Source organism: Pseudorasbora parva, chromosome 1 (genome assembly GCF_024679245.1).
Source record: "Pseudorasbora parva isolate DD20220531a chromosome 1, ASM2467924v1, whole genome shotgun sequence".
NCBI classification, from domain to species: Eukaryota; Metazoa; Chordata; class Actinopteri; order Cypriniformes; family Gobionidae; genus Pseudorasbora; species Pseudorasbora parva.
This window is the reverse complement of record NC_090172.1, coordinates 56610018-56744510: the sequence shown is the minus strand read 5'-3', so window position 1 is coordinate 56744510 and position 134493 is coordinate 56610018. Positions and strand designations below refer to the sequence as shown.

Genomic DNA, 134493 nt, shown 5'->3' with positions numbered 1-134493 from the left:
TTGTTGCTCTAGACTAAATGTGGTCATCTCGCTTGCACAAAAACTACAATAATGAAATGTTAATACACACTTTCTCACTTTATTAACCAATGACATTCAGTGTTCCAGTTCAACCAAACTAATAAGCAAAAGTGACTTTAGATAAACATCACATTTGTTTAATCTTTTTTTTTTATTGCTGAAGTAGCTGCATCTGAAATCATATACTCTCTTGAATACTTTTTTTGAATAAGCAATTACTTAACAACCGCTAGAAAAGTACACTCCCCCAGTTTCACAGACGAGGCTTAACCATAGACCCAGACTCAAATGCATTTTTGAGCTGTTTTAACCGAAAGCAACTTGCACTGACATATCTTAAATATGTAACCGCTATTGTTTTTGTCTTAAGATGCATGTCAGTAATGTTTTTTCTAAGGCACATTTATAAAAGCTACTTAAATGTCCTAACTGAACTAAGGCCTAATCTTGGCTTAATCTAAGCCCTGTCTGTGAAACTGGGCCTAAAAAGTATTGGGACACTCCTCCAAATCATTGAATTCAGGTGTTCAATGTGAAAGAATGGGTCGCTCTCAGGACCTCCGCGAACTCAAGCGTGGTAGCGTGATAGGTTGCCACCTATGCAATGAGTACACATATTACACTAATATGTATTATAGCAAATGGGGACAACAGCAATTCAGCCACAAAGTGGTAGGCCACATAAAATCACAGAGTGGGGTCAGCTCAGAGGCGCATAACTTTCTGCAGAGTCAATAACTACAGACCTCCAAACTTCATGTGGCCTTCAGATTAGCTCAAGAACAGTGTGTAGAGAGCTTCATGGAATGGGTTTCCAACTTTCCATGGCCGAGCAGCTCATCCAAGCCTTACATCACCAAATGCAATGCAAAGCGTCGGGTGCAGTGGTTGTAAAGGACGCTGCCTCTGGACTCTAGAGCAGTGGAGACGTGTTCTCTGGAGTGACCAATCACGCTTCTCTATCTGGCAATACAGTGGACGAGTCTGGGTTTGGCTGTTGCCAGGAGAATGTTTCTTGCCTGACTGGATTGTGCCAAGTGTAAAGTTTGGTGGAGGGGGGATTGTGATGTGGGGTTGTTTTTCAGGGGTTGGGCTTGGCCCATTAATTCCAATGAAATTAACTCTTAATGCTTCAAGATACCAAGACATTTTGGAAAAATTGCATGCACTCAACTTTGTGGGAACAGTTTTGGGAACATGTGCAACACCAGAGCACAAAGCAAAGTCCATAAAGACATGGATGAGCGAGTTTAGTGTGGAGGAACATGACTGGCATGCACAGAGTCTTGACCTCAACCACACAGAATACCTTTTGGGATGAATTAGAGCGGAGACTGTGAGCCATTCCCATAAAAACACGCTCCTAAACCTTGTGGAAAGCCTTCCCAGAAGAGTTGAAGCTGTAGCAAATGGTGGGTCAACGCCATATTAAACCCTACAGATTAAGAATGGGATGTCATTAAAGTTAAAATAGTGTGCATATATATATATATATATATATATATATATATATATATATATATATATATATATATATATATATATATATATAATTTGTTCTTCTGTAGTTCAGAATGGCAGCACAGCTGAAAGGTTGGTTTGAGCTGCACCCTCTACTTTACAGGTAAGAATTTGCATTTCATTCAGCCTGAGGCCTATTCATTATCATTTCACATTTGGTGTGAAAGGGCCTTTACATTTACAAAAATTAGAACTTAATTTTTTTATATATTTATATTAAAAAACAAAGACGCAAGCCCAGCCCAGGTGAGGAAAAGTACCGGTAACGCAATTAGTAAAAAAAAAAAAAAAAAAGTAGAGAGTAATGCAATATTGCAATGCATTACTTTTAAAAATAACTATCCTCAACACTGGTCCTAGATTTGCATTGCTGTGTATTTTACCTTGAATGAATTAGTTAATGTAAGAACCTTGCATTGTTAGTTAATAGTTTCTAACAGGAATTAAAATAGTTAAATTGCAATTAAAAGCGTCCTGATATAATCACTCCCACAATCAGTTATCAAAATGAAATGGGTCTATATTTAACTAAGGTGATTATCATACATGTGACCTATTTTGATGCTTTACTTAAAGGAAATGCACTGGAATGTGGTTCTATTGAATTCATGTTTTTATGCGATCACATGATAGTCGTTAACTCATGATGCGTTTTAGGAACATGAGTGTGTATGCGCGCTGCCGTGCATGTGGTGCTGGTGCGCGCATACACACACGCTATGGCGCTGCCGTGGTTTCTTTTGGTGGAGCTGCTTCTGTACGCCAGCTGTTTCATCTGCGGGATCATCACAGCCGCCTCGGTCACAATCTCACAGGTATCTGCTGTTTGCTATTTAATATTAGAAGACTATAACGTTAACAGACTTTATTGTCAAATGGTGCGTTGCGTTTAGAAACATGGCCAAATGTAAGTTTCAAACTTTGACGATGCAAATTGAACGCTTGAAGTTTGTAGGTGACCATAATTGTTTGCAGGGGATATGTTTTGGTGTTTTCCATAACTAACTTACATGTAAAATTATAACTTTTCTTCTGGTGGTGTTCAGTGCGTACACTCACGAGTTGGACACCAACATCGTCATAGTCATGTGACTTAAGAAAATTGTTTTTAAAAAAAATAACTATACATACCGTAAAATAACTAATAGCTCTCCGTCTTAATATGTATATTGTATAATTATTATTCATACAGTTAAATAACTAACAGGCCTACATTTTTAAAAGTAAAACCCGGAAGTGAAGAGAAAATGAAAGTGTGACAGAAGCAACTAAAGCGTCCAGTTCTGTCACTCTCTCCACATTTTTTCTGTCATGTGACCAGCTGAGAATTTGCTCAAGAGGAATTGGCTGATTAAAGTCAGATGATGAGCAGAAAAAGAGAGTGTGAGTTTATGAAGGAGCCTCAGTCTTCAATGAAGTCTGATAACGCGCCGCTTCGTTACTTTCAGTAATAAAGGAAAAATTACTGCAAATCTGGTGTTATTTTTGTGACTGTTTGGGCCATTCTACATCTCTTCATCAAAACTTTCAACACAGAGCCCACCTCAGATTGTTTTAATCACTGCACAAATGGCAAAAATATATTCACTATCTGTTCCTAAATTCTGATTAGGTGGGCTTAGCCCTGCACATGCCTAGTCTTCATGATAACAGTGTAAATCACAGTCAAATAATGTTTACAATGAGTAATGCTTGTAGTTTTAAAGTTTATTGGCACAACATTAAACGTGAAAAAGTGTCTAGTTCGAAATGCATTACATATCGTCTTTATTATTCCACCCCTTCTGTGCCCAACTTTTTCAATATTTGCAGAGGACAGTAGTGGAGCATTTTTTACTTTCCAAGTAATTTTATTTTTCAAGTATATGAACTTTATCTGTGTTCTTCTTTGGAAAACTTTTACTTCACAACCTTCCAAAACATAATTTTGTAATTTTTACTGCACTCCGTTTCATATTGAATATAATTTAATACTTATAATGACATTAAAAATGTAGTGCTGTATACTTTTACTCAAGTAAAAGTAATTTAAATTTTACTTGAGTACAAGTAAAAAGTACTAAGAGACAAGTACTAAGAGGAATTAAGAGTTAAAGGTAAAAAAAACTAATTTTATTTATGAAATGTAGTGCAGTAAAAAGTGTTACATTATATATTATGCTTTGAAATTTAGTGAAGTAAAAGTTGTCCAAAGAAAAACAACATGATTAAGTAAATACTTGAAAAATGTACTTGAGTAGAAAGTAAAAATACTCCACTTCTGTCCACCTCTGGTTATTTGCAGAAAGTACTTAATATTGTCATAATAAGATGCATTTTTGTAAGCCCTAACTTCTCTATTTTGTCCACCCAAACAGGGAAGTTTTGGTGGGAAGTGTATGCTGTACGGTTCAGTGCATCTGAACAACACATCAATCGCTGTGCTTTCATCCAGTTCTCCCTCTCTCTGTTACTTTGTGTCAGCCATCTCTGTGTGTGTGGCTGTCTTTTGCTTTTCACTCACTCTCTATTGGATCTACGTCGCTTGTTTTGACGGAGAGGTAAAAAGGTATGTCCAGGAACAGTAAATCATGTGCTTGTGAGTTTATTTCAGGTACGAGAACAGAGGTTTTCTGATGGTAGCACCTCCGTCTCTGTTCTATGAACAGAACTAACTAGTCGCACTAGTATCAATGGATTGCAGGAAATATAAACGGATGATGCAAACTGATAAAAAAAGTAGTTAGTACGGCATTTAGATATGAGACTTTGCGGTTATATTTTTTAAAAAGAAATGTAGAGTTTATTTTTATGCACGGAAGCATTCAATTGTTAATGTGTCAGGAAATATTTTTAAATGTTATAGAACATTTCACAACAGTTGTTGTTCTTTTGAGCCTATTTATCAGAGAATTCTGACTAAATGAATCACATTTTAGCAAAAATAACAAACAGCAAAACTGTTTTCAGCATTGATAATAATGAAAAATGTACTTGAGCATCAAATAATCATATTGAAATGTTTCAATATTATCCTGTTTGACACAGTGAAGCTGCTTTAACACAATCGTGAATGTAAAAGCGCTATATAAATAAAGTTGATTGATTGACTGAAGACTGGAGTAATGATGTTAAAAACACAGCTTTACTATGACACGGAAACATTTCAAATTATATAAGATAGAAATCGTTACTTTAAATTGTAATTTATTGGTGCGCAAAAACCTTTAAACTTTTGGGGTGAGTAATTTTTATTTAAAAACAATTTACTCGTGAAAAATACACTTATACGATTACAGGATCAAAGAGTTCCCATCTAAAGTATAAGCCTGTTCTCCAAGATATTGGCATTGGCCATAAAAAATCAGTATCGGCCAACCACTAGTTAAAATTGTAAAAATTGTAGTGTACTTATTTATAACAAGCTGTTAATACAGAATCAAAAAGAAATGTTAAATACAAAATTATCAGAATTCCTTCCGATGCTCTATTGATTAATTTAAAATCAGATTTCGAATCAGTAAGAGATGTTACAACTGTCAGTGTGTGAGACCTTGACAACATGAAAAGATGAAGTATTTTTCCCCCCTAAAAGACTATTAATGTGTAAGCTAGTACTAGGATGGCAACAATATTAATTTTCTAAAATATCATGCAATCATTGTGCAATGTTGTCTGTTTGGTATCAGAGAGAAATTATGGATGAACATTACCCTTGGTTTGTCTGGAGTCTTCCTCTTCTTCCTCTTGGTGACGGGATGCATCCTGAAAATTGGCAGGGACAGACTGTGTGACTCTGTGCTTCATATACTGAGCAATTTAACAAAGTGAGTGTGTAAGAGAGAGCTCTCTAATAGCTTTTTGATTAGTGCAGACAAACAGTATTGACCATCATAACAACCTTATCAACAAAAGTGTGTGTATATAATATCCTGTGCATTTGCAGATGTGAAGAAGCGCAAGATAAGGCTTGGTTGAGCCCTATAACTGGGAGCCAGTTTTACTCCAGACTGCACAGTGCAGAGGTACTTACAGACTCCCTTGATCACAAACACACAGAAACACATTATGCATGAGCAATCAGCATATTCAGATCCTTATTTCTAGATTCTAGAGCTTCCATCAAGTTAACATTTGAGATTAACAGATTCAATTTGTTAATGTTGTTCAATTTATTGACATTCTGACTAAAATCTTATGTGTCTGGAAGTGGTGGAGAAACCTTCATGGCAAAATCTATGAAATTCATCGCACACACATCAGGCATAACATAATGACTACCTTCCACTTTTGTTGCCAAAACAGCCCTGACCCATTGAGGCATGGACTCCACTAGACCTCTGAAGGTGTGCTGGGGTATCTGGCACCAATGTGTTAGCAGCAGATCCTTTAAGATCTGTAAGTTGCGAGGTGGGGCCATGGATCGGACTTCACAAACACTGATTTGATTGAGATCTGGAAAATTTGGAGGTCAAGTCAACACGTCAAACTCATTGTTCCCCTCAAACCGTTCTTGGACCGTTTTTGCTTTGTGTCAGGGCACATTATCCTACCAAAAGAGGCCACACCCACCAGGGAAATGTTTTCATGAAAGTGTGTACATGGTCTGCAACAATGCTTAGGTTGGTGGTATGTCAAAGTAACATCCACATGGATGGCAGGATAGCAACATTGCCCAAAGCATCACACTGCCTATGCTGGCTTGCCTTCTTCCCATAGTGCATCCTGGTGCCATGTGTTCCCCAGGTAAGCAATTCACATGCACTCAGCCATCACATCAAACGTGATTCATCAGACCACCTTCTTCCATTGCTCCGTGGTCCAGTTCTGATGCTTACTGTTGACGTTTTCAGTGGTGGACAGGGGTCAGCATGGGCACCCTGACTGATCTGTGGCTATGCAGTGCCATACACAACCAACTGCGGTGTACTGTGTATTCTGACACCTTTCTATCAGAACCAGCATTAACTTCTTGAGCAATTTGAGCTCCAGTAGCTCGTCTGTTTGATCAGACCAGACAGGCCAGCCTTCGCTCTCCACGTGCATCAATGAGCCTTGGCCGCCCATGACCCTGTCATCAGTTCACCACTGTTCCTTCCTTGGAGCACTTTTGATAGATACTGACCACTGCAGACCGGGAACATCCCACAAGAGCTGCAGTTTTGGAGATTATCTGACCCAGTCATCTAGCCATCACAATTTGTCTCTTGTCGAACTTGTTCAAATCCTTACACTTGACAGTTTTTCCTGCTTCTAACATATCAACTTTACCGGTGCCGTGATGAAGAGATAATCAGTGTTATTCAGTTTTCCTGTCATTGTTATGCCAGATGTTGTGTATATATGTATATATGTGAGTGTGTACTGTGTATATATAGAGAAAGAGAGATTTTAATTTTTGTTAAGAAAGAAAAAAACAAATTGATTATGTTTCTAATTGCAGTTATGCCTTACAAATTTATGTACATAAATATTTTTTTCTTCTTCTTTACATGTTCAATGTATTTATGAAACGTTTTGAATTTTTTTCCCCTCTCAGACAGCAGTATGGGTGAATTTCTTCTTTTGGGTGATCATAGCAGGTCTGGTCCTGCTCCAGCGTAACAAACGGTCAGAACCCCAGGCAGGAGGAGAGGACCCATCAGTGACCCCTTCAGAATCCGAGCCCTTCTTCAACCGCCCAGGACGTCCTTAGCGAAACAAAGACACGGTTAATCTGTCGCCCCACACTAAACCAGTCTACGTGTCGCTTGAACACACTCACACACACACATATGCTCGCATTCAAAAACGCACTGCTGGCTTGCTGAGCCAAGAGGATTTTGGCAGTTCCAGTATACGGTCTTGATTTTGTTCACTAGCATTGCCAAGGGTTAGTTGCCATGGTTACTGATCTGTGGCTGGCAGCTCAGACCTGGCAGGTGATAGTGTGCGGTTGCCAGATTGGTGGTGTGACCTGAACTGATTGAGACACAGCTTTATGTAAAGAGATCAAATCTGACAACATTGTCAGTGTTTTTTGAGTGTATACTCAAATCTTCAGGAAAATGCTTTGTTCCTAAATGGTTACTCTAGTGTTTTACTAAACATTTCATGAATTCGTATATCAATTTAAAGGCTTTTGTGGAATAACATCCATTAAATTGAACCGAGTTGATCTGGAGTCAAACCAAGTTGATGCACTCTACTATATCTTTTAACATGTTTTAAAGGGATAGTTCTCCCAAAAATAAAAATTCTGTCAACATTTACTCCCCCTCAACATTGCGTGAGTAAACCCAATGCGCCTAGGGATTTTATTCATCTGCAAAATGGGAGAAAAACTGCTAAAACAAGAAATAAAATCACTGTTTGAGGTAGACCACTTGGAAGCAGACGTTGCGGTTACATCATTGCAGTTGTGTGTGAAAAAGTAGTGGTAACAAGTAGGAATGCACTGAAATCAACATTTATTTGTGTATATGTATATGTATATATATATATGTATACCTACCTCTAGGAGTTTCTGTCTTCTGTTGAACACTAGAAGATATTTTAAATAAAGACTGTAACAAGACAGTCGATGACAAACATTGACTTCCATAGTATTCATTAGAACAACCTGTGGGTGATGACAGAATTTTCATTTTTGGGGAAACTATCTCGTCCAGTAAAGCCTGCCCTGTGTACAACATTTTCGCCCTCTGCTGTCTGTTTATATGAATTACTCTATAAATCCCATTAGTGGGTGTTCACTGCTCATATGCCTGTTTTGTAGGCCAGAAATCTCCCCTAAGTACTCCATCCCTCCCCCTGATTTCACATTTCTCTTATTCATAGTCCTTGGTGTCCTTAACATGGGCAAAACTGCTTGAGAGTGTCTTTCCGAGAGTGTTTGGCTATTAATCTCGTGCCCAGTAGAGATGTCATTTTTAATGGCTTTTTCCTGCACGCAGCCACAGGAGGTAAGAGTGTGTGTGTGTGTTTGGGTTGACAGGGACATAAATCCATAATTTGGCCAGTGATGGTATCCGCTTTCCACAGGCGAAGTGCCAAATCTGAGGTGCTGCCCACAGCACTAAAGTCCTCAGAAACACAGTGTCCTTCCGCCTATCTCGGCTGCACAGTGTCCATGTTTGCTCTTCAGCAACTCAATGCATTGCTCTCGTCACCTAATCATTTGTCCTCCTCTTTTTGTGCAACTTTTTCAGTTAACTTACTATATTTGTATTAGAACTGCTGGTTACAGATTATGCACTGGTATTTTTATGAATATTAAATCTGTTGTGTAACCCACTATGCTTGAGTCTGACTATATAAACATTTTAAAGCAATTAAATTTGTCAACCAAGAGCTTATGGGGCATAAATATGTCTAAATGTCAAAGGTGGTATTTTTAATATTAAAATGTATGGCATTTTTGCGCCTAGGGATTTTATTCATCTGCAAAATGGGGGAAAAACTGCTAAAACAAGAAATAAAATCAGTTTGAGGTAGACCACTTGGAAGCAGACGTTACGGTTGCATCATTGCAGTTGTGAGTGCATTGTAGTGGCAGAAAAGTAGTGCTAACACGTAATGCACTGAAATCAAAATTCTGTATTGAAAAAATTCTGGATGCTCATGGCCAAAAAAAACTAAAATGCTTTAAAATTAGTTTTAATTTTTTAATCTTTCTAATCTAGTTTTAATCTTTAATTTAGATTAATTGAATTAATACATTTTTTTATAAAATTCTATTTTACATATGCTATATATATATATATATAAATCCAATGGGTCAGGACTGTTTTAGCAAAAGAGGGCCCGACAGAATATTAGGTCATAATATTATGCCTGATTGGTGTATAGAAATCATAATTTATTGGTTACTTACAATTGTGAGGGGGCTGTCCCGAACCTTCCATTGTTGCTTTTTAAAAATATCTTTTATGTTTTTAAAAGGTGAAGTTCAATAAAAATATTAATTTGATATATTTTGTAGATCAAGAAACTTAATGTGAAAAAATGGTCCCACATTTTCATTTCATGTTTTAGTCCACTAGCTGAGACTGGAACCCTACATTTTTGATCAGGAAATATTCCTCTCTAAGGAATGTCACAACCAACCACTTTTTTCTGCAATTAAGCAAACTTATTTGGGTGGTATTTACTAAAATTGAGTTTGTGTGTGTGTACATCTGTTCAGATCTGTGCTAGCTAACAATGTGCTCATTAACATCTTTGAGCTAGGCTAAAATTGTAAAATTGTATTCTAAAATTGTAACTACCGAAACATTCATGACCAAAATATGTTAGGTATAGTTAATTCTCATTTTATTTCATGGCTTCCAACCTTCAGAACTGTCATCCACAAAATACGTCATCGATGTTTGCTGACACCCAAATGTTAAAGGAACTGTATGTAAGAAATGTATTTCAATTAATCATAAATTGACCCTGATATGTGACTAGACTTTAAGAAATCATGTTAATTTCAAATACTTATATCACAGACAACAGTAGTGCGGCCAGGATATTGTCATTTAAAAGTTGTTGTTGCAGCCCTCAACTGATGTTGACATGTTGTGTTTTGGCCTGAAGCTCCGCCCTCCACCTATTGACCAATCACAAAGTCAGTAGTTTCGGCATCCGGGTTGCCAGATCTGCTCTAGTTACCACAGCTGCAGATCATAGACTGTAAAAAAATATGGACGACGCGACATCATCCGTTTCTGCTTGCCATATCTGAAGCTTTCAGGCGGCCTGCACGGCGCTGACATCTTGGGACCGAGTCTGCGCAGTAGCGATTTCGGGACCGGAGTTGCGCAGTAGAGAACAGGAAGTACAGTCGCGATATCAAAAGCCCGCCTACACTCTCACACATGCAGAACAATTAATTATGTTGGCGTGAAATAAACAGTTATGGAAATGTGGAAATTAAAGCTAAAGCTTCAATCTGCTACCAAAAATCCTGAAAAAAGTCTGTTAGTGCCTCAGTGACAACTCTCAGAGAAGACGTCGATCTCAGCTGTCAATCATGACGTCACACACACGTTTTTATAGCATCAAATAACTAACTAAAACTAAACTTATTTTAAAGACGAACACTTGAAATGCAATCATTGTGATCACAGAGGGAGAGGGGTACTGCAGGCTTGATGCAGATCTACAAACGTTCCTGCTGATCCCGCAGCCTATCTGGCAACCTCGAGTCAGGGGGAGGGGAGGAGTGATTGCAGTACCAGTTTTTGGCCACAATCTTACATACCCTTCCTTTAAAGAAATAAATTTGAACAATTATTAGACAACTGCGTGTTTGCTTTAATCAAATTTTAGTGATATACATGAAAATTATGTAAACAACTTTTTACAGAGATATTTACTTTAGCTCAACTTAATTTCTTCGTCTGTCTCTACAGCTGCTTGCTGAGTTTTCGGGTCTGTCTCTCCCGGACCTCGTAGGTATGTTTTGTATCCAGTAGCTCGTCTAGCGTCCATCTGAGACGGGCCATGTCCAGCTGTGTGGCCTGACACTGCTCACGCAGGCTCTGGGTCTCCTCGTGCAGCTCCACCGCAGCCGCCGCCAGCTCCGTGCTGCGCTCCTTGCACTGTGTTTGTATTCGGCCAGCGTCCGCCAGCATGGACTCAACACTGGACACCACCGAATTGGTCTGGGCCTTTGCTATCTCAGTCATCATCTATCTGGCAGAGAGAGAGAGAAGAGGAGAGCGTGGTCATGGGTCATAGGATATTTATTTACCACTGTAATTAAATACCCTTCTAATTAGGGTAGCTTCGTTCATTTGTTACCCATTTTATAGCACCAGGTTGGTAAGATTTATAATTGGTTTGAAAGAAGTCTCTTATTCTCACCAAAGCTGCATATATTCAATTAAAAATGCAGTAAAAATTGTGTAAATAAAGTAATATTGTGACATATTACAATTTAAAATAACGGATTTATATTTTAACATATTTTGACATGTAATTTTTTTTAATTTTTATATAATGTGGGATGTATTATGATGTTGTACAGCTATCTTTGTGCCTTAGGACCCCCTCGAAAAAGAGATGGATCATCTCAAGGGGCTATCCTTATATAAATAAATAAATTAAATAATTTATTTCTGTCATCAAAGTTGAATTTTCAGCATCATTACTCCAGTCTTCAGTGTCACATGATCCTTCAGAAATCATTCTGATATCATGATTTGCCGCTTATTTTTTTTGTGTAAAATAATGCCATTCAAATAGTTGCGGTAAGATTTTAAAATATATATTAATAGGCTACTTTTATTTATCAAGGATGCATTAAATTGATCAAAAGTGACAGTGAATCCATTTATAATGTTGAAGAAAAAATGAAGAACAAAGAATGCGCATCAGGTGAGTTTTAATCTTTTACGTTTTTTAATTAATCTATGAAGCCACTGTAAACGGTATTGTTATATATATTAGGCTAATTGTTATATTACAATACTAGTTTACTTTTTGTAAATGACAAAGCCCTAAAGTGTCACTGCTAAATACCCGTTATATTCAACAACAGATGTTCCATTGATCTGCCATGTTTCTCACTGACACGCCCCCAACTCGTACAGATTGGGGCTCAAAGAAAATCTGCACCATATGTCCAACAGCCTTCAGCGCAGTGTTGTCAACTATTTTCCAAGGAAAGTAGCTAAAGCCTGGCCAAAAAGTCGCTAGATGACGTCATGCGTCAGTTAGCATATCGGTGACGTCACCGCGCCAGCTTTGCGCTCTGTCTGCCAAATGTGTTTTTGCTCTCCTAATCCGTGCTCACTTACTGTATTTTAAAATAATATAATACAGCTGACTGTCCAATAAATGTTTTTATTTCCTATACCTTTTGTCATACAATAGAAGGAGAAGTCTATGATAGGCTACATGAAATACAACATTTATATATGTGTAACATCTGAATTGAGAAACTGGATGAACTAAAACTCTTGCTGCGTCCCAATTCGCCTACTTATACTACGTCCTAAAAGTATGTACTCTTTTTGTGAAGAAAAAGTATATACTTTTGAGTGTGTAGCAGAAAAGTATGCAAGCTTCGGGACATACTACTTCGCCATCTTTAACGGACTCTGTCGCTTAGTTACGTGCATCCCGTCACCGTTTAACTGTCCTGTCAATCATCGTCAGATTCGTCACAGTTCAAATCCTCCACATACAGATTAATCTCCTACCGTATCGGAGAGAAATGTAGCCGCTCGTTGATCTGCCATTTGTGGGTCTTTAATGCTGAGACTCTCCTCATGTGTTTGCAGTTTAAATATAATGATGCATTTAAAAGTTAATGGCCAAACGTGTCATTACAAAAGTTCTCAATGCTGCTGCAGGTGAAATATAATGTGGACAACACTGAATAAATATATTTTTGTCAGGTTAAATATTGATAGTTGGTCACTCAAACCCCTTTATCTAAACTTCTCTACTTAACCGTCGAACTCCATAGACAGTAAAAGAAATGGACACAGCGACCCCATTGACGTCAACGGCGAAATAATGAAGTCAACCTAGGGGCACTCACTTCCTGTTGGCTGAGCGAACTGCGCAGGCTCAGACTGAGCTTGACGACGTAGATGTGACGTGAGCCTCCTGTCTGACAGCTGTAGGTCTTCTAGTAGATGTGGAAAGCGAAAGCTGAATCACGTTTAAATATTTTCTCCAGTTGCTTTTGGCTCACTATGGGCTTCTCCCCATTCTTCCCCCTTGACTTTATCAGACTTTATGTCTCCACGTCCCCCCGACTGTCTCATAGACAGTAAAAGATTGCCTGCGAGCGTCTCCTCAGGTCTATACGGTAATTTCTCAACTGTGCGACAGAGTCGCGTTGGTTATGACGCAATCGTTAGCCTATTTTTACAAAAACAGCTTCTGCGGGGCGATAGTGTAAGATACAAGGTAACGGAGCCTTTTATGCATTGTCGTGTTTCTTTAGAAATAAACAATGGACAAATGGAGTCTTTAAACGTCTCAGATGTAAAGTTATTCACTGTCAAAGTGACTCAAAAATGAATGGGAGTCAATGGGATGCTAACAGCAGGTGATGGCTTGGTTAGCAATGGCAGCCCCTAGGGGTGGAACGCTTTCCGAGCGCTAGATTACCCCCTTGTCGAACTCGCACATCCGTCATGTTTGTAGTTTTTAACGCTTTTTATCCGCGTTTGTAGTTCTAGTCGAATCCCCATACACCTCGCAGTGGGTTGTGGGCAATATCAGCCGTTAGAGTGCCCATCGATTCATACTTCGAATTCGGACCGGAAATAGTAAACCATCCGGGAATCTTTGGAATACTCTTTTCAACATACTACGATTTGGGACATACTAATTCTATTTTCGAATACTATTTAGGATGGATAGTATGCGAATTGGGACGCAGGGTCTGTGATAGTGATCGAGCAATATAAGTGTTACGGAAGGGAGAAAGCAAGACCTTGCGCTCCCAGGACAGTGCTGGCGACATTTAAAGTAGCTGACGTTTGTCCAAAAAGTTGCTAGATTTGTCGCTTTTTAAAAACAAAAAGTCCTTAAAGGGGTCTGAAAAGTCGCTAATATAGCGAAAAAGTCGCTAAGTGCGCGATCACTTCCGGTGAGTGAGGTCTCTCGCGGGTATCTCTATGATTTCTCTGTGCATCTATTTATTTATTTTTTACTCTCATAGATTTTGCTACCATTTACATGCATTATACGACTGCCACACAGCAAAGGTTGGAGTTAAAAGTCAACTTGGATGCCCTGGAGCTGGGGGTAAGCAGATAAATCTTTCACTTTTGGGTTCATTTTCACACATTTTCATCATTTTCACTTTTGGGTTAACTATCCCTTCAAGTAGCACAACAGTTTTCAACATTGATAATAATAGTAAATGTTTCTTAAGCAGCAAATCATCATATCTGAATGATTTAGTAATGATGTTGATGCTGAAAATTCAGCTTTGATCGCAACAATAAATTACAAATTATATAGGCCTATATATATATATATATATATATATATATATATATATATATATATATATATATATATATATATATATATATATATATATATATATATATATATATATATATATATATATACATGGGCGTAGATTACGCGGGGGACGCGGGGGACGTGTCCCCCTCACTTTTAATAAAATGTATTTTCGTCCCCCGCACTTTTACTGGGTCTCACCGATCCTAGTCGACCCGCTCCGAGCGGGATCCGAACCGGCGTTACCTGCGCGGGGGCGGGCAAGTTAACAGAGACGCTAAAAACAGCTTTCTTTAATCTGGGTTGATTGCGCGCTTCTTGAGGTCACGGGCAATGTTAGAAACATAGAAACCAATGTGAATACATCAAGATTTAAATTCAGAGACAAAAAATAATCTATGCATGAGCTGTCATTTTATTCGCATCTAAATATGAGGAGGGCGCTCTCACAGAATGTCAAACGTGGATTCGTAGAGGTAATATCCAGTCACGCTGGAGCTGCAGCTGAAGGAAAACAATCGTTATGATGATGAAACGTGACAACGACAATCAGACGATTGCGACAATATATGCTTTATGTGTGTTTTTCAAGTCATCTCAATGTAGGCTATTTATTGGCAATAAAGTATAGGCCATCATATGAATAATTCAGTTTTTAATGTTAAGTATATTCTGCTCACCAAGGCTGCATTTATGTAATCAAAAATAGTTCACACAGTAATATTTTGAAATATTATTACAGCTGTTATAATATAATTAAAACAGCTTTTTTCCTATGTGAATATATAGTAATTTATTCCTGTGATCAAAGCTGAATTTATCATTACTCCAGTCTTCAGTGTCACATGATCCTTCACTAATCATTCTCATATGATGATTTTATAATCAAGAAACATTTATGATTATTATCTGTGCTGAAAACAGTTGTGCTGCTTAAAAATGTTGTGGAAACCATGATAGCCATGTAATACATGTTATTTTTCAGGATTCTTTAAAGGGTTACTTCAGCGATTAGCATATGGCTTTGTATCAGTAGAAACCCTGGAGTATATTCAAATTATTGGGCTTTCCCCCCTCATATCCCCCTGAGACAAGAGATTTATGCATTTTATTTCTGGAAAAATTCCTCCTATGATGCAAATTGACGATTTTTGCATCATAGGAGGAATGTTTGCCCAAAGGCTAAAGACTACAGCCAGCAGAGGGAGCCATTTCCGCATGTTTTGAATCCGCGCATGGGGGATGAGAGATTACACTCAGCTTGCAGGGAAAGCTCAGCTGGCAGCTACAGGCACTCATTTAAACGGAGCTATGGTGCGCAATGTAAGTCTTTTAACTTCTCAAATTAATTTCTATGAAAGTTAAGCTTGCAAAGTCATGAACTGAAACGCGCCAGACTGAACTCGCGTTGTGAATGTATGCCGCGAGTGTAGTCGCGATTACCTCAGCTCTCATCACTCCTGCAGTCAGTGCTCAGTGCTGTGATACTCGCGCGGCGACTCACTCATTATATTGAAGAGACACGTTCAGTTTTTAATTGTAGTGTCTTCTCTAACTCAGTCACAGTAATCAAGTTGGGGAATGGCACAGGGCAGCGAAGCATTCTGGGAATTGTAGTCTTTCATCCCCATGGGACAAAAATAAATGTTCTGTCTTTTCTCAGTCTAGAAGACACCAAATTCAAAAATAATTTCACATTTCTACTGCATTGATGACCCAGTTTAAATACAGATTCATCTTCCCAGCGCTGAAGTACCCCTTTAATGAATAGAAAGTTCAATGGATAGCATTTATTTGCATTCATTAAATAAATTATTATCTTTTGTAATATTAAAAATATCACTTGTGATCAATTTAATGCATGTCTGATCAACAAAAGTATTAATTTCTCTCTTTTTTAATTTTACCACAAATGTTTAGATGGTTTCTACAAAAATTAAGCATCACCATGAGCAGCACAACTGATAATAATCCTAAATGTGTGTTGATCATCAGATCCTCATATGAGAATGATTAGTGAAGGATCATGTGATACTGAAGACTGGAGTAATGATGATAAATTCAGCTTTGATCCCAGGAATAAATCACACTTTACTATATCTTCACATAGAGAACAGCATGGTTTACATTAGAATATATATATTTTTACATTGCATTAAATCTATGGAGTCTTAATGCACAAGTGTTTGTATGGCTAGTATATAAACCAATCATAAAATTGGCACAAAAAATAGGAGAATAATATTATAAATATTAATTAGTGGTTATTGTTCAGCAGTGTATTTGATATCTTGCCCAATTAAAAGCAAGAGATGCGATAAATTATATTGGTCCAAAAAAATACAAATAATTTCTGTCCCCCTCACTTCTGAAAAGATGGCTACGCCCCTGTATATATATATATATATATATATATATATATATATATATATATATATATATATATATATATATATATAATTATTATTATTATTAAAACAGTTATTTTAAATTGTAATAATATGTCGCATTATTACTGTTTTTCTGAATGTTGCGTCTGAAAGTGATGATTTTACTTGCCAAGGACAGTCTAGGGACGTGGCATCAGCGGAGCATTTACACTCTGTCAAAGTGAAAATGCGTCAATCATTAGTCGTGACCCCTTATTATTATAATAATACAGCAGCAGCAGCGACATACTAGGTCTGATCCGCTGGGCTTGAAGGGGCATCAAGCGGCTTACAGAGGCTTACCGAGCCGCTCTCACATCAGCCTCATCTTTCTGATTGCGAACATTAGCTGTTAAAGCAGGCCGTATAGAAACAACAGCAGGTCAAGCTATTACAAATACATCGACTAGGTACATAGGCCTATATACAGGCGAGTCTTTTCAGCACACAAAACAAACGCACAGATCAAAATGCGAATTACTTTAAAAGTTAATCAGATAAGATCCCATATGTCTTACCACAAAAGACTTTTCCCGCGGTCTTGTTCATGTAGTTTTTCCTGCTTGCCGTGTCTCTGTCCCGATGGTCCCGATTCAGCGTGACTGCTAAATCCGTGATTTACGAAGTGAACGACTGGTTTAAATCCACTTCACCTCAAATTAAACACGACAGGATTAAGAGAGAGAGAGAGAGAGAGAGAGAGAGAGAGAGAGAGAGAGAGAGAGAGAGAGAGAGAGAGAGAGAGAGAGAGAGAGAGAGAGAGAGAGAGAGAGAGAGAGAGAGAGAGAGAGAGAGAGAGAGAGAGAGAGAGAGATGTTTAAAGGGTTAGTTCACCCTAAAATGAAAATTCTCTCATTAATTGTAACTCACTCTAATGTCGTTCGACACCCATTCATCTTCGAAACACAAATGAAGATATTTTTGTTGAAATCCGATGGCTCAGAAAGGCCTTCATTGACACCAATGTCATTTCCTCTCTCAAGACCCATAAAAGGCACTAAAGACGTCTTTTAAAAAGTCTCTACATCTCACTACAGTGGCTCTACAATCATTTTATGCAGCAAAGTTTTGAACGTGTATGGATTTATGATTCGGATCGCCAGTTCGTTTGACACTCGATCTGAATCATGAATCGATATGCTGATTCATAACCATTCGAATCTTTGTTTTGAAATCGGCCATTATATAAGTCGTTATTTAGCTTTTTTGTGCACAAGAACTATTCTCTTCGCTTTATAAAATTATTGTAGAATCACTGTAGTGAGATGGGCTTTGTAACGACGTCTTTAGTGCCTTTATGGGTCTTGAGAGAGGAAATGACATTGGTGTCAATGAAGGCCTTTCTGAGCCATCAGATTTCAACAAAAAAATCTTCATTTGTGTCTGTAGGTGAACGGCGGTCTTACGCGTGTCTAACGACATGAGGGTGAGTAATGAGAGAATTTTCCTTTTTGGGTGAACTAACCCTAATAGTGTGTATTTATAACATATTTTATTCCTTTTTTGAATGGAAATAGAAATAGACTAACCAGCTCTTGATTAGGATTAATTAGCTATTGATTTGTTTATTGCACTGATGTAACAGGTATTTTGATTATATTTCCATAATGTTATTTCTGAACTAATCCTGGGCCTAAGGGCTCTGACTTAAGAGCAATCAACTCAAAGGGAAAGTTCACCCAAAAATAACATCATTTCCTCATCCTCAAATCATCCTAGGTGTATGTAATGACATTCTTCTTTCAGATGAATACAATCAGAAAATGTCCTATCAAATGGCAGCCCAAAATTTGAACAAAGCGTACTCCTCGCGGCTCCAGGGGGTTAATAAAGGCCTTCTGAAGCAAATTGATGCATTTGTGAAAGAAAAATATCCATATTTAACATCCTATAAAGTAAAAGTGCCTTCCGTAATTAAATAATTAATTATTAAATGTTTTATTTATTTATTGTATTTATTAAAGCCCTACATAGTTTTTTTCCTAATTCTACAACATTGTATCTAATAAATTGTATCTTATAAAAATGTATTTATAAACCTTGAATCAATTCTGTTACCGTACCATACTTTGCCTAAATTGGTGGAATTATCTCCCACAACTGATACAGGAAATGATGCCACTGTCCTTCACCAATCAGATCTAAAGTATTGAAAGGTGTGTGTGCCATCTCTGAGAAAACATTTTAATCTAAAAAGTTCTTACACCAAGAGTTATTTTGTAAAACGTCAAAACTGTTACCAAATAAAACAGAACTTATCACTGATCACAGTAGGTTGTTTAAAAGTCTTTTAATCATGATTTTATGAGTGCCTTGTGCTGTTAGCGTTTATGCTAACAAGTGGAGTTTTTGGCTAAAAAGTTTAAGAGTCAATTCAGTTGACTGTAACAGAATTGGCAAAAAATACTATAAGAAATCTGTTTTTGTTAAAAGTAAAAAAAAAAAAAAAAATTAAAAACTGAAAGATGCTAGAAAGAATTAGTTAGTAAAAGGCTGTATTATTATTTTTTTCCTTAACTTTTTGAAATACAAAAAGAATCTCCAATTATAGAATCCCTCACATGTGGCTCAGCATTACAGTGGTCAAAACATATAGTTGACACAGTGCACGTAATATAGAATAGTTCCCACAAATTGTGGAAAACACTGCAATTTGAAGGTCTAATACATTTGGTTTGACCTTCTGATTGCAGTGATGAATCACAAGCATTATGGATTTAAAGTGCCCTTCTTATGCTTTTTCAAGTATTAGCATTCATGCAGGGCCACCGTATCTATGTGAATGTAAATAGTCTGCAAAGTATGAATAATAAATAAAGTTATTGTCTCCCAAAAAAAAGAATTGGCTCTGAACCGCCTAAACGAGGAGTCAGGAATTCCAGTCTCAATTCTGCGACCTGCGTAACAACTAGCATAACGCCCGTGTGTGCTCTTATGCTATGCTCTTAGCTTGCTTCGCAAGAAATCAAAACCTGCAAGTATGAATAATTATTGATGTATACATTTTCTACCGGGTGTTTAAAATACATTGCTTTGTGTTTTATACAGTAGGTCACTTATGTTATTACTGTCTTACTGAAATATTTCAGCAAATTTCTGCAGATTGTCTGTCATTCTTGCTACTTTGAGTTAAGAAAAAGGATAGAGCAAGATTTGTTTTACAAACTTTTAATGTTATCAGTCATTCATGTTATGCCTGGCTAACATATGCACCGTTATAGATACAGTTCCCGCATAATAAATTAGAAATATACACATAATGGACATAAACCTGTACAGTTGAAACATTGTATAATGTATGGCAAACTGACTGCGTCCCAATGCGCCTACTATCCATCCTAAATATTGAAAATTAGAATTAGTGTGTCCATATTTTGTAGTATGTTGAAATGAGTTTTACAAAGATACACGGATGCCGGATGGTCTAACCTTTACCATGCTGTGTTCAAAATCGACCCCTATACCCTCATTCACTACATACTCCACTAATAATATAGTCCACTAGAGCGAGTTAACAAGTGAGTGACCCGAACACTGAAGGCCTGCCACTTTTGCAGTTTCTGCTGGCTGTTTATTTGAGATGTAGCAAACTGGCAGCTCCAGTAGTAATGAAAAGATTTATCTTGAACTCTGCCAGGAAAACTAGCATGTATAAACCATAATTAAACAATTTAATAATCAATAAAAAAGGAATTTAGCCTACCTGTATGATTATTATGCTGGACCAGTGCGGTTTGGAAAATGAATGGATGGGTGATTCAGCTGCGGGGCGCCATCTTCTGGTGAAACGCGGGAATTCATTATGCATGCAACTCTCACAATGCATTGTGGGTATTCTATAGCTGTTAAGCGTCCATCAGTTGTACACTCATTATTCTGGTGCATTATGGGACTGAATGAGTGCACTCAATAACGTCTATTATGGTTTTGGACACCACTACAAATGGCTGTCCCCTCAAGTATAGGGGGCCTTTCAGACAGCCCCAGACCCGTGCACACCAGTGTGGGCTAAAATAGCCCACAAACCATTGCGAATTTGACTAGGATTAAATTATATCTGCAAACATGGTTAAAAAGTGTTAAAAACTACAAACATGGCAGATGTGTGAGTCAGATGCTGCACTCCAAACAGACTGGAATTTAGATTTTCCCCTCCTTCTAGGAATAAAGTTGGACATTCGGTCTGTGTGAACTCAGTTTTGTAAAGATATGATCGACCTTGACCTCAGCGAGTCGCGTCAATTTACATCACTTCCAAGATTTCACCAAGTCCTGCTTCCAATGAGCATAAAAGTAAAAACAAACATTGAAATTAAGTGTACGTAACATGCCTTCGTTTTTGTTTTTCGTCTGCTGTTTTCAAAGCAATCTTTTGTTTTTTAATTATCCGTACAAAAATTCTATTGCGATTGTGAAAATGGTCATGACTTTCAAGGGTTGAAATGTTATAGTTAATTGTAGGCCCATTTAAAATATGTTATAGTTATTATATGTAGTTGTAACCTACTTACGCTCTGAAAATGCATTGTTCAAAATGTTTCACATTCATAACTGCTATTTACAAGCCTAATCTGTTGGTTGTGTTTTAGCAAGAGCGCCACACCAGAAGGTGGTGCTAAAGCTCCATGGTCCTAGCCTGACAAGCCAGACCCACATCAAGATGTTTGGTCTGGAAACTCACCATTGACAGCTCAATCCGAGGGGCGGGATAAACGGCCGTCTTTCAAACTCCCTCTGCACGCGATAGGATAGCGCTACAACCAACCAGAGCAACGAAGGTGAAGCAGAGCTCGCTGACTGATTAAACATTCGCCGTATCCGGTCGGCTAAACTCCGAACACATCTTCCCTTTTTAAGATTGACTTCAGTGCCGTTCTTTGTTCTTTTCTCAGAGAAAAGCTTAAAGGACAACTCCGGCGAATTTATAAGATTATCTTGATCGTTATATCTTTGTGAGTACAGTCTATAGACAAAAAACCGAACCCGATTGGTGCTTGCAACACGGAGTTATTACGGTTAATGCCCAGAGCCCCCCCTCAGCTAAAACGGCAGCTTTGGGGGCATAAACGTAAAGGGTGTCTTTGTGCCTCTTAACAGACACAAAATGCAATTAAAATTTCCTGTCCAACATGAACAGGTCCCTCACATGACAACGAGATGAGTTTAGCCACTTAGCCATTGTTTAAATTCACCTGTTTTAGCTGGCTAGCTGTGTCTCGCGCTGAAGTCCCGTGGGGACTCAGCGGTAGCCGGCGGAAAAAAGACAGTCCAGTTGGTAAACATCTTTCCTCAAGCCGGGTGTGCTTAAATGGAAGGATAAATAAAGTTTACATTACCTCCACAGTGGCTGCACCCGTCTTTAACCAAGGAATGGGATTTTTCTTCAACCGGCCTGGCTGTGTTGTGTCTTTGTAAGTTAGTCAAGTGTTCGCTGCACATTTTTTCAATTCGTAAAAGCACAAATGCGAACAATGTCTTCTTCGCTCTTGAGCCCGATCGGATCATCACTCTAGTGATATCCGGTCACAAACGAATCGTTCCTTTTAACCGGTTCTCTTTAGTGAACCGGGCGAACCAGTTCACCAAATCGGACTGAATCGTTCTAAACGGTTCAAGTCTCAAATCAGCGCTGAGTCTGACCACACACGTTACTTTAGTTACTCACTTTCTGACATGAGTGACAGTCCCTCCGAATATAAATAAACTAATGTCTTGAATTATATGTTGTAACTATATGTTGCTGAGATCTGATGAACTCACGAGCAGCGGTCCTCATCGGATCAGCAGTACATAATCGAAAACGATTTCTCTCGGACACGTTCAATACTGAGGACCGACGAGCCGATGAGCAGAGCCTCTTCATAAACACGATGCTCTTCTCGACTTTCCGGCTTCCGCTGAGTCCCCACGGGACTTCAGAACGAGACACAGCTAGCCAGCTAAAACAGGTGAATTTAAACAATGGCTAAGTGGCTAAACTCATCTCGTTGTCGTGTGAGGGACCTGTTCATGTTGGACAGACATTTTAATTGCATTTTGTGTCTGTTAAGAGGCACAAAGACACCCTTTACGTTTATACCCCCAAAGCTGCCTTTTTAGCTGAGGGGGGGCACTGGGCATTAACCGTAATAACTCCGTGTTGCAAGCACCAATCGGGCTCATTTTTTTTTCTATAGACTGTACTCACAAAGATATAACGATCAAGATAAACTTATAAATTTGCTGGAGTTGTCCTTTAACTCCAAGTCTTCCAGAGTCGCTGTCAAAGCTGATTCAAAAGACCGCCATTCGCCAGTTTCTGTGTTTACTAGAAGCATGCAAACGCAACTCGGCCGTCGTCATTATGGCCCCGACCACCCACTCTATACACGATTGGATTTCCCGACAGGAGTTTGGCGTTTACAGCTCAGAAGGGTATTGAGAGTTGCTAGACGACACTCGCGGGCAGATTAGATTTCCTGCCGCTAGGGTGGGTCTAGATTTCTAGGCTACCATGGTCCAATAATTAAGTGTAAACAGTTTCACACGTTTTGGCCCTGTTGGCCTTTCCATAAAGCTCTCGTTGTGTGGTGGCGACATCTGTGGTCAAAGTGAAAATTACATTTGAGGTCTGAAGTGGGACATTTAGAGGCCTTTTCAGGTAAACAATTACAATTTTTAATGTGCTTTGGCCACTCGGTTACACGACAACAGCGTTTTGGGTGCCTTAAAACGTAAACTTTTTTCTTGAAAACAGGTTTTGAAGTGCACATTTTTGAAAATGGTCCCAGTGTAAACAAAAATGCGAATCTATGAAAATGATGACATCATGCGTATTTCATGTTCAGTCTAGTGTTTCATCGCCACCTAATGGACAAAACTCAAAGGAAAAACATACTGTTTTATTTTGGGATATTCCTACGTCCAACCTCGTCTGGAACACAGCACGAGTAGAGGTTTAGATAAAGAGGTGTGAGTGATTAATTATCAGTATATAACCTGACGAAAAGATATTTATTTGACGTTATCCACATTATATTTAATCTGCATACATTTGGCCATTATCTTTTAAAGGTGCACTATGTAGTATTTTTGCAGTAAAATATTCAAAAACCACTAGGCCAGTGTTATATATTTTGTTCAGTTGAGTACTTACAATATCCCAAATGTTTCCAACTATTTGTAAATTGTGAGAAAATTGCTATTTTAACCAAGGACCGGGACGTGTCAGCATAGCGTCTGAGGGAGTCGCCTGTCAATCGCGTCATTAATCAATCAATCAATCAACTTTATTTATATAGCGCTTTTACAATCACGATTGTGTCAAAGCAGCTTCACAGTGTCAAACAGGATAATATTGCGACAAAATTATCATATCTGCGTTACCCTCGGTTTTATTCTGCAGAAGCGCTTTACTCTTAGCAGTGTGAACATGTCACATCAGCGCCGAGTGAACGCACAGAGTAACGTCATTACATCATTTTAAACACACTTAAATGTATCTAATATGATAAACAGAGCTGCTTTACCTTATAATCATGACCGGAAAAAGCGAAAGTGCGGGCACCCGGCGACTGTGTCCCATCCCGTCATAATAAAAGTCCCGGTGTCGCTCCAGCGGCTGTGCTCAGCTCCACAACACTTGGTCTTGCTCTGCATCACACTACAGTAACGTTAATAACCGCATCCATGAACATGATTTCTGCCAGAGTCCTATTTTCCACCGGCTGTGAGGTGAAGACCACATGTCCCAAAATACTGCGCTCAAACTTGGCGTCATCAAACTACGCCGTTGTTTAGAATAGGCGCCCTCCAGTGGACAGAAAGCATAGTGCACCTTTAAATGCATAATTACATTAAAATTGCAAACACAATTTGAATATCAGCATGAAACATGACTGGCAGAGATCAACGTGCTACGACATTTCTCTTCGTTATTAAATTAAATTGAATATGGAGGATTTTACCTGTGACAAGATGATTGACAGGGCAGTTTAAAAGGTGACATGTTTGTAACTTACAGATCTGTCCATTAAAGATGACTATGTCCCAAAGCCTGTATTCTTTTGCTACACACTCAAAAGCATGTACTTGTTCTTCACAAAAAGAGTGTATACTTTTAGGGCGTAGTATGAGTAGGGGAAATGGGATGCAGCAACCGAGTAGCGCATCACTGAGAAATGTCTTGCTTTTGATGGAGGTTTGGGTTGAACTAGTTCTTCGAATGTTTCATCATTGGACTCGTACTCAGATTAATATGCTAAAATCGACGGCATCATTACAGTCTTTACAGTGTGTACAATCTCTGAGCTTTAGGAAGCGTCTGGAGCTGAAGACTGGGCCGTCTGACCAATCAGAGCAGCGTAATCTCCCGGAAAGGAGCGGTTTAGAGGCCAATTCATCATTGAAAAATGAGGTTAGGTGAATGTATATTATGAGCAATTTAAAGTGTTTTTTTGACCTCTAATGCATGTAAACCTGTTGTAGGAGACCTCCAAAATAAAAAAAGAGCCTTTAAAATAGCATAATAGGGACATTTTACAAGCACAGTTTACACTACATTGAATATAAAACAACAAAAACTAAATAACCAGTTAAATTTACAAATTGATAACTGGATATCAAGCTGATAATGCCAAGACAAATAAGATTTCAAATCAAGCAGTTTATTATGCACCATCAGTGTTTATCATGATGATCAGTTGTGACAATCCTTATTATCTGACTACCTCCCAACACACACACAGTACATATTTCATTACGTTCATTCTCCTTTCATAACTTCAAGCCAAATCCCTGCACTAGTGTAAAAGACAAATCAGACGAACCTGTTTGAGCCAAAACAGCTAAATTTGCTTGCTTACAACCTATTAACTTTGGGGAGGGACAAATATAATTAATAATATAATACAAATATAAAACTCCTGTTAAGTTAAGCTGAACAAATCAATCATACTGTATCCCACAAACATCCTAATGAATTTGGCTTCATCTGAAATTAAATAATTCAGAGCTTTTTCACAAAAAGAAAAGTATTGCTTTTGATGCTACTATTAAATCTTAAAGGGTTCAGTCTCAAAAGGGCACATGGGACAAAAACCTGAATACAAATTTGCATTCCCTTGAAAAAGCACATATGCTGAACACACAGTTGATCTCAGGACCGCCTGAAACTTTTGCTACTTAAATCTAGAAAAAAAACTATCATCATCCATCTGAGTTCCAGACAAGAAAGCAATTGTGCACCCAATTAAACAGCTCAGATTTCTAGAAATATTCTGGTAGTCTAGCCATCTGGGTATCAACAACCAGCGGATGGATGAAACACGCTGCACAATCAAATACTTCTGACGTACTTTACATTCCCATTGTGATTTAAACAGACACCACATCACTGTTAGATCAACATTCACGTTGTGACAGAACATTTTGACAGTATTGCAAGAATATTTTCTTTTTCTTAACTAAAGGTGTTTTTAAATTATTTGCAGTACAGTTGCAACATCTAAGTGACCTGCTAAAGGATAAATGAGAGAGCATGTCTTCATGCTTTAGGCTTATAATGAGACAAAGCGTGTGCTTTTTGACTTCCAATGTGTATTTGCAGATTATATTTGAAGCTTGACAGCATAACACAAGTAGGAAGATTTTTTTCCAAATAGTAAACACATTCATATGTGTATGCTGCAGTGAACTCACTACTAAGACGTCTCACGAGGATCCACAGTTACCAGGAGATGGATGTGTCTTGGCACACTAAGCAGTCTCATCCACAATTGGCCTATTTATTCACATGACACTTCAGCCAATCAAAGACGAGCACAGAGGCTACGATCATGGAGGGCAACATGCTGCACCATTATTTATGTTTGTGAAGTGCTCTTCGGTTTCAAACTCTTTATGAGGCAAAGTTGGTGATATGCTGTTGTAAAAATAAACAATTACTGACTAACAAACAATAAATATAAAATACATACAGTGAACACAGAGATAACAGCACCTCACAAATGCAAAGATTTAACGCTGTATGATCTCCACATACTTTTACTAGTTTTCTGATAAGCGAACAAAAAACATATTACTGGGGCTTGCAAAAAAAAAAAAAGCTTAAAAGGTGCAGTAAGCAATTTTTGAAAAACACTGTTAAAAGTGGACTGGACAGAGCTAACAAACTTAGCCAATTAGCAGTACACTCATGATGGGGGAGGAGAGAGTGAGCCAATCAGCAGAGAGTGAGTGTGTGTGTGTGTGTGTGTGTGTGTGTGTGTGTGTGTGTGTGTGTGTGTGTGTGTGTGTGTGTGTGTGTGTGTTTGGGGCGGGGGTTGTTGGTGGAGTGAGCCAATCAGCAGTGGGAGCCGTGGGTCGTCCATTTATGATGGGGGAGGAGAGAGAGAGAGAGAGCAAGAAGGAGATTTGAAGAAAGACTGTAGAAAGAGAGATGGCTGAGAGACATTACAAAAGAGAAAAGCTCAGAGGAATATCACTGGGAAAAGAAGAGTTATGATCAGGCAAGAGGTTTAGGACCCGCATTAATATTAGAAAAGCTTTCCAGCGCCAGAGAGACTGAAACGGGAAGACCTGAAAATGGACGAATGTTTGCATTGTTTCTGCTCCATATGTGAGTTGGTTTTGCTGTTTCACAGAATCATGAAATGCTGTTGTTGTAAAGTTAGCTCTAGTAACAGGACAGTTTGAGTGTCATTGTTTGTCTGGAGCTGCTGGAGACTAACAACCAACTCTTGCTTGTAGTTACTCCGGTGTACTGTATGTTAATTTCTTTTGTGCTACCTTGTTGTTTTTTCGTCATCTTAAAGGTCCCGTTCTTCGCGTGTTTTCGAACCTTTGATTATGTTTTCAGTGTGCAATATAACATGAGTTCATGTTTCGCGTGTAAAAAAACAGTATTTTTCACACAATTTATTTATCTGTACAGCGCTGTTTCCTCTGTCCTAAAAACGGCCTGATGATTTCCTTCTTCTATGAAGTCCCTCCTTCAGAAACACGAAACGAGTTCTGATTGGGCCAGCGCTTCCCGTGTTGTGATATGACAGCAGCTTAGCGCACTTTGCCCGGAAAGGTCCTGGCTCTTACCATAATGGGGAGATGCCATAGACAGTAAAAGAAATGGACAGAGCTATCCCATTGACTTCTACGGCGTTAAGTGATGTCAGTAAAGGAGCACTCACTTCCTGATGGCTGAGCGAACTGCGCAGGCTCAGACTGAGCTTGACGACGTAGATGTGACGTGAGCCTCCTGTCTGACAGCTGTAGGTCTTCTAGTAGTTGTGGAAAGTGAAATCTGAATCACGTTGTTTAAATATTTTCTCCCGTTGCTTTTGGCTCACTATGGGCTTCTCCCCATTCTTCTCCCTTGACTTTATCAGACTTTATGTCTCCACGTCCCCCCGACTGTCTCATAGACAGTAAAAGATTGCCTGCGAGCGTCTCCTCAGGTCTATACGGTAATTTCTCAACTGTGCGACAGAGTCGCGTTGGTTATGACGCAATCGTTAGCCTATTTTTACAAAAACAGCTTCTGCGGGGCGATAGTGTAAGATACAAGGTAACGGAGCCTTTTATGCATTGCCGTGTTTCTTTAGAAATAAACAATGGACAAATGGAGTCTTTAAACGCCTCAGATGTAAAGTTATTCACTGTCAAAGTGACTCAAAAATGAATGGGAGTCAATGGGATGCTAACAGCAGGTGATGGCTTGGTTAGCAATGGCAGCCCCTAGGGGTGGAACGCTTTCCGAGTGCTAGATTACCCCCTTGGGAGATGCAAGCGCTGAATGCGCGCTCTTCTCCACGTGGGAGAGCAACAAGACCACGCCCCCTATTTTGCGTGTTCTTGTGGGCGGAGGGTTAGTCAAAAAAACTGTTCTAGTGACGTCATTCCTGAAGGAAGTGCAGGGGTGTAGTCCAAACCGGCCGTTCGCTGTAGGCTTAGAAAGGGAACTTCTGTTAAATAAAATATCTCGCTTTGCATTGAACTTTGAGCTTTATAATTTTACAGGTGTTATTTATGCTCAAACAGCAACATTACACACTAACTAAAGTTTGAAAGATGGAATCGCGAAGAACGGGACCTTTAAATATATTTTTCGCAAAGCATTATTTTGCTTCGCTTCAGCTATGACAAGAGAGACATGTTCATGCATTTTGGGGCGGAGCAATGAAGGGAGGGGTGTGTTTGAGCGGATTTTAAATATCAACAGATTTGGAAAAATCGCATACTGCACCTTTAATATGATTATACTCCCTGCAATAATAATAATGGAATCCATTCGTTTAGTCAAATAAGAACAGCAGATGCAGTGAGGGAATTTTGAACAAAAAAACAAGTAGTTACAATGAAATGTCTTGAGAAGTTGAATTCCAACATTTTGTGCAAGTTTATGAGGTTCTTCTCTCTCTTTTTTATTATTATAAAACAAAACCTTTTTTCGTCTTGTGGAACACAGCTATATGTTGGCTATGTATAGATAAGTAACATTCCCCTTGATGAACTGTTCTGTTCACTTCGTGATCTTTGGAAGGTTTTCCAATGGCCTTGTCTTTCGGTAGCATGTCTTTTGGTGATTTCTGCTTCATGACCAGAGGATTGGAAGTTCTTCTTTGTATCCCCTTAAATTTTTTAGAAACACTCAAGCTTTCTTTTTTTGTTGTTGCATAGATAAGTTTATATTAACGTCAGTACAAGAGGTGCCTGACAACTTTCTTTGTCAATGTATGCCTTCTCCATCTTAAATTTGGTCTTAAACTGACTCTTCTCTTAGCGTCGCCTTAATCCTGACCAATCCCGCTTTAGCAACTGTTGCCATTTTCCTCAGACAAGCTTTTACACATTTCTTATGAAATTCTATAGAGGAGCTGTGTGAGTTTTAAATGCAGAAATTATGGTAAAAACGTCAGGTCACATAATAGTGGCACAAACTGTATTATTCTTTTCCAGATCATTAAACAAATACGAATCTCTTGCAAAAGAGATGCGTCTCTTCAGTTTCGTGTGTTTAGCATTTGCCTCAGTTCTATATATATTTTACGTTTGTCTGAGTTAGCCACAGAGACCAAAGGGAGTGGTGCTTAGTGAAGGGTCAATAGACAAATTACTTTCTTCCTTCACATTGTATATGGCCATGACATTTCCAATTCACTTCAATGCACTTTTTGATGGGGGATTAGTGTCTTCAGGAAATGTCCTCACCTGAATGGCAACTCTCCTCTCCATGCACAATTAACACTGGGAAGAAAAGGGCATCCTGATATGTAGGAGGTCTGTCTCTTTCCCTTGCTTCCCCTTCTTCTGCATCCTCTTGTTGCTCTCTTTCTTCCCCGTCTCTCTCACAACCTTCTTCTCTTTCCACCACATTCGCCACCTCCTCATCCTCATCACCCTCTCCCTCTAGCACTCTTCTGCTCTCTTCGTCTTGTCTAGCTCCCAAACCTAAGAAACCACCTCCTCCACTTGCCTCTTCTCCTCTTGTTGCTAGTCCTCCACCTACACTTCTGGAGTGGAAGAGGGATGACGGGCGAGGAGCCTGGAGCCGCCCTAATGAGAAGCCACTCCTACTTAAAACCAGCCGCCCCGGGCCTCCAGGACCACCTCCGGATGTACTAGCTCTCATCCCAGCCATGGTACCATTCAGCAGGGCTGCAGTCGGGCCTCTTAATCGGGAGGGTAGGGAAGCACTGCTTGTGGTGCGGCGGCAACGAGGACAATTCTGGAGCAAGTAAGCCGAAGAAAAGGCCACTGGATAAGAAGGGCCACACGCTGTCAAGTTAGTCCCCTGCCCAGCTGGAGGATTGCTGGGATCTTGGTTGGCGCCTGACCCGGCATCCATCAATAGGGCCTCAGAGTAGCTGGGCACCAATTGCTGGTTGCAGCGAATGTGCCATTCCAGCTCCGTCATGTCCACCGTATTGACTCTGGAAATGGCACGATAGCTTGATCCAGTGCTAGGTCCGTTTCCATTCTCGACGCCACCACTGTTTTCAGTTACGTCACCCCTATTGTTATCGTCAGCATCGCCAAAAAGTTTCTCTACGTGGTAGTGCACATATGCAGTGCGATACTCCGCAACAACCCGAAGCGGCCAGGACAGGAGCAGAGCTGAGGCCAGCCAGAAAACTTTACGCCTGGCGTACCAGGGCTGTCTGGCTGGGTCTGGGAAAGCTAGGATATGCTCACGGAAATCCACGTTTTTCAAATGCATTCCCTCCCGTGCCTCCATGTAATCATCAAGTCCTTCGTTTTCACCAAAAAAACGTGCACGTTGGGTCAGGTAAGCAGCCTCCGCTCGGGCACTAGAAAAACTAAAGCATTTGGTGAAGCGCAGCCGTACGGCTTGGTGATCGGTTAGACCCCTTAACTCCTTCGAAACGTCTTTGACGCCATACCTCGCATAATCAAACTCTGAGCTCGCCGCGTGCGTGTTTACACGCTCATGATACACTTGTGTAGTGGTATAGGCATCCCCATTGCGATAGCGCGTCACTTGTCTTGTCCGTCGCACGTAGTGGTAACTGATGGCCTTCCACCAGATGCAAGGCGTTGCTTGCTGCAACCTTTGCACACGCTCATACACCTCCGCCACCTCTGCTTGAGCCAACATGGCCGTCTTGGAGTAGCAGTGCCAGCATTCCACCAGGTAGACCACGTACAGCATGGCCAGGAAAGCGAGAGGAATATAAATGTAGCCACTGGAACAGGGACTATCCAGATCCACTTCTAGGGGGATGTAGACACCAGAACTAGCTGAGGTCGTAAAGGGGTCACCAGGCTCCACAACCGCAGCCTCGGGCTCTGTCGGAGCTAGCACTGGAACTTTGCACAGCTTGCACCAGGCCAGTGTGCCAAAACAGCCGAACATGAGCAGAGTGAGGAGAAGACACTTCCAGTGAGACTCTCGACACAGAGAGGCAGCCAAGGACTGCTTCACTGGACGCTGCTGCAGAGAGGACAGAGAGAATATGAGAGTGAGCTTGTGGACAACTGTTATTTTACCATTAAAAAAAACATATATTTAGGATTTTTTTGGGGGGAAAATCCTTAATTACTTAAAAGTATGGTTAAATTACAAAACACTCTTGGCCTGGCCTGCAATAAATTCCATGCACATTACGTTGCAAAATAGACTTAATTAACTTACAACAGCCATTGGATTCCAGACAAGTACTTTTTAGTGCAATTGTCAGAAAGGGTAGGCTAACACTTGTTCAGAAGCCCTGACTGCCATTTAATTATGGAAAATTATTTTAAGCATAATGGATCTCATACATATTATTATCTATTGTATTCTACATTTTTAAAGCATTTTTATGGCATTTTAAGTCAACCAACACCACTGTTGCTTGCATGTTCGTAACACTTTTGATGGGAATCCTTCACAGTCTGACAACAATTTACTATTATTTTTGAATAATCAATCCTACTTTTAGGGATAAGTTATTATTGTAATTATTTAATACTTACAAAAGCATAATAAAGGAAAAATGATAAATTAGTAATGTGTATAAATGTCAACTGAGATACAAGTGAAGTTTATGCAAAAAAAAAAAAAAAAATTCAAGAAACTGTAATTTTTGTTGTTGTTGCTCTTTCTAGTTTTTATATGTGCACTTTCTCGAACACTCTTCATTATGAACTTCTCACTTCCCTTTTCCTTTCAGTCTTTTTCTATCAACTAAACCACAAATTCATAAATTAGCATTTGAGTGAAGTAGCAAGAAGATTATGGCCTGGCGTAGCTGCATCAATCTTACAGTTCTGGATTTGTGGTTTGGTTAATAGAAATTAAGGGAAGTAGAAAGGGCTGTCATGCAGGAGAGAGGAACCCAATACATAGAAAAATATTGGTTAAAGAAGGAATATGATATCTTTACATAGAGATAAATATGTTGGAAGGTAGAGCGATATGTAAAAGCCAGATATTCTGTCAGCATCTTTCACTCGACTTCAGTCTTTCATTATCCTTCAACAGCCGGTGCCACACTAATGCCATACTGAAATGTACAGAAATAGCTCACTATCTGTTATAGACTATTCCTGCTGCCTTCCAAATTAATTTAAAACAGCATTTCTGATATGACTCACAGCTTTCTTCCCTTCAAGCTGTCTCCATTTCTATTGATCTTCATGTAACAAGAGACAGGAGGTTAACTCAGCACCAATGAATAAATAGAGGAGAGCGAGAGCGAGAGCGAGAGCGAGAGCGAGAGAGAGAGAGAGAGAGAGAGAGAGAGAGAGAGAGAGAGAGAGAGAGAGAGAGAGAGAGAGAGAAATGCTGTAGTTTGTTAATATAGAGGGCCTGGAGGTCAGTGCTGACTCTGGTCTTGAGCTTTGTCACAGATATGTTGACCGAGTCATTATCTGCCTTGAAATAACACAGACCTCCTTTGATCTGATATTGTACCATTGAGAGGGCATCTATCAGACGGAAGAGCATGATAAATGTGAACGGGAAAGAGCTACAGTGGCAAACAGAATGAGAGAGCGAGAAATAGACATTGCCAAGAAGGCTGATAGTAAAAAAAAACAGCCCCAAGGGAAATGCTCGGCTAAGACCTGAGGGAAAAGACGAGCATATTAACCAGGGATGAGAGTACTGGGTGCCACACTTTCTTTGGTAACATCTTATGATTATTAACCTCAGAAGAGAAAACCTAAAGCTGTGGAATACCAATTTTAGAGCATCTGTGGAGAGATGCACCTCCAAACAGTACTTTAAAATACAATGTAAACACCATGGTATATGAACATGGCAATCATTAAGTACTACGGTATTAGCATCTGATACCATCAAAGTACCACCACTGTACTTTTTGTACAAGAGCATATTGTGCCAATATGATAACTTTTTTTCTAAGAGAAAGGAGAGCCAGATTAAGGCCAAAAATCTGGGGAAAAGACAAACTGCACTGCAGAGATAAAAGCACATGGCTAACAGGCAATACACTGCGGCATGCTTGTTTATGGATAGAAATACCAATGGTAAACAGGCCTCAATATCAAATATAAAATTTATGAGCCTGAAAAACTTGTCAGAGTACAGCTTGTTCATATGGCAAGCTGTTTTATTTAGCTAATGGCATTTATTACTTAAAACCAACTAGTATCCATTTGAAATCTTACTAGAACTTTTTACAATTACTAATAAGTAACTAGTATCTTCACTTGTAGCTATTCATTACATAACATTTTTTAATAGTTATAGTCAATATTTAATTAGTTAAATTTCAATTTTTATTCTCAGGTACCATTAGTTATTTAGTTACCAGTAACTATTCAAAAATTGTTCCTGGTATATCGGTTTTCTTAATAGCAACATAATAGATTAGTATTTATTTATTTGAGTATTTCGTTAGCACTTCACAATAAAGTGTCATTTGTTAACTTTAGTTAAATGTATTAACTAACATGAACTAACCACGAGTAGTACATTTGTTACTGTAATTTTTCAGCTTTGTTAGCTTTAGTAAATAAAAATGCAGCTGTTTATTGTTTGTACAATAAAATTGTTTAACTTTTTATTATAATAATGTATAAGTAAATGTTGAAACGAACAAAGATCAATATGATGTGTTAGTGCATATCTTTATTAGTTTGTTAACTAATGAAATCCTCTTGTAAATTATTACCATTTCTATTGTTGCTAACATTTCTTATTTGAAGAATTTTTGAGTATAAAATATAAATAAGTTGTTCTGTAATCAATCCATATGACAAGTAAATAATAATAAAAGTAAACTGTAACAAGTAAGATAAAGTTAATAAAAAACTGTATAGTCTACAGTGATACTAGATCGAATGAGCGAGAACATGTTATACTGGAATATATTCTAATAAGTACTATTAGTAGCGATAGTGAAAAAGTAAACAAAACACAAAAAAGCCTATCATTTGTATAAATGTTAAAATGGCTTGCCATACACGTCGTGACAGTCTTCTGTTCTATACAGTCTCTACTATAACAACTCACATGTACATATTAACGCAAAAAAAGTATAGAATTTGGGCAAATACACGCCCTCGTCTCACCTCTTCCCTCCCAGCTCCATTCAGAATGGGCTCCTCTCCATCTGCCGTCGCCTCCTCCATCGTCCCTCTTGCCCCGCGGACTCACCCCGGGGATGGCCGGGGGGCGCTTCAGGATGTGGCGGCCCTCGTCCAGGTCTTCCCCTGCGGGTAAGTCAGCCCATCCGCCGCTGGTCCCGATACGGTTTCTCGAGAGCAGCAGCCTGGGCGAATTCGCATGATCAACGCCACATTACCCAGCCGCATTCTCCGTCTCCTCCTTGTCCTTCACACATCAAGTGCATGCATATTTTCTCAAATAGTCTCTCGGCTCTGACCATGTCGGCCACCAGCTTCATCACCTTCACTGTGATGATGATGAGGAGGAGGTTGTTGTTGTCATTATTATTATGGCCGTATATCCAGAAACATGGATGATAGGAAGAGAATGCATCGAGGATGTTAAAACGCACGCGCTTGTCTGTAGGCTACGCGGGATGCAGGCAGCCAAACGTCAAAACATTTCCACGAAAGCAACCAGCGTGGATACAAGGCAGTCGCCCTACTTGTTTTTGTCGATATGCGTGTTTCTCCTTGAGGGAGATTCAGAGGACGTCAGCGGAGTCCCCCTCCAATCTCCTGGAAGGCAGAGCAGCTGTAACCTCAACACTAGTTTCTAAACACTGATGTCACCCACCTGCCCCATACAGCTAATCCCAATCCATTGCACCAATGCCCCTTTGCAATTCTCTCCTTCATTTTAATGCATATTTTGCCTTTTTGAAATCATATGCTTCAGTGCTTAACGCTTTGGCACAGCAAGTTTGCAATTTTTGTTATGAAACAACCGAACAGCAACAAAATGCAATACTCTTGAGGGCTTAGAAAAACAAATGTATACCTTTATTACTTTAGACATTGAGTCAACAAACAGAACAATTATAATACAATGATTAAACTGAAATGCACCAAACATTTGTGTTTTTGAATGAAAAGGCCTACGACAGAGGTCCATGTGTACAGTAAAGCTGATATATAGTGCGGCTCAAGGCTGGTCCAAGATTCCTGCAATAATAATAATAATAATAAATACATTTACATCATAATATATCAACCAAAATATATCATGATAATGTCTTTTCTGCTCACCAAGGCTGCATTTGTTTTATCAAAAATACAGAAAAAAAAACAGCAATACTGTGAAATATTATAAGAATTTAAAATAGCTTTTAGATATTAAGTTTATTTCTGTGATGGAAAACTGAATATCAGTCACATGATCCTTCAGAAATCATTGTAATATGATGAGTGTATGCTCAAGAAATATTTACTATTAGCAATGTTGAAAACAGTTATTTTTGAAGAAACCATGATTTTTTTTTCCAGGTTTCTTTGATTAGAATAAATGATTAATGAATAACACACGTCACTTTTGAGAGAGAGAGAGAGAGAGAGAGAGAGAGAGAGAGAGAGAGAGAGAGAGAGAGAGAGAGAGAGAGAGAGATAGAGAGAGAGAGAAAGAAAAACTAAAGTCAAATATTCTCATCTTGTCTGAATGTAGGTACAACATTTATTAAATGTTTTATTGTCAAATATTTTGATTATAAAATATATTCATGTATTTGTTTACTGAGAGAGAGAGAGAGAGAGAGAGAGAGAGAGAGAGAGAGAGAGAGAGAGAGCAAAACTAAATTCTAGCCGTGTCTTTACAGTCAGTAAAAACAGAACAAACCTTTTGAGTTTTCCATATTTGATAGAGGAAAGAAGCTTCTCTTTTTCCGTTTCATTGGAGCATTGATCATATGCTTGCAATAAACTAGAGACAGAAAGAATGGTTTAAAAATACAGAAAAACATAAAACAAGCAAAGCCAAGAGATGGGGCAACAGCATTTTCCAATAAGATGGCACGACCTTATATCATCATATGAGCTTGAGTTAGCAAGCAATAGTTAAGAAAAACATAAAAAGGCATTTTTAATTTATATTCAGTAAATGTCTGTGATAGTAGATTGTAAATGAGTGATTTGAAGATAGCGGGCGATACGCAGCGATTTAATGAGCGAGTGTCTGTGATAGTGGAATGTAAATGAGTTTTAATGTGTTTGTGTTAGTGGAGAGCAATCACACCTGCTGACTGTGCTGTAGTGTTCAAGAACAGCGGCGGCTTTATCACCAGACACTCCACTGATCTGCATAAGCTGCCGAGCAAATACTTCCCGCACTGTCTGGCACTGTTTGAACGAGAGAGAGAGAGAGAGATTAGGAATTATTTGATTGATGAAGAAAAAAAAACACTTTACAATATGGTCCTGTTTGTTCAAATTAATGTATTAACTAACAATGAGTCATTTGTTAAAAACTATGTTTCCATCCAAAGTTGCAAATTTAACTTTTGCAAAAAAAATTAATATCACACAAAACATTTGTGAATAAAGCAGCGTTTCCATCCAATGTGTTCAAGAGAACAACATCTTCACTTCCTGGGGAATTGGCATAAAATATCTCTAATAAAATTGGAGTTGTTGCAGTCAGGAAAGAAACTGTGGCTCTTTTTCCTCCATCATAAATGACTTTAAAACAAACACTTCATGTTATCTTCGGCTCAGATGCTGGTGTTTGTGAACAATCATGTCAGACGCTTCTGGGAGGGAATTAAGCCATATCAAACCAACATTTGAGATGCTGCAATGTGATTGGCCAACTGGTTTGTCCAGTTATCCATCACATCCACGTGAGATTTTTGTTGTGCATCGAGGGATTTATTTGGTCATTAGTTTTTTTCCATCTGTTTTTTTATCATCCGACTCAGTTGAGCACGTTTATTATGCGCATTTTTACAATTTATGCTCATCTTGTTGTTTCCATCCAGCGTTTTTATGCGACATCCCAAAAGGCTCATAAAAATAGGTAGATAGAAACATGGCTACTGTTACAAATATAACTGATCATTATGAGGTCACGTTAGTTTAAGTCCATTAATATTAACACCAGGGATGGAAATTCACTTTTTTGTCCACCGGCCACTGTGGCTGGTGGATTTCAAAATCTACAAGCCACTTTCTTGTTTTTAACCGATAATGTGTAATTGCACGTGAAAAATTAATACTACGAGCTCTACAATACTAAAGCAGTTTATTTAATCTCAAGTCTCAATGAAATGCTGACATTTTCTCTTATACACACACAAACCATTAACTAATATACATTTTATTAAATGAGTAGGTCTCTGTGCGCTCTTTTTTTTTAAAATAAATTTTTACCTGGATGTAGCATTTGGATGATTTGTGGTCTTTTATGGCTTCCAGTTTTAGGTTTTTAGTACCAACATTGAAACTACTAGTTTTGGCATCTTCTGAAGCATGTTGACGACATACCGAGCAAAACATTGTCAGTAGGAATGCACCAAAATAAAAATAATTGGCTGAAACCGAAACACTAGAAATTAAGAAATTATGAAATTATGCCAATTATCCATTGCATTTATGGCTAATGCTATGACTGTGTAACTTTACTAAAAAAATCAAGGCATTACAATTCCATTAATTAATATTAAAGTTTCAAGTAATAAATCAATTACAAATTATGCAACTATTTATTTAGCACATTGCAACATCACACAGTATAAAATAAAATTCAAACTAAAATGTGTTTTGTTCTTGACCTCACTTATGTGTACATTAAATAATAATGTATTGGCCTACTGGCCTGCAGAAAGGGTACAGAAATTGAATAAAGTAATCAAATGTAAAATAACTGCATATTTAACTGTTTAAATTAAAGATTAATCCTTATTAAACTTACAAAAGCTATTCAATCAAGAGCAGCGCGTGATGTCCTTTTGTTTGACATTAAACAGAGCAGTAAAGGCTACTGCCCCTTTAAGACCTAATAGAAGGATATGCTCGTCTTTCTCGACTCTATACAGTTCACTTGAGGCATATTCAGACTATCTCTGCTTGGATACTCATCAAGATGGACATGTTGACATACTTTTTGTGTGAGTTTGTCCGTTTAAGCACAAGACTTGAAAAAGAACTCAATATTTGCGCGCTGTGAGACGAGTGCGCGCTTTCGGATGATGCGCAGTGACGGATCTTCTCTCAGCGTGCGCGAGTTCTTATTCGCGCCTTCTGGCACTACATCTGGGAAATGACGGCGAAAACGACTGGTCATTTCTCTATGGGTCATTTTCGGACATACGGCCGCACTCGCATGCATTGAACAAAGTTTACAAAGAGGGGAAACAGTATGCTATTTTTATTTACCCGCCCACAAAAAAGTGCGCAAGAGATTGTTCCCAAGTCGGCGCGCGCGCTCCGAAACAGCCCGCAACAAGACGAGCAAATTACACTTTCGGTTTCACACTCGCGTCTAAACGATCAAATGTACACAAACATCTATGTCAAAATGACCGGCTTGGAGAGGCTAAAGACAATAGTCTGGAAATAGTCAGGAGAAAGTGTAGTGTATCTGCTTATTATCAGTCGCCTATAGAGCTGCACATCTGTCTTAAAGAGGCAGCGGTGTAAATAAACATGCTGACGAATTACTACGAATTAAACAACCAAATGCAAAGAGAAAATCACTCACAGCTCTTGATTGAATAACTTCAGCTTTAATACGCATTATTTTGGCTATTTATGAAAAACTATGCAGTGTTATTTTACTAGAATTCTTCCTGAAACGAAAGCACTGTACACTATACACACATATGTATATATATATATATATATATATATATATATATATATATATATATATATATATATATAAAATCTCAAAAAGTACTGATAAGCAGTATCGGTAAGAGTAGTAATACCGTTAAAATCTTAACGATACCCATCCTTAATCACAATACTGGTTTTAGTTTGTATTGTTTTTAGCATAGATTTTTAATTTTACCATTTATCGTATTGGTAATAATTAGTTTATTTTAATATCAGTGTTATTTATCAATACGAGTTTCGATATAAATACTTTCTCAGAAGAGCATTGATTTGCTTTCACATTACCTTGTTCTTAACAGCCCCATAGTTAAATTCTGTGAAGGCCATGAGAGAACAGGAAAGGTTGGCCGTTTGCTCCGTCTCATCTTCTCTATCACCCTCCAGTTCTCTGGAGTGACAGAATAATGTGCAATTCTGAAAAAGAAAAAATGGAAGCACACACAGATACAGACACACAGACAAAGACACACAGATACAGACACAGACACACACCTCGTGATATAAATGAGCAAATATTTAAAGAAGTGATTTACACATGCTGCATTGAATGAGCTTTAAAACAAACCTGGTAGAGTTTCTGGAGGTATCTGGTCATGATGGTGAGGTAAGCAGCAGACTCTTTCACATCCTGTACACGCTTCACAAAGAAGCCATCAACCACCTGCAGTAATACACATACAATCCCATCATCATCCTCCTCCACTATTGCACACCTGTCTTCTTTACGGCCTGCTGTATACCTGTGTGTTGACTATAGCCTGTTGTAATGTACTCTCAGGTAAACTGAGATGAGCCGCCGCCGACCCACACTCCTCCACTAGATAAATGGGCTTACGCAGACCACACCTCTTCAGACGAAACTAAGAATGAGAAAGCAACAGAAAGGACAAACAGGAAAGTAATGGAACATGTGTTAGGAAAGTCACAAATCTGTTCATTAGATCTGCAGGAGTAATGATTAAAAGACGATTCAAACACAGACATGATCTTATTCCTAAATGACAACCAGCTTTAACAAGTCCGATCAAAGGAAACATTCAGATCTGTGTTGGCGCCGCTGAGACAAAGAAGCTGTCATGTAGAGAGGTATTAAACAGCTTCACAAACACAGTATCATCTTACAATACTTCAAATTATCAAAAAAGTTCTGGGATAAAAGCTTATGGTTCAGGGCCCGTATTTATCAAGCTTCTCAAAGTGCTATTTTAGTCTTAAGTGCTGAGAATTCATGACATTTACTCCTACTTTCAAACTTAAGTATAAAAGCAAGTTATCAAATTTCTTAAAGCTAAGAATCACTCTTACTCTCCCAATTATTTAAGACAGCTCGAGAGGTCTCTCAAGTGGTTAGGAGTTGCCAGTAGGGGCTTGTGATGGCGCTATGGAGACAGAGACGAGCGCAAATCTTTCAATAGAGGAATGTGTTCGAAATGTTTGACGACAAATAGTTCATCAAACAGTATCGTTTAGACAGAGCAGACATCATCTTTTTCAGCACTGGTTAATGTTGGGTTTTATAAAAATAAAAATAAAAAACACTGTTCGAGTAATTCAGCAAGCATTAGCGATCGTTTCTCTCTCCTGCCATGTCGGTTTTCTTTTGGAATCCATGGTGGCTGATTATATATAAAAAAAATCTAGGCTATATATAGGCAATTTAACAGCACACCAGTTTAAAAAAATTAATTACATGGATGAAAACATGTTAATCTTTCATTTAAAATGTGTATATTATAATGTATTCTCTTGAAAACTCTTTATTGTCAAATGTGTATTGAATGTAAACTCCTCTTAGGAATTTCACCATTCAATGTGAATTTATCTTTATATTCTTAAATAAGGACATCTATTCAGTGATTGGTTCATGCCTATGACATCATCCAAAATTCCATTTGTGGCACAGCAAAGTGTCGTAAATCCACTCTAAGACTAGCACTTAAGATCTAGTCCGACACTTTACTTAAAGTATGATTGGGACGCTTGATAACTAACTTTTATTAAGAGAGCTTTGAGCCAAGAATTTTTTTACTCTTAAGTCAATTCTTAGCAGTGCTCTTGTGAGTAATTCTAAGATGTTTGATAAATACGGGCCCAGATATCAATACTGATGTCTACTGTAACAAAAATTTAATAATAATCAACCTTTAAAATAACTTTAAAAAACAAAGATAGCATGAACTACATTGTTACATCAGTAGGTGGCGACATGAAAAGTATTAAAAAATATATTCATCATTAAATCATTCAGTCAAGATTTGCTAAAAACAGGTAATAAAATAAGTTATATAATTAATTCAATCCCACGTTAAAAATATATATATAATTCCAATTTAGTTTAGTTCTCTTTTTAGTATCTATATTTTAAACAAAAAAATCGTGATTCTCAATATATCCAAAATCATGCAGCCTTAATTTTCAATTTTATCTAGAATGCAGATGAATATGAAGGACCGAACCTCCCTAATTTGCTTTAATGGTCACTACAAAACAATTCAACATCGACACGAAATGAAAATAACTTGCAACTCGCCAGTTGATCTGTCACATCTAGTAGAAAATTCCCATCTCTATTGCGTGAACTCTCAACCAATGACTGGAGCTACGCAAGGGCCTTCTAACTCCCTCATTTCCGTATTAATGGAAATATAAACATAAATAAATATAATAAAATAAAAACATATGGGAATAAATAAATATACAAATAAACATGAACACATAAACATATATGAAGAAAAAACACAGGATAATTTTTATAAATAAAAATTACATAAAATAAAATGTAAAATAAGTACAGAAACCAATAAATAGAGGGAGAATTTGTTATATATACATTGTTATTATTTAAAATTTCTGCAGGTTTGGTCCTCCATAGATACATTTTAAATCTATTGAAATGTTTTTTTTTTTTGGTTCAAACCTTCTGCTCTCTGAAGCGTCCATCGATGATGCTTCCACAAAGATCATCCATCCTCTTCCTCTCAATGATGTAATCAAGCACTAGCTCTTTCCCCACTGGTGGACGCAGCTGCCCTGGAGGAAGACACAAATGGCTTTTTATATATGTAATCAATTAATATCTAAATAGCCTTTATGGATTAAACTATTAAAACAGTGGTTCTCAACCAGGGGGGTTTTAATAAGTCTTAAAATGATATACATTTATTTGTATATTGTCCATTTTTATTAAAGTACTAAATCATATTTTTAGTTCATTAGATTTATTACAACATAAGTACATATTAGCTTAGACAAGAGGGCCTTTGGATAGTGTCTCAGTCAAAGGAGGGCGTTGGAGTCCCAGAGATCGAGAACCACTGTTTCAAAATGAAACTTTTCTTGAGTGTATCTTCTGAGAAGAGCAACACTCCCATCCGCTGGTTATCAACTAGTCCTGCATCTCAGCAAAGCATGGCAAAGTTGACCTACCAGGAACAGGTGTCACTTTCTCACGTGCCACCCACAGGAAGTCCCCTACATTCAGTTTCCTGATGTCAAAGGTCACACCATTCCTTTGTAACTCCTTAGCCAGTTCTTGTTTGCGACCACTGCTTCCCCTGTTGAGTTCACAACGTCACTATTATAATTCAACTAGCCATTTCCTGTTTTATAAAGCAATGCACTAAACAAAGTTAAAATAAAATTATATTGTTTTATATACAAAATAGTGAAGCCACAGACACAATCTTTTTATCTTACCCAGTTGTCTCGATGAAGTCGACGCACAACACAATGTCATAAGAGCCAGGTGGAAGATGCCAACCCTTTGCTGTTCTCCCCGTCTCTGAGGTTTGGGATTTTCCTTTGGCATCTGACTCAGAGAGAAGACCTCTGGCCTGATTTACAGAAAGAGCTGTAGCAGGCCTTTCTGAAGACTTGCTGGACCTATAAGAGAAGGAAGGTTTATACAGTCAACATGCTACAATCAGGGCTTGACGTTACCTTTTCGGCTCACCAGGCACTGTGGCTAGTGTTTTTTTAACTAGCCACTCAGCATTTTCACTCAGTGGCCACAATTTTGACATCAAAACCCTGGGGGAAAACTGCCATATAGATATTTTTAATATTATCTCATAATTTCCTAATTATAAACCTGCTGTCACTTTAAGACCTGATGCACAGATATATTATACTGTCACACATGCGTTAACGAGAGAAAGCGACATGAGAAAAGCATCACAAAGTCAACTGCAATATATTGCAGTGTTCGACATACATTGATTTATTTGTGGCACCCTGCCACAAATAGCTTTAAAGGAAGTGTATGTTAGATTGTGGCCAAAACTGGTACTGCAGGTGTATCCCCCTCCCCCTGACTCGAGGTTGCCAGATTAGCTGCAGGATCAGCAGGAACGTTTGTAGATCTGCAGCTGTGGTAACTAGAGCAGATCTGGCAACCCGGATGCAGAAACACTACTGACTTTATGATTGGTCGATAGATGGAGGGTGGAGCTTCAGGCCAAAACATGTCAACAGAGTCAACAACATCTCAATAAAGTGGAGCGCGGCGCCTGGATCGACTGGATCTGCACCTGAGAGTGTGTTTATGGGCGTGCATTTCCTCTCTCGCTCTAGTCACGCGCCCGCACCCTACCGGGAGAAGAGCCCGTACGGCCCATACAAGGACCTTCCGCTCTTATTAACGTCAAGCCGAGCCATACTCGAAAAAAACTCTCCGCAGTACGGAAACCGGAAGGAGTATTTTTAACACAGAAATACTCTATCAAACGTCCAACATTAGTTTTTGAAACTTTGTCTATGTTTAGGATGGGAATCCAAGTCTTGCTCAGTATGCATGAAACAGCATTTCACCCCCCCCCCCCCCCCCCCTTTAACAATGAATGCAATGAAAAGCATTCCCTAATAATAATATTCCATGAAATAAAAAAAATATATAATAATTGTTGAATTTCAATATTGGTGACTTTTGCTACTCAAAATAGCCTGATATGATCTTAAATGTCACAAAAAGGGAAACTTTAACAATATGTCCTTGAACTTGCTTGTACCCACCAACTCTCTTTCTCTTCCTGCTCCTCATCATCCTCCTCCTTCTCCAAAGTCAGGTCTACAACATCTGGTCCATCTTGAGAGTTTTCTTCTTCACTCTTTTGCTCGACGCGTTCTTTAGTCATCCCTGTCTCTTCAGAATCGAGCCTCTCGGCTAGAGCCAGACCCTGGTCAGTCAACGAATACCTGAAATAAAACAGGAAACGAGAGAGATGAAGATCAATCCAACTCAAGGCGAAGCTGTGATGGCAGATCTGGTTCACATCTCACCTGGCAGGATTGTGCGTCTTCACCATAAGTTCTTTCTGAATGAGCGTGCTCACCGAGGACCACGCAGTGTACTTGCTACCAAGATCAGGCTATATGTAGAGGGAAAAGACAAACTTAGGCTACAGGCAGTGGTTCTAGCGGTAAGTCCTCTGTAGAAGTGTGTTGTTGGCCTCACCACTGTGAAGGACTTATCACACAAGGGCTGTGCCTCACTTTGTAGTTCATTCCTAAACATGAAGCCTTTACTGCCAGGCATCTAGAAAACACAGGACAAAAGAGAGTAAAAATTAGGTTTTTTTCCACAGGGAAAGGCATGTTTAACGATAACTTGTTGTGAACTACACTATAATGCAAAATAACATGACAATAAATGAGCTTGTTTTACCTGTGTGTGTCTATACAAAGTGAGCAGTACAGCGTAACCTCCAGACCTCTTCTGCGGCACATACTCTCTCTTTTTCCTAGTTCCCTTCTCCTTTCTTTCTTCTACTCGTGTTCGTTTCTGCATCAAATTAGTTATTAGTTTTCTACGATAAGTAAGCGCAACTCATTTCATCCTTAAACCGACCGTATGTTCACCCAAGTTTCCGGAAGGTTTCTTTTGAGGTTCTTCCGGCTGTTTAGAGGAAGCCATGTTGCTTGTATGGATAGCCAAGTGGATTGGAGCATCAGAACCTTTCAGAAAAAAAAACAGAAGACTGTAAACATGACAGCAATGGATTAAAGAAAGACTGAGGATCCTCATTTTAGGGAACATTCACGTCTGCACTACATTGTAGTCCCGCACCGTTTTCCCGATAATGCTTCTGCAGTCGCTCGTCCAAAATCTTGCAGATCCCGTCGCCGAAATTCTGCAGGATCTTCGCCTCTTTTCCGTTTTTTAGCGGGAGAGGATATTTTTTCAAAGAATTTATGGCCTGCGAAATAGCACAACATTGCAGTTGTTGAGTTTAATCAGTTTAGTATATTCTAATGAGACCATTTCCATGTTCACTTTCAGTTAAATCAAACATTTGAAATAGACCTTATTCAGAGCACCGCCTGAACAGATATGAAAGCGAGGCTGTGATTTTCCCGCTGAATTGGGATCCTTTTAAACTGTTGCCGTGGGTTGATTTTTGTAAAACTAATCCATATGAATTGAGCGGTTTAGTTCAAATTTTCTGAAGAGACTCAATCGCTTTATATGATGAACAGATTGAATTTAGGCTTTTATTCACATATAAACATTCATCAGACATTTATCAAGCATGTTCGCTTGACGTGGGAGAACCAATAAGATTTATTCTTGTGTTACGCATCACGTTTGAGCTTCAGCAAGAACCAATGAGATTTTTTCTCAAGCGTGTTTATGTTCGCTGATCAACGTTTAAATGTGAATAAAAGCCTAAATTCAGTCTGTTCTTCATTTAAAGCGATCAAGTCTCTTCAGAAAACTACTAAACTAAAAGACTAAACTGCTAAATTCATATGGCTTAGTTTTACAATCTCTTTGTGAACTTTATGAAGTGTCAAAGTGGTAGTTGTGTAGCTGTCAATGGACGGACAGAAATCTCAGATTTCCTCAAAAAAAAAAGATAATTTGTGTTTTGAAGATGAACGAAAGTCTTACGGGTTCGGAAAGACATGACGAGTAAATGATGACAGAATTTTGATTTTTGGGTGAACTAATCCTGCCTTCTCATGCAATCAGAAGTTTCCAACTTCTGAAGTCGTGATTACAAACTCATCGCATTTAAATTGTGACAACCTATTTTTGTGTTCATTTCCAATTTTTGGCCCCACTTTATATTAGGTGGCCTTAAAGGGATAGTTCACCCAAAAATGAAAATAAGATGTTTACTAAGATGTGCTCGTATAATGCATGTCAATGGGGTCTAATTAGAATTACAATGTAAAAACATCTATGTACACAATAAATGCATTGTATCAAATTAATACTTTAAATGATAGTGCACAGTAGTTAAGGCCACCTAATATAAATTGGGTCTCAATTTTTTAAGGAAACTAGTGTTTGCAATAGTTCTGATAGCACATGAAGGCGGCATAACCCTTTATAGTGAGCGAGGGACAGAGAGTATTTGAGCTGCATGATCACTACGATGTAGTTTTCAATTTGCAAAACAGTTAAGATATGTACAGCTTAGGAAAAGCAATAACAGAACAACCCACTGAAGATATGCATGTCTCACAGCCTCGTTTTTCATCTCTGAAAATCAAAGTTCGCAGCTATGGATAAGAGGTCTATTAACTCCAACACATTCGCTCACCTTCTGATACACGTACTGTGTTTTCATGCCCTTCTCTTTGGCGCTGTCTCGTAACTCTGTTAACCACTGCAGGAACAGAGGGTTCGGGCACGACGGCACCGGCCGCTTTCGACCCAAACACACCTGATCCACCGGCATATTAACATCGAACATGCAATTCACATCCTACACGAAGTAAGACAGATTCAAGTTGCTTATTTGTTTGCAATGCAACCACATTATACAAGCTTGGATAAACACTACAGGTAGCAAAGACAACAAAGCTGTGTTACAATAACTGAAATGTATATGCACGAATAGTAACCACTAAACGAGCACGCTCAGTGATTTGCTTGTAACCGATCAGATGTGCTACAATTCGGATAACAGACTATGTTAAATGCTAGCTAGAGTGTTTATCTTTTAAAATGCATGTAAATTATTTTATTATGTTGACTGTGGTTCTATATTTACCTAGTTTAGTTGCCCTGCCCCACGGTTTCCCCGCCTGCGTTTTCGAAAGTACTGCGTCATTTCCGTCCGACGATACACGAGTAGCGCCACTCAAAGGATTGAAGGTGTAGTCAAGCACAAAATGTAGAAACATGACAGTGCTCAGGTCTCAGGATCATTTATTTCACAATATGGTTGGATGATGTTTAGGTCGGTGAATGTTTCACAGTATTACTGTATATGCCTAACTTAAAGGGACAGTTCACCCAAAAATGAAAATTCTGTCACTTACTCACCCTCAAGTTGTTCCAAGCCTGTATAGTTTCTTTCTTCTGCTGAACACAAAATAAGATATTTAGAATAAGAAATAGGCTATGGGTAACAAACAGTTTTTGGTCCCCATTGACTTCCTTATTAGGGCCAAAAACACTGAAAGTCAAGGTGGCCCATCTGTTTGGTCACATCGTCAAAACCTCTTGGGTTACACTTTTAAAAGATTAAATAATATATGATTTGCTATATTAAATGTGTCATAATTTATTAATTCCCTAATAACATATTATAGCTAATAATGTAAGTGAACGTGTTAATTACCACAACGGGTCAAAGTCATGCATTTCAACTTCCTGTTGTCTGCTTTAATTAGCTAATGATTTATAAAGGTGTCGTTATGTTATGACTTTACTTGTTAAGGCACATGACTATTAACTAATTGTTAAGTAATAATGGTTATAGGTTTTGAATTAATTTTGAATTAGTTAATAGTCATGTGCCTCAACAAGTAAAGTCATAACATAAGGAAACCTTTGTAAATCATTAGCTAATGATTAATTAAAGCAGAGAACTGGAAGTTGAAATGCATGACTTTGACCCTTTGTGATAATTAACACGTCAATTTACATTATTAGTTAATATAATATGTTATTAGGGAATTAATACATTACGACACATAATAACAATTTAATGATTACTTAATCTATTAATCATGTAGAATCTTCATTATTTGCTGATGCAGTAATCATTAATACATGGGTTAGTTCTTCATGAGTCATACATTAACTCATCTGTGCATTAGTTGAGCATGAATTAATGCATATTAGCACACCCAAATTGTAAAGTGTTACCATATCTTCTTTTGCAGTCAGCAGAAGAACGAAAGTCAGACAGGTTTGGAGTAACGTGGAGGTGAGTAAATTACAGATTTTTCATTTTGGGTGAACTGCCCCTTTAAAAGCACATTTCCTATTTCACTTTAACTTCTGTTTTGTTTTGAACAAGAAATTCTTGTGCCGTATTGCAGTTTGAAAAGGGTGGAACTGAATTTGTTGGTGTTAAAAATAACGGTTCTAAAGGGATAGGCACCTTTGAGCCGTTAATGCCTGATGGCCCCACAATGGAACAGCCACTGAATTCCACGAACAAGACCAAACACGGATCTGGAATCCACCAACACCAACATCCACCCACTGAATCTCTCTCTCTCTCGCCTGCCGTCTCTCATTCTCTCTTACATGCAAATACCTAAATGCTTTATCTCCCTCCATATTAGCTGGCATGCATGCAGTCATGCATAAAAAAGTGCTTTATCAATTAAATATCAATAATTAAGTTCAAAGTTTCTGATAGTAAAGTTGCCTTTTCCTGAAACAATACAGGCAAATGAACCACGCTTCTTTTCAAACCATCAACAAAAACATTTATTGTTGACTTTTGAGGTGTGTTGTGATGATCACCAAAATAGAGCGACACATTGCTTTCTTTTTTAAACATACAGTCACAAGAAATTAAAATGCTATATTTATGATGCTTTTGAATGTAAAAAAGTACAAAAAATAATAATAATGCCACCCAAAAAAAAGTGTTACACGAGAAAACAAATGTATAAAATCTAGAGCAAAAATGTTCAAACATAGCCCAGAAAATATAAAAACTACACCAGGATAAATATAAATCTTATGATAAATTTATGCATATATATTACATACAGCAGTAATTAGCAACACAGAATTAATTCCCTTTCGAAATCCCACATTTCAAACATTCAGAGACGACTGATGATATCAGTTGAGTTCATAACAGTATTATTTTAGTGTTGAAACATTGCTACATAAAATTAATGTCCCACACAGTTCAAATGGAACCGTTTAATGTCACATTCATCTGTGTGTTATTTTCCTGAGTTTTGTTTCATCTCATCAATGTTTATAACAATATTATTATGTAAAGTGAAGTAGTGCGTACTTATGCTGTAGTAGACGTTATCATAGGGAAAAGTACAGCTCGATTCTGCAGCAGAAGTGTAAACTTTGACATAAAAACATCCTTTTGCATGACTTCTCTTTCCCTCGTTTAACTCCTCTCCTCCCTCTAAATCAGGGGTGGGGAACGTTGATCCAGAAGGGCCACTCTTTTGGAGATTTTAGCTTCAACCCTGAAAAAAAACACTCACCTGCATCTAGCTTTAGTAATCCTGAAGACCTTTATTAGCTTCAGGTGTGTTTAATTAGGGTTGGCGCTAAACTCTGCAAGAGAGTGGCCCTTCTGGAGCAACGTTCCTCATCCCTGCTCTAAATAAAACAATAAATCATCTGAATGCACATTAATCACATCCTTTTGTATATAAAACAGATTCTTTTTACAGGGAGCATCCTCCCGACTCTACAGTATCATCGCTGTTATGAGAGAAAGGGGAGCCGGGTTGGGAGCTGTCGTCTTTGTTAGCGTTGGCTGATGGCGAAAGTCTCCGCGCCCCCTTGGCCCGCAGGAGGACGCTCTCTGGATGCTCAGTGTGGAGGTGGCGCAGCAGTGCATCCTGGGTAGACGCAGTATGGCCGCACTCCTCACAGACGTACAGCTTGCTGCGGCGCTCCTTGTAAGCGTACTGCTGCGTGACCCCGTGGATCTTCTTCATGTGGGACTCCAGAGAGCAGCGCTGGGTGAAGGCCTTCTCACAGAGATTGCACTTGTATGGACGAACACCTGCGGGAGGACGAGAAGAATGTTCTTGTTTTAGGAAGCAGAAGGCGTTTTGCATGTTGGTCTAACATGGCTAAATGTTCTGCCAACAACAACAAATAAGTATACAAACTGAGAAGGAAATGACAGTAATGATTTTAACTAACCAACACGTTTCCATGAAATGAAAATTCACTGTATCTATTTTCCAAAAGCATGTTATAGATTAATCCATTGTATATGTGTGTGTAAGATTTTTTTAATGTTTTTAAAAGACTCTGCTGACAAATTTTGCATTTATTTGATTAAAAAAACTTTAAAAAGTAATATTGTGAAATAGTTTTCTATTGAAATATATTTTTAAATGTTTTTATTCCTGTGATCAAAGCTGAATTTTCAGCATCATTACTCCAGTCTTCAGAGTCACGTGATCCTTCAGAAATCACTCTGATATGATGATTTGATCCTCAAAAAACATTCATTATTATTATACAAAATATATACAAGTAATACAAAAATCGTACACATCTATTTTCAACATTGATAATAATAATAAATGTTAATTAAGCATCAATTCATGATATTAGAATGATTTCTGAAGGATCATGTGACACTGAAGACTGGAGTAATGATGCTGAAAATTCAGATTTGATCACAGGAATAAAATACATCTTAAAATATATTAAAAAAGAAAAAAATTGTAGTAATATATCACAATATTACTGTCTTTATTGTATTTTTAATCAAATAAATGCAGCCCTCTTAAACCGTTTCAAAATCTTACCGATTCCAAACTTTTGAACATCATTGTGTGTATATATGACACACACACACACACACACACACACACACACACACACACACACACACACACACACACACACACACACACACACACACACACACACACACACACACACACTGGGTTTTCATGTTTTATAGGGGACTTTACTTACACTTTCATTACATTATACTGTACAAACTAACCCTAACCCTAAACTAAACACTTACAGAAAACTTCCTGCTGCTTTTGAATTCATTGATTTATGTCTGTTTTCCTCATGGGGACTATCTAGTGTTTAACAGGACCACACACACACACAGAGACACGCACACACACACACACACCAGTCAAAAGTTTGGAATAATTATTTATTTAAAATTATTATTTACTATTTATTATTTACTATTATTTACCTTATTCCATACAGTGGTATGTGTGTGTGTGTGTGTGTGTATGCAGAGTGTTTCCTGCAGCCAACGAGATTGCTTGCTCAACATCTAATAAAACCTCTCTCTCTCTCTCTCTCTCTCTCTCTCTCTCTCTCTCTCTCTCTCTTTAATATATATATATATATATATATATATATATATATATATATATATATATATATATGAATAAATATCATAACTAGATCTTTCGGTGAAAACAACAGATTTGTCTCCAGTGCCTATGCCAGACTCCGCCCTCCCACAATCAACTGCAAGCTTGCATCCGTTTTCGAGGTGCTTAAAATCCAATCAGCAACCAATGGATAGAATCAAGTCTGTGCCCTACATTTGACTCTTTTTTGATAATGCATTGCACTCGGATGCACTTCACATTACAGAACAAATGATTTAATGCAACTTCCTTTTCATCACGAACAGATGAATCTCTTACCTGTGTGTGTGCGGACGTGCCTCTTGAGATCGAAGGTATCGTTGAAGCCCTTTCCGCAGAAGTCGCACAAGTGCCTCTTTTGATCGCTGTGACATTTCAGGTGTCTGTTTAGCATGCGCTGGAACTGGAAAGGTTTTTGACACACCTGGCACACATAGGTACTGCCACCCGACTGCACTGCAGACGATTTAGCGACAGGAGGGGAGCACGGTGGCGCTATAGAAACAGGTGGACTTGTGGTAGGGACAATGGGTGGGACCTCTATGGGAAGCTCACCTGTGGTGACCTGCAGACAAATAACGAACAAAGAGGGAAATATTAAAGGCGAAATTAGTTGCAGTGTAAACATTCAAACTAGTAAAATGATAGGACACACATAAGCAATAGGGAAAGACAAATCAATTATGTCTGATAGTGGCACAATGGCAGCTGAATATGACTGCTTACTGCGTAACTAGATCTTAGATCAACATAGCATAAGTAAACATTTTCCAGAAGCCTCACCTTTATTTTAGTGCGCACGTACGTATTGTTGTGTGCGCTTCGGATGTGCTCGGTCCCTGGACTCTGGCCTAGAGCAGTGCATGATGGGAGCTCGGCGGCAGGAACCACTGCATCAGGGTTATCGGTGTACATCTGGTTGTTCGTGTAGATGCTGTGGTCCTTGCGTGTGGACAGGCACAGCGCCACCTCTGCGGGACTGGCTTCGGTCTCCGCTCGCAGAGCAACGGGACACATGGAGACTGGAAGAATCGCAAGACGTGTACAAACTGAGTCATCATTCATCATGTCACCACAGCATTTGCTTGAGTATCGTTAAAAGACATTTCAAAGGCTAATGATGACAAGCGCAGGTGTACAATCTTTCCAGCATAACATCTAGGCCTTGTGAACAAGTGTGGATTACATCCAACATAGCTGCAGATGAAGGATGTGATTGCTAGACAATCAGAAACTGGGTGTGTATGTGGCTCTCGAGGCTAAGGGGGACAGTTGTGCCTCTGGGCCAGGTGTGTGAGAGTGCGAGTGTGAGTGGGTGGGTTGGCTGCTGTGCATGAGTGTGTGAGTGTATTGTGCCGGGCTGAAGTCAAACCACTCCTGTTACTGCTTTACCAGTCAGACCAGCTGGGCTAGAGGCACAGGCTCGAGCTCCCTTTATACAAACCTCCACGCAACACAATACATCACATGGATAATCTGCAAATGTTTGCCGGTAAACTATCATGTTCGATCATACCGACGAACACATAAAGAGTTATTAGATCACAGGGAGAGAGACAAGAAAACATTGGTTGCGTGTAGATTTTAGATGATCACCAACACTAATACTAGCAGCCGGAACAATGAATCTGTTGATTCTGGTGTGGCACAATTGACTGAGTTGCAAATTAAAATGCAAATAAGTGCAGTGGCTAACGGTAGCATTAAACAACCTATATTTCATAACGACCATTTCATCTAAGTTTAGACTTGTACACAGTTAGTAAACTCGGTTTCCTGTCGAGAAGAAATTCAACTTACAAGTGCTGAGGAGACCAGAATGATTTAGAAATATAAATCTTAGACTTTAATATATATATATATATATATATATATATATATATATATATGCACTACCGTTCAAACGTTTTTGATCTGTAAGATTTGTGTAAAGTGTTTACAAAAAGTGTAATATAAAAAATAAAAAATGATATATAATTAACTATTAAAGTGTGTCTTCAAAATGTTTTTTTTCTGCTCACCTAGTCAGTGTTTATTTGATTTTAAATACTGCAAAAAAAGATATATTGTGAAATTTAACTGTTTTCTATTTGAACAGGCTATATTTTAAATTTTAATTTATTCCTGTGATCAAAGCTGAATTTTCAGCATCATTGCTCCAGTCTTCAGTGTCATGATCCTTCAGAAATCATTCTAATATGATGACTTAACCCTCAACAAACATTTATTATTATAATCAATGTTGAAAATAGATGTGTACAATTTTTTTCAGAATTCTTTGATGAATAGAAAGTTCAAAAGAATAGCATTTATTTGAAAAATAAAGTTTTTGTAACATTATAACCGTCTTTATTGTCACTTTTCAATTTAATGCATCCTTGCAGAAAAAAGAGTGACTTCTTTAATTTCTTTCAAAAAATCTCACTGACCCCAAACTTTGTATTCATCAAAGAATCCAGGAAAAATACTATAAACGTTTCTTAAGCATCTATTAGCCTACAAACAATTTTGACAGCCGTGATTGTTTCTTTGCCTTTGCCCTGGTGTTTGCCAACCCCTCCCTTCACAGACAATAACATGAAGATGAACGAGAACCGAACGGATTTCATCTTTAAAAAGGGGAACGCATTCGATGTAGGCTGGACAAGTATGTTTGACTTGAATGAAAATGCTTTTGCCATTATAATATAGGGGGAAACTCTTTATTTTAATCTTATTTCAGTTAGAAAAGTTTCCATTAATCCTAAACGGGTTTATCATTTCCTCACGATGATTTGCGTCACTTCACCTGGAGAGCGGAATAAAACTAAACTAAAGTTAACGAATGGGTTAAAACAAGAGTCATAAAATGGGTAGGCGACGTCGATAAATATATAACAATGCCTGTGCTTCGGGTATGTTCAGCAGATATCGAAAAGTGAGGTGAAAGGTACATCGCTGTGTGTGTGTGTGTGTGTGTGTGTGTGTGTTTGCTAAGGGTGTAGCGGGAAAAGGGAGCCAGCGCGGCGAAGCCCGTTATTTCCTTCACCGCTGTAAACATTAACCCAAAGCCATATCATGGGTGACAAACTAAAGGACCACGATGCGTTAAAACGGATGCTGCGTTGATTAGAAAGAAGGGGACATGAAAGAAAGAAAGAAAGAAAGAAAGAAAGAAAGAAAGAAAGAAAGAAAGAAAGAAAGAAAGAAAGAAAGAAAGAAAATAATAATAAAGAATAATTTCGATAGTCATGAAGATCATGAATGTTATCACCGATTACTGCCTTGAACGTATGCTAACTAACGTTCCACGTAAACTCACGAATCGTCATGGCAACGAATGAAACCGGTACAACAACCTCCTGACATACCTGCGTGAATCAATGCTATAAATGTATCTATTTCAAGTCGGTTCAGTTTATGAATGTGCTGTTATGCAAATGGATTAAACTTTCACAAAAACCCGCAGGCTGACAAACGCATAATTAACGCATTCTTTTAAAATGACACATTTCAACGAGCAATTCGCTTAAAGTGTATATATATATATATATATATATATATATATATATATATATATATATATATATATATATATATATATATATATATATATATATGCTATCCGAATATTTCATTACGCTATATTTTATGAATATGATGATTCATGATGAAAGGGGCTCATAATGAACGGTTGATATTTCCGTTAGGTTTCAGAAAATATGACAGCCCAAACTATTTACTTCCAAAACCAATAAAATCAGACAGTTAGCCTATCAGTAACTTGTTTTTATAAATATCACCCATCTAAAAAATAAATTATTAGTCTCATCAGCTTTCGGGTGGCACGTTTCACTTAAAAAACAAAACAAACAACAACAAAACAACTTATAGTCCGTGCTTTAATTTCAGAAGATTAACGTTTTGTGTAGGCCAAACTAGCACTGTGTTGCAACGAGTTTCATGTTATAAGGAAGACAGTTGGGTCTGAAGGTCAACTAAAGGTGCAGTAACGGCCCTCTTAGCACACACACACACTCATTTTATAAGATCTAGTTTAGTTGTTCAATCACTCACAATTAAAAAAATGGTTAAATGCAAGCGGTGTATATTTTCAATTGAGTGTAACGTTACGCTAAAACGCACATAATAGTTTTTTTTTAATGAATTATAAAATAATAATCTATTCAACCACAAAAAAAAAAAACCTTCGGATATTTCAACCAACGTTTGTTTCAAATATGGACAAAATCAACAGTTAGGTTTAAAATCTAATTTAAAATCTGACCAAATGGGTGGAAACAACTCAGCATTTTAGACCCCCTGGAACGAACGGTTCGATGCACCCGTACCGTTATCCGGATTGGGATCTGAAAAAGAGTTTACTTTTGTATCTTCTCACCTGGGATATAAATGTCACCGCGTTCATGATCTGGTAGGTCGCTCCAGTTTCTCTTGCCGGGTGAATGTCCCGTTTTCTTCACCAGGAAAGCTCGTGGCATGGTCTATTCCCGAGGTCCTTCCCCGCTATCTCTCGAAATTAAACGGCAGGCTTTTTTTTTTACACCGACCTACTTTTGTGGGAAAAGCTCCACAATACGAAAATAAGTGTACAGTCCTTCTTGGATGTTGCCTTCAATTGTCTTATCGGCAAGTTTGAAAAGCAAAGCCGAGTTCTTTCTTCTATAGCCTACGCACACCTCCTTGCTCCAAACTTTTTGTACCTGTACAGGTTTCCGTGGAGTTTCCCAGTATTTACCCGCTTACACCTTCCGCCGTCTTCCGCTACTCTGAGTAGACGAAGTCTTCCTCGAAAATTCCCTCAGTCCAGTAGGTTAAGACCGAGCTTGGTGTCTTTGTCAAGGTGAGAGGTGATGATTGTGGCAGATAAATAGTCCAAACTGCTCAACCGACGGAGTACAAAACGTATTTCAGCGGCTGATTAGAGCGCAGGTACACATTTCATGAGGAAACAGGTAACAATGCGCATGCGTCTGAATATAACGGTGACAACAAACCCGACCCAGTCCGGCCTCTACGTCTTACCTGTCCAACCGGTTTTCTCTCTCTCTATCTCTCTTTCTCTCTCCCCCCTCGTCTGAACAATTCCGCTTCAAGGTGGCACCGAAGTGAATGAAGAGGTATAATAGTATACGAGGCAAGATGCGACCAAAAACAAACTAAAAAGAAATCTTACACCGATTGTATAGAGTTAAAGTCGCCCATTACGTCATGCAAAAAACAACACTATTTTCCTCTGTGTTTTCTCTGACGCCTTAAGATCAGGCATTTAAATAGGGTCGACACATGCTCAAATGACGGAATATAATTTATTTTCTTTTTGTTTTTGTTTTGTATAGGCACTAACTTATATTGCTCATTATGCATTAGGAACACAGCCATGGTGATATTTCCTTGTAGTAGCCTAGTTAACGGCCTGTGCACTCTTTGTTCTCAGACCCTGACAATAGCAATTTGACCATGAAACTTCTGAGACCTATAATCCTCCCCACACACACTTTCAAACTATTTATGAGGCAATTGATGACAGTTAAACTAACACAAACACCTCAAGTATGCACAAAACAGTTGTTCATGATAATGCTAATCGAACCATTAGGAAAATACCCAGTTTCGCGTTGGCATGTACATTTCTAAAGACAAAGATATTATTGCAGTTTCACTGCTGATTCTGAAATGTTTGCTAGATTAGCACATTACGCATATATTCCAAAATGGTTGTGCTGTTCTTCTACAAAGGCTAGCTCGGCTGTTGTGGTTGCCAGAAATAGGCTATACAGTAAAAGATGAGGCAGCAACATTTTAGGTTTTATAGATTTAACTTAAGTCTACAGTAAAAATGTATTTCACTAAGTGACACAATGTTATTTTACCAATCAATTGTGGCACTAATATCTGTTTTGCACCTTTGTCATTGACTGCCAACCAAACACAGGTGGTGATGAGAAACCAGCTTTTAAAAAGAAACTAAATATTAAGGTGCACAGTGTCATTCACACAAACACTAAACACCATTGTGGTGGCACACATGACATTCAAAAATGCAATAGACATTAATTTAACAGCATTAGATGTAACATAAAACCCTTACTGATTAGAAAAGACTAAGAAGAAACAGTTATTTCAATGAAAATACATTCAATGCAAAGTGTCATGCAGGGAATTCTGGGAATGTCAATGTATGGCTTTTCACTGTAAATCATACAGTTACTTGTTCGTTTTTCACTTCCAAAGACATTATTACATTAAGTGTGCGGTTAGATCTATCAAAGTTATTTACTGAAACTTTCTGTTAACCAATTATCAGTTTTTTCACTGGCATTTTTTACTCTCTTTTACACTCTTTTGATCACAATCAGCACAATTTAAAAATGGAAAACAGGCTGAGGTTAAAAGAGCAAACAGGTGGAAAGATGAAGAGATGATTTAGCCTTTTTGCAAATGAGAAAGAGAAAGACTTTGAGTGAAAAAGGAGTGTGTAGGTGTGCAGAATGACAGGTATGTTGCCTGGGCTGTTGGAGTGGTTGAGGCAGGACATTTCGCTTGCTTTTTTTGTTTTGTTTGTTTTGTTTTTTTTTTTTTTTTTTTTTTAAATCAGCCTCTGCATCCTTTCATCAGAATTAAACTAATAAATGATCACTATTATAATTTCAAACTTCTCGGGATCTATAATTTGAACACTTGCAGTAAGCTTGATTCATAACTGCAAGGCTTGCATTCTGTAAGCCGTTATAAATCAGTTCTGCCAGAAGACAGAAGCCCCGTGCACTTTACGCTGTGACTTTACTGTTTCAAACACTGGTCTCAAAGACGGAGACGTTGGCTGCCATGCAAGTAGAGCTGGCAGGAGGGCAAGAGTCAGTACATTCAGGCTCAACCTGATAGACGGCCTACGACCATTTCTCTTACAATCACTCCATCCCTTCCCCCATTTCTCTTCTTCTCATCTTGCTTTAGAGCCTGCTTGGCTTCATTGACTTCTAAGCCATAAGAATGAGGTAGTGACTTTTACTAAAGCTATATACTTTTTTTTTCTCTCTCTCCCCACAGCTGGGTGGAGTTGTGACCAGTGTGCATTTCTGTCACATTATTTGTGACATGACTTTAACGTGCGTCACACACCTGTTGACCAGAAACGATTTGCGGTCTGAAAAGGTTTAGAAGAACTCTTCTCACAGATCCACATTCTGGAGTGTATTAGTGAGGAATGTTGGTTACTATTTAAATATTGTAATAGTAATCTGACACACATGCACTTGGCTTGTTACATCCGTGATTTCTGCCATCATGAAACTTGAGGTTCACATGGGGCTATTTTTTTCATTTGTCGATCTTTCTGAAATTATATAGCAATATAGCAATATGTATTACAATCACTCTCTCTCTTTTTTTTAATTAATTAAGTGCCTATTTGCCAAATAGAATTTTGAAAATATTTTGTTGTTGTTGTTATGGTGGTGGTGGTGAATTTTACTTTATAAGCGCAAATTTTTTTTAAAAGCCAAATACTTAAAGGAGTAATTCACTTTAAAATGAAAATTAGCCCATGAGTTACTCCCCCTAGCCATCCTATGTGTATATGACTTTCTTCTTTCAGAGGAACACAATCAGTTATATTAATAAATATCCTGATGCTTCCAAGCTTTATAGTGATGAGTGACAGTCCATTGAGTTTGTAGCTCAAAAAAAGGCTTATCAATCCATTATAAATGTACTCCACACAGCTCCGGGGGTTAATAAAGGCCTTCTGAAGTGAATCGATGGGTTTGTGTAGGAAAAGTAGCCTCTTCATATTTAAAACTTTATGAAGTAAAATATCTAGCTTCCGCCAGATTCAACTTACGAAGGAAGTGTAACTTAAAGTATGGCTTTTTGAAATGCGTAGGAACCCTGATATAAGGAGAAATGTCTTAAATGATTACTGTTTAAATTAGTAGTTCACTTTAAAATGAAAATTACCCCATGATTTACCAGAGGTATCAAAGGGATTCACATCATTACCCGGGTAGAAGTATAGATTCTATGGTTTAAAAAGACTGAAGTATTACCTTAATCTTTTTACTTTAGTAAAAGTGGAAAAGTACTGGTTTCAAAACTACGTAAAGTATAAAAGTAAGGGAAAAAATGCCATTAAGGACAAAAGCTTAGGCTGCGCCACAGGAGCTTATAATGTACTACCCCACCTCCTAAAAAAAAAACATACGTTTTTTAATGGTGCAAAAAGTCAAACTTCAGAGGCATGTTTTTAATAACCTTCATTTGAATGTAAATGTACATCCAAGCTTAGCTGCAAGAATCTATGAGGGCAAAGGACCGGAAAATTGATGTACCCCGGGCAGGCTTAGTAACAATTACCCTTGTGTGGTTGTCTATATACAATAAACATTAGTGCTGTCAAAATGAACGGTTAATCCAAGTGATTAATCAAAAATAAAATAAAATAAATAACTCATATTCCTGATTGATACCTTCCTGATATGTACTATGCTCAATACTAGCTAATGGCAACAATGTCACATTTAGAAGAAGTAACAAACACTTTGGACTCAATCCTGTTTGTACAACAACAGGGTAATAACAAGGTTATTCAAAATGCTCACGCTATTCTAGTGATATGTCACGACAGTTATATTTTTCTTTTTCCGTAAGTTAAATATGGAAGGCACTTTTACTTAGCATGTTAAATATGGATACTTTTCTTACACAAATGCATCGATTCGCTTCAGAAAGCCTTTATTAACCCCCTGGAGCCGTCTGGAGTATAATGGATGGATGCGCTTTTATGGGATTCAGACTCAATGGATCGTTACTATAAAGCTTGGAAGCGGCAGGCAATTTATTATTTTCACTGCGATTGTGTTCATCAGAAAGAAGAAAGTCATATACATATAGGGTGGCTTGAGGGGGAGTAAATCATGGGGTCATTTTAATTTTAAAGTGAACTACTGCTTTAAAATGAATAATTTGATTGAACTCAGCCAGCAGCCATATCACCCTGTAGCCCAAGACTGGTTTCCCACTGAAGCGAAGCAGGGCTGAGACTGGTCAGTAGCTGGATGGGAGACTGAGAACACCGGGAGCTGCTGGTAGAGCTGTTAGTGAGGGCGCTCACCCTGCGGTCTGTGTGGGTCCTTACACCCCAGTATAGTAACGGGGACACTGTACTGTCAAAGAGCACCGTCCTTTAGATGAGACGTTAAACCGAGGTCCTGACTCTCTGTGGTCATTAAAAATCCCAGGATATCTTTCGGAAAAAGAGTTTGGGTGTAGCCCCGGCATCCTGGCCAAATTTTCCCATTGGCCTCTGTCCATCATGGCCTCCTAATCATCCCCCTCTCCTGATGCCTGATTGGCTTCATCACTCGGTCTCCTCTCCACCATAAGATGGTGTGTGTTGGGTGTTCTGGCATGGCTGCCGGCACATCATTCAGGTGATGCTGCACATTGGTGGTGGTTGAGGAGATGCCCCCCTCTATATGTAAAGCGCTTTGAGTACCCAGAAAAGGAGTATGTAAATGTAACAAATTGATTTATTATTCGAAGTTTGAATAATTATAGCTGTTAATTCTAAATTAAAATGCAGAACTGCAAATAATGCACAGAATATCAAAGCACAATAAAGGCTTGGTATCTACAGAGGCATTTAAACCCTGCTGAACTCATAACTAGATCAACCTAGAATAGAATATCAATAGATCACTTAAAAAAATAAAAACTACAGGATTTCACCACAGAGCATTTTTGCTCGTATACAGTATTTTAAATACCTGGGTATTTTGTTCCAATTCCTGGTTAATTTCTGTTCCTCATTCATAATTGTATTTATATTCAAACCCTGAATGCCCAATGTACATATCTAATTTTTAAGTTCATGTGGCATATTTACAAGTTCTTCTTTACAATAAGTTACTATTGCTCTAAATTCAGAAGACAGTATGTCTTAGAATGAGACACAGTAAACATAATAATAATACAAAAGACCCACAAAAAAGGTGCCAGAAAACAGAAAACCCCAAAAGATTGAGCCCACGCACGAACATACACAGCCCACACACACACTTTTATTAAGGCACGGATGGATAAAAGCACAGGGGAGATAGTCTACATTTAATACTTCTAATATGTTTTTTTATTCTAATGTAATTCAAAGCCTTGGCTACAAAATAAATGAACAAACATAAAAAATAAACACTAGCATTTCCACTATTACTGCCCCCAGGGGAGTAAAAGTTAGCTGAACACATGATGATACTGAACAGTTGTGACATGTTGTCACGATGGAACCTGCCATTAAGCAGCCATTAAACAGTGAAACAATTATGAAACACTGAAGAATAGCTACTGAGATTGCCTTTGTGACAAGACCTGTCTTCCTTTAAAAGCCTGTGTTTAATATATTGGCAATGTCATCTTTTGGCAAGTAAAAACAGCTGTGAAGTCTGTTTTATGTAGTTATATATGTCATAAAGAGCAGATTGGATAGATAGTCGTAACGTAGGCCCGTTTAAACCACGTGTTTGCGGTTGGAAACCTTACGGTAAAGAGTGCGGCTATACACTCCGCATGTCTGCCATCTGGCGGAGCGTTGAGGAAACGCAGCCCCGCCGTCTAAACTCACTCATCCCTCGGGTAGTTTCTCTCTCCGACAGTTACTTTTGACATGCTTCAACACGAATGATGTGCAGGGAGAAAATACCGTTAGGATTTTGTTGGGAGTTACCTAGATAGAGCGGTAAAAACAACAATGTAAAGCCGGTGTTGATAACTGTGTCATTAACAAACACACACGAGGTGGTTGTAATGCAGGCCTATTATGTAAATGTGGGCAGTGGCTAATGTTCGTCTTGGTACACCGGCAGTATGAAAGAGACAGAAAAGGTGGAATCTCATAATGAGAGAAATTACCTGCAGTAACTTGCCATCTGCCACTGAAATGTTTATTTCACCATGTTGGCAAGTAGGCCATTCAACTCTTCACAACAGACATGTAGGCTGAACTGTATGAGCCAAGATACAAACTAACATGAATTTAAAAATATTCAGCCTTTATTAAAGTATTCATTTCACATTCAATGCCTGACAAATAATACAGTGTAGACAATAATTCTTATTTAATGTGGATTGCAGTGAGTCTAGGTTAAAAAAAATCTGGGTTAAAAATGGACTAACCAGGCAATTGGGTTGTTTTAACCCAGCGATTGTGTTGTTTCAAGCAAACATTTAACCCAAACGCTGGGTTAAAACAACTCAATTGCTGGGTTAGTCCATTTTCAACCCAATTTGGGTTGTTTTTAACCCAGCATTTTTTAGAAGTTTATCTTCTTATCCTGAAAAAAATTACATTTATTTTGTTACTTTAAAGTTACCATGAAAATCAAAATGGAAAAATGTATGCAATATTGCAGAATTTATTGTAAATAGAATTAACAGTAAATTTCACATTTTTTTTTATTTCAAGTACCCTCGTAATCTTTCATCGAAAATAACTTCCCCTCCCTCTTGCAGCGTCATTTCTTCTCGTGTTTACTTGCGCGAGGGCAGGGCAACCTGTCACTCACTTGAGATCGACCAATAGCAAACCACGACCATCCACTTAATTCCCAATGGACAAACTCAAATCCCGCATTATTACTACATTATTTTCTTGTTCAGGAAGCCGCTTCACTCGGATGTATGCCGCAATAGGGAAAAAAAAGACTATCGCAACCTCAGTTTCATGCCGACTTTAACAAAATAAAGGAGATTTGTTGGGATTTTTTTGTTTTTTTTAGGAGTGAAAGTGCACTTCATGTTATCAATGAATGTGCTTGCAGACACATTACAAGGCAAAAAAGTTTGGTCATAAAACCTTCTCAAGTCTCTGTTCAGTCAAGGAGGACAGGCGTAATCACCAGCGGAGCATTATTTTTGCCTGTTTTGTTGGTACAGGGACTGAAGAACGGATAAATGGTCTCCGAAAAGTTGTCCATAAAGGTGTAGATGTGCATCTTTTTGTCCACATTATAAAAGGACACTTGGCCTTTTTCATAGTCCACAAACACCCCTATCTTCTGAGGTTTCAGGCTGAGGGGAAGGGCAGTGGAAGGCTCAGTCCTGAAGGCATAGTTGTCCTTGTCCCGCAAGCTGAGAAACCAGTAGCCGTTGCTGGGGCTGACTGTGATCTTTCCTTTCCTGTTGCAGGAATGACTCGCCACCCCCAGGTCCCAGTCGGTCTTTCTATCTACCTCCACCTCCCAGTAGTGTCGGCCACCGCTGAAGCCCTCGCGTCCCAGAACACAGACCACACGGTCAAAACGCTCACGGTTGTTGGGAACATGCTGGTGCTTTTCACCGCACCACACCTTCTTCTTGTCTTCTGATAGGATGAGACGTGGATGAGCAGTGTTGGAGTCCAGGGTCACATCAACTGAAGGAAAAAGTTCAAATAATTACCCTTTATGTTTAGAATAAACACTGCCTGGTCAAAACTGTCGCTGTTTGGATTTAATGTAAATAGGCAAATGCTTAAAAGTCTATGATTGGATGATCATTGCAGTGATTATTATGTTTATTATTATGTTTCTAGAATTTATATATGTTTGGCAACAGTTCTTCTAACTCTAATTGATGGTGTGTGTAGTTTTTAATTTCTTAAACAACCATGTAGGAAGATAGCCTAGAAATCTAGACGCACCCTAGCGGCAGCAAATCTATTCTGCCCGCGACTCCGCGAGTGTCGTCTAGCAACTCTCAATACCCATCTGAGCTGTAAACGCCAAGCTCTTGATGGGCCAATCACATCGTGTATAGAGTGGGTGGGCGGGGTTTAACATAATGACGACGGCCGAGTTGCGTTTGCGTGCTTCTAGTAAACACAGAAGCTGGTGAACGGCGGTCTTTCGAATCAGCTTTGACCGCGACTCTGGAAGACTTGGAGTTAAGCTTTTCTCTGAGAAAAGAACAAAGAACGGCACTGAAGTCATTCTTAAAAAGGGAAGATGTGTTCGGAGTTTAGCCGACCGGATACGGCGAATGTTTAATCAGTCAACGAGCTCTGCTTCACCTTCATTGGTCTGGTTGGTTGTAGAGCTATCCTATCGCGTGCAGAGGGAGTTTGAAAGACAACCGTTTATCCGCCCCTCGGACTGAGCTGTCAATGGTGAGTTTCCAGACCAAACATCTTGATGTGGGTCTGGCTTGTCAGGCTAGTAGGAAGACCCATCACGGCCATATTCCAGGATGACACTCAAGATTCATCAGACTCGGATTGTGAAAGAATGGTTGGGAGGGAGCACGAAGAATCAATACATTGATCTTGTGAATTGTGATTTTAAAGGGAATGGGAGATGAGACTCTGATTGGTTTATTGCACGTTATGCCCAAAATACACCCATGACTTATTAGGAGTCGAGGTAAAGCCCTTTTGGATCATGCACCTGGCACGCCAATCATTTCTTCAATCGTTAAACTAGCAAAAGTGGATCAGACCACACGCTTAGATTGTTAAAATACTAGGGCCCTATGTGTGTGTGTGTGTGTGTGTGTGTGTGTGTGTGTGTGTGTGTGTAATATTTCAGAGAAAGAAAAAAAACTACTGTACTGAAAATCACAAATCCAACCCCTGTGTGTAGCAGTGGAGCTTTGTGAGATTCCAATGATGAAAATAAGGTACTGCACCAAACAAAATCTTAATGAAAGCTAATTTTACACAATATCATTGTATAACAATCATCACTACAATAATCATCAACTCTTAAGTATTTGCCCATTTAAATCCAAACAGCAACATTTTTTTTTGGCCGGACAGTATACACACTATATCGCCAGTTTAGTCAGTAAAAAAAAAGAGAAATTCTAACTTTTATTCAGTAAGGAAAATTGACAGTAAAGACATGAATAATGTTACAAAAGATTTCAATTTACTATCATATTAGATTGATTTCTGAAGGATCATGTGTCTGAAGACCGGCTTTGAAATTTACAGCTTTGATCACAGGAATAAATTCAATTTTTAAATATATTAAAAAAGAAAAAAGTCATTTTAAATTGCAATAATATTTCAGAATATAATTGTTTTTACTGTATTTTTTTAAACAAATGGAATTGAATTAAATATAAAACAATTTATATAGAAAAATGGCGATTTGATTAATAATGGGTCATTTTTAATTTTTAGTTAAATAAGTATGTTGTCTCTCAGTTAACTCGATGTCACATAAAAGCATATTCATAATAAATGCATAGGATATATGCATAGGAAATTATAAATAATTAAGCAAATTAGAAAAAATATGTTTAATATAGTTTAAGAATAGCATGTCATACTGCTTGACATGTCAAATTCCCAAATTTCAAGAGGAAACACTTGCACAAGAACAATAGACATTAAGTTTGTAGGGCCTTCCTAAACGCAAGGGATGCAGATGATGTGCAGGAATAAACAATCAATAAACTGTTATCTCAACTATTTAGGACTATATATATATGAGAGGGCACAGCTTATCAATCATTGACAGAAAAAACTTTATAGCACCTGCTTATATATACACTGCAATAAAAGCAATAAAGTGCAATCTCTAACTCATACCTGCATATTCCTGTATTCGCTTGACTTCTGCAAAACATTGAAATAAAATCATGTTATTGAAAAGATTAAGCTTAAAAATGCATTTCATTATTCTAGATCCATATTTATATAACAAATCATTGTAAGATAAACATTGCCCAAAAGAAGCCTAACTTACTCGGGTGTGACTTCTCTGGTGATTGTTTAGCAGACACAGAGAGGCCTAGATCAGAAAGAAACCATGTCAACTGCATGAAGGAAACTCTGCCACTAGATGGCTCTGTGGTTTAGTGTTTGACAGGCGTCACTCACAGACTGCAGGCAGTTTCTGAAGCTCCTCCTTAAACTGATCCAGTAGCTGACAGACAGAGGCGTAGATAGCTTTAGTTCCAAGGTCACAGGTCAGGGATACACCCGTCCAGTCTTTCATTGACATGGGTGTGCTGACATCAGAGTAGCCCTGTTGGTGTTAAAGAACTTATTTTCATTCTGCAGTCGTAGTTTGTCAGATGTCAAAAGCCCATTGTGAAATGTCTTGAGTGATGGAATAATCTGAAGGAGATTTAAGGCATCCAGTAGCTTGTACAACAGACAAGACACCAATCCACACATATCAGATATAACAAATATTTTTTTTAAATCTATGCGTGTCATTATATTTATAGGTCTATGGCAAATAATTTAAAAAAGCTATTTCCATTTATTTTATACTTACTTTTAAATAACACATTTAAATACTTTTTAATTAAACTCTTAAATACAACTATATCTATCTATCTATCTATCTATCTATCTATCTATCTATCTATCTATCTATCTATCTATCTATCTATCTATCTATCAGGGTCGGGACTCGATTACATTTTTGTATCTAATTAATTAGAGGCTTTGTAATAAATTAATCAAAATTAATCACATTTTAATTGCATATAAATATTTGACCTGAGAACAGTGAGAAGTAATTTTTCACATGTATTTTTAGTATACCATTGAATAATGACTGAATACATAAGCTTGATCAACAAAATATTGTTCATTTATTTCAGTCCAGCAGACCAGTGCAATGTTTGCCATTAAGTGTAGCAAAAGCATATTTGTGATATTTGAGGCTCGATGTGCTGCGGTGATACCCAAATTCCTTGTTGTATAGCTTGCACACAACCATGCTCTTGACGACGCTTCCATTCTTTCGTTTTTTAAAACAAAATTTCCCATCCACGGGGCCAAGCAAAGCAGTCTCATCAGCTTCTTCGCTCATGTTCACTATGGTTTGTTGTTGTCGTGACTCGTGAGCGCTAGTTGGTGTTCCAGTATAATCGGTCCGTCGAAACTCATTCATTGAAAAACGCTAATATACACACACAATGTGGTGTAATACTACAAAAAAAGTTATAATAATAACCTTTTTCTCCATACCAAAATTCCAGATGGCCAGACAGTGATTCATATTTTATAAATCGTTAAAATATTAATGTCTGTAACGCTGTGATCATAGAAAATGTTGTGTAGACTGTAAGTATTTAAAATGTTTAACTTTTTTTAAATGCCTCGTGAGCAGCGGGACTTTTATAATGCGACAGTTGCCGGCGCCATTTCTGCTTTTCTGGTCATGAGTATGAGGTAACTCAGCTGTTTATCATATTAGATCACATCATTTAAGTATGTTGAAAGTGATGTTATGACATTATTCTGTGGGTTCGCTCAGCAATTGCTGTGACATTTGTTCACACTGCTCAGAGTAAAGCGTTTCTGCAAAATAAAACCATAAACTGAGGGTAACGCAGATAAGACGCAATTGACAGGCGACTCCCTTAGACGTCCTGGTTCCTTGGTTAAAATAGCAATTTTCTCACGATTTACAAATAGTTGGAAACATTTGTGATATTGTAAGTACTCAACTGAACAGAATATATAACACCGGCCTGGTGGTTTTTGGATATTTGACTGAAAACAATTTACAAAGTGCACCTTTAAATTGTTACAAAATAGTTATAATTCAAATAAGTTCTTTTAAATAAACTTACCATTAGTTAAAGTATTCTGAAAAAAATGAAATATATATATAAAAAAAGTTTTTTATACTTTGTTTTCAAAAACCTATTTAAATACAACACTGTTTTTAGCATTAATAATAAAAAGCACCAATTCATCATAGAGTGATTTCTGAAGGATCATGTGACACTGAAGACTAGTGTCATGATAATAATGGTAATAATAATGATGCTGAAAATACAGCTTTGATCACAGGAATAAAATACATCTTAAAATATATTCAAATAGAAAACAGTTATTTTGAATTGTAATATTTCACGTTTATATTACTTTAAATATTATTTGAAACTATTTTGAATATTTTATAGTATTTTTTATTAAAACGTGCATGGTGACTTCTTTCAAAAACACAATTTAGTGATGTCAATCTTTGTTTTTGAATTAATAATTTGACCTTTTTATTTTTACCATAGAATGTTGCCTGTCAGAGCAAAACATGCCAAGATGCAATAGTGTCATGAGTGGTTGCTAAGGGCTTTGCTATGTGGGCGTTGAGACAAATTCTTATTGGCTGATGTCAAAAGATCTCTATATTTGAAACAGACTAGTAAAAGAGAAAAGATGCATCTCAAATGAACTCTGGTGCACACTTCCTAAGGCATAATTATATTCTCTTGACCCATTACAGACCTTCAGTCCAGTGACAAAATTCTCAGTTTGGGCCAGTTTAGTCAGTGCTGTGCTCCTCCTCCTCAGCTCCGTGATCTCCTGCTCCAGATCTCGGATCATGAGCTCAGCCTGGTGCTCCGCAGAGCGACGGTTTATCTCCGTCACTTCCAGCAGGCCCGCCTGGCTGCGTTCGAGGGAGCTCATCAGCGCTCCAAACAGCTGCATGCTTCGCTGCACCTCGTTCTGGGCCAGCTTCTGGAGAAGGGGTGGAGAAGTCAGATAAGTCAGTTAAAACCATACTGGTCGTCTTTTCTCTAAGACGTGGGTGATTTTTAATGTCGTAGGATGATGAAAACAAGTGATACGGTGTTACTCACTTTGACATCAACTAGTGCTTGTTTGATCTCCTGCACTTTCTGCATCCTCTCCCTGGTCAACTCCTGTATCTCGGTCTCTGTGGTAGAAATCTTTATCTGTGTGAAAGTAAACAGGAAATGATGCAGCAGGAAGCGCCCCAGATTTTTACCAGTAATGAAACATTATATTATTATACAGTGCATCTGGAAAGTATTCACATGATCACATCACTTCACTTTTTCCACATTTTGTTATGTTACAGCCTTATTCCAAAATGGATTCATTATTTTCCTTGATTCTTCAAACAATACCTCATGATGGCAATGTGAAAGAAGTTTGTTTGAAGTCTTTGCAAATGTATTAATATATGCGTACATAAGTATTCACAGCCTTTGCCATGACACTCAAAACTGAGCTCAGGTACTCGTGTTTCCACTGATCATTCTTGAGATGTTTCTACAACTTGATTGATGTCCATCTGTGGTAAATTCAGTTGATTGGACATGATTTGGAAAGGGACACACCTGTCTATATAAGGTCCCACTTTTAACAGTGAATATCAGAGCACAAACTAAGCAATGAAGTCAAAGGAATTTTCTGTAGACCTCAGAGACAGGATTGTATCAAGAAACAAACTGAGCCATGGGCGTAGATTACGCGGGGGACGCGGGGGACGTGTCCCCCTCACTTTTAATAAAATGTATTTTCGTCCCCCGCACTTTTACTGGGTCTCACCGATCCTAGTCGACCCTCTCCGAGCGGGATTCGAACCAGCGTTACCCTGCGCGGGGGCGGGCAAGGTAACAGGAACGCTAAAAACAGCTTTCTTTAATCCCGGTTGATAGCGCGCTTATTGAGGTCACGGGCAAGTGTATTTACATAGAAACCAATGTGAATAGCCTACATCAAGATTTAAATACAGAGACAAAAAATAATCTATGCATGACATGTAATTTTATTCGAATCTAAATATGAGAAGGGCGCTCTCTCACAGAAAGTCCAAAAGCAGATTCAGAAGTAATACACTGTCACGCTGGAGCTGCAGCTAAAGGAAAACAATCGTTATGATGATGAAACGTGACGACGACAATCAGACGATTGCGAAAATATATGCTTTATGTGTGTTTTTCAAGTCATCTCAATGTAGGCTATTTATTGAAAATAAAGTAGCCTGAATAATGCAGCTTTTAATGTTTAGTATCTTCTGCTCACCAAGGCTGAATTTATGTAATCAAAAATAGTTAAACAGTAATATTTTGAAATATTATTACAAATGAAAACAGCTTTTTTCCTATGTGAATATATAGTAATTTATTCCTGTGATCAAAGCTGAATTTATCATCATTACTCCAGTCTTCAGTGTCACATGATCCTTCACTAATCACTCTCATATGATGATTTTATAATCACGAAACATTTATGATTATTATCTGTGTTGAAAACAGTTGTGAAGCTTAAAAATGTTGTGGAAACCATGATAGCCTACATGTTATTTTTCAGGATTCTTTAATGAATAGAAAGTTCAATGGACAGCATTTATTTAATAAATTATTAACTTATGTAATATTAAAAATATCCCTTGTGATCAATTTAATGCATGTCTGATCAACAAAAGTATTAATTTCTCTCTTTTTTAATTTTACCACAAATGTTTAGATGGTTTCCACAAAAAATTAAGCAGCACTATGAGCAGCACAACTGATAATAATCTTAAATGTTTGTTGATCATCAGATCCTCATCTGAGAGTGATTAGTGAAGGATCATGTGACACTGAAGACTGGAGTAATGATGATAAATTCAGCTTTGATCACAGGAATAAATTACACTTTACTATATCTTCACATAGAGAACAGCATGGTTTACATAAGAATATATATATATATTTTTACATTGCATAAAATCTATGGAGTCTTAATGCACAAGTGTTTGTAGTATATAACCCAATCATAAAATTGGCACAAAAAATAGGAGAATAATGTTATATATAGATATTAATTAGTGGTTATTGTTCAGCAGTGTATTTGATATCTTGCCCAATTAAAAGCAAGAGATGCGATAAATTATATTGGTCCAAAACTAAATAAATGGCATTACGACATTTCTGTCCCCCTCACTTCTGAAAAGATGGCTACGCCCCTGAACTGAGCGATCGGAGGAGAAGGGCCTTAGTCAGGGCGGTGACCAAGATCCCGATGGTCACTCTGACTGAGCTCCAGCTTTTCTCTGTGGAGAGAGAAGAACGTTCCAGAAGAACAGCCATCTCTGCAGCTCTCCACCAATCAGTCCTGTATGGTAGAGTGGCCAGACGGAAGCCACTCTTCAGTAAAAGGCACATGACAGCCCGCCTGGAGTTTGCCAAAAGAAACCTGAAGGACTCTCAGACGATGAGAAACAAAATCATCTGGTCTGATGAAACAAAGATTGAACTCTTTGGCCTGGATGGCAAGTGTCATGTCTGGAGGAAACCAGGCACCGCTCATCACCTGGCCAATACCATCCCTATAGTAAAGCATAGTGGTGGCAGCATCATGCTGTGGGGATGTTTTTCAGTGGCAGGAACTGGGAGACGAGACAGGATCGAGGGAAAGAACAGGACAACTCTGTGAATGTCCTTGAGTGGCCCAGCCAGAGCCCAGACTTGAACACGATTGAACATCTCTGGAGAGTCTGTGCACCGACACTCCCCATCCAAACCTGATGGAGCTTGAGAGGTCCTGCAAAGAAGAATGAGAGAAACTGCCCAAAAAATAGGTGTGCCAAGCTTGTAGGAACATACTCAATAAGACTTAAGGCTGTAATGAGTGCCTTAAGATAACAAAAGTATAGAGCGAAGTCTATGAATAATTATGTAAATGTGATTATTTTTCTTCTTTCATTTTTTTTATTTAATAAATCTGCAAAGATTTCAAAATTTTCACATTGTCATTATGGGGTATTGTTTGTAGAACTGTAAGGAAAATAATGAATTTAATCAATTTTGGAATAAGGAATAAGGTACATAAGAAAATGTGGAAAAAGTTAATATGCTATGAATACTTTCCAGAAGAACTGCAAGAGTCCATCATACTTTAAAGATGTATACATTTATTAAACTCAAAAGAATTACGGAAATACTGGATTCTTAAGATCTTAAAGCAGATAGGAGTAAGAAACACCCACATACACCTCATACGTAGCCACTCCCAAGAATAAGGGGCATTCCATGCCATTAATGCTTGGATAACATGCCTGTCTCCATCAATTAAAAATAATGGCTAGTGGCTGCAATATATACGTAAATCTATCAACATCCGTTGCCATGATTTTTAAAATGACTTATCGCAAGAGGATTTTTTTTTTTGTTGCATAACATGTAACTGCCGTCATTTCAGTGTTTTTCTATTGACATTTAGAAAATATCGCAAAGGTTGTAAACCTTTTAGAAAATGGAAATGCGGCTACTATTTTATTTATTTTGAGGAATACTGAATGTGTTTTTGTGCATGTGAGCTCACACTAAGTCTAGAACTATAATGACCATCATGTTCACACGTCACACACAACACCTCACGCACTTGCTCACGATTACTCTCAACATAGGGACAGGACAGCTGTCAGTATATATATGAGAAAAAGTACTTCTTACATATTTGAAAAAGTAGTTTGTAAAGTAATATGTTACTTTACTAGTTACTTAAAAAAGTAATCTGATTACATAACTCATGTTACTTGTAATGCGATCCCCCATTGTTACAAACTCACTCTTATACCTCAGTTCATCCTACCTTATAACTTTGCCACTCTTTCTCGGCACATGTGATGTTGTGTGATTGGTGATCCGTTTGTCCACACTCAGTACAAATACATTCCAGATCAGACAGGCAGAACAGCTCCAGATTACGGTGATGTTTTGGACAAAGGGGAACTTTCATGGCATCTGCCGCCCCACTCAGGGTATACCTCCGCAGGGACAGCTGTCTGGCAATAACAGTGCCGTTAGTATCTATGTTTGGTGTTTGTTCAGACCCTCTTTCATCATTGCCATGTGCATTGTGCCGTGATAATCTTTGCTTCATTTCGTCAAGAAGATAACCTGGAAGAGGGCCTGGCTTTTGTGCCCCATCCACCGTCTCTTGTGTTCTTCCCCCTTTCTCAGCCTCGCCAGATGCCCCGACTGTCCAGGATTCCTCTGGGTTTGCCATCATACTCTTAAACTGTTCGGTGATCTCACGTAGAGTCCGATTAATGTGGAGATCGGGTTTTCTCTTGAAGGTCTGCTTGCAGAGGGGGCACTGGCATTGCTTCGCGGTGTCCCAGTAGTGCCTGATGCAGCTCATGCAGAAGCTGTGGCCGCATGGCGTGGACACTGGATTGTCAAACACATCTAAACATATCGAGCACAGCAGCTGCTCTTCAGACAGGAAGCTGCGTGAGAATGGCATGGCTGTGGAGAAGGAAGAAAATGACTATCAGAGATGACAATGAGGGGAAAATGCAGAAATTAAAGGAACACTCTGCTGTTTTTAGAAATAGGGCTTATTCAACTTCTTTCCTACATTTAGATAAGTGGGTAAATGCATCTGTCTCAGTACACTGCATGCATTGTTTTAGTTTGGCAGGGTCGCCGCTAGCTTAGCTTAGCATAATGAATGGAATCCTATGTTGCCAGCTAGCATGTCCCGAGTAAAAGTGATAAACAATGCATGCACTGATACAAAATTTGCATTTGCCCTCATATCTAAATATAAGAACGAAGTTGAATAAGCCCCATTTCTAAAAAACGGTGGAGTGTTCCTTTAAGGGAAATGTAAAGATTTGTCTGTAAAGTTAGAAAAACCAATACTTTACAATTAGGTCTAATTTGTCCCCCTGCTGTAAGTAATTTTATCCCTTAAAACTAATTTTTCCAGGTAAAACAATTTTTTCATGCCTTAAAGTAGCTATACCCTTGCTTCATTTTAGTATACGTGAAATATAAATATGCAAATTAGTCTCCCCTCCAGCTCAGAATACCTGAACCACTCGCTCAACTTTACTGTTATAAACATACACAATGGCAAGAGGAAATACTGGTTTAATTCAGCCATAGATGTTTGCCCCATTTAGAGGAGTGAATTATACAGGCTCGTCTACAAGTCGATGCATCAGAATGATAATGCATTTTATGTATCACTCTGTCGGACACAAATAATGGTAATTAATATGATTAGCCTTCAGCTTGACTACATTATCAAACTGCTAATAATGAATTGCTAAAGTTACTCAAACCATGTTCACCATCTCCGAGTCAGAGCTGCCTTCTGAGAATCAGCATCCTTAGAAACGCTTTGAACAACTTATGAGGCATATAGTTAATCATAATATACATCAATTCACCCAATTTATTACTTAATGTACCTAATTTTCCCTGTCCCTTCTTAAAGGATAGTTCACCCAAACATGGAACTCTGTCATCATTTACTCACCCTCAAGTTGTTTCAAACCGGGATGAATTTCTTTCCTGTGCTGAACACAAAAGACGATATTTTGAAGAATATGGTTAACCTTTGATGGCTTTGACAGTTGATGGCTCCCATTGACTTCCATAGTATAGGGAAAAAATACTATAATGAGGTCCATCAGCTGACATTCTTCTAAATATATTTTGTGTTCAACAGAAGAATTTATACGTTTCAAACAATTTGAGAGTAATAAATGACAGTATTTTAATTTTTTGGTGAACTAATAACCTTAAAGGTGTTCTTGCTCACTAATGATAGGAAAAGCCATGCCCCGCACATTGACTGGATTGGATATATTTGTAATGGTAGGAAACAGGAACATCTATCTAGAACAAGTCTTTGGTAAAATGTAGTTTTAAAGAGAAAATATTCATTAATGGTGCCAACTTATGAATTTGCATATGGTTTGGTTTTAAAGCATATTAAAAACACTAACTTGATTTTCACCACAGGGTCCTATCAAAAACTAACTTCACAGTACAAAGGTAACCTAATTATGTGCTTCATGTGGAACCATCTTATAAGTAAAAATGGACTAAAATTCAATCTGAAAATTTGGTCTATACCACTAAAAATAATTTGGTATGACTTCACATTACTTTCTGTGTTGACCTACAATAATGTGACTCTTCACTGACAAATGCAACCTATAAGACTACTGGAGTAATAGTCTTGGATCAGGGTTAGTTACTTTAAGGTTTTAAACACAAAGGCCTGGTTTCACAGACAGGGCTTAGATTAAGCCAGGATTATACCTTAGTTCAATTAGGATACATAAGTAGCTTTTATAAATGTGCTTTAGAAAATAAAAACATTACTGGTGTGCATCTTGAGACAAAACAATGGCACTGACATAAACCAGAGGTAACAGACAGATTAAGAAAATGTTGTTGTCACCTTTAATCAGCAGTTTTACGCTGGAATGAGGGACTACTGGCTAGAGTCTGCACATGTTGTGTAAGATGTTGTCATGTTTTAGGTCTGTGTCATTGGTATGTTCCTTAATTTTGAAGTAGGCTATTATAGTCCTCTGGAGCAGCTTGGTTGGTTCTTCTGAGAATCCAAATCTATTTCTAACCACACACACACACACGTTAAGCTGCATATAAAGCCAATGAATGCCATTGTATTAGATGACAACATAATCAAGTTACATATACGGAAAAAAAAAAAAAAAAAAAAAAAAAAAAACTATTTTCTACAAACAAACCAGTGACTTTTAAAGGGATAGTTCTGTAATTCTGTCATTAGTTACACTCCCTCATGTCAGTCCGAACTTGTAAGACTTTCGTTCATCTTTGGAAGATCTTGATGAAATCTGAGAGATTTCTGTCCCTCCATAGACAGCTACAAAACTACTACTTTCAAGCCCCAGAAAACTAAAAACATTATACAAGTAATGTGACACAAGTGGTTTAACCTCAACTTTATGAAACGCTGCGAGGTCTTTGAGGAACAACAAAAAAAAAATCATGGTTTACCACTCTGGCGAGCGAGAGACAGGAGGACCGAGTGAGAGAGCGGTGCGTGACTGATTGAATGAGCGTCACCTGCGAGGCTCACCGGTCACCAGTCCTTCACCGGTGTCGCTCGTCCTTATATGCCTCCGAGCTCCCTCATATGAGAGGACTCGAGACCGGTGTGCCTCGCAGGTGACGCTCATTTTCAATCAAGCACCTCTCTCATCCACCATTTAAAAAAGCACTTTACATTTACAATATTAATCTCCAACACACGGTCATGAGAGCAGCACGACGCATGCGTGTTTTGTTGATGCAGACGTTGCATGAACATGCGTTGGTGATAATATTGTGTAAATAAAGTGGTAGCCTAAATGATGTCTAGCAGCTTTCTGTCTTGAAAGTGGCAGTTGTGTAGCTGCTACGGACAGAAAGCTCGATTGTGTTTGTAAAATGTGTGTTTTGTGTTTTGAATATGAACGATGTATGAAGCCAGGCCACACAAACGAACCAAATCTTTGCATTGAGAAGTGTGCTTGTGCCCTCTTGGTTTTATTCATTATCTCATTAATGCCATAATTAATTTGCATGTTATGTAGCCTACTTTTTGTCCAAATAAACTATGATTTTTAAGTGCTGGGCTGGCTCTTTAACACTTCTCGGCTTACATGCTCAACGCCGAATCCAGTCATAAAAAAATAATACCTGAAATCTCTTTAAGATTTCAGATTAAAGAGTAAATTACCTCTTTAAGATCGATCTCTTCATCCAGTGGTCTGTCGCTCCCGTCCCGTCCGTGTGCTGTATCCAGGCGAGACTCAGTGCCCTACAGGACAGGTGTGATAGTCTGAAAGACTAACATGTGGTTTGTTTTTGGTGCACTGATATAGGCCTATGCCTCTCCCTCCTCGGCTCTCTTTCACTCCCGCACTTTCTGTCAGATCAGTGAGTTCAAACCTGTCTGATGAGATTCCAAACAAGATTACACGCTTCTTTCAAACACACTTCACTGTCAGGTTGTCAGGTTGACAAACGAATCATTCAGGAACATTAGTTTACATTTGGATGTAACCAATACTGAAAATGATTATTCCCAGATCTAGAAAAAAAATCTCAATAGAGGCCTATTTCTTTCTTTATTTTATATTTTATTTATACTGTTCAAAATTAAGGAAAAAATGTCTTAATTTTATGAAGTGACACCAAACACTGCTTATTCTCAGAAAAGTTAGATATGAGTAAAGATTTTTGTGCATTTTCTTCTTAGACAGAAAATATTGGAATTCTGTAAAATGGATTTAAATATTGTAAAATATGTGTTAAACTGAGATTAAAGAACAACATTCGGTAACACTTTAGAATAATGGTCATTAGTTAAAATTAGTTAACTACATTACCATTAGATAACATGAACTAATAATGAAATGCACTTATAAAGCATTTATTTATCTTTGTTAATGTTAATTTCAACATTTACCACATTATTAAAATCGTGTTAACATTAGTTAATGCACTGTGAACTAACATTTACAAAACATGAACAGCTGGATTTATTAACAAACGTTAACAAAGAAGATGAACTAACACTGTAACAAATGTACTGATCATGGTTAGTTCATGCTAGTTAATACATTAACTAATGACCATTATTCTAAAGGGTTACCCAACATTCTTATTGGTAGCTGGAATAAAGTACAATAACATTTAAATCATAAAAAAGGTCTTGTGCAGAGGTCAGATGTGCAACACTTCAGTGTGGAAAAACCTGACATGGTGTTAAAATCAGCAGATGCCTTTGGAAGGGAAAACAATGTTTCTGGGTACATACCGTCTGCAGAGAGACAGATTCACAGATAGAATTGCCTCATTTCAAAATTGGTATTTCAAAAGTCAAATGCTGCTCTACATCTACCATAAACATAGAGAGAGAGTGAGAGTGAGAGTGAGAGAGAGAGAGAGAGAGAGAGAGAGAGAGAGAGAGAGAGAGAGAGAGAGAGAGAGAGAGAGAGAGAGAGAGAGAGAGAGAGAGAGAGAGAGAGAAGAAACAAAGTGCAAGTGTTTAGGGCAGCTTTGTCACATACATTACTGTGGCAAACGGGATGAAAAAGACAGCCATTGGAAAGTGGCGAGTATGAGCGAGTTTTATTATAATTGTATTGTCATTTTTAGACCCCAGCACTAGAATGTGAATGTAGTGAAGCAATTTAAGCTGTGTATAAAAATGTTCTTGCATGTTTTGCGACATCTGAACTGTTCTTCTAATCTGCCTTTATAGAGACCACAGAATAAACTATATAAAGCTCTTATATTCGTCCGATAATGGATCAATCAGAGCACCCTTACTATGTTTGTGATATACTGTTAACTGTGAATACACTATACAAGTTTAAAGCTGAATTATTTTTAACATCCTGTAAACAGTGTTATTATAGTCAAAAACCATAAAAAACTTTTTTGTTATTTGAAATAAAATATACATAGACATTTTTCCATAATTAATTAATTATTTCACTATTTTAGTAAATTCGTGGCCATGCTGAACTAATTCATTCTCTCGTTTTGACTGAACTAAAACAAGGGTTTGAATTATTACAATGTGGCTATGATTTAGTAAAACGTGCTGATGTATTTATTAATAAGTCGTTGGAACCAATTTTTGGCCACAATATAAATATATTTTCCTGCATGTCATGTTCATAAAACTCAGCCAAAGCATCAAATCTTTTGATGTAACTTGTACTAAAATACAAATGTATGAAAACTATATAGACATGTTGAAAAAAAAACCTATTGAATATGACAAAAGCACAGCACAACTAAAACTACCTAGAATTAATATTGAAATTATATAAAAAAAAAAAAAAAAAAAAAAAAAAAAATATATTATATATATATATATATATATATATATATATATATATATATATATATATATATATATATATATATATATATATATATATATATATATATATATATATATAACAGTATCTCAATGCTACTAAAATAACACTGGCTGAAAGTAGAAAGAGTAAGAGGAATCAGTCTGTGATTTTTATAAAATATTTTATTTCATTGCGTTATATATTTATTAATACAGTCCCTCTTATCTTAGTTGGTAATCTGGCCTACTTGCAGACTATATATAGTTGCAAAAACAAACATGTTTGAAATGAACAGATCGACCAAAGATAAATACTGGTAGGTGTTGCCAAACAGCGGTGATGGCACAGAGAGAAGCTTGATTTATTAGGTTATCAGTTCATAGTTTGATATAATATATATTGCATTTTTTCCAAGCAATATGAAATGTCTTTAGTTTGTGATCGATACAGCAGCCTACACGAGTCTTGGTCAGTTCTCCAGCATGGCGACTCTCTGTCCCTTTCCACTCACGCTCTTCGCTCTCTTCATTTGGTAGACCACATTGGCCGCCGCGTCTGAGATGCTCTGGAGGAGAAAGTAATTCATGCGCATTTAACCATGTGAGTGATGATCCATGTTATCGAAGCATGATTTCTTATTCATTTGAATGTATTAGTAACATTAGTAACTTGCATCTAGCTTTAAATTAGATTTGATTTTAAATCATAATGTAATATATAAAGCGTGAGAGATCTTTCACTCACAGCAGTGGAGGATGTTCGAGATGCTGGTTGAGCGTCCGTTTCTGTTGTGTTCTGTTTCGAGTAAAAATTTCATGTTTTATCACAATGACTTCATCATTTACATCACAATGATTCATTCATAATGCTGACGTTGTTTAGGGACAGAGCTAATCAAAAAACATGTTGTTCAGGACAATCTCTGACACATATCTCGAAGCATGTGAGAGTGTTTCCTCATGTGTATGTGCCCTGACTGTGGTATGCTGCCTTTAAGTAAACAATGACAATGCCTGATAAAGGCTTGAATAAAAAACTGCTTTAAATACTAAATAAACAGCCTTAGTGAGCATTCAAAAATATTTCAAAATCTTAACGACCCCAAACTTTTCAACGGCAGTGCAAATATACACCGATCAGGCATAACATTATGACTTTCAAATACTGTGTTGGTCCACATATCCTTGTATTTCAGCACATCCCACAGATGCTCGATTGGATTGAGATCTGGGCAATTTGGAGGGCAAGTCAACACCTTAAACTCGTTGTTGTGCTCCTCAAATCATTCCTGAACCATGTTTACTTTGTGGCAGGGCACATTATCCTACTGAAAGAGCCACAGCCACAAGGGAATACGGTTTCCATAGAAGGGTGTACATGGTCTGCAACAATGCTTAGATAGGTGGTCCATGTCAAAGTAACATCCACATGGATGGCAGGACCCAAGGTTTCCCAGCAGAACATTGGCCAAAGCATCACACTGCCTCTGCCGGCTTGTCTTCTTCCCATAGTGCATCCTGGTGCCATGTTCCTGAGGTGAGCGACACACACACACCCGGCCAACCACATTATTTAAAAGAAAATGTGATTGATTAGACCAGGCCACCTTTTTCCATTGCTCCGTGGTCCAGTTGTGATGCTTATGTGCCCACTGTTGGTGCTTTCGGCAGTGGACAGGGGTCAGCATGGGCACCCTGACTGATCTGCGGCTATGCAGCCCCATACGCAACAAACTGCGATGCACTGTGTATTCTTACACCTTTATATCAGAACCAGCGTTCTTAAAGCTACACTGTGTGATATTTTCCCCCATCTAGCGGTGTAAAGGTATATGACCATCCAGTGAATAATAGTTTCTGTTCCTCTCAATTCCGATTTCGTTTTAACTCCTACGGTGGCCGATTTTGTCCAAGATTAACATGGCTTCCAGTTCGATCTCGTTCATGAGTGCCATTGAGTGTTAAAACGCGAAAAGCGAAGCTTGAATTTACGGGTATGTCCCTCTTTGGCTGATGTACTTTCAAGATGGAGAAGCAACATGGCGACCGGCATTCGAACCCCTCACCCGTATGTATTTTCAATGGCATATTATAAACTTACGAAAATACTTTACTACTTGAAAGAAGTAAATATACATTAATGAACACATCTATTTTTGAAAGAACTAAGTGTTTTTAGCTAAGAATAAACTAAAAAAGTTACACAGTGTAGCTTTAAGCATAATGCTATGTCTGATTGGTGTATATACTGTATATACATACCGGTACATACAGGAAAAGACATGATTGAAGATATACACATGACCACCAAATAATGTCATAAATGAATGTATACATTAATGATTTTATTTTATTTTAATTAAGAATAAAATAATTTATTTATGAATTAATTTATACTATTCTGATTGAGGGTGTATTCAGACCTGTTTGACAGTAGTGATGTCTTCACAGATCATACTCATGGTACTGATCCAGTTCCCATAGATACTCTCTTCTTTAGGGCTTGGCTTCTGTTGACTGCGGGATAAACAGAGAGAGATACACATGTATTCACACACACGTGATGCACCAGAGAGCTGTCTGAAGAGGTGTCCTGTACCTGATGTCTCTGAGAAGGTCTTGCTGAGCTCTGAGCTGTCTCTGTGCTTCCTGTACTCGGCCCTCCATCGTCAGCCTGGCACACAGCTGGGCGCAGTGAACGCCCAACACAGACATATTTAAACTGCCCGCCCACACCCAACTACACAGACAGGCAAAGAGACAAAGATGAGTGAGATATATACACTGCTATATACTCAAAAGTTTTGAATAATAAGACTAATTTATGTTATTAATAAGATTTTGAAAGATATCTCTTCTGCTCAACAAGGCTGCATTTATCTGACAAAAATACAGTAATAATATTCTAATATTTTTACCACTTAAAATACTATTTTTTATAAATTTTCTTTTTTATATATTCCAAAATGGAATGTTCAGCATCATCACATGACCTTCAGAAATCATTCTAATATGCTGATTTGCAGCTCAGTTATTGTCAATTATTATTGGTGCTAAATTATTAATAATGTTTCTTATTATTATCAAAGTTGAAAAGGTTTTGCTCCTTCATATTTTTGGTTTTTAGGATTCTTTAATGAATAGAAATTTTAAATAATTTTTTTTGTAACATTATAAATGTCTTTACTGTCATAATGTATAATTATACATACTGTATAATTTTTTCCACAAAAATGTTAAGCACTAGGGATGCAACAATACAGTTAGTCCACGGTTCAATACATACCTCGGTTTTTAACCAGTTTTTCGGTTCGGTTCGGTTTTTTTAGTACTCTATTCTTAGGCGACAGGAACAGAAAAGGGTTAAGGAGAAAATGTTTTTATTGCAATACTCTTTCTTTATTTCACTTAAAAGACTTAAACCCTTACTTAAACTTAAAAGTTTACTTTAAAAACCCTTGTACACATTCCCAGTGTATTGCATAACATCAAATAAATATATATAAAGATTTACAGTGGCAGTTCAGAGATGTACAGTAGCATTTAAATATGAATTTGAATGAATAAATGTATACAGGCTTTGATTAAAACGACAGTCTTCAATATACAACAATTATTAAAAGCTGGTGTATTAAAGGTGTTTTTTTTTAAATGAAAATCATTTTAGAGGTGAACTGTCCCTTTAACGACAGCGTGTTCAGGCTGCGCTGCTGTCAATTGAAGACCTGCTCGCCTCTCATAGACACACGCGATTTTACTTTCACTTTAGACATAACCGACTGCATTTATATGTTAACCTTGTCTGTACTGGACAGTATTAGCGCAGTAAGACTGTCCAGTAATCATGTGTGTTTGACAGACGTTTAGTGTGCGCGCTCAATGCAAAGTGTTTAATCAGCAAGGCTTTAAAACGCGGCTTACTTTAACTTTAAGCGTAGCGCGGCTTACGATAACTTTAGTGCATAGGATTGTATATTTGCTCATATCAGCGCGTAGACTCACCGGCACACTCAAACAGAGCCGAAATAAACTAAGAGAAATATTTCAAACAGAGAGAAATGGAAATAATTCATTAAATGCAAAACCGAACAAAAACGAAATTTACCAACTCGTATTGAACCGTGAATGCCATACCGACCTGTTCAATATTTTACTGAGGATTGTAGCATCCCTATTAAAGGTGCACTATGCAACTTTTCGTCCACTGGAGGGCGCCTATTCTAAACAGTTCGCGAGTACCGGGACTTTTATTATGACGGGAGGGGACACAGTCGCCGGGCGCCCGCACTTCCGCTTTTTCCGGACAGGTAAAAACAGCTATTTTTATCATATCAGATACATTTAAGGGGCCAAGGGCTTCAGCCATCCGTCCACTCTCTTCCCTGAACTGAAATGAAGCAGTGGGCTGTACTTTCCACACGATTGACATCAGGTTCAGGTACGCCAGGTTGGCTGGTGGTTATGTTGCCGCATACCGCCTCCCATGGCCGAGACTGGTATTACAACACCTGTCGGGCCGGGGCTAGTAATGCTACTGCTAATTAAGGTTGATATCTCTGCAGCATTATAACTTGAAATTTTTTTAATGACATCATCGCCCTTATTTTTTCTCATTCTTTTGATGCGTGTAGGTCATTTTTTTGGATATTTTTACCTCAATTTTTACACATGGCACCTTTAAGCACCAAAACTGTTTTCAACATTATATTTGATTTAACTATTTTTTTTAATGTATTATAATCCCTTACGAAACAAAAATATATTGCAATATATTTGAAAATATCATGCAATATATTCACATATATGGGATTTAATATTTATATTTTCCAATATATTGCAATATATTGAAAGCGGCAATCATTTGTATATTTTGCAATATATTGCATGAATATATAATATATTTTATAATACCATCAATATATTATTTCTAGGGCCGGGACTCGATTAAAAAAATTAATCTAATTAATTAGAGGCTTTGTAATTAATTAATCGAAATTAATCGCATTTTAATTGCATATAAATATTTGACCTGAGAACAATGAGAAGTAATTTTTCAAAAGGATGTTTAGTATACCATTGAATAATGACTGAATACATAAGCTTAATCAACAAAATATTGTTTATTTATTTCAGTCCAGCAGACCAGTGCAAGGTTTGCCATTAAGTGTAGCAAAAGCGTATTTGTGATATTTGAGGCTCGATGTATTGCGGTGATACGCAAATTCCTTGTTGTATAGCTTGCACACTACCATGCTCTTGACGACGCTTCCATTCTTTCGTTTTTTAAAACAAAATTCCGCGGTGCAAAAATAAGTGTGGTTAATTTTTTTTTTGCGTAATTAATTAACGCGTTAAAGTCACGTAATTAATTAATCTTAATTAAAGTCTTAGTATAAAAGTCCCGGCCCTAATTATTCCATATATTAAAATATATTTCAAGAAAATATATTGGTAAATATATTTTCCTTTTGTAAGGGATAGAATTATATTACTTCACAATGTTACTGTTTTTATTGGATCTTTAAACCAATAAACACAACCTTGGTGAGCAGAAGAGACTTCTTTCAACCACCTTTCTATGTCTACAATTTGTTTTTGTTTTTGCTCATAAATCACCATGTAGTTTATTGTCAAGACTATAAAGTGAGTGTGTCATTAGCAGTGGATCTGGAAGGTGTTTGCTGTTATTGTGTAGTATTTTGAGTGCTTTACCTGCTGGTGGTGACCCGTTTCTGTTGAGTGATGACTCTCATCACTTTCTGCAATTCTCGAGTCTTGAAGCTCAGCTGCAGCTGGAAAGGGACCCGGTCCCGTTCCTGGAAACCTAAAAGACAGAAAAATTATACTTTTGTGTTTCACTGAAAAAAATACCAGTAAACAGATTTGGAATGACTTGGGTGAGTAAAAATGTTGTGTATATATACACTTTTCCTCTAATGCTCCTCAAATGTTTTCATTTGATCACACTGTATATTTTGTGCTTACTTTCAACTTTTTCCGGTCTGACTGCAAACTGGAAGGTGATCTCAACACCATCTGTCACGTTGCCAATTTCTCTTACTAACCGATGATTATCCTCCTCATAGGGGAAGTACCTGCATCAATTAAAGAAGATGGAGAACAATAGAGACAGAGGTACAACGTATGTGTTTGTTTATTTTACATGTGTGTGAGTGTGTGAAGGTTACTAAAAGATACTTACATGCCATCGGGTGCCATCAGTGTTGCCATGACGCTAGTTGCTAGGACATTGTCAGCTATAGCGCTCTGAATCTCTGTGGCGACTGTCCCAATATTTACAATATTTATCTGGGAAGTGGATTAAAAAAAAGTTAGTTTTTCCTGCTGATCTTTAATCGTTTGGTATGTAATATTGCTGTTCTTCTTTTAAAGAGATTTTTTAAAGGTGCCCTAGAATGAGTTGAAACAATATGTTAAATTGTTCTCTGAACACAGAGTGTATGTGGCTTATTTAAGGGAAAAAATTGTCCAGATACAGTTTTACAGGTCCATTTACAACCCTGTAAATTGTCCCTAGGATGTAATTCTCTGTTTTTGAGTTATAAATATTAATGTTGAGCTCTGCTCTGATTGGCTTATTTCAGCAACTCACCGCAGTTCAGCGAAGTGGCTTGTGAGTCCTGACAGAACACAGACCGACTGAATGACACTTTAAGCAGAACATCTCAAATGGAGATTGATGCTTACTTGTTTATTGGTGTTTTCAGATCATCCGCGCGTGAGAAAGAGCCTGTGTTCGTGCGGTTGCCAGATTTCAGTAAATAAATCCCCCAAACAGCTTTTCCGTGAAAAGAAACCCGTATACACTCCGGTTTTTACCTAAACATGTTAAATCTGGCAACCATATGCACGCGAGCTCTCTCTCGCACAGGGACGATCTGAAAACACCAATAAACAAGTAAGCTGCATTTTAGCAATCTCCATTGACTATAGTTTTAACTTATATGGTGGAAAAGGTGACATTTGCTAAAAGGATCGCGTGAACGATCTGTAACCAAAGTATCTACGGTTGTATTTTGTAATACAAAATAATATTACCCTTTGTCATTAGACACACTATTTAGTTTTGTATGGTACTTGGAGTTTCCTATTGTTACTGTACTAGCATCTTGCGTCATCTAGACAATGCGGTCTCTAAGAAACTTTCAATTTAATCAGAAATTGTTTAAACAGCTAGTCAATAAGTGGATAAATGACTTACTGCTTGCAGGAATATAGTTGTAATTGCCCCTTTCTTCAGTTTAAGACGCTGAGTGAAGCTTGCTTAAAATGGGCTGAACAAACGAACGATTTGTTGTGGTATCCGATTATAATAAACCTCAACCATGTGTCATGAGAGCCGTTTTTGCTATCTTCGTGTGTCTTGTTTACCATCAATAGATTCGGTTTGTTTGGACAGATGCAAATGTTGGGGGCGTGAATATAAATGATCCCCAACGCTTACGTCATGGTTGGGTTTATGCTGAGAAGCACTTTTTTTTTCAGTGGTGTTTTTGATTTACGAGATTTGCATAAGAAGGAGGAGGCAATGGTGTTTGAGACTCACAGTATGTGATGTCCATGTGCTGAACTCTTATTATTTCACTATGGCAAGGTTAGTTAAATTTTTAATTCTAGGCCACCTTTAAAATGGTTTTTGGAAGAAGTTTCTACTGCTCACCAAAGTTGCATTTATTTGATCAAATATACAGTACAATCAGTAATATTGTGAAATATTAGTGTCACATGATCCTTCAGTGTCACCTGATCCTTCAGAAAGCGTTCTAATATGCTGATTTGGTGTTCAAGAAACATTTTTATTGTTAAAAAAAGTGCTGAGTAATATTTTTTTGTGTAAACAACATTTTGTTCAGGATTGTTTTATAAATAGAAAATTCTTCACTGTCACATCAATTTAATGCATTATTGCTGAATAAATCCCAATTGTTTGAACGACAGTGTAATTAATTATAAGTTATTCAAACTTAGTAAGTACTAATATTAAATGGGTGCAACCTTATAGTGGTGTACACTATAGAGTATTTTGCAAATGTATGCACCAGTTTCCTATTAACGTTGTTTCAAGGGACAAAACCCATTTTCACATTTAAAAAGAGCTGTAGGGGAAACACTGAACACAAAATCATTCTTCTTTAGGCGTGTGGGTGTCTTTGGCGATAAGTATCAGTTTCTCTGAAAAAGGCTTTAAGCTCATGTTCTTTAAATCTATTAATAACAGGTTAACCATCTACAGAGGGGTTTCACAGACAAGGATCAGGAATTAACAGATTTAGTGCTGTTAGCAGAATATGTAGAGAAAGGTAGAGACTAATAGAGATATGTAGAGAGTCATACAAGTATTTCTTGCAGTTGTTTACAATGAGCAAAAAGTATGTGAAATGGAACCAAATTAGTGAAAGCAAACACCCTTAAGGGGAATTTTTTTTGCTAGAATCCTAATGTACCTCTAAGGTTATCTAAGGCCTTGTTTACACGTTTGGTCGATCAGATCACAAGTTAACGAGCGAGACACATTCGCATTCAAACCTGGTGTTTTAATCAACCACTTCTGTCCAGATTCCTTCAAGGGGAGGGTAAATGTATGGGCTTTTCCAGATATTTTAATCTAAATTGACAAAACAAGCTCACGCAATTTAAACAGAAAAACACAGAGAGCATTTCGTTTCTTCTCTGAGAGCCGCAAGATCATACTGAATGCTGTGAGTGAGTGTTAGAAATCAGGAATGGCGAGACAACATTGTGCTTGGTACATTTCCATCTTCAAACCAAATTTGCGTCTTCAGCCGACAGAGTTTAAAGCAGCACTAGGTAACTTTTCAACCTTCATAATATATTTTTTAAGACTCTTGTGATGATAAATCGACTTACAATAGATTGAATGACACGTCTGCCATAGCCTGATGGGGTCTGTATCGTTTTTAATTGTACTTTTAAACTTCGGGTTTCGGGTAGTAACCCGAGAACAAAAAGAACTACAAAATTCGACTGCTTTACGGCATATACGTCACTTCCACCAACACCCACACTTCCTTAAGTTCAGACGTGCGAGCCCAACTTTGTTCGTCGGATAATATAGTCATGTCCGAAGCAGCAGAGACAAATAAGAAAGAAAAGGTTTTGTTGGAGGAAAGCAATAAGAGGAAACGAGAAAGTGATGGGATTAAAGGCAGGACGAGGATCAACATGTGACCAGCGTTTGCTCGTGGCGTGAGCTGAAGGAGGCGTGCCCGACCGATGCTGTCCTGCTTGTTACGGTGATTACCTAACGCTACCACTCAAACATTGAACTGAAGTATCATATAGATTCTGTAAAATGGTAACCAATAGACTACTATAATGACGCTGGCTTGTAAACGTGAGCATCGTGATTATTTGGCGTTTGAAAAAAATAAAACCCATGAAATTATATTCATATGACATGCTGAAACATATGCCACTGACTGTAACGTTACTTACCTGGGTTGAAGACATTTCACACGCGACGCCAGAAGAACTCTAAACTCCTCTTGCAGTGTTCAGGGGAACTGTTAGTGCTGCACCAACCCGCGGGACGCTTTTATGAAGTTATTTGGCCCGCACCGCACCACTGTATATATTTTTACAACCCGCCGCGCACCCGCGACCATTTAATAGACATACGGGGTCCGCGGATTATGAGACGACCCGCGCATCACTAGTTCAGGGCTATCAGGGTTGTCATGTCAACAAATGCACGCGCGATGGCATCCCCTGTTGTAGAATGACATATCTTACGACAGTAGTTGAGGACATTATTTTTTCCAAACTGTAGGGGGACCCCGAGAGCAAAAGTAGCCAAGTGCCGCTTTAAATCCTGACTGGCTAGCGCTTCCCATAATGTTTACGCATTAAAACAGTAGGTGGAGAGTACGCATCTTTTGTGGCTGTTCGAACACATTCGACCACATTAACATTTGCACTATGAAAGCACTTCAGTCAAATGTGTTTTCAACTACCTCTGGAAGTGTCAAAAGTGGACAAACGTCAAAACGTTTTAGACCATGATCGTTCACTTGTGATCCGATTGACCTAATCGGATCACTATGACTCTTAATACCAGGTGTAAACTATAGACTGTAAAAAAATATGGACGTAGTGTCCGTGACGTCACCTATAGGATTCCGATAAGCCGTTCTGAAGCTTAAAGTAGGGGCGAGCTGGGCGTTGCCATCTTGTGAGCGAGTCATCGCGTGTCACTCCCAGATAACAGAAAATGGGCAAAAAGGCGGGATGTGGGCGGAGCTTATGTGACGCAATGACTATAGACGGCGGATAAATGGCTACCCACCTGTCACTCAAAGTAACCACACCCTTAATTATGTAGAACTTAAAGGCTTTATATAACGTAAACGAATGAGTTATAAAAAAATTCACTCCCCTCACAGTTGTCATGAAGGTCAAAATGTGCGGTATAGGCTCAAAACCACAATTTGTACCAGGCTGTAAACATGTTTTTTTCTGCTGTAAAGTTGGGAATTTTAACATGGGGCTCAATGAGATTCTGCTCCCTTCTGGAGCCTGTCCCTAGTGGCCAGTTGAGGAATTGCAGTTTACATTACTTCCGTATTGGCTTTAAGAGAGATCGCAGGAGGTTGCCGCTTGGTGTAAACTCACAATCAGTCTTCTTTACCATCTAACCTGATACCTGCAGCATGAGCTTAACTGCTCAACAGAATGAAGGTGGACTGCAGATGAGCAGTAGCAGTAACTCACTCTGCCTCCTGTGTGGTCAGCCAGCCTCCCAACCTCTGCCAAACGACAGTCCTCTCCTTCAAAGGTCATCACGGACACGATCACACTATAAATATCAACAACAACAGAAATGCATGACTTAAACATAATCATAACACTTAATGTTTATCTATTTCACTGTGTATTTTCATCTACAGTCATCATGTTATGATATTCAGAGCGATTTGTGCTTTGTAGTCGCTCACCCCTTTTCAGCAGCATAATGGGCTAACTGGTTGTAGAAATAAGGCGATCGGGTGGAGCAATGGGAAGACTCTTGGTCTAATTGTCCCAGCCCAATGTTGGCCTGCCCATCTGTGCAAATTATCACCTGAAAAAAAGAGTGACACTACAAGACTGGAGCAGTGTTGTTTTATGCTGGATCCAAAATTGCGTACTGTCTGAGTAGGTACTATTACATTTAAATTTACTTCACTGGACAGTGAGCAGCGCATTCACACCACAAGAGCTCAGGGTTGTTTATGATAATGATCTTTTGACACTGAATATAAGATGACCACATTTTTTTCATTGTCTTATATTTAGAAAATCACAGTATGTACAGTGCATCCGGAAAGTATTAACAGCGTATTCACTTTTCCCACATTTTCTAATGTTAGAGCCTTATTTCAAAATTGATTAAATTCATTATTTTACTCAAAATTCACAACAAAAAATAGCACATGTACACAATTTATTCACAGCCTGCTTGATACTTTGTTGAAGCACATTTTGCACCCATTACAGCCTCAAGTCTTTTTGAGTATTTTTGAGTACTACAAGCTTGGCACACCTATTTTTTGGGCAGTTTCTCCCATTCTTCTTTGCAGGACCTCTCAAGCTCCATCAGGTTTGGATGGGGAGTGTCGGTGCACAGCCATTTTCAGATCTCTCCAGAGATGTTCAATCGTGTTCAAGTCTGGGCTCTGGCTGGGCCACTCAGGGACATTCACAGAGTTGTCCCGTAGCGACTCCTTTGTTATCTTGGCTGTATGCTTAGGGTCGTTGTCCTGTTGGAAGATGAACCTTCGCCCCAGTCTGAGGTCCAGCGTGTCTGGAGCAGGTTTTCATTAATGATGTCTCTCTACATTGCTGCATTCATCTTTCCCTCGATCCTGACTCGTCTCCCAGTACCTGTCGCTTAAAAACATCCCCCCATGCTTTACTGTAGGGATGGTATTGGCCGGGTGATGAGCGGTGCCTGGTTTCCTCCAGACATGACACTTGCCATTCAGAGGCCAAAGAGTTCAATCTTTGTTTCATCAGACCAGATGATTTTCTTTCTCATGGTCTGAGAGTCCTTCAGGTGCCTTTTGGTAAACTCCAGGCGGGCTGTCATGTGCCTTTTTCTGAGGAGTGGCTTCCATCTGGCCACTACCATACAGGCCTGATTGGTGGAGAGGAGCAGAGATGGCTGTGCTTCTGGAAGGTTCTTCTCTCTCCACAGAGAAAAGCTGGAGCTCAGTCAGAGTGACCATCGGGATCTTGGTCACCGCCCTGACTAAGGCCCTTCTCCTCCGATCGCTCAGTTTGTTCCTTAATACAATCCTGTCTCGGAGGTCCACAGACAATCCTTTGGACTTCATTGCTTAGTTTGTGCTCTGACATGCACTGTTAACAGTGGGATCTTATATAGACAGGTGTGTCCCTTTCCAAATCATGTCAAATCAACTGAATTTACCACAGATGGACACCAATCAAGTTGTGAACGATGATCAGTGGAGACAGGAGCACCTCAGCTCAATTTTGAGTGTCATGGCAAAGGCTGTGAATACTTATGTACATTGTGATTTAAAAAAATATTTTTTGCAAAGATTTCAAACAAATCTTTCACGTTGTCATTATGTATTGTTTGTAGAATTTTGAGGGAAATAATGATTTTAATCCATTTTGAAATAAGGCTCTAACATAATAAAATGTGGAAAAAGTGAAGCCCTGTGAAAACTTTCTGGATGCACTGTATATAATATATATATACAGAGAGAGAGAGAGAGAGGTAGTACCTTTGACCCTGTGAACTGGGATGCCATAGCAACAGAGATGAGGGCAGCAGGTCCCAGTGCTGTGGCTCCATGTTCTCTGAGTCTGGGAGAAGAAGAAGAAACCCAAACTATTAGACTTAACGCCATAGTTAATAAACAATATAAGAACAGAAATACAAAATAAAATACCATTAGAGCATATATATATATATATATATATATATATATATATATATATATATATATATATATATATATATATATATATATATATATATATATATATATATTTATCATATATATTTATCATATATATGTATGTATATATAGTCATGAATAATACACCAACTGTGATGTGGCACAAATCTCACTGAACAATGTGAAGTGAAGTGGTAATTTCCCAGTCTAATTCATAAATTGGTTGAAGACTATCTTATCCACTGTCAGTGTTTTCAGTTTTTTTTAAAAAGTTAAAAAAGGTATAAGAAAAAAATATGAGTATTGCTTTTATAGTCTGAATGCAATATGCAGTGAAGGAGAACAGAGGCTATTTTTTAAAGGGATAGTTGGAAATTGAAAATTCTTTATCATTAATTCCTCACCCTCATGTCGTTCCAAACCCGTTCATCTTCGAGACACAAAAGATGATCTTTCTGATCAAATCTGAGAGATTTCTGTCCCTCCATTGACAGCAAAGCAACTACCATTTTGACACTTTATAAAGAAATTGTAAAACTTATTTATATGAATTGAGCATTTTATACCAAATTTTATGAAGACACTATCGCCACTATCGCTTTATACGAAGAAAAGATTGCATTAAATACTTTTATTTACATTTAAACATTCATTAGCTCACACATCAATCGTGGTAAACGGAAGCTCAAGCATTTTCGCTTGATGTGTGAGAACCAACGAGGTTCATTCTCGTGTTACGCATCACGTTTTAGCTTCAGCAAGATTTATAATTTATAATCCCTGGCTTCCAGTAACAGCCATATACGATTTAAGTTCTGGCGGAAGACTGACTCGATGCATGGCGTAGAATGTAGGCGTAGCGTAAGCTTAAGTGAGAGTAGACGCCTCTTGTGGTTTAAACAAATAGGGCTCTGTAACAAACTCCAGCTCCTCTGGTCTTATACTGAAATCCTCAGACATTTCTCTTTAAAAATTCTCATTTTAGTCTTCTAATTCATGACCGGTGTTTTGTTTTGCTCTTTCCTCTGCGCTTCCGCATTTGTCAATATATTGGGTCAGAGGTGACTCTTCCACCAAAACTTAACTTGCATAGTGCCGTTACCAGAAGCCAGTGATTCTAGTTTATAAAGTTATAAATATGCATATTTTTCTAACAAAAATGCATTGCTTTACTTCAGAAGGCCTTTATCAATCCCCTGGAGTATGGATTCATTTTATGATGGATGGATGGACTTTTTGGGCTTTAAAATCTAAGGTAACATTTGCCCCATTATAAAGCTTGGAAGAGCCAGGGTATTTTTTTAAACTCAGTTTGTGTTCGGCTGAAAGAAGAAAGTCATATACACCTAGAATGGCTTGAGGGTGAATCAATTATGGGACATTTTCATTTTGAACTATCCCTTTAAGCCTTGTCTGTGAAACTAGGGGATTGTGATTCAAAATGTGATTCTCTTTTTTAAATGTAAGGCCCTGAGGAACTCTCTGTAAGTGCACATCTCTGACTTACAGCATGGCTGAACACTTCATTCTGATTGGATAGAATGTGTGTGTTAAAACTCTGTGGAGAAAACCGCTGTGTTGGGTGTTTATTTTTCTTTCATCTTGTGCATTAAAAATGATCTCTAACATTTTAAACAGGTTATATTGATTTCATAAAACTGTGATATCAAATGACAGATACACAAAATACAAACTCAGATACTTCAGCAGAAATACTGGAGGAAACTCGTGAGTGACAAATATACAAAAACAACCGCCCACACACACATACACAGACAGAGACGCTTTCTGATGAAAACACAGACAAGGTGGCGTGACCTTAAACAATAACAGTCGGAGAACGTTTCACTCACTCTTTGATTTTCTGGGTGAGAGGCTGGATAGTCTCTGCAATGCAGTGAGGGGTGCTGTAGTTCTCGCCCTCCTTCTTCATATAGTCATAGTCCACTAGGGCCCAGTCTCTCAGAGTGAGAGGAACCCCTGTACCGTCCCCGTACACGGTTACCTGAAAACCACACACAACTATCCTGAAATCTGTTAACATGGCAGTAAATAAAGCACAATCAGAGCTATTGCAGAACTTTGCTTTACTACTCTATACAATTTTCTTTTTTCATAGTGAAGTATGGTGCCCACCACAAGAAGCCACAAGCACGTCAAAACTAAACCAAGAACAGGAAATGCTAAGTCATCACATCTCGACATCTCAGTTGGTTTGTTGAGTTTTGGCTTCAGAAGCAGACTGTAGTTTTTCCTCATGTCTGTGATTCCTAATTCTTACACAGGGCGTAACATTCAGACTCAGACTGGTCATCCTGTGTTGCCAAATTTGTGTCTGCTGACAAAAACTTTGGACCGCTGAGCTGCTTATTCTGAGCCCATTTAGACAGGAAAATATGGACACGTTGAATGACCAACCTTTTTTTTTTTTGGTATAGTTTAGTCACTAAAATGTATTATACAAACTTTTTGATGCCAAGGACCCTCAAATATAATGATGCCTTTGTGAGAGACCCCCTACATATAATATAAATGGAGCTCTATATTTTCATGGATAATAATAATTAATAATGGGTGAGGAAAAAAACTAGGACAGGGTATTGACACAAATTTCATGATTAATTTAGATTTCGATTCACAAGCTTATGCACATAACAATATGATTTACATTGACTATGGCCTGCCCATACTTTGACTACAAACTTGGTTCTCAATACATGTAATAGCTAAGATAATATAACGGTAACTAACGTTACAGTATGCAAGTGAGTATTCTATCGATATGTAATGCTAAATAAGGTTTGCTAGTACATTAGTTTAGCAACATGACAAGCCAGTGAATTAGCAGGTTTCAATAGTTGCTTTGCACAGTGCGTGACATTTTATCTGTATGCTATGCGGCTAGAGTTTTGGGCTCCGATGAGGAATTCACACCCACAGCGACTTCGAGGAGTCAACGGGCGGGGCGAAGAGGAAGCCGTGGTGTGCACGGAACATCAGGCGGGGGAATGTGTGAGACGGGGCAGATATAACTGTAATTTAAAGTAAATAATAACAGTTATCGATTTTCAAATATTGAAATGTCAATACAGAACGAATATTCTGTAGCCTATTTTGCCATCAATACCATATATATGTATGGTCAATACTCCCGACGTTGTCTTTGCTGTATAAGTATAGGCTACATATTTAGGTTTAATATGAAGTATAGGCCTTCCCTGTACATCAATAGCAGCAGCAGTGCCGAGTCAGACACGCTTCTGGTGTGCAAAGGCATAAAACGACAAGCTACAAATGCCGCGCTTGACAGTGTGTCTCCGGCATAAGAGACTTCCAAACATCAAAATGTCATTTAATAATATGTATTCGTGTCAAAATTACATATAAACATATTTTCATATTCTTTTTTGCCCGGAGACGCATAAAACACGCTTGCGTGTCGTGTTAAAAATAGGCGTTGTTTCTATTTAAAGCATGCATGCGTTTTCGCCGCGGGCAGTGTGCAAGCTCTAACCTGTTAACATGGGAGCCGAAATATAATGGACACGCCACGCTTGCAGTGTGTCGCCGCCCTATAAGGTATAAAGATGTATCGTACAGCTCCCGGTATCCAAATATGATTTTGTCCTCATTGTTTTCACTACTAGAGCAAGCATGTATGCGCGGTGCATGAGATGGGGTTGTGATCAGCGCGCACACAAGCTTGATTGACACTGCTAAGACACTCCTCCTGGCTCTGATTGGTTGTTTCTTACCGGGAGCGGCGTATTTCTGCAAGTGGCAATAGGACCACTGGGGGGAGCCAGAGGAGCTTGATTTTTTCGCAGATTATCTGTCTCATATTCTACTGTCAGGACATAATGACAGGTCTAACAAATATGTAAAAAAAATACATTTTTACAAAAGTTACCTACTGCAGATTTAAGGAAAAAATATAATCTAATGCTGTAACATAGAATCAGTTTGCTACACTGTACCACACTGTAAAATCGAATTAGTTAGACTTAAAACTAAAAAAGCATGCAAACCGATTAGGAACCACTTACACAAGAGTTATAGTAACTTAAAAAGAACTGTAGAGCCTACTTGATCATTTACTTTTGATTTACTCTTGACTTAGTATAGCTGCCATTGTTGTGTTTTGTATGCTGAATGTTGAACTCTGTGTGTGACTCAAGCATGGCCAATTGGAAGATATTGTTATTTATTGCATAAATCATTCAGTGGCACATGCCACTCAGATACTGCTTGTCACAAACTAACACATATTACTAAATTTAACAAGTTAGATTAACATTTATTTAAGAGGGGAAAAAAGTCACGAAAATAGGATATTTATTTTGGCTTTTGTGCCACAATTACGTGAGTATAGTTGTTCAGCTCATCTGCCAGTGAGTGTCACATACAGCGACATGTTCCGCGACTCAGTGTCACTGCCAGTGTCAGCGTTTCGTGACAGTGTCAGTGACACATGTCACTATCCACTGACATATGCCAATGAGAACCGGAAGTGCCACTGCGTGTGTCGCGACACACGTCACTATCCACTGACATATGCCAATGAGAACCGGAAGTGCCACTGCGTGTGTCGCGACACATGTCACTATCCACTGACATATGCCAATGAGAACCGGAAGTGCCACTGCGTGTGTCGCGACACATGTCACTATCCACTGACATATGCCAATGAGAACCGGAAGTGCCACTGCGTGTGTCGCGACACGTCACTATCCACTGACACATGCCAATGAGAACCGGAAGTGCCACTGCGTGTGTCGCGACACATGTCACTATCCACTGACATATGCCAATGAGAACCGGAAGTGCCACTGCGTGTGTCGCGACACGTCACTATCCACTGACACATGCCAATGAGAACCGGAAGTGCCACTGCGTGTGTCGCAACACACGTCACTATCCACTGACATATGCCAATGAGAACCGGAAGTGCCACTGCGTGTGTCGCGACACATGTCACTATCCACTGACATATGCCAATGAGAACCGGAAGTGCCACTGCGTGTGTCGCGACACGTCACTATCCACTCACATATGCCAATGAGAACCGAAAGTGCCACTGCGTGTGTCGCGACATGTGCCATTGGCTCCTGTGCGTCAGATGCCATGTCACTTAATGTTAATACTGCTACTGAAATTACCTGCATGTAATTACATCTGTAATAAATTTCTGTAATTACACTGTTACCCATACCAGCACACCTGTCCCTAACTTTATCCGTCTCCTACCTCAATATCAGCAAATGTGTTTTGCAATAAAATGAGCACAATAAGTACACTGTACTTAGTTTTTGATGTAAGTACTGTACATAGTAGTTAAGGCCACCTAATATAAAGTGGGACCATACATTACATATAATAATTATAATAATATATCAATTAATAATACAGTAATAATATATTTTATATAATACATACAAATATAAAAAATACTTTTTCAGTGTTTGAAAATCCCTAGATTATATAAAAATAATGGCATTTCAAAATAAATCTAATAATGGTGTAGTAAAGTGTACATAAAAATAGAGGTCAGATCTGAACAATCAGTGAAAATCTAGTTTAAAAAAGTCCTGCCATCCAATGGCTATTTCTTCCTCAAAAGCACTTGCACTTTAGTGAGCCTTTAGTAACAGCATCTAACAGTATACATGTCCCTCCTCTTGTTCATCTTTTCTGGCTCAATCCTATAAGTGTCTTTACCTCATTGTTAAAAGTCACCAGTGCCACTCTTCGGTGAGGTGAGGCTTTCTGCAGAGAGGAGAGCACCATCTGAAGAGCTTCTTGGACTCCCTAAACCCAAAAAAAAAAAAAAGTAACGTCACATGTAATGTGCCTGTTTATATAAGCAAAACTTCAGAAGTCTCCTCTCACCTGAAGTCGTGAAATATATGTGGGCGATCGCATGCTGTTGCCTGGGGAGATCTGAGAGAGAAATATATTTAACGTGAACAAAAATATCAAATAAAGGTGTAAAGCTCTGGTCGTCTGTGATAAAAGAAGACAGGCACCTCAGAAGTGACGCTCATGCTACCGGAAATGTCCACGCACAGCACAATCAGCATGTCGTCTAGATTCTCATAGTCCGTGTCTCCGTCGTCGTCCATGTAAATGATATCCCTGCCTGGAGGAGAGCGCAAGGGAAAACGTCCCGCTTTTAGTGCCGCCAGGGGGTAAACGTTCTCCTTTCCGCAAAACTCACAGCTCCACATCTACAAAAAAAGACACAGAAATCACTTTTAACAGAAGTGAAAGTAATTTCAATACTAATATCAGATGTACAAATGGGTTTTGCAACTATTGTTACGACTTACTATTTTTGTTTGGTGCGTTGCTGGACTGCTTGCAGAAGACATGACGGCATTGCATTTCCCACAATGCACTGGTTTCTGGCTGCTCTGTATAGCAGATGCTGCGGAGACAGTAAGCGAGCTGGTTTAAATTGAATATTTAGGATTTTCATCCTTCAACAAAAAGACTGTTTAGAAGTTTAGCACACCTCTTGTAATGTCCACAAGGCTTCCTACTTTAAGCGACACCACATTTACATTAGCTTTAAATGGAGTCTCTCCGTTATTCTCCAGACCTGAGAAAAAAGAGAGAGAAAGCGAGAGAGAAGAAAAACAATATGTAAAGGTTAGAGATAGAGAGAACAGATTTGTTTTTGTTATTCATCTCAACAACAAAAAAAATCAACTCACTGAACCGGTTTATTATCAAGAACAAGATGTTTTTTTTAACATGATGAATCAAACTGAATATTTTCTGTGCATGCAAGTGTGAATGTGTTCTCACCTCTCGGTGGTAATGGTGGTGGGAGAGAGCTAGAAAAACTCTTCCTCTGCTGCTTGTTACGGGGCGGGACAGGAGGTGGAACCAACGATGGAGCTTAAAAAAATATATTAAAGGCACAATATGTAATTTTCAACATTAGGGGTCCCTTATTCAAAACACAGGCGTAGCTTGATGACGCCGAGATTGAGCGCAGAATGGCAGCAGGGTATGGTAATTAGGCGTGGTAATATGATATTAGGCATGGTAAAACATGGTACTCGCAGTAAATCAAGAAAAAGAGACTAACTGTGTTGAGCTATATAACAATGATTCATTTCTGTCTATAAACATATCCAAACAGTTGTTTACCTGTCTAATAAAACATAATGGGCCCTATTTTAATGATCTGAAACGCAAGTGTCAAAGCGCGAAGTGCAAGTAACTTTGTGGGCGGGTCTTGGCGCTGTTGCTATTTTCCCGGCGGGATAAATGGCTCTTGGGCCCGGCGCAAATCTAAAATGGGTTGGTCTGAAGTAGCTTCATTATTCATAGGTGTGGTTTGGACGTAACGTGAATAAACCAATCAGAGCGTCATCCAACATTCCCTTTAAAAGCAGGTGCGCAAGTTCCATTATGGCTTGCTATTATTATGGCGTATTTACCAGGCGCACGCCAGGAGCGGTTCACAGCCTGAATAATTTGTAAGCAAGATTTATGCCTATTTTTCACATCTTCGTGGCACACCACGATTATTTCCGTCATCTCATGTGTTAATATTTTTTTAGTGTAACAATTTATGATTTGCAAAAATAACTGTTGCATCTGTGTAGATTACATGAGCAAAGTGTCTGCGCGTTGTACACGCTATACATTATGGTCAAGCATGCGCCCTTAAAATAGCATAATGAACAACGCGCAACGCGCCACTGAATTCAGACCAGGTTTTTTCTGGTCAGTGGCGCAATTGTTTAATGGAACAGCAAAATAGCACCAGGGATTGTCTGCGCCGGAACACGCCTCCTTTTTTGCGCTGAACCGCCCAGGGAGCGCAAGTTCATTCACTAGTTTAGCGACATGCTACTGTGGAGGGAAAAGCACGCTTTGCGCGGGTGCAAAATAGGAATGACACATGCGTCGGTGTACAAAGTCAATTGCACTGGGTGCAAGATAGGGCCCAATATATTAAAGGGTTAGTTCATCCAAATATGAAAATTCTGTCAATAATTACCTACCCTAAAGTCGTTTGACACCCATAAGACCTCCATTCATCTTCAGAACATAGTTTAAGATATTTAGTCCGAGAGCGTATGCAAGTGTACAAAATGTACAATTGGACCAAAATGTATTTTCGATGCTTCAAGAGATTTTAATTAAACTAACTGATGTCACATGTGGACTACTTTGATGATGTTTTTATTCCCTTTCTGGACATGGACAGTATAGTGTGCATACACTTAGATACGCTCTCGGACTAAATATAAAATATCCTAAACTGTGTTCTGATGATGAACGGAGGTCTTATGGGTGTCGAACAACATTAGGGTAAGTAATTATTGACAGAATTTTCATTTTTGGCTGAACTAACCCTTTAAAGTGTCTTCATTGTTGTTTCCATGGTTTCTACAAAATTAAAATTAAAAGCGAGGGTAACACGGGCATGATGTGTGATAGGCGATGCAAAGACACGGTTCGTGTCCCGGTTAAAAAAGCTGAAATTCTGAATTTAAACATTCTTGGAAACATTTGAGATAATGTAAGTACACAAGTCGACAAAAATATAGTTTAGTTTAGTATAATATATAGTTTTTGGGATGTTTTAATCCAGAAATCTTACATATTGTGCTTTTAATTAATACATTATTTATTTAAAAAAAAATCCAGTTTGGGGTCATTACGTTTTTTTCTATTCATCAAAGAATCTTGAAAAAAATGATAATTTTCCACAGAAATATTAAGCAGCTCAACAGTTTAAAGACATTTGTTCTTGAGCAGCAAATAATCATATCTGAATGATTTCTGAAGGATCATGTGACTGAAAATGATGCTTAAAATTCAGATTTTACATTGTAAAAAACTATGAATGTACTGTATCAGCAGGGAATTTTTAGCACTCACTCATCAACATGCATTTGTTCCTGTCATCAGCTTTTAACACCCACAAAAAGGATGTGATGCTTTTTTTCCAATGAACAATTTCTTTGCAAGAGCATTTGTCTTTCACCTATAACTCTTTTTGAACTGAGACAGTGGTTCCACTCAACATTATTGTCTTTTAAGAGCTGTGTTTCAGCAGAATTCAATTCTGTTTGCGTCATTGAATCATTATTTTCTTTTGTATTCCTGTAAAGCCGCTTTGAAACATTCGGTTTTATATAAAACACTACAGTATAAATAAAGGTGACTTGACAAAGTAATTTAAGACAAGTAAAGTTAAATTAAACAGATCAGTAAATTCTGCTGTGCTTTATCAGAACTAGTAACAAAACAACTAGTACAAAAACAGTACAACATTTAAGGTGGGGCAGGCGACAGTTTAACTGGTTGAATCTCTCTTCACATCCTGATAGCCATCAATCATAGAAGCGGTCTAAATATTAAAACATACATATGAAGACTTCAGATGCAAAAACAAATAGTCTGTCTGACATTTTTTCTATTAAATGAGATTTTTTTTTATCTGGCTCCTACTTTTAGGTTCAGTAAATTCACTTTAATGGCAATAAAAAGTTTATATATAGAAATTTCAAAAAATTAACTTTGTTGGTATTTAATAAATGTAATTTGTCTTTTGCTGCAAAACTAGCTATGTCCATGTGTGCTTTTTTGTAAAAACCTCTGGACAACAAGACATAGCAAAACGCAAAATCACTTAGAATGCAACTGGAAACACTGCAAATGATGAAAGCAGAATTCAAAATGTAACTGAAGAAACTGATCCACACAGAGCTGTGATTCAAGCCATGTCCGTGTCATATTACAGCTGTTTTTTCTATGTCCGTTTCTGTCATAGTTACAGCACCACACAAAACACTGTTGTGTTTACATGCTACTCGCGAAATCCTGTCATCGCCACTGTGACGATTTTCCGTAACACTTTATTTTAGAGTTGCATGTTATAGTAACATGTAGTTACTATAGTAAAAACTATAAATTATGCATAATTACATGCAACAAACCTTGAACCAATCCCCAATCCTAATCCTACAATAAGTACATGTAGTTAATTATTATTACACAGTACTTAAATAACACTGTAACACAGAAACCTTAAAATAAAAGTGTAATCTGATTTTCTTTACAAGCACCCTGTCATCCATCTTGAAATCATATGATTCGATTTGAGTCGATTTGGGTTTTTGCCAACAAACTGGTATTTCTGAAAGGGCTGAGGCTGGGAGTTAGTGGATTTGAAACAAAGTATTTGATGAACGTATACTAATGTGAGGAGACCATTCGCTCATTAGCATTATCAAATTTGATGGCATTTAGCATATTTTGAATCTGAAGACTTTATTTATTGCCTATGGAAGTCTTGGGACCAAATTTTTTTTTTCCATCCAATCATTGCATTCGGCTATGCAGAGTTAGACAGACAGTCACTGAGGGCAAAAAACAAACAGCAGCTGCCTTTTACAGTTCCTCCTGAACCAAAACAACGAGCTTATGCTGCGTTTATGCCATGACGTAACTACCATAATTATGAGATGGCAACCTTTGAAATTCTACTCGGAGCTGTTCACGTCTTCATACTTGGATTTATGTATGTCAAACACTATCAACAGCGAAATGAATCTGCAGCAGTCATGTGGTACAAGTAAGAGCTCTATAAGTTGTTTACGCTCATTATCATTGTAATGTTATGTGCTCTGAGATATGAGGTAGATTAGCGCCATCATTTAGGGCTGGGCGATATGACGAAATATATCGTCTGGACGATAGAAAATGTCTATCGTTTTACATAAGGCTCTATCGCTTACGCCACGATAAGGCGTTTATGACCTCACGCCACGGCATGCCCATGCACGCTGCAATACATAAACAAACATGGAGGAAGACGGTAGTAGACGCGGTTCAGACCAGGGTAATTCTCAGAGTAATTATGCCAGAATAGTGGCATAAGCGCTCAAAACACACTTCAGACACAGACGCTGCAACGGGCTTTTACGCGTGGCACACCATTTAGCCATATATTGAAATATTTTAATGGCAGGTGTAGGGATGGCGAAAACTAAACATTTTCTTGACCGACCACCGCCTCATTAGCCGGTTGAAACCGGTTAACCGATTAGTTTAAAATATGCGACGCTATTTGAAATAACAGCCGCGAGCCGCGCTCCCTCTGTCTCTCTCTCACTCACACACACGCACGCACTGTCCTAGCGCTGCCGCCTCCCTTCCACTCACGTCACTTTTTTAAAATCCCCCACAGCGCGAAACACGAGTCCCGCAAACGCGCCGCAGAGGAGCTTGTTTGTAATCAGAGGACAAATGGCTCCTTAGTTTCGAAATGGTTTGGATACAAGGTGATCACGTTGAAAAATAAAGGCGTTTGTCCAGCGTTAGAAGCTCATTTGAATCATTGCCGCGGCTCATTTAAGAAAATGACAGCTCCGAAGAGACGCCGCTTTAGTTTGAGGTAGTGCTAACAATAATAAAGGAAGACGATCAACACCTTATGTGTTACCACTGAAATGAAGATGTAATATATTTCCAAATGTAAGCCCATCTTAAGCGAAATGCACGCTTAATCCTGTCGTCTGCTCTGGCTCTAACCTCGAGTGTTTACTTTTTGCAAACCTTGTGAGCGCACAAACCCAAATGCTGTAACCTCGTGCCAAATGTTTTTATTGGTTTATTAAGTACAACAGGCGAGTTATGAAAAATTGAGTGCGAGGGATATGTTCAATCACACAAAAACATTTTGGATTGAAACGGCCAACTGTAGTAGCGTTTAGTCCACTGTCTATAATAGCCTAATTTAGAGATCACTTTTTTATTTATTTTAACCGACAACTTTGATCGGTTAACGTTGATACGGTCAGCCATCGGTCAAACGTTCATCGGTTAACATCCCTAGGCAGGTGTTAACTTTACCAACAGTCTTGCTTTAAAAAAAAGGTTCTAAATAAAATAAAAATGTAGTCCATACTACCTTTATTTGTTTTGTATATAATTTCAAACTGCATTTCCACATTGCAATTTTGCATAGACTATTCATAAACTGAATTAACAGAAAAATTGCTATATCGTTATGTATATCGTTATCGGGATATCAACTGAGCTATATCGGGATATGAAATTTTGGCCATATCGCCCAGCCCTACCATCATTCATGATGTTTTGCAGACTCTGCTGTGCGTTTGTGTGTTTTGAGGGAGGCGTGGCTTTGGAGATGCTCTGAAGGGAGGGTGGGATCTCATGCGTTCAAAGCTAGCTTGCTATTGCTAGCCTCTCTGAAATTGCCTACCCCACTTTAAAAAAATGAAACCTCCTCCTCATTTAAAGCAAGCTCACAAATACAGAGAAATACAAGCCTCTTCAATCATTAGGAATAATCTTCATAAAGCAATGCTAACGTGTCGAAAAACAATGTGTCGTTTACTCACCTGGTTTCTGAATGAAGTTAACGCGGTTATCGTAAGGATGATCTGAGACAGACTGCGCTCTGGACAGACCACAGGGAAGAGTGGAGGTGGAACCTGCAAAACATGAGCAATCGTGTGGGACAGATGGATTTATATATTGACTGAGTGCAAATATAATATAATATGGGGAAAGTTGTCACAATTGAACCATGTTTATTATTAGACACTATTTAAATGTTCAGTAAAACAATTATCAAGCACAAAAGACAATAGCAATAATAATAAATAACAAAAAACACGCAATAATATTAAACCAACACAAACATAAGCACATGTGACAGCCTGCCCTAACCTGACATTGAATGCAACATAAAATAAAATAAAAACACAGCTAGAGAAAGCAAGTATGTGTAACTGAATTTTGTTATGTGTGTTGGCATTTCCTTAATAGATATATTGTTTCAGTGATTCTGTCTCTAAATATGTCTCATCAGAATGATCTGAGGTCTAATAATAGTAAATGTTCACATCACGTAGGCAGCATTAGACTAACCTTGATTTGAGATTTTAGCTTCATCTTCTGTTAAACTCTCTGATCTCCAGTTACACACGACGTGACTGCAGGCAAACTCCATCACTGTGGGGAACAGAAAAGGAATTGTTGACAAAAATAGTGATAAATTATACTCATGTCAAGTTCTATTCTTTACAGTCAAGCTAAAATACAACCTATAACGCCAACACACCTGAAAAAAACTACTTTTTTTCTCTCCTGTTGTGGTCATGCTGTGCACACAGAAAATGGCAGATAATGTGTTTCTATGTAGTTTAGGCAAGACTCTAGTTCTTTTCTAAGACTTTCATTTCCTGCTAAAATGGTTCACTTACTTTGATCTCAGTTGCTAAAGGCAGTTACACCTGTGGTAAACACTGTGGCACAGTTTGCTAATATCATCTCAACCTAGAAAATTACCCGATTTTCCATTTAAAGGGATAGTTCACCCAAAAATAAAAATTACATCATAGTTTACTGACCCTCAGGTTGTTCCAACTTCCAACCCTGTATGAAACTCTTTCTTCTGCTGAACACAGAAGAAGATATTTGGTGAATGTCAGTTGGCTCCATTGACTTCCACAGTATTTTTTTCCCCATACAATGAAAATCAGTGGGGTCCATGAAATAATTTTAGGGGGGATCTATCCCTTTAAGGAAAGCTTTGGTGATAATTTCATCCATCACCATATGGTTCAACTTTCTTTTTCTAGCGAGAGTTTTTTCAGAAACAAACCCGGTCACATATAGCCTAATTTAGCTATTATAAGATGTACAGTAATGCCAAAACGAGCGAGGTATTAAAAATAACTGGTCACAGACTTGACACCCACAGCAAACAAACCTATAACAGCCTCATCTAATAATCGCGACAGGTTTAATCTGATGCTATACATATCTGAAACTATACAAGGTCAAGGTACGATGTTTAAAACGAACCTAACGTTACCTGGTGACGGCAGTTCAAAACGAAGTGTCAGTCATTCAGCTAGCGTAGAAAACCAGCAACATTACGTTCTGCTCTTCAAATACCTACTGTGCGTGTGCACGCGTGAAGACAGGAAGTCAGGAAACTGTGGGTACAAGACTAGAAAAAATAAGGTAAAGAGAGAAACGAAACAAGACCTCCGGCTCAAATGTAGATTTAAAATAACAATTTTCTTTCCTGTTTCCTCATTCACCTAACATGGACTTTGACTAGAAAAGATAAGTCAGTCATTATATCAACTGCAGTTGAGCGGTTTGATTCTCTGCGTTCATAATTCACTCCGTGTAAATATAACCATCACACTTACGTCAATAAAAAAAAACGGGACTGTCAAGTTCCTTGCGCAGACGTGCATGAACATGGTGTGTGTTTATTTTGAGCACAACATGCATGGGGGAAAACATTGCAAACATGCATCATCATCATAAAAAAAAAATCATTTTTAAATGTTTTTCTGCCCGAAAGTACACATACAATGGAAGTCATACTTTATGAGAAAAAGTTCCTCTGAGAAAAAGCTATACAGGTTTGGAATGAAATGAGGGTGAGTACATGATGAAAATGATTAGCTGTTTTTATTAGTTACATTTATTCATTTTACAGTCAATGTTGCATTTAAAAATTACATTTTAAAACATTTATTAGTGTTAAATTCACCTTTAATACTCATTTTGCATTATTAATCACTTAACAAATTACATATCTGCATTCATTTACCACAGTAAACAAAACAATTCCAGTACTACAAAGCACTCTCATTATATTCAGTATTTCCATCATTTCATTAAAGCGGAAGAGTGTAAATTCTGCTAAGTTAGCAACACCAAATTGCAATATAATTGTTTAAATTACTGTTTTAAACAGATTTCTTGGGCCAAAGTCAAACACACAAAGTTGAGCCACAAAACAGTGGAGACAAAGTTATCATCATCATCAGGGATGTCAACCTACTTATATCACATTTAACTGGGATTCTTTAAAAATATATATATATATAATTTACGTCATCTTAAAGATCAAACTCTTGTGTTTTGTTTACAACCTTTTGCTTTACTGTTCCTTAAAGTGCCCGCCCCGCATTATGCTTTTAAGAATATTACCTTACATCCAGTCTCACTTCCTGTTACAAAACTATGCAATACATTTGCATAATGCCAGTCTTTGGTCTTCATTTATTGTCAGCAGACAACAGTAGTATAGCCAAGACCGAATGAGTTTGGTTGGTGTTGTTGAGAAGACGCTGTTTTCAGCACTGTGAATCTCTAAGACATCGACTCATCGACTCGAAATCAATACAGAAAAAAAATCTCTTTATTGTACGTATCATTGTGAATCAGGCGCTGAGGAAGAGCTGAAGCTGAAATTCAGATATGGCAATAGGTGTTTAGTTTCCAAAGCGCACTGTAAATGGTCGACCAATCAAACAAACTGGGCCGTCTGGCCAAATCACAGTAGAGTAGGTTCTTAGAAAGATATTTTTGGTGCAAAGCAACTGAACACATGTGAGAGTGAAATTTGTATCTGTAGAGCATATCCACACGTGTATCAATAAATTTGAAGTCACAGAAAAAAAATCTTTTAGGAGTTGTAAACTTGTAGCTTTTTTCTCTCTCTTACAAACACAACACAACAGTTATACCTTCACACATTCTTCACTGCAGGTGGACAAATCCTATTCTACAAATCACACATGAAGAAACTCATACGCTCACATCTATCTATCTATCTATCTATCTATCTATCTATCTATCTATCTATCTATCTATCTATCTATCTATCTATCTATCTATCTATCTATCTATCTATCTATCTATCTATCTATCTATCTATCTATCTATCTATCTATCTATCTATCTATCTTTCTGTCTATCTGTCTGTCACCACCACGCCCCGGGCTCCGTACAAACAAGCTCTTCTGATTGGCCGAGATTCTCTGCTCTCTGCAAAAGGGCCTGCCGCTGCCTCTCAGATGTACAAATCACTTTTGCTCCACTTTTTACAGTGTATATGGTGCAAAAGTGAGAGCGCGCAGAACTTGTTATTTGAAGGTGTAAAAACTGTGCGTGAGACTCGTAGCAGCAGATTCAAGCAGTTGTAGTGATTGGACTTGTGTTTGTGTTTGAAAAATATCCAAGAAAAGTAATGCATTTGTGACCAAATATTCCACAAGTGTTCAACTCTCATTGCATGGATTCACATGTTAAGTCGGGGATGTGCAAAATTTGTCCGTGACTTCATATTTTTGTTACGGGTGTGTGACTGCGTTTTGCACCATATGCACTACAGCAACTGAAGCAAAAATGTGAGCGTATGAGTTTCTTCATGTGTGATTTGTAGAATAGGATTTGTGCACCTGCAATGAAGAATGTGTGAAGATGTACCTGTTGTGTTGTGTTTGTAAGAGAGAAAAAAAAGCTACAAGTGTACAACTCCTAAAAGATTTTTCTCTGTGACTTCAAATTTATTGATACACATGTGAATATGCAGCCTAGAAATCTAGACGCACCCTAACTGCAGCAAATCTAATTTGCCACGAGTGTCGTCTAGCAACTCTCAATACCCTTCTGAGCTGTAAACACCAAACTCTGGTCAGGCCAATCACATCGTGTATAGAGTTGGTGGGCGGGGCTTAACAAAATGACAGCAGAGTTGCGTTTGCGTGCTTCTAGTAAACGCAGAAGCTGGCGAACGGCGGTCTTTCGAATCAGCTTTGACCGCGACTCTGGAAGACTTGGAGTTAAGCTTTTCTCTGAGAAAAGAACAAAGAATGTTTTGCACCAAAAATACCTTCATAGGTTTAGACTGAATCTTCAAACGAACCATTTCAGATTCTTTGAGAGATAAGGTGATGTGCAATGCATAACACAAAAGTGTTTTTTGACCTTGGATGCATGTAAACCTGCAGAATTACAAACCTTTAAAATGGCATAATAGGGGCAGTTTCAGAATCTGCATAATGTTGGTGAGCTTCTTTAATCTCCCTTCAGAGAATGGAGTACGGCCTTCAGAATGGCAGCTACTGCCACGGCACCAGGGTCAGGCTGGGTCAAATGTTCAGATGCAATGTAACTGGCGCGTCCAGCCTTTGCAGTGAGACTACGGGTAGATTCTGCTCCCAAATCTGCTTTCTGTTACAGATAGACAAAAGGGTAATATTATAGATGCAAGTAATTATGAGAAAACAGCAAAAGCAAAAAATTGCTAAGGTGACAGTCCATACCTCCACAGCTGCTTGTAGTATAGCCATGTGACCATCAGGAGGCGCTGTGGAAAGTTTCATCAACTCCTCCACGGCAGGGCATAGGGCATCAAGCTAAAAGATAACATATAGGCTCAGTTTCATCAATGATTTGCAACTATCACAAGATTTGATTTAATAAAGGTACTAGGATAAGACTTGCAGGTTAATTATTTAAAAAAAACAATCATTGATATATATATATATATATATATATATATATATATATATATATATATATATATATATATAAACAATATACATATTCATCCAAAATACTGCTGATCATGTACATTCAATAAACTATTCAGATAAACATGGAACTACACTGCTGTTCAAAAGTACCCTTACCTTTTGACCGGTAGTGCAATTCATACATATGTTAACTAATCTGTGTTGACTGTTTGCTAATTAAAGAACTGAGATAAAAAACAATGACTTCAACTAGAATTTGACTCTTAATTCCTGTCACAATCATACCATGGTCCGATCTCCTGGTTCAGCACCTCCATATCTGTCAGAATAAAACAATGAATGTGTTTTGCACAAAATGTCACACATCTTTATACATGTGCCAAGTTGGCACATTCTAATATACTAAAGTATAAATGAAAACAATTCAGAATGTATTAATTTAACACTGGTGTCCCTGATGGTGAACTTGATTTCACCAAATACATGTTCCTAAGCCAACATCTTTGTTGATTCGAGGGACGTGTTCACAGTTTATGTCAAATTTAGGCTTACAACCAGAGTTAGGTGCTTCTACATCATTTCCCTCTGGTTTAAGAAATAAGTAATAGGTAGGTTTAGGGTTAGGAATACATTTTTGGAGAGGAATGTTGTTAAACATATTTTTTTTGTCTTACTTGGAAAAGTCAGTGCCCTGTCACTGACCTCTTCATGGCCTCTGTCCCAGCATGCAATGCCTTGGCCCAAGCAGCACCATCAGCGCTTTGTTTGAGATGAGGGGCAGCCGCGGACAAAAACAAGCAATATAACTAGGGAGGAAAAGATAACGGATCATTAGATCACTTCATGAGAAAGAAATAATCATTTTGTTTTCAAACATTTAGGGTGTGTTCACAATTGGCAGGTTTGGTTCGATTAAAACAAACTCTGGTGCGATTGCTCTGTTAGTGCGGTTCATTTGAATACATGTGAACGCTGCCATCCGAACCCTGGTGTGACCAAACAAGCGGACAGAGAAAAGGTCAAAACGAACTCTGATGTCGTTCAAAACAACATGGATGAATGACGTCACAAGATATGACCCTAAAAGAACATTATGCTCATGCATACCTTCTCCGTTTAGTCTTCATTTATGTGCAACCGAACAACTGTTTTGACATTTTATAAGCTCTTCACAAGTTCTCAGCAGGTCAAAATACTATATGTTTGCACATACCATGAGCGTGTTTAGTCCACCACAGCATTGTTTTAGATGTTTCGTAAGCCCGTCACAAAATATATGTCATAAAAGCCATTTTTTGTCTTAGGCTGCATTTACACTGCAGGTCTTGATGCACAATTTCGTTTTGGTGACTGTATCCGATTTTTTTGACGACCCGCTTACATCATCTTTTCAAAAGCGACTTGTATCCGATATTTGCATTTATACTGTACACTGGCAAAACAACCCAAGACGTTCTTAACCGGTGAAAGGGTAAAACAGCACGATATGCAATGAACGCAGACAAAATGATTGTACAATGTTTCGCTGTCTGCACTGTTCCACACATCTTTAAAGGTCACCAAAACATTTCTCTCTTAAGGCGGAGAAAAAGAGGAGAGCCCTTGATGGGGTTGCCAGGTTTTCACAACAAAACCTGTCCAATTGCAACTCAAAACTGTGTTAAAGTAGCCCAATTCCGCATGAAAACCGCGGACTTGGCAACACTGGATCGCAGTTTGTGTCCACCTGAGTTGAAGTCATTCAGCTCCGTCCTTTTTTCAGTGACGTACGACTCGCATTTATTATACGACTGGCGGATTTATTACCACATATGAGTGATGCCTGAATCTGATCTGAGGATATCGGAATTCATGCGTTTTTTTACTGCTTACACGTTCACGTCATATCCGATCTGTGCCACATGAGAGGAAAAAATCGGAATTGGGTGAACCAGGGCTAAATGTATCATTTTCTTTTTTTGGTGCAGATAAAGCAAACCAGGAGAATCAAACTAAAAGTGTGAACACCATTAAGGGCCATTCAAATCGAGGACGTTAACAATTAATTATATAGTTCTAAAATCGTTCTAAGTATAAAGAAATAGAGTCCACATCATAAGTATAACGATAATTGAAGAGAGGAGTGATGTCTCTGGAATCACAGACTTTAAAGAGCTAAAGCTTAAAATGGCAGACGACTGCAGTATGAACTTATAATAAACAGATTTTTATCATCCGCTGGTGTGGACGTTAGTTATCTTTATGGTTATCCTTTAGAGTAGTTAATCAGCTCAAGCACTGGTTTAGGGCATCAAGTGTCTGAATCTGCTGTACATTCACATACCGCCCCTGACGATCCTCCCATCCTTTCCTGGACCAACAGAGCCAGATCTGCTAGAAGCTGGCCAAGGTTGCCAGAGATTCTGCTGGTTTGGAGCCACTCCTGAATGGCTGAAGTAGATATTTTAACAACATTATATATGCACACAAAATTAATCAAAACACTCTAAAAAAAAATGAACGAACTCTGATGTCGTTCAAAACAACATGGATGAATGACGTCACAAGATATGACCCTAAAAGAACATTATGCTCATGCATACCTTCTCCGTTTAGTCTTCGTTTATGTGCAACCGAACAACTGTTTTGACTTCTTCACACATTTTATAAGCTCTTCACAAGTTCTCAGTAGGTCAAAATACTATATGTTTGCACATACCATGAGCGTGTTTAGTCCACCACAGCATTGTTTTAGATGTTTCGTAAGCCCGTCACAAAATATATGTCATAAAAGCCATTTTTTGTCTTAGGCTGCATTTACACTGCAGGTTTAAAACAACCCAAGTTGGGTTGAAAATGGACAAAACCAGGAATTGGGTTGTTTTAAGAAAACATTTAACCCAACCACTGGGTTAAAACAACCCGATTGCTGGGTTTGTCCATTTTCAATCCAACTTTTGTTGTTTTTAACCCAGCATTTTCCTAGTGTATATGTTGGTTTAAATAATATGCGTGTTGTTTGAATGTTGAAAAAGTTACCATTAGCTACAAGAGCATGTGTGTTCCCACAATCTCCATCGCCTGCTGCGCGGTCCAAAGCATTGAGTTCCTCTTGGCGCTGCAGGAGGATCTTGCACACGGACTCCAAAACCAGGCGAATGACAGAAGAGAGCGAGCCTGTGAAGAAGCACCACTGTGTCGATGAAGTGCTTCAGGCTTTTCAGTAAATATACAATACCGTTCAAGTAGAAGCTTTTTAATAATTTCAGCAAAGAAAAGATGCATTAAATTGACAGTAAAGATATTTATAATGTAACAAAAGATTTCTATTTCAATGCTGCTGTTTCAAACTTTCTATTCATCATAGAATTCTTGTTCATTTTTGCCATAACAGGAACAAATTACATTTTCAAACATATTAAAATAGAAAACAGCTGTTTTAAATTAACAATATTTTACAATATTACTGTTTTAACTGTTTTTTTTTTAAGTGCAGTCTTGGTAAGAATAAGAGACTTAAAGGGACAGTTCACCCAAAAATTCAAATGTTGTCATCATTTACTCACCCTCACCCACAAACCTAAATGAGTTTCTTTCTTTCGCTGAATACAAAATAAGATATTTTAAAGGATGTTGGTAATCAGAGAGTTGATGGCATCCATTGAATTCCATTGTATTGCTTTCCAACTATAGTTATAGTTATAGGAATCTATATCTCTGGCTACCAATGCCCTTTAAAATATCTTCATCTGTGTTCAGTAGAATAAAGAAACTCTGATGTAAATAATTTTTGGGTGAACTATCCCTTTATGACACCAAGGACGATAACGTTTAGAATAAACCGAACAACATTAAACCGCTGGTGACATGGATGCCAATATAGTTATCTTTATAGTTTTATAGGCCTTTATTCTCACCAAGACTTACACTAGCCCCAAGCTTTTAAACAGTTGTGCATTAATATTATTGTATTAGTAGTAAAATATATACCTATGTTATTTGTTTATTATAGAGTTTATGTATATTAGTTAATTGAATAATAAGGTTCAAATACATATTTAAACCTGCATTAAATTAAAAAGAACACAAAGAAACTGAGGCATACATGCTCTCTTCTCTACCTTCATCATATTTATCTGAAGCTGCGGCAGGTTTTTCGGCAGGTTCCATGAACAGGCTCCTCTCACTCACTGAGGTCGGGCTGAGGTTAGGCCAGGCTGGGGCAGTAGTTTTAGCATCTGAGAAACACAAAACTGTGACACTTCACATACAATGCAAAATAATCTGCAATCACAAATCTGATGGTTCGGTACGATTTCGGTACACCAGTTTTACAAAATTGCTTTTTATTTATTTTTATTCAACAGTGGTATACTGAAAAAATTGTGTCTGCCCTTAAATGAATTAAATTATAACTAAACGTTTCTTAAAGATAATGCTGTAAACTATGTAGGGAGTCCTTAATTAGGCTACACATTGTAATATTACAGGTTAACAAAAGAGCCCAGCTATTAGCCTCAGTTTATTTTTAGATATAATAATCAACACTCAAAAGCTTCACATAAGGTTTTGCATTAACTTCTAAATCTAAACAAAAAATGTTCTCTCTCCAATTAGTTGTTGAAATATAATCATTTATACATGGCCGTCAAATCATAACAGATTTATTTAAACACATTAAATAAACAAGACATCACTAACAGGTTAAAGCAACACTTGGTAACTTTTGCTCTCGGGGTCCCCCTACAGTTTGGAAAAAATAATGTCCTCAACTACTGTCGTAAGCTCTGTCATCCTACAACAGGGGATGCCATCGCGCGTGCATTTGTTGACATGACAACCCTGATAGCCCTGAACTAGTGATGCGTGGGTCGTCTCATAACCCGCGGACCCCGTATGTCTATTTAATGGTCACGGGTGCGGGGCGGGTTGTAAAAATATATACAGTGGTGCGGGGCGGGCCAAATAACTTCATAAAAGCGGGTTGGTGCAGCACTAACAGTTCCCCTGAACACTGCAAGAGGAGTTCACATGCAGGTGTTCTTCTGGCAGCGCGTGTTAAATGTCTTCATCCCAGGTACAGTCAGTGGCATGTTTCAGCATGTCATATGAATATAATTTCATGGGTTTTATTTTTTTCAAACGCCAAATAATCGCGATGCTCACGTTTACAAGCCAGCGTCATTATAGTAGTCTATTGGTTACCGTTTTACAGAATCTATGATACTTCAATTCAATGTTTGAGTGGTAGCGTCAGGTAATCACCATAATAAGCAGGACAGCATCGGTCGGGCACGCCTCCTTCAGCTCACGCCGACGAGCAAACGTTGGTCACATGTTGATCCTCGTCCTGCCTTTAATCCCATCACTTTCTCGTTTCCTCTTATTGCTTTCCTCCAACAAAACCTTTTCTTTCTTATTTGTCTCTGCTGCTTCGGACATGACTATATTATCCGACGAACAAAGTTTGGCTCGCACATCTGAATTTAAGGAAGTGTGGGTGTTGGTGGAAGTGGCGTATATGCCGTAAAGCAGTCGAATTTTGTAGTTCTTTTTGTTCTCGAGTTACTACCTGAAACCCGAAGTTTAAAAGTACGATTAAAAACGATACAGACCCCATCAGGCTATGGCAGACGTGCCATTCAACCTATTGTAAGTCGATTTATCATCTCAAGAGTCTTAAAAAATATATTATGAAGGTTAAAAAAAAAAGGTACCTAGTGCTGCTTTAAGTAGAATATAATGGATATACAGGCTTATATAGTGCATATATTTCTCTAGTGAACTAACAGCTGTGGACTCTGAATGACTGCTGAGGTAAATGTGATGCTACGGGACATTGTTCTCAAGCTGTTTTATTGTCTTTCCGCGGTTGAAACACAGATTGAGCGATTACATGACATGATACATTTCAGTAAGCAGTAAGCTTAGTGATGGTAACATTGATTTGTGGGACTGTGGTGTAGCTTGATTATAGCCCACCTTTAGCTTTTTACTTCTGCTGACTGCATTTAGGCTTCAAAACTCATAAAAGTTGTGTTTATCGGTGAGATTTATTTATTTAAGTACCATAAACTTTTGTTGATTAGAGCTTGTTTTTAGCGATAACCCAAAAGCCTATGAAAAAATCCTACTGTGTTTTTGTCGAGGGAACCAGTGCGATGCGAAACAACCCTACAAAATGATGACAAACCTGCTCCACTCTATTTCAGAGTATACTGGCAAATGAGAAATTTTAGCATCTTAAAGATATTGTGTGCAGTGAAACTTTGTTCATGCGTTTAATATACATTTTAGCTCTGTCATAATTACAGTCTCTTATTCTGAGAACTAACTAAAGATTCCAGTGTCATCCAGGTGCAGCCACAATGACGATGTCTGTTCATCTGGCAAATGGCCAGATGTCTCTCGACTCTCGTGAGGCGCGTTATCAGATCATGTTAATACGATTGATCACCGAAATGGCACCATGATGTCTGAAAGACCACTCTTTGATCTCCCTTGGGAGATAACAAGCAGGCTCCGTAGTGACTTTTATTGCCCCTCAAATGGCCCTGCATGATATCTGACACCTCACAAACATCTAGACACACACACCCACATAGAGTCCCACTAGTATCAGGGGAATGTATGATTAAAAAGCCACCCCAAAAATGTATTAAAATGTATGCTTTTCTGCTTGAAGTGTTTTTATATGTGTCTGGAATAATAAGGAGGATTATATGAATGTAACTCAAGCTGTGTAGGCCAACAGACGGTGGAAAGCCTGTATTTGTGTATTCCCAGATCTCAGACTTCCATGGTATCCTTGTAATCAGAAAAATGCGATCGTACCGAATCTTGTAAAAGAATTTACAGAACATGCATTATTACAAAAATACCAGCGTTGTAAAGAAAAATGCATGAGCATATCTTCCCCGGATAATAGCCAGGAGGAGGAACCCAGCCGAACAAAGAACTTTGTTTCGCGCCGAAAACGCTCAGATCGATTGGACCATCCAGGAAATGGGCGTCACTTTACCTGATCTACAAATACCAATGTGACCCTCACTTTTTGCCTTTTGCATTGCATCACCCGCCACAGGCAATCCGCCACCCGCTTTCCAGCCCCCGAGGGCATTCTTCAGAGAGGAGAATTCAGTACACTTCCAAGAGACCCGCCACACCAAACCGACCTCGGAAAGAACCGCCGGACACGCAGGACATTTGAACTCAGAATACACGCACACACGCGAGAAGCCAAAACCAAAGCAAGTATTCTTATTTCTAAAATCCAAACTGCTGTTAAAAAGGTCGTGTTATTCCCGTTTGGGACGAGTTTAACTCCGTGAGGGCTCTATGTAACGAACCGAAGTGAACGCTGTCTCTCTCTCTCTCTCTCTCTCATTTTTCTTTCTTTTCATTCTTTTCTTTTAGGTATCATAATCTTTTCATTTACTATCTATATTTCTACTCTCTTTATGCATATTTAGTATGTACTTTCTGTGTGAATTGTAGTGTTATTTTTAGTCTGTGTTTATTAAACTTCCAAAAGATATTTTTGAATTGAATATGTTACTCTTCCACATACACAAAGTCAATGAAATTTACGATCCTAACGTTACCTAAAGCTGGCTTATGCTACTATTTTAGGAACATAAACTGTATGAACATATGAAATATTAATTTGTCCTGATCAGTAAAGTTAATGTTTCTTATGCGCTCGTAAAGCAGTAATCCCTTATTGAGAATTGATTTGAAAGTCTATAAATAATTTGCCGGACAAACTTAGTAAGATAATTTCAAGCAATTCCGTAAAGGGTTACTTGTATTTAATTAAATATTTTCCTTATCGGAAAATTTAAATAACGTAATGAACGACTAGCAAATTATATTTTTAACTTCATGAATATTGAATCCCTTTTGAGTTAATTATTCCCGGAGGGGTTAAACTCATAGTCAATATTGTTACACAGGTAAGTATGCTTGTAAAATTTGATTTAAAGCAAACGCACCAAACAGCCGGAGGATCTCTTCATCAACCTTCATTAAGGAAAGAGACATTCCCGCCATCTCCAGTGATGTCATGAATGATCCCGACATCACCCTGACAACCAGCACACCACGCTCCTCTGAAAAAGAGTGCATCCAATCAGAAACGCTCAACACAAGTTGAAGAAATCTAACAGTATAATATAATGGAAATATTAGGCTATTACAAGCTCATTCTGTTCTTACAAAAACACAATTATTGTCTTAAAGTTTGTAAATTTAAATGATGTAAATCTGGTGTTGAGTACTTGAGTCTCACCTAGACAGTGTACAGCTGCTTTGGAAACCACGGCTATTTCCAAACACGAGAGCGCACCGAGATTATTCACACACAGCACCACCTCGTCTCCTGTTAGAGAAATACACCTTTGAATACACATGTATCATGCAAACGCACACCTTCAGACTCAACCCTGTGTATGACATCTCCATACCTGACTTCAGGGACAGATGTGATTTGTTTGACGAATCAGTCATGTGATTTATTATAGTTTTCACAACTTCATCAGCAGAGGCCACCTGAAAACAATCAAAACCATCAATCTCAAAGGACCATACATGATTGGTTATTGTAGGGATGATTGGCATGTTTAAGACACTCACTTTTGATCTCTTAATGCCTGGTTCTCCATGAATACCTGTACAGAATTAAACATATAGTGTACATTTTAATCAATATAATATACCATATAAACACATTACTGTTAATTTTTTAAAGAAACTGGCATGCAATATATATATACAGGGAGTGCAGAATTATTAGGCAAATTAGTATTTTAACCACATCATCCTCGTTATGCATGTTGTCTTACTCCAAGCTGTATAGGCTGGAAAGCCTACTACCAATTAAGCATATTAGGTGATGTGCATCTCTGTAATGAGAAGGGGTGTGGTCTAATGACATCAACACCCTATATCAGGTGTGCATAATTATTAGGCAACTTCCTTTCCTTTGGCAAAATGGGTCAAAAGAAGGAATTGACAGGCTCAGATAAGTCAAAAATAGTGAGATATATTGCAGAGGGATGCAGCAGTCTTAAAATAGCCAAGCTTCTGAAGCGTGATCATCGAACAATCAAGCGTTTCATTCAAAATAGTCAACAGGGTCGCAAGAAGAGTGTGGAAAAACCAAGGCACAAAATAACTGTCCGTGAACTGAGAAAAGTCAAGCGTGCAGCTGCCAAGATGCCACTTGCCACCAGTTTGGCCATATTTCAGAGCTGCAACATCACTGGAGTGTCTAAAAGCACAAGGTGTGCAATACTCAGAGACATGGCCAAGGTAAGAAAGGCAGAAAGTCGACCACCACTGAACAAGACACACAAGCTGAAACGTCAAGACTGGGCCAAGAAATATCTCAAGACTGATTTTTCTACGGTTTTATGGACTGATGAAATGAGAGTGAGTCTTGATGGGCCAGATGGATGGGCCCGTGGCTGGATTGGTAAAGGGCAGAGAGCTCCAGTCCGACTCAGACGCCAGCAAGGTGGAGGTGGAGTACTGGTTTGGGCTGGTATCATCAAAGATGAGCTTGTGGGGCCTTTTCGGGTTGAGGATGGAGTCAAGCTCAACTCCCAGTCCTATTGCCAGTTTCTAGAAGACACCTTCTTCAAGCAGTGGTACAGGAAGAAGTCTGCATCCTTCAAGAAAAACATGATTTTCATGCAGGACAATGCTCCATCACACGCGTCCAAGTACTCCACAGCGTGGCTGGCAAGAAAGGGTATAAAAGAAGAAAATCTAATGATATGGCCTCCTTGTTCACCTGATCTGAACCCCGTTGAGAACCTGTGGTCCATCATCAAATGTGCGATTTACAAGGAGGGAAAACAGTACACCTCTCTGAACAATGTCTGGGAGGCTGTGGTTGCTGCTGCACGCAATGTTGATGGTGAACAGATCAAAACACTGACAGAATCCATGGATGGCAGGCTTTTGAGTGTCCTTGCAAAGAAAGGTGGCTATATTGGTCACTGATTTGTTTTTGTTTGGTTTTTGAATGTCAGAAATGTATATTTGTGAATGTTGAGATGTTATATTGGTTTCACTGGTAAAAATAAATAATTGAAATGGGTATAAATTTGTTTTTTGTTAAGTTGCCTAATAATTATGCACAGTAATAGTCACCTGCACACACAGATATCCCCCTAACATAGCTCAAACTAAAACTTCCAAAAATATTCAGCTTTGATATTAATGAGTTTTTTGTGTTCATTGAGAACATGGTTGTTGTTCAATAATAAAATTAATCCTCAAAAATACAATTTGCCTAATAATTCTGCACTCCCTTTATATATATGTATATATATTGTGTATATATAACGTGTAGATTAGTGCTGTCAAATCAATTAATTAGGATTAATCGCATCTAACATTATAGTTTGTAAACACACATCAACATTTTATCAGACACCAACATTTTCTCACATTATCAGTTTATTCGTTATAGTTTAGAAAACGATAATAAAATATGACAAGAACTCTGAGTTAAACTGTGTCAGAACAAATTTATCTTGATAATGTCAGATAACTTTGATAGAAAGGGATGTAATGGATGTAACAATCAACCAATCAGCTGTTAAATTTAAGTACACAATTAAGCCATACAAATTTAGGTCAAACAATGACCAAGCAATGCTTAATTATGTTCAGTCTGTGGTGTAAAAGGTTGCATTAGGAATTAAAGAAAAACACTTAAACAAAACATTATCAGGTCAAAGTGTCTAAATAATTTTTGGTCCAATTTTACTGGTAGTCCACTGTATGAAGAATTTTTGGGTATAATATATCCCGTCTCATTTTTATTTTTTTGTTTATGGCCCAGTTGCACACACACACACACACACACACACACACACACACACACACACACACACACACACACACCATATATTTACAAACTTCTGTTAGATGCGATTAATCGATTTGACGACAGTATTATATTACTACTGTCAAATCGATTAATTGTATCTACCATAAAGGTTATGTACATTTAATAACTTCTACTTCAGATAATTAATTTAAGGTGTTCTTTTTGATATAGATCTCTATTACCCAGTCCCAGCTCCATCTCTCCCGGTGGAAGCTGGAAAGACGGAAGGCATCCGGGCACACTGCATGGAGACAGACTAACACCCAACGTGCCTGTTAAAACATATTTTTCATTTTTATTTACGTTTGTTTTTTTACATAGGACAGTTGCTGGACTTTCACAATGGAAACATGTCATGTAGAACTGCAACATAACAACCCAAATGGTACTATTCTGGTCTTTCTTAGTCTTACCAATATTTTTTGTGGCCTTGTTCACCTGTGCAACAATTTCATTCAAAGGCCAACCATTCTCTGCTAGAGCTCCAGCTAGCTAAAGAGAAAAATGGCATTTATTTAAAAGGCCTATTCTTTTTTATTTTGAATTGAATAATGATACAGTTGATTAATATAGAGCCATGTCAAGCTTATTATAGTACCTTATGAATGAACACAGTCCCACACAAGCCTCTCCGGCCGGCCTTGCTGGGCTGAGCGAAGGCACAGTCATCGGCCACAATCACCATCTCGACCTGGACGCCCTGTGATCTGGCCTGTTCGAGAGCGATGCCAAAGTTTAGACGGTCACCCGTGTAGTTCTTCACGATGAGCAGGACTCCTGAAGCGCCCTCCTTCCACAGAGTCAGAATGGCGGCCAGCACACTTCCCGGAGGAGGGGACGCGAATACTGCTCCCGCCACCGCTCCGGACAGCATCCCCATCCCAATGTAACCTTCATTAGAGAGAGAGAGAGAGAGAGAGAGAGAGAGAGAGAGAGAGAGAGAGAGAGAGAGAGAGAGAGAGAGGGAGAGGGAGAGGGAGAGGGAGAGGGAGAGGGAGAGGGAGAGGGAGAGAGAGAGAGAGAGAGAGAGAGAGAGAGAGAGAGAGAGAGAGAGAGAGAGAGAGAGAGAAAAAAGGTTGAAGTACAGCATGGCACTAGCAACACAAAGTTCATAAGTTCAATTCCCAGGGAATGCATGAAAAACTGTTAAAACTGTTCGTATGTAAGTCACATTTGCTAATAGGAACCACAGATGCCAAGTACATAGGTTTTGAATGTTTTTAAAATGCCCACCAATGCTGAATTTATTTGATCAAAAATAAAGAAAATCAGTGGGAAAAAATGTGAAATATTTTTTAAATAACTGTTTTCAAAGCTGAATTTTCAGCATCATTACTCCAGTTTTAAGTGTCACATGATCCATCAGAAATCATTCTAATACGATGATCTGATGCTCAAGAAACATTTATTTGTTGCACTGTTTTTCTGTACACAGTTGTGCTGCTTGATATTTCTGGTGGAAACCATGATGCATTTTTGAGGATTCATTGTTTGAGGATGCATTTTGATGAATAGAAAGTTCAAAAGAACAGCATTTATTTGAAAACTAAAACTTTTGTAATGTGTCCTCTCTGAAAAAAATATTAATTTCCTCACAAAAAAAATCTTACTGATCCCAAAAGTTTTAACAGTAGAGTTAATGTTACACAAATTTTACTATAGTTGTTAATACCATAAAATCGCATCTTTGTCATTGTAATTTCTTATTGAACTAGTTTTTAACGAACACTAGTAAATACTGCTAAAATAAATGACTAAGCAAACTGAATCACTAAAAAAAAGTCAGTTTATCCAAGACTAAAATAAATATTTGACGAGGTGAACAGAAACCAAATAATTCACACTAAAAACGCCCTATCAGTCTGACTTTTTAATTGCTTAAAATAGATATAAAATAGATGTTCATGGATGTGGAATAGATACAAAATATACCGTATCATATATTCATAATATACTCTTGGTGTGCACAAAGCTTTACTTTAAAGTTATGCCAGGTGACCTAAAAAGTACATCATATATTCGAATATATATATATATATATATATATATATATATATATATATATATATATATATATATATATATATTATTTTATTATTATTAAATTCAAAAATGCAATTTAAAATATCTGATTCCACCTTTTTTTCCTTTCTTTTTTTAATAAAGAACTATAGTAACTATGGTATTTTATGATACATTTTTGAATGGACAGCAAGATGGTTTGTACCCAGGGCCCAAAATTTGGTGCTACGCCACTGTGTGCATGCATATATGTGCCAGTCTGCCAGAGCAGAGAGAATGAGACAGAACAGAGGAGGGGCTGATTTATCACGCATTACCTGCATGTGCGGGTTCATGGCCAGATCCTCCTCCGGACAGGAGGGCTACTTTACCCTTAATGCTCTTCAGATCGGCCCGCAGTACAACTCTGTGCCCCCGCAGCAGCACCAGACCCCCGTTACTCATGACGAGACCCTCCAACGCCTCGTCCACACACTTATCAACCGAGTTCAATAATTTCCTCCGCACCTGCTCCAACCGTATAAAAATAATACATTTCAAACCTCCGCATGCCTCTGCCAGTCAGTCACTATTCAACACTTACATGTTGTTTCAAAACTATGACAAAAATCGTAATATATTTGCTTAGCACAGTCAACAGTTCTTTGCAATATTCCTGCAGGAGTCCCCGTTACGTACCTCCATCCTTCACGCCTGCACAACCTTTGATCACTTCCGCAAACATGCATCAACTACGATGACGTCACGAAGCCACCCAGATCACGAGCGCTCTTTCACTGACGGAATTGTCCAATCATTTTCCGCTATGAAAGTTTGTTCCACCACTGAATAAAAACTTAAAAAAAAAAAAAAAAAAAAAAAAAAAAAAAAAAATTCGCTATTGCCAGGGTAAAAAACTGCTATTCTGACTTTTGTTTCACGCTTGCAACTGAAAAAAAAAAAACGGGTTAATAAAGTCTTGAAATTACATCTTTGTAACAATTTAAGCTCAAAAAAGAATACTTAATTCTGAGTTTTTATCTCCCATAAATCCTGCTTTTATTTTTGTATGGATGCATGCGTGCTGCTTGATCTATTATTCTCTGTTTGCCAGGTTACATATGTTAGAAACAATAATTACAATCAAATTAATATAATCCATTTTTTTCTCTTTATTATTAAATATGATTACAATTTACTACATGAGTAATATAACTAAGCACATATTTAATCTTTATTTTTATTTTTTTATCATTATGATCAAAGTGTTTACTTAATGCAAGAAAATCAACAAAACTAACAAATACAAAGTTATATTTGAAAAAACTTTGCAGAGAAAAAAAAAACAGTTTTTATGGTTAACCTTTTCTATTGAATGGCAGCTTCTTTAGCTTGGACAGATAGAGAGTGGACTGTATTACACTGCTTGGCCGAAACATCCACAAATTAATGCCAACTATCAGGCAAAAAGTATAAATTGACAAATATCTCTTCATAATGAGCAGGAACAAATCCAGGCCATATGGAACAGATATGGAAACTAGAATGACACTGATGATTACAAATGCCCTCTTCTTCTGACGGTGCATCCCTTCTTTCTGTGTTTCACCAGGACTTGGTCTCAACAGGATCTTGAGCACTCCTAGACTACAAGCAACGGTTACAGAGAGGCTGATTGTGAGGAACATTATGTAGACCTCGATTTGCTTGCGTGGATAGCTGAAAACAGAAAGTCCTCCATAAACCACAATTGCCAACCAGACCAGTCCAGCACCGATGTATCTGTGCTTCACATAGGCTGGGTTGCGGTAGATCGCTGGATGAGCCACGGCCACGTAGCGTTCAACACAAATCAAGCTATTCATAAAGGGACGTCCAACCGGGTAGCTTCCAGAAAAGAACAAAGAAATGAATATTGCATATTGATAATTAAAGGCAAACGCAACCAAAGTAATGGAGTAAAGTACTATCTCAAAAATCTCTAGTAAAGCTAGGTTCATTGTAAAGATTTCTGAGGCTGCCAGGCGTCCCCTTATTCTAATATTATTTGTGCCCAGCCAGAGGACCCAGATATGGATGGGCAGGAGGACAATGAAGTCCAGTGCTGTTACAGAAAGCTGAAGTGAATACCCTGGGCTGGAGTTTAAGCATGACAACCCAAAAGATGTTTGGTTCTTGGAGACAGTTCTGTTCATGTTTCTCTTCAAGATAAATACAAAACCACCGGTACCTAAAGGACATCAAGAACAACAAATAATGGAATAGCAATGAAAATACATTCCAATGTAAAACAATAAGAAAAAGAAATGTATTCAATAAATCCCACCGACCTGGTTTTGGACGATCAGAGTGATTCCAGTGCTGTTTCTGCAGTGTAGATTCTCTCACGTTGGTTTCATCACATGTTTGCATCTGTTTGTGTGTTTTATGAAAGGAAAATATGCAAATAGGAGATGAAAAGCAGCTTTTTAACAGCATGTGTTCATTTGAGTTTGTGTTCACAGTTTCATATTGCAGCATTTGACTGTAAATTTCATATCTACTACGCTGATTTGTTAATGACAAGACTGACGCATATTGTGTACATGGACATGAATGTAGTAGGGAAATGCTTAACTTGTCACTTTATTGCCTTTACATTGGCAGTAAAACATTTGGAATAATTAAGATTTGGATAAACATATAACATAAAACCAAAATATTGTGAATTGATTTTATATATACTGATATTATATATATGAATCAATATAATCTATGAGCAAAGCATCAGTGTCACATGATTCTTCAGAAATCATTCTAATATGATGATTTGATGCGCAAAAAACATTTATTATTATTATTATTATTATTATGATTATTATTATTATTATTATTATTATTATTATTATTATTATTATCATCCATCATCTTCTGCTTATCCAAGGCCGGATCGCGGGGGCAACAGTCTAAGCAGAGTTGCCCAGACTTCCTTCTCCCTAGCCACTTCCTCCAGCTCCTCCGGGGGAACCCCGAGGCGTTCCCAGGCCAGCCGGAAGACATAATCCCTCCAGCGTGTCCTGGGTCTCCCCCGGGGCCTCCTCCCGGTGGGACGTGCCTGGAACCCCTCCCTGGGAAGGCGTCCAGGAGGCATCCAAAATAGATGCCCGAGCCACCTCAGCTGGCTCCTCTCGATGTAGATGGTTCTACTCTGAGCTCCTCCCGAGTGATCGAGCTTCTCACCCTATCTCTAAGGGAGCGCCCAGCCACCCTGCGGAGAAAGCTCATTTCAGCCGCCTGTATCCGGGATCTTGTCCTTTCGGTCATGACCCACAGCTCATGACCATAGGTGAGAGTAGGAACGTAGATTTACCGGTAAATCGAGAACTTCGCCTTACGGCTCAGCTCCTTCTTCACCACGACAGATCGGTACATCACTCGCATTACTGCACCGATCCGTCTGTCAATCTCCCGTTCCATCCTTCTCTCACTCGTGAACAAGACCCCAAGAAACTTAAACTCCTCCACTTGAGGCAAGAACTCTCCACCAACCTGAAGTGAGAAAGCCAGCCTTTTCCGACTGAGAACCATGGCCTCAGACTTGGAGGTGCTGATTCTCATCCCAGCCGCTTCACACTCGGCTGCAAACCGTCCCAGTGCATGCTGAAGGTCCTAGTCTGAGGTTGCCAACACGACAACATCGTCTGCAAAGAGCAGTGACAAAATCGTGTGGTCCCCAAACCGGACACTCTCCGGCCCTTGGCTGCGTCTAGAAATTCTGTCCATAAAAATTATGAACAGAACCGGTAACAAAGGGCAGCCCTGCCAGAGACCAACATGCTCCGGGAACAAATTTGACTTACTGCCGGCAATGCGGACCAAGCTCCTGCTCTGGTCGTAAAGGAACTGAACAGCCCAAAGCAGGGGGCCCCGGTCCCAAACTCCCAGAGCACCCTCTACAGAGTGCCACAAGGAACACAGTCGAATGCCTTCTCCAAATCCACAAAACACACGTGGACTGGTTGGGCAAACTCCCATGAACCCTCTAGCACCCTGTGAAGGATATAGAGCTGGTCCAGTGTTCCACGACCAGGACGAAAACCACACTGCTCCTCCTGAATCCGAGGGTCCACTATCGGCCGAATTCTCCTCTTCAGTACCCTTGTATAGACTTTCCTAGGGAGGCTGAGAAGTGTGATCCCCCTGTAGTTGGAACATACTCTCCAGTCCCCCTTCTTGAAAAGAGCGACCACCACCCCGGTATGCCAGTCCATAGATACTGTCCCCAACTGCCACGCAATGCTGCAGAGGCGTGACAGCCAAGACAGCCCCTCAACATCCAGAGACTTAAGGTACTCAGGGCGAATCTTATCCACCCCCAGTGCCTTGCCACCAAGGAGCTTATTAACTACCTCAATGACTTCAGCCCGGGTGATGGGCGAGTGCCCCTCCGAGCCCTCAGCCACTGCTTACTCAAAGGAAGACATGTTGGTGGGATTGAGGAGATCCTCAAAGTATTCCTTCCACCGTCCGACAATATCTCCAGTAGAGGTCAACAGCGGCCCATTTTCAATGTAGACAGTGTTGGTAGGGCATTGCTTCCCCCTCCTGAGGCGTCAAACAGTTTGCCGCAATCTCTTCAAGGCCAACCGATAGTCTTTCTCCATGACCTCACCGAACTCCTCCCAGGCCCGAGTTTTTGCCTCCACAACTACCCGGGCTGCTGTCCGCTTAGCCTGCAAGTACCTGTCAGCTACCTCAGGAGCCCCACAAGCCAGCTATGCCCGATAGGACTCCTTCTTCAGCTTGACGGCATTCCTTACTTCCGGTGTCCACCACCGGGTTCGGGGATTGCTGCCTCGACAGGCACTGGAGACCTTACGGCCACAGCTCCGAGCGGCCGCGTTGACAATTGAGGTGGAGAACATGGTCCATTCAGACTCAATATCTCCAGTCTCCCTCGGGATCCGGTCGAAGCTCTGCCGGAGGTGGAAGTTGAAGATCTCTCTGACAGGGGGTTCAGCCAAACGTTCCCAACAGACAGTGCCGTTTCTAGGCATAGGCAAACTAGGCGGTCGCCTAGGGCGCCAACAGCTGGGGGGCGCCAATGAGCCCCCGCCCCAACAGGATTTTTTAGTTATTCCATATATATTTTATTTTTAATATTTCGTACTTTTGCTATTTCAAGGCATTATGATTAGTTGCAATTATTGGAGTGAAGTCGCCATGGTGTTAGTGGCGCTGCTGTAATGAAATGAGATCATGTAGAGGGCGGCAGGGAACGTCGTCATCTGTGGCGTTGTTACGCTTGTGTCCGGGTGAAAAATGCGGATCACTTAATGTAACTGGAGTGGATGCAAACACGGAGGTGATTAACATCAAACAGATCGCACTTTATTCCCCGCTGAACTCTCCTCACAAACTCCCTTTCCGTCCACAGCATTACTTAACTTCTTAATCCGCACCGGATCGTGGGCGGGGCGTCTGACGCAAGTGGGCGTGTCTCTACTTATAATTACTTTTGTTTTATACAAACTGTTCAATCAACTATCACAAACTATGCATCATTTGAAAGCTAAAACACTCAAGATTCATGTTCTGAACTCGTTTTTGCAATAAATACACCAGAGAGGAAAGGGTTAAATTAAATGCTAAAGCAGTGGCTATTTAAACATTAGCATAATGAACGCGGTACTCATCTTTCATCTCCTGACGTTCAGATCAGATCGGACGAATCCACGAAACAACAGCATACATGTCTGTGTAAGAGTCCACTCTTCAAAATGCATCCCACTTTTAATCCAAAACAACGAAAAAATAAGGGGAAAAAACTAAAAATCCTCCGTTGTTTGCATAAGCGTTTTGTGTTAAGAGTAATCAATCATGTCCATTTTCAATGAAATAGCGATTGTAAGCCTTATTTTGACAATCTCCCTTGTACTGTGGACTGTTCCGGTCTTGTTAAACCCTCCCAGGTCTCTCTCCTTCAATCAAAAGCTGACTAGGACACATAAATAGAAAGGGAGCGCGTCACTGGGTGATGCATCTGTCAGTCAAACTCGCCGGTTGTTTTAGTTGGATAAGCCATTCAATGCCTAGCCAATGCATAGCCAGCATAGATTTGATTGATGGATGTAGTAACGAATCAAAAGACAATATTTTGCGTAGTTTCTGTAAGAGACGTCGTAAGAAGCATTGGTGAATACCTCATGCTTACTTAGCTGTTACTTAGCGTCGTCTCCACAGTATTCATTCATCGTATCCAGCGCCTGCCAGTGTAAGCGCACACACTTACACACAACGCGCAGACTAAATAAGAGACTGTTTTTATCAACTAAATGAGTTTTTTTACACTTGTAAATTCTGTAAATAGTTGTTTTAGTTATCAGGGACTGCAAATGCATTATAATTAGCAGTTTATTGCAGATTTATTTGAATAAAAACTACTCTTTACTATTACACAAATGTTCTAATATAATTGGACTTTATTGAAAGGACGCCCAGTCTTTTTTGACATAAAAGCTTACAGAAGCTACATTTTTGAGAGAATCGTCCTCAAATTTTAATCAAAGCATGATCAGACATTCAGTTTTATATTTAGGTTATTTTCAGGGCATAAAAATTAAAATCTAATATTTTTTTCCATAAGGGAATAATAAAAAAATAAAAACGTGAGTCACTTACATGCATATTTCCCCTTGTTTTAATCTGTCCCTATACTATTTGAGTTATTATGACTTTTGGGTAACATAATTTAAAGTGTCTAGTTTAAAATAAGACCACATTTATGGATATAGACCATAGGGTTTAAGAGCTGCAGACATTTTTATTTGGAGTATGTCATTTTTTTATTTATTTCTCAGCACAGGGCGAGGGTTAAGAGGTTAATAAAACAAAATAACTGACTGTTAGCAACAGAAAAAAAAAATAATCCCCACACATGGGAGCTCAAGACTCAGTGCGCACATACACAAAATGCAGACTTCGTTTGCAGGGAGCGCGCGCAACTCTTAAAGGGGCCACACTATATTTCTACTCGCTACAGCGTGCTTTAGTTTCATCATCATGGAAAGGTCAAAGCCATCAGGGGCTCAGTATCGTAAAAAGAAAAAAGAGGAAATATAAAAAAAGAAAGCGAAATATACAGGTATGTTAGCCTACTTATTGGTTACTTGTTCTCTACTAAGCTGGTCGCTCTATCATAACGTTGAGTAAAACATTACACTGAATATTAGTACGGGACGGTCCACACGCCATGCTCATTTCAGGTGCAGAACATTATAGCAGTTAATTTGAATATTTTTTTTTTTACATCAGAGATAGCTGTTTAGTGTAAATTGATCAAGTAGGCTAATACTGTCATAACCATGGGCGTCACTATGCCCTTTTTTATGAACTTGTGCATCAGCCCCCCCTAAAAAAATATGTGATTAACCTTTAAAACATATGAAACTGGCGCAAGGCTTCGGCTACGGCTTCGTCCCGTCTTTTAGTCTTTGTGTCACTCACTGTGTTCTTCAATCCGCAGCGGCGCCGAGTGACATGGTTTTCAAGCTATTGTTATCAAATTTTTTGGTCTTTAGAACATCTTAAAATACACATATGTAGATCATAGAAATAAAAATTTTCTCGGGGGAGCATGCCCCGAACCCCACAACATCTGTGATCTCAGTGATAATAAACCTAGCTACATTATTCGATTAATGCATGTACAATATGCCCATGAAATAAGGAAGTCATATTTACTTAAGTTGTAGTTTAAAAAAAAAAAAGGGGGGGGGGCAACATATGAATCTCGCCTAGGGTGCCAGAAAGGCTAGAAACGGCCCTGCCAACAGACCCTCACAGTACGCAGATCTCAATTCTCTAATTGCACTGCGAGGATGGAGGAGTGAGGAGGCTTCCTGAGGAGTCATGAGCGAGGATACACAGGTGTATCTTTTGCGGAAGTGTTTTATTGACTAAACGTGACGCAAGCATTAATTCTCCTCACCCTTCATATCGTGCCACAGTTTGTTCATTATTATTATTATGTTTACATGTACAAGACACAAATGTTTGTCAAAAAAACAAAACCTGACAGTTGCACCATAATATCAAAGCACAAGAAAATGAAAGAAACAAATAGAAACTAATACCATACAACGAATAAAAAGCAGTTAATAACTGGAATTCGTTGTTAATAATAAAAAACTGGTAATATTAATGAAAATATGGACAAATGTGGTATATTGGAGGTTGAAGCTCCAATATACCACTGAAACAACAACAGCAGGACGTCCGTCTCTGTGGTATGTACTGTATTTAGTGGCCTGTCAACATTTGTCTTTACTCTCAGTTTATGAGGACATGATTCGGTTTATGGACTATTGAATGCGACCAAACCTTAGTAGCAAGCAAAACGGTTTTGCACGTTAGACTATTAACGTTCGAACAGCAATGAAGTCCGTTAGCGCATTTGAATGACGAAGCACGCGATCGTGTCATTTACTGATGTTTACTCACGCGACGATACCCAATAGCATAGACATTTGAAGCAGTTTCACTCACCGGCTGCTTCCAAAGCAGGACCGAACCTTTATCGCTGGGATGGCTCCGTCAAAAACACACTTCTTGGAGTGTGGAGATCCACTTTGCAATGCGACTGAAGCATTTCTGCGTTCAAATCGGTTCAAATGCAGCGCTGCCTTCCCGGAATGCTGTGCTGAAGCGTTGAAGTCGCTTAATGTCAAAGTGGAGGAATGAAGTGGAGCGCGGCGCGGACTATAACCGACATCAGTGTTTATGGACGACTGGATCTGCAGCTGAGAGCAGTGTTTACGGCCGTGCATTTCCTCTCTCCCTCTAGTTACGCGCGCGCGCGCACCCTACCGGGAGAAGAGCCCGTACGGCCCATACAAGGACCTTCTGGTCTATTTACGTCAAGTCGACCCATACTCGAAAAAAACTCTCCGAAACTTGTGAGAAACCGGAAGGAGTATTTTTGTCACAGAAATACTCCATCAAACGTCCAACATTAGTTTTCGAAACTTTGTCTATGTTTAGGATGGGAATCCAAGTCTTTAACAGTGTAAAAAGCTCAGTATGCATGAAACAGCATTTCACCCCCCCTTTAATGTTCAAAAATCCCGAATAAATCCAGCGGTGTAGAGTCAACATTAATTGACAATGCTTTGAAGTGAAGTTAAAGGGAGCGAGGATATATAATTTCACTTGATTCAATTCCTTCGTCCTCGAGTCTTTTCCAAGGGTCCTTACCTCGCATCCTGAAGGTGTCAAGGATCAGGAAGTGGAGGACCCAGATGCAGAGTGAACAACAATGACGATTTATTAACAAGACAGATCAACAGACACAATGGGGTAGTGGATGAGTGACAGTCCAAACACCAGGGCAGGGGAAAGACACCACGATGACGAGCAGAGGAGGATGACCACTGAGACCAGTCCAGGCAGCCAATGAACTTCACGACAGCTTGGGAGGCAACACCAGGCAGGGCGATGGTGGACCAATCCAGGCAGGAACCTGAGGCTTGATGTTCTCATAGAAGCCGCTCCAGTCTTGGCTGACAGGCAGTGGAGACAGCGGCCAGGGAAAAACTTAGGACAGAAAACAACACAGGACACACACACGACAAGACTCTAGACAAGCCAACAAGAAACAGACACACTACCAACTATGACTAAATTAAACAAAAACTTAAATAATAACTGGAGCTAGAAAACGAGGAAAAATAAAACAAAACCAATTTTTATAAAAAGACTGAACTAAAAATAAGTGGAAAACAGGAAAAATAAAATAAAAAGGTAAGCTATCAAAACCAAGAAAACTAAACAATCAGGCTAGCGAAAAATACCAAAATAAAACCTGGAGAAAACGAGCAAAATAAAGACAGAAACTTCACTATATATGTCAGTAAGTTCAGGCTGCCTCCTGCAGAAGGACCATCTTCTGCACTGGGCGCTCAACCATTGATGGTTTGTTCAAACATTTACCATCCTTCCCCAGTTTCCTGTCTCCGAAACATATCTTCACTCTTCTTACCAAACCATCCTGTCAACGACAGTCTAAATAACTTCTGCCAAGCGCCACTCATTCCTGGGCAGATCGTCTGCCTTCTCCAAGACTATATCTCCAACATGCATGGTTCCTTCTTGGTGTAAGCCAGCATTGTCTTGTTGCAATGTTAGACACATACTCCTTCTGCCAATGGCCCCAAAATTGCTCAGCTAAGGATTGGACATGGCGCCATCTCTTGCGAGCATACATGTCTTCTCTGATGAACTTGCCAGGGGGTAGTAGAGCTTGGGCAGTTTTTAAAGTGAGAAGGTGATTTGGGGTAAGGGGTTCAGGACTTTTAGGATCATTCAGATTATCTACTGTAAGCGGTCGGCTAATTACAATTGCCATAGCTTCGAAGAAGAAGGTCAGAAGGGAAGAATCATCTATCTTTCCAGTAGATAAGGACAGAGTGGAATGAAGAACATTTCGCACAGTTCTAATCTGTCTCTCCCAAACTCCTCCTGTGTGACTTGAATGGGGTGTGTTGAAGACAAAGTCACATTGTTTTTCTGCTAAGAACGTTACCACATGATTGGTGTCAATTTCTTTCATGGCCTTAGCAAACTCATTCTTGGCTCCAATGAAATTACTGCCTTGGTCGCACTTTATTTGACGAACTGCTCCTCTGATAGCGATGAAATAACAGAGGCCGCTAATAATGGCGTCCGTGGACATGTCATCCAGCATCTCAATATGGATGGCTCTGCAACAGAAACAGGTAAAGAGAAGTCCATACCTCTTGTATGATTTACGACCTTGTCTGGTGATGAATGGACCAAAAACATCCATTCTGCAGTATGTGAATGGAGGGGATGGATCTATACGCTCTGAGGGCAGGTTAGCCATTTTTTGCTCTTCTGTGGGTCTGCGAAGTTTGCGACATTTTACACACTCTAGTACAAAGGAGGCTACGGTTCTATTTTCTCCTGTTATCCAAATTTCTCTTGATCTGATCTCTTTTATAGTCAAGCCTTTTCCTTGATGTTCTGTTTTTTCATGACAGTCAGTGATCATAAGTTTTGTAAGATGGTGTTCCTTTGGAATTATCACTGGATGTTTAATGGAGTTAGGGACAGAAGAATCGCAAAGCCTTCCTCCCACCTTGAGCAATCCGCCGTGGTCTACAAAGGCATCTAGGTTTTACAGCCTGTTGCTGCGTGAGAGTTGCATGCCCTTACTCCGTAAGGCTATATATTCTGCATACATCTGACTCTGTAAGTCCTTGATGATGATGCGCTTAGCATCCTCATGTTCTGCCACTGTACTGTGGTCACTTGACTTGTCCTTCCTAACTCGACGAAGTAGACGTGCAAGAGCTTGGATGACTTTGGGCCATGAGGACAACCTTGCGAGACAGTTGGATAAGCAGGAATATTGTACTGTTTGCGTTGCGTGTTCAGTGACTGAGCTTTCTTGACCTCTTCTCTGAACTCAATTTGTGACAAATGTGTGGAAGCGGCGAGCTTCATTGTTTATGTAGCCTAACACCACTTGAGAGTCCGTCCAGAAATATGCCTCTGCATCTGCAAGGTTAATTTCTTCCTTTAACATATCATTAACTGCAACTGACACAACCGCAGCGGTCAACTCTAAACGAGGGATAGTCGTGATCTTAAGAGGGGCTACTCGAGATTTCGCCATAAGTAAAGCACAATAGACATCACCTTGTTCGTTCTTGAGTCTAAGGTATGAGCACTGGCCATTTCCTTTTGTGCTGGCATCTGAGAATCTCTGTCCTTGTGATTATCCCAAACTCAGCAGGCACAATACAACGAGACACCTCAATCTTCTCCAAGTTAGCAAGATTAGTCTTCCAATGCTCCCACCTTGGCTGCAAACCATCTGGTAAAGAATCATCCCAGCCCATGCCTATTTTCATTTCCAAATCCACGTCGAAATTTCCATTTCTCCACCAGAGAAATCGTAATTAACTTC

General features: G+C 38.5%; 7 protein-coding genes across 15 annotated transcripts; 1 reads left to right on the top strand and 6 right to left on the bottom strand.

The window, feature by feature from the left end:
* The first annotated feature begins 2203 nt into the window (after positions 1-2203).
* tmem179ba (transmembrane protein 179Ba) lies at positions 2204-8796 on the top strand. Its single transcript, XM_067445921.1, has 5 exons — positions 2204-2357; positions 3900-4090; positions 5211-5348; positions 5468-5546; positions 7061-8796. The coding sequence occupies exons 1-5, from the start codon at positions 2214-2216 to the stop codon at positions 7214-7216; spliced, it is 708 nt and encodes a 235-aa protein (XP_067302022.1). The 5' UTR covers positions 2204-2213; the 3' UTR covers positions 7217-8796.
* A 20112-nt stretch (positions 8797-28908) lies between these two features.
* On the bottom strand, positions 28909-35647 carry LOC137078539 (transmembrane protein 151B). Its single transcript, XM_067445906.1, has 2 exons — positions 34932-35647; positions 28909-31842 (listed from the first exon to the last, which is right to left on the bottom strand). The coding sequence occupies exons 1-2, from the start codon at positions 34989-34991 to the stop codon at positions 30082-30084; spliced, it is 1821 nt and encodes a 606-aa protein (XP_067302007.1). The 5' UTR covers positions 34992-35647; the 3' UTR covers positions 28909-30081.
* Positions 35648-35788: 141 nt separating this feature from the next.
* On the bottom strand, positions 35789-47742 carry mus81 (MUS81 structure-specific endonuclease subunit). 2 transcript variants are annotated; one of them, XM_067445882.1, is made up of 17 exons: positions 47636-47742; positions 47183-47347; positions 45700-45829; positions 45481-45587; positions 45298-45414; positions 45088-45168; positions 44913-45001; positions 44646-44828; positions 43332-43517; positions 43062-43189; positions 42553-42665; positions 40376-40495; positions 40201-40296; positions 39921-40049; positions 37036-37139; positions 36640-36723; positions 35789-35972 (listed from the first exon to the last, which is right to left on the bottom strand). In XM_067445882.1, the coding sequence occupies exons 2-17, from the start codon at positions 47333-47335 to the stop codon at positions 35906-35908; spliced, it is 1887 nt and encodes a 628-aa protein (XP_067301983.1). In that variant the 5' UTR covers positions 47336-47347; positions 47636-47742; the 3' UTR covers positions 35789-35905. The 2 variants fall into 2 exon arrangements, with proteins under 2 accessions (XP_067301983.1, XP_067301992.1); XM_067445891.1 differs by lacking the exons at positions 47183-47347; positions 47636-47742 and having other exon boundaries at positions 45492-45587; positions 45700-45831.
* Positions 47743-49284: 1542 nt separating this feature from the next.
* Positions 49285-56890, bottom strand: ovol1a (ovo-like zinc finger 1a). The gene is made up of 4 exons (XM_067452002.1): positions 56335-56890; positions 52737-52975; positions 52233-52518; positions 49285-50593 (listed from the first exon to the last, which is right to left on the bottom strand). The coding sequence occupies exons 1-4, from the start codon at positions 56432-56434 to the stop codon at positions 50250-50252; spliced, it is 969 nt and encodes a 322-aa protein (XP_067308103.1). The 5' UTR covers positions 56435-56890; the 3' UTR covers positions 49285-50249.
* A 6085-nt stretch (positions 56891-62975) lies between these two features.
* Positions 62976-77358, bottom strand: LOC137078511 (E3 ubiquitin-protein ligase TRIM39). 4 transcript variants are annotated; one of them, XM_067445851.1, is made up of 9 exons: positions 77203-77322; positions 75895-76070; positions 73282-73940; positions 69537-69632; positions 69181-69414; positions 66811-66958; positions 66677-66721; positions 66520-66546; positions 62976-64359 (listed from the first exon to the last, which is right to left on the bottom strand). In XM_067445851.1, the coding sequence occupies exons 3-9, from the start codon at positions 73936-73938 to the stop codon at positions 63818-63820; spliced, it is 1749 nt and encodes a 582-aa protein (XP_067301952.1). In that variant the 5' UTR covers positions 73939-73940; positions 75895-76070; positions 77203-77322; the 3' UTR covers positions 62976-63817. The 4 variants fall into 4 exon arrangements, with proteins under 4 accessions (XP_067301952.1, XP_067301961.1, XP_067301943.1 ...); XM_067445860.1 differs by lacking the exon at positions 77203-77322 and adding an exon at positions 76479-76560; XM_067445842.1 differs by lacking the exon at positions 75895-76070 and having other exon boundaries at positions 77203-77358.
* Positions 77359-79504: 2146 nt separating this feature from the next.
* si:dkey-9k7.3 (circularly permutated Ras protein 1) lies at positions 79505-106491 on the bottom strand. 5 transcript variants are annotated; one of them, XM_067445799.1, is made up of 21 exons: positions 106344-106476; positions 106168-106250; positions 105219-105302; positions 104687-104779; positions 99102-99194; positions 98806-98892; positions 98621-98718; positions 98318-98518; positions 98181-98231; positions 98010-98099; positions 94145-94296; positions 92115-92196; positions 90318-90442; positions 90094-90178; positions 85544-85650; positions 85327-85436; positions 85054-85165; positions 81941-82081; positions 81765-81858; positions 80087-80137; positions 79505-79907 (listed from the first exon to the last, which is right to left on the bottom strand). In XM_067445799.1, exons 3-21 carry the CDS (start codon positions 105298-105300, stop codon positions 79812-79814), a joined length of 1950 nt encoding a protein of 649 aa, XP_067301900.1. In that variant the 5' UTR covers positions 105301-105302; positions 106168-106250; positions 106344-106476; the 3' UTR covers positions 79505-79811. The 5 variants fall into 5 exon arrangements, with proteins under 5 accessions (XP_067301900.1, XP_067301907.1, XP_067301884.1 ...); XM_067445806.1 differs by having other exon boundaries at positions 106158-106491; XM_067445783.1 differs by lacking the exon at positions 106168-106250 and having other exon boundaries at positions 106255-106491.
* Positions 106492-106762: 271 nt separating this feature from the next.
* Positions 106763-123345, bottom strand: tkfc (triokinase/FMN cyclase). The gene is made up of 16 exons (XM_067445828.1): positions 123222-123345; positions 122861-123050; positions 121120-121412; positions 120935-121013; positions 120704-120793; positions 118253-118287; positions 118084-118168; positions 117909-117998; positions 117613-117729; positions 113740-113856; positions 112658-112795; positions 111963-112069; positions 110342-110445; positions 109925-109958; positions 109427-109519; positions 106763-109334 (listed from the first exon to the last, which is right to left on the bottom strand). The coding sequence occupies exons 1-16, from the start codon at positions 123225-123227 to the stop codon at positions 109179-109181; spliced, it is 1734 nt and encodes a 577-aa protein (XP_067301929.1). The 5' UTR covers positions 123228-123345; the 3' UTR covers positions 106763-109178.
* Positions 123346-134493: the final 11148 nt, after the last annotated feature.

What these genes read in the sequence shown, in the direction of transcription:
- tkfc (XM_067445828.1), bottom strand. An exon ending in AGAGATCCTCCGGCTGTTTG is followed by an intron (nt 113,857 to 117,612) that starts GTGCGTTTGCTT and finishes TGTGTTTCTCAG; the next exon opens with ATGCTAAAACTACTGCCCCA. An exon ending in GGGACAGAGGCCATGAAGAG is followed by an intron (nt 109,959 to 110,341) that starts GTCAGTGACAGG and finishes TTATTCTGACAG; the next exon opens with ATATGGAGGTGCTGAACCAG.
- ovol1a (XM_067452002.1), bottom strand. Translation starts at nt 56,434, where the DNA reads ATGCCACGAGCTTTCCTGGTGAAGAAAACGGGACATTCACCCGGCAAG. An exon ending in CGGTGACATTTATATCCCAG is followed by an intron (nt 52,976 to 56,334) that starts GTGAGAAGATAC and finishes CGATTCTTCCAG; the next exon opens with TCTCCATGTGTCCCGTTGCT. An exon ending in GCACGTCCGCACACACACAG is followed by an intron (nt 50,594 to 52,232) that starts GTAAGAGATTCA and finishes GTCCTCCCGCAG; the next exon opens with GTGTTCGTCCATACAAGTGC.
- mus81 (XM_067445882.1), bottom strand. Translation starts at nt 47,335, where the DNA reads ATGTTCGATGTTAATATGCCGGTGGATCAGGTGTGTTTGGGTCGAAAG. An exon ending in GAAGCATTATCGGGAAAACG is followed by an intron (nt 45,588 to 45,699) that starts GTGCGGGACTAC and finishes TTTTTCTGAAAG; the next exon opens with GTTCTGATGCTCCAATCCAC. An exon ending in ATGGGGCTGTTAAGAACAAG is followed by an intron (nt 37,140 to 39,920) that starts GTAATGTGAAAG and finishes TCGTTCAAACAG; the next exon opens with TGCCAGACAGTGCGGGAAGT.
- LOC137078539 (XM_067445906.1), bottom strand. Translation starts at nt 34,991, where the DNA reads ATGGAGGAGGCGACGGCAGATGGAGAGGAGCCCATTCTGAATGGAGCT. An exon ending in ATGGAGCTGGGAGGGAAGAG is followed by an intron (nt 31,843 to 34,931) that starts GTGAGACGAGGG and finishes TCCTCTCTGCAG; the next exon opens with CAGCGTCCAGTGAAGCAGTC.
- tmem179ba (XM_067445921.1), top strand. Translation starts at nt 2,214, where the DNA reads ATGCGCGCTGCCGTGCATGTGGTGCTGGTGCGCGCATACACACACGCT. An exon ending in TTTGACGGAGAGGTAAAAAG is followed by an intron (nt 4,091 to 5,210) that starts GTATGTCCAGGA and finishes GTTTGGTATCAG; the next exon opens with AGAGAAATTATGGATGAACA. An exon ending in ATACTGAGCAATTTAACAAA is followed by an intron (nt 5,349 to 5,467) that starts GTGAGTGTGTAA and finishes GTGCATTTGCAG; the next exon opens with ATGTGAAGAAGCGCAAGATA.
- LOC137078511 (XM_067445842.1), bottom strand. Translation starts at nt 73,938, where the DNA reads ATGCCATTCTCACGCAGCTTCCTGTCTGAAGAGCAGCTGCTGTGCTCG. An exon ending in AAGAGTGGCAAAGTTATAAG is followed by an intron (nt 69,633 to 73,281) that starts GTAGGATGAACT and finishes ACTTTCACACAG; the next exon opens with ATAAAGATTTCTACCACAGA. An exon ending in AAGCACTAGTTGATGTCAAA is followed by an intron (nt 69,415 to 69,536) that starts GTGAGTAACACC and finishes CCCCTTCTCCAG; the next exon opens with AAGCTGGCCCAGAACGAGGT.
- si:dkey-9k7.3 (XM_067445783.1), bottom strand. An exon ending in CTGACCACACAGGAGGCAGA is followed by an intron (nt 85,651 to 90,093) that starts GTGAGTTACTGC and finishes TCCACTTCCCAG; the next exon opens with ATAAATATTGTAAATATTGG. An exon ending in CTGATGGCACCCGATGGCAT is followed by an intron (nt 85,437 to 85,543) that starts GTAAGTATCTTT and finishes TAATTGATGCAG; the next exon opens with GTACTTCCCCTATGAGGAGG.